General features: G+C 39.7%; 3 protein-coding genes and 1 pseudogene across 3 annotated transcripts; 3 read left to right on the top strand and 1 right to left on the bottom strand.

Moving 5' to 3' along the window:
* The first annotated feature begins 237 nt into the window (after positions 1–237).
* On the top strand, positions 238–39655 carry Rhoq (ras homolog family member Q). Its single transcript, XM_020185202.2, has 5 exons — positions 238–384; positions 931–989; positions 32044–32208; positions 32514–32609; positions 36370–39655. The coding sequence occupies exons 1-5, from the start codon at positions 243–245 to the stop codon at positions 36523–36525; spliced, it is 618 nt and encodes a 205-aa protein (XP_020040791.1). The 5' UTR covers positions 238–242; the 3' UTR covers positions 36526–39655.
* Pigf (phosphatidylinositol glycan anchor biosynthesis class F) lies at positions 36729–64838 on the bottom strand. Its single transcript, XM_074049620.1, has 6 exons — positions 64708–64838; positions 63390–63635; positions 62190–62281; positions 60962–61078; positions 49108–49216; positions 36729–37044 (listed from the first exon to the last, which is right to left on the bottom strand). Exons 2-6 carry the CDS (start codon positions 63615–63617, stop codon positions 36931–36933), a joined length of 660 nt encoding a protein of 219 aa, XP_073905721.1. The 5' UTR covers positions 63618–63635; positions 64708–64838; the 3' UTR covers positions 36729–36930.
* Positions 64839–64953: 115 nt separating this feature from the next.
* Cript (CXXC repeat containing interactor of PDZ3 domain) lies at positions 64954–74559 on the top strand. The gene is made up of 5 exons (XM_020155758.2): positions 64954–65089; positions 67740–67805; positions 69007–69061; positions 73255–73358; positions 73639–74559. The coding sequence occupies exons 1-5, from the start codon at positions 65074–65076 to the stop codon at positions 73701–73703; spliced, it is 306 nt and encodes a 101-aa protein (XP_020011347.1). The 5' UTR covers positions 64954–65073; the 3' UTR covers positions 73704–74559.
* Positions 74560–116615: 42056 nt separating this feature from the next.
* On the top strand, positions 116616–117767 carry LOC109681184 (annexin A5 pseudogene; annotated as a pseudogene).
* The last annotated feature ends 19225 nt before the right edge of the window (positions 117768–136992 follow it).

Raw genomic sequence — 136992 nt, forward strand, 5'->3', positions numbered from 1 at the left:
GGGCAGCGGGCGGGCGCGGCGACTGGGGCTGGGGCGGGGATCCGGGCAGTGACCCAGGCGGCAGCAGCACCCCGGGCCCGCCGCCCCCTCCCCTCCGGCGAGGACAACCACTGCATGGGGCCGGGGGGGCGGCCCTGCTGCGCCGAGCGGCGGCGACGGCGGCAGACCCCCGCCTGGGGCTGAGCCCGGGGCCGGGGCGAGGGCTCCGGGGGGACCATGCCCGGAGGCCGGCCGGCCGCAGCATGGCTCACGGGCCCGGCGCGCTGATGCTCAAGTGCGTGGTGGTGGGCGATGGGGCGGTGGGCAAGACGTGCCTGCTCATGAGCTATGCCAACGACGCCTTCCCTGAGGAGTACGTGCCCACCGTCTTCGACCACTACGCCGGTAAGCCTCGGAACTGCTGACTAAGGGGCCGCTCCCCGGGCCGGGAACTTTGGAGCAACTTTGGTGGAGGTCCCCCGGCTGCCTCCCCTCAGCGCGCTCCCCACCCTCCCCCGCCGCGCCCTCCCCTGGCAGCCCCACCCCCGAAACTGTACCCCTGGCCACCCCGCACGGCAGCTCTCACCCCTCTTCCTACGCAACCCCCCGGCTCCCTGCACGTCCCAATCCCCTAGGCGCCCTCCTTGACCTTCCTACAGTCTCCTCCCCTACTGCCCCAAACCCCTGGGGGAAACAATTGGGAGTACCAGGCGAGACGTGGCTGTGGGACTTGGGAGAAGGGGGCGGACAGCTGGGGGCCATATCACACCCTTCTCTCATGCCACTTCACAGTGAGCTGGGCACAAAGGAAAAGGGGGTGACATCTTCCAGGGAGCGCGCCCACCCGCCTCCAGCTGGGTTGGGAGAGGAGGGTACCAGGGTGGGAGCGAAATTGCCCCAGAACCCGGGTCACTGTGAGCTGTCTTCCCATCCCTACTTCTGTCCTTGCAGTCAGCGTCACCGTGGGGGGCAAGCAGTACCTCCTGGGACTGTATGATACGGCTGGACAGGTGAGTGTCTTGGCCTCTGGCCCGCACCCTCTCCCTTTCCCCAATTCTGTGTGGCTGTGCAGGGCCTTTGGAAACTGAGTTGTCTAGATGGGAGGCACCCTCTTTCAGAGGCACCCTCTGGCTCACGTCTTTTCTCAAGTCTGCAAATTAGGAAAACAAACAAAAAACAAATGTAGACCAGCCCACCAATGTGAACCCCTGAGATGTGAAAGTTTGTGCCTGTGTGGGTCCTTCTGTGTGTCACCTGGAGTGTGGGTCCCAACTCCTGTTGCAAACTGGCAGTGGCCAATGGTGAAGCGCCCTTATTTTTAGTCTCAGATGACCAGGTCTCCCCCTCACAGCCTCTGTCTGATCCCTCATTGGTGAGTGGGCTGCACGCCGGAGGAGTCTGATTGGTGGGAAATGGCATCATCTAACATGATGGGAAGGCATTTGGTCCTGGTTATGTTTATTACAACATCATAGCACTCTGGGACTCCAGTCCCTGAAAACGTAATTTGTGGTGTTACCAGAGGACCATAGGGAAAAAGAAAAGAAATAACAACCATCCAGCCACTCCCTGGGGGTGGAGTGGGAAAGGGTTAGGAGTTCAGCATCAATCTTGGAGGAAGAGCTTTTTTCCCCTTAGGAGGGCCAGGTGACTTTGTCTGGGTTTTCTTTGGAGACATTATTGTGCAGAAAGAAAATGAACACTTTGCACTGCAGCCTCTGGCCAGTGTTTACAAATCAGAAGTGGCCAGACTGTGTTCCTAAAAGATTAAGGCCTTTTTTTCCTGTCTCCTTGTCCTAGCTCCACGCCCTTTGCAGACCCACCTTTCCTGTGGGGTGAAGAAGATTGTATGTGAAGTTTTGCAGAATCTAGTTCTATGATTTGACCTGAAGTCTCAGGAAGAAGTTTTTGTTTGTCATAGAAACTTAAGTCCTCGAGGACATGCGAGCAGCTGAAGGGCCTTAGACAGTGACTTTGGGGGAAGTCCAGTAATTGAGCTTCCTTATTCATAAGAAGGGGTAAAGACCACCGCCCTTGTGCAGGCACTGTGCCAAATGCTTAGCACTGAGCATAGCACATACTTGGTGCTCAGTAAAGGGAGTGCTACTTTTTTGGTGCTTGTCTAGATTTGGCTTTCACACTTGTGGTACTTGGTTAGATTCTGTGTTGGATTCTAAAAGTGTTTTATTGCAGGGAATGCCTTGACATAGCCTTGGTTTTTAAACTGTCAAGTTAGAGGAACATCTGAGGATGGAGAACTGCTGGCAGTTGAAAGTGTCAGAGACTACCCATTCTCTTTCACCAAACTGGCCCAAGTCTGTATTGGCCAGTTCTCAGCTTTCCAGGTCCCATTTTGGTTGCCTGCCTTGTTGTTCCTTCTCCCTTCCCCAGAAGATGTGGAAGGCAAGAGGCAGAACTCATCCAGTCAAATAAGACCAACTTTTAAGTGGTACAATTGAGAAATAAGAAGTTGACGTTATTGGTTGAAAAGAGAGGTTTTAAAAATTGTCTCTAATTTTAACATCTCTCACTACCTCCTCTTCCCTTCTGTACTTGTTATGATGATCAGTTTTTGACCATGAAGCCTATTCAACTGGACAAGTGTATGTCAGCTGTTCTGTGTATACTCAGATCCAGCTGTTTACTGAGTTCCTTCTACATATCAGGCATGGGGTAACCACATGCAAATATTACTTTACTCCATAACCTTGTGAGGTGATGGTGGTATGCCATTTCTGAAGATGAGGAAGTAGGCTCAGAGAAGCTAGGTTGTTTGCCTAAGGTCACACAACTGAGGGTGCTGCTGACATGAAGACCTAAATATGAAACTGCTCTAATTTGAAGTCATGAGAGGTACAGAGAAGCTCTTCATGGTGGTTGGGTTGTTTTGTGCACATAGATGAGGTACAGCCATTCTCTGTGTAGGGGGTGTATGCCACCTCTACAGATCAGAGAATAATCCAGAGAACCAACCCAAGTTGACCTTACTTACAGACCATAATTGCTTTTTCCAGTTCAGGATTGTCAGGTATATCCCAAGCAAGATCAACATAAGGCTCCATGTTAATGTTACTATCCCACCCTACTCTCTTGGCCCCCTTGATGTTTCTCCCAATGGCAAAGACTTTTGACTTTTGATCAAAGTTAGTAATAATTCATCTCTTATTACTAATAAGCAAACTTAGCCATGATGAGACCAAGTGACAAGTACCTGTCATGTGCTTGTCACTTGACATATGATGCTTGTCATATGCCAAGCATCTGAGGAATACAAAAGAATAAATGTAAGGTAAGGATCTTCTACAACTGATGTCAGCATAGTTACGGTGTCTGGATCAGATGCCTGTTCCTGTTACATAGGAGATTTCTGTGTTATACTAGGTCATTAAGCCCTCATGCTTCTCTGAATTGGTATCAGATTCCTTTGATAACAACAATAAGGGTAAATGACGCATACACATACGTGCATACATATATATAGAAAACTTTCAGCCAGATGGGCAGCAGAGGAAAGCCCATGGGCTTTAGACCTCAACAGGCTTGAGTTCAGATCTCCATCATGTTGTACTAGTTGTGTGATTCTAGCCAATTTATTTACCTCTTTGTGATAGTAAAAATGTGGATGATTGGCTCTATGCTGTAGAATTGTAGGCTCTCTTAAATTCCTTTATCTATGTAAAAGCAGCTGACACTGTTCTTTGTGCATAGTAGGTATTAAAAGATACCGTAAGACGTTATTGTACTCCACTGTGAGCAGTTCCTTTTTTTGGGGGGGGAACATGTCACTGGAGGAAAAGGACAGTGAATTATGTCTGGAGTTGATAGATGCCACTAGCAGGTCAGATCCTAGAATCTTTTCAGCAGAGTTGTGGAGCCAGCTTCAGAGCCTGCAACTCATTAATGTCAGAGAAACAGCTAAGAGTTCTGTGTAGACCTTGAGAAGCAAGGGGCGTATGTAGGCTCTGGTTGGTTCTTTTTCAGAGAGGTAAGATGGGATGAGGAGGAAGCTCATAGCACTGGAAAGCACTTGCTTTCTCTACAAAATGTTTGCCCATGCACATAGGCGCTTCCTGTACCTATTTAAATAACAGCAACAGTACCTCCTCAGGTTGGCACCTCTTAGTCCACTTGCACTTGTTTCCTCTTGGCCTTCTCCATGACCCCAGACAAGTTCAAAGCCAGTCAAAGGAATATCGCAGTAGATGACCTTTTGCCTCCTAGAGCAGGCTTCTGTCCATCTGACTTCTGCTGCTATGAGGAGAGAGAGACAGAGAAAGAGAGAGAGAGAGAGAGACAATATGAATGAGTACAAGAGTGTGTTGGATATTAGTCCCCATCATGTGCTCTGTCTAGGGAGATCCCTCAGTGTCTCCGCTCACTCACTAGCATTGCTGCCAAAGGGAAGCCCTTCCCCCCTTCCCTTTCTTGGCTGAACCCCTGGTGGTCCAAGGGCAGTGTGACATTTTGACTGCCAAGCATTTTGGAGTGGAAGTTGAAAGAGTCCCCTTCCTCCTCACCAGGGCCTCATGGGGAGGTTTGGCTTTCTGCCTAGGCTCAATAGAGCTTCTCCTTTTGTGCTCAGCTTCTCAGGACTTCAGCACAGGCTCTGGGGTGGCACCCCCTCCCCCAGGCTCAGGGAGAGACTGGAGAGGTGAAATTGTCCCACCCACCTCTGCACTGTTTGCAGTGAAGGGAAGTGGGCTGAGCGCTCCCTCTGCCCAGACAAGCTGCTCCCTAGCTGTGGCCTCTAGGCTGATCTCTTAATCCTTGGCAGAAAGGCAGAACTTGATGTGCTGAAGAGGGAAGCACTGAAGCCCAGTGATCCTGGGTCCTAAAATACCCACACTCAGGAGGATGTGTGTTGGGGTGAGTTTGGGATCCCTGGAGTTCCAGATTTTGTCACTGTCTTAGAGTGTGGAAGTCATATATATGCTGTGGACATGCAGTTGCTTTGTCTGCTCACTTAAACACATAAGTTCAGAGATGCATACATGAGAGCTATAAATATCCTTTACTCCATTGTCCCCTGGGGTAGCTTTTCAGTGACAAGTGAGATTTGTTTCACACTTGATATAGCTCAACAGCTGTGGCTGCCTGTGAGCCCACTGGGTGCCTAGGGAGTCATTTCCCCTAACAAAGGGAATCTCCACTGGAGGCAGCCAAGGCAGGCCCCTCCTTCTGCATTTCATGGGACAGCACCCAAGGGCCCAGCATAATGGGAAGAGTGAGGGTATTGCCACTCCAACCTTGGGCCTGGGCTTGCTCACAAGGTAGACTTTTCCCAGGGGAGGAAATGGGAAGTGAGTGGGATTATGGGAACCAGACAGAGATGTGAGTCACAGAAAGGTTTTCCTACCCTGGAGAGGGCCTGCTTTGAACATAAGTAGGGTACCAGGCTTCAGGGCCCTGCAGCCCCACATTCCATCCCCGAGGGACTGAGGAAGCAGAGTCTGGGCGGAGTCCCAGGGTTCCTTCGCCAGATGTCAGCTGCAACAGGTGAGATGCTGGCACTGAGCATCCTGGTTTCCCTTAGTAACCTACTGTAGATTTCTTGTCTGTGCATTTTGCTAACCTTTTTAGAAGCTATTTATATCTTCAGCCTGTACCACATCACACAGGAATGTTGCTTTCCTCTGTGTGTTCAGAAGGTGAATGGCCTTTGTCCACTGCCAAGCCTTTGCCATTTAGAATGCTCTGTGTTCCCCTCCTCGAGACTCTGATGTCAGTTTGGAACGTGCTAGCTCAGACCCAGCAGGCAGAAACCATGGGGTGGGGTCAAAGCTCACTGGCTCTGATTAGCTTGAGGTCCTGCCTCAGCTCTGCCCATGTGCTTCCTGGCTCTTTGATCCATCTGGCTTCTCCACTTCTATCATGATTTTTCTGAAGTCTGGCGACATTTTGACTCTTTAAACCAAAGCTTTCCAACAGGTATACCAGGTGTGAGGGTACAGGTGTGCCAAGACACTGTTTCATTACCTCTGAGGAGCTTCAAGGGGGATGGATGGGCATGTGATGTCATTTGCTGAGTGTGTCATGACATGACAAAGTATCCCTAACCAAGGGCTGTATATGCTAGGCAAACACTGTACTGAGCTGTGTCCCCAGCCCCTGCCATGATATGAGAAGATGGGAAACATTGTCTTAAACTTCATGGACCAGAGGCCTTCTGGAGAGTTGGTCTTTTGTGGTTTTGTTGTGGAATTTGGAGTTTCGGGAGATGAGATCTGCTGGTATTAGAACAAAGCAAAACAAAGCAGCTCTCTATGGTGGTATCAGTTTCTAGCAAGGATGCGTGTGTTGGCAGCAGTGGGTATACCCTACTGAGAGGCCGCAGACCCAGAGTAGCAGGTTTGGGAGGAGGAAAGACAGACAGTCACAAAGAAACCAAGCAAAAGACTACATACAGCTTTTTAAGAACTAATATAAATGACCATGATATGCAGAATATCCTTTCACAATGAGGGGATTGGTTTTGCCCTAATTTGGCCTGTTTGGGTGAGAGAGCGGCTTTTTTTTTTTTTTTTTTTTTGGCCCTCAGCAGTTTGCTATTCCTCTTTCAGTGCCTGGTACAGTTGCTCTGTGTGGTACAGGAAGGTCTTTGGATGGCAGGTTGGCTGGCTGTCCCAGCCCTTGGGGCTCCCCAGTTGGATACTGTAGGACCACTGTCTGCCAGTGTCTCAGAGCTGGTTGTTGCTCTCTCTGAGCTTCATGAGGACAGGGGATTGTGTCTTTCTCCACCATATCCCAACAGCCAGACAACTGCCTAGTGTGTGCTAGGCTCGTGATGAATGTCTTAAAATGAGTCCATTCTTATTCGGCTGCCAACTCCTTATGCTAAAGGCTAACCAGGTATAGTTGCTAAGTAATAGTGCCAGGTACCACCCTTCTTCAGGAAAAGTTTTGTTTATAAGGTTGAAGTGTCTAGGGGACCAAAAGACTAAGAGGCATGTGGTATACAGAAGGCCACTAGCAGGTCCAGCATACTTCATGGGCACCAGGCCCAGGCCTTTGCATCGTTTGAGACCTCTTGCTTCCTGGTCTCTTCAGCAGGAGGCAAGTTGGCAGTGGAAAGACTGTGGGTGTGGATATTGCAGACAAACCTTGGATCCTTACTGTACTTCTTTGTAGCTGAGTCCATTGGCCAGCTTAGCACCTCCTGCGGGCCCCTTTTCCCTTTGTGAGATGGGGAGACAATTTCTACCTTGCAGGGTGACTACAAGTGTTAGAGATTACGTATGTAGTTACTCCATGTGGCCTGGCAGCAACTTAGAGTGATGGGCAGACCAGTTCAGGGGATTCCACATAGCCTCAGTTCCAGTGGTGTTGATTCGATGCCAGCTCTACGTTCCCACCTTCTGTGGGAGAAGAAAGAGGGAGGGTCCACTGCACAACTGTGTAGCTCCTGGGACACTGGGCATCCTAGGTGGGGCAAGGTGATAAGAGGAGCTATCTAGAAGATCTCGGCTTGCAGGGAGAGGTGGAGGCAGGAGAGCACTGGCTGCCAGTGTGGGACCCCACATAAGGTTGCTGGGGTCCAGCCCTGGCTCTGCCATTTCCTAGCCTGGGCCTTGACCTTCTGAAACCTTATCTGTACAATTGGGTTGCAATAGTCCCTCCTTACAGGGTTGTTGGACCAAATTAGAACTTCTCAACTCCCAGAGGAAGCATTTCTTCAGAGCTTAGGGTAGCTGGGTGGGGTCTAGGACATGAGCAGGCTCCCCTCAGTCACTCACCATGGCCCCCTCTCCCTACCCCAAGTGGAGCACAGCAGCTCTATTTCTCTGTGTGCCACAAAGTGAAAGTCATCCACTAAACGAGGCCACAGAGGCAGGGGGTATGTACAAGAGCTCATATTCTGAGTGAGGGGTGGGAACAGTGGGGGGAGGGAGGCATGGGGGTGTCCCACTGTGTGTTTATAGGCCTCAGATCCCTGCTATAAGTGTCAGCTTGAGGAGTAGGCATGATAACTAAATTATGGAGTTTTTCACCCTGTGACTGACAGCTTGGTAATTAGAGCAATATTAATCTGGTGCTGTGTTGCTTGTTAATTTTAATAGAAAGAAAAGAAAATGGGGGAGGGGGAACTCTAATGTCGCTGTTTCTTTTTGAGTGACTGGTGGGAGAAGTGAACCAGTGACCTCTCTAGATGCCCAGACTTGCAGTCTTCCTCAGAGTAGCCTTGCAGGGGAGGGGGCTTAAGAATGACACCCTCATCACAAATGGCATTTTCACAGAGTGCAGAGCATGTTGCATCTGGAGTAATGGAAGCTAGTGGTGTTTGCCTCATTTTGCAGGTTCAGGGAGGTTAAGTGACTTGTTCCAGGCCACAGAATTGGTAAAAGTCAAAGCCAAGATTCCAGGGCAGGCATTTGGTCTCCAAGTTCTGGGTTGTGTTAATTTACTTTAATCAACTCGACCATAGCAAGTGCCTCCTTACAGAGCACATGTTTCATTGTTGAGTATTTCATACAAAAGGTACACTTCAAGCTCATGGTGTTTTAGATAGAAGACTTCGTAGAATGATTGCTATAGGTGAAATACGTAGGAGCTCCTGCTAAAATGTCTTCAGTGGACACTGTTGCCCACTTGTGGAGCTGAGGCTATTTTGTTAATTTGCCCATAAACCCTGGCACTTCCTTGAAAAGAGGACATGCCTGGAATGGCACCTGAACCACACAGCTGATTAGTGTGTGGAAGAAGCTTGGTGCCGTTTGCCTGGTGTATCCTCATGTCCTGTGTTGATCTGTCAGTGGACTTTCCTTAGGCCGAGGGGAAGTGCCTCTCCTGCCCCTTTTGGCTCCTCATTCCCTGTTCTGGTCACTAGCCTTGAATCAGATGTCAGTTTTGTTGTTTGGGAACAGCCACAGGTATTTTTTCTGTCACATAGGGGCTACTCAGGTCTTTTCTTAGCTCACTTCAAAAGTTTTCATACTTCAAAGGAAAGCTATGTCTTCAAAAATGTGCCTTGGGCTGAGGGTGCGCTCAGTGGTAGAGCGCTTGCCTAGCGTTCCAGGCCCTGGATTGAATCCCCAGCACCACCAAAAAAAAAGTTTGTCTTTTTCACCTGACTGTTCCCTGAATATACCCCAAATCTTCCTCTGCCACCTGCTGTTCCTATTGTTTGCTTCCTTGGGTCATCCCCATTGCTACCTACCCACTTTGGACTCCCAAATCCTGAGCTGCTTCCTGTAGTGGCTGGCAAGAATATATGAATTGCCCCAGTCAATCAACAAACATTCCCTGGGCACCAAATCTGGAGTAGGGCCTGTGCCCAGGAACAGAGTTTACAAGGTAGATCAGACACGGGCCCTGCCTTCAGAAACTCAGTGCACAGTGAAGGGTTGGGACAAAAGTGAGGGAGGGAGCAGAGCCTGTCCTGGGGGCTCTGAGGAGGCCTGGGTCTGCTCTTCCAGGAGATGAGCTGCTAATATGAGCGAAATTGAAGAAGGGCTCTCCAGGAGGAGAACACACCCAGGATGAATTCCTGCCTGTACTGGCTGCTCCGCAAGGGTTTGAATTATTGCACTGGTCCTCAAAGTGTCCTCTAGCCAATACTGATCTCCTGGAACTTTGTTAGGAGTCCAAATTCTTAGGCTCCATCCCCCATCTCCTGAATCAAACATTATAGATCTGTGTTATTCCTGGCCCTCCAGGTGATGCTGATGAGGGTAAAATGTCAGAGCCATTCAGTGTTTGTGTGCTTGTGTATGTGCTCTCAGCGAGCCACCTGCACCCCTCCCTCCCCCCAAAACACCTTACACTGTCCCCAGAGTGCAGAGAACATGATTTATTTAGTTTTTTAATCCCTTATTTTTTAACTCTTTGTCCTACTAAATTCCGTACCCCCCCCAACCCCTCCCCTCTTCCTCGTTCTTAGCACATGTTGGGACTCTGTGTATTTGCTGGGACAAGGCAAATCTGCTGCTAGAGCTCCCTACCCAGCCCACCTGTGGAAATAGTCCAAGAACTGTCAGGAAAAAATGGAGACTGGATTTCATGAGGCATCCTTGGCTCCATAAGTGTGCTGTCTGGTTTAGGGCTATATACATAATAGGTTTCGCACTGTATTCCTTGATGAGGCTTAAATGCCAAGCCATTTTCTTTCCTGCAGTTTAAACAGCCAGACAGAATATACCGTAGACACTGTGCCTGAGGTTAGCACTCGGTGGTGTTAGGCCCTGTGCCTAACTAGGATGGCAGCTTGGTTTGCACTGTATCAGTTCCAGAACATCCTTGTACCAAACTCCCCGGCAGGTCACCAGGACTAACTAGAAGCAAAGGAAGGCTGTGTTGGGCAACACCCACCTTGGCAGCAATTGCTCCTTCTTTAGCTGACCCAAGTGTCTATGCTGTCTTCCTTCTCCTCCATTCTCTTGCCCCTCTCTTTCTTTCTTTTCTTTTCTAGTCTAGAGAAACCATTCCCTTTCAAAGGGCATAATGGTTAGGCACGTAAATGAGTCAGTTCAAGCTAGCCCCTGTCTAAGAGCTACCCCAGGGAGAGCATTTCATTCTGACCATTCAGTTCAGTTACAATTCCATTTACTCCAGCTTAATTTTCAAAGGCTGTCCTCCCTGGCTAGCTAGGTCAGGGCTCACTCTTATTACCTGAAGGTGTTTCTGATGGCCTCCTTGGCCCTGAAGGCCTAAGATAGAGCTGAATGTGAGGATGGGAGGAGGGAGGTAGGGTCTCTTCTTCCTTTGGGGCTGGGGCTTTGCTTAACCTGGGGAGTTTCAAGTCTTCATCTAGGCTCCATCTAGAAAATGAGAAGGTCATTCTGAGACCTGGGCTCCCATGGTCTCCCTTATTCAGGTTGATCTGAATTTCAACTAAGTAAATTGTCTCAATTTGGCATAAAGATTGTGAGTCCCCTGAAGGAGGCTGTGTGGTTTGGGGCCCCCAAGAGAAACGAGGTGAGTGTTGGATCTCAGAGAGCCTGTTGGCAAGATTATTATGGAAAAAACCAACTCTACATCACCTTCATGGTGGCTTTCTCATTTGGAAGAGGATTCCGATCTGTCTAGACATTATTGAAAAGCTTTAAAATCATGTTATAGGTGGTGGTTTGAATGCATTGCTCATTTAAGCACAGTGGGACTCACTGCAGAGCTCATTAGTGGAAAGGCTGCCAGGTCCATTAGGATAAAATGTTGGCCATGTGTGTGCATTGTTCTCCGGAAAGTCTAGACCTGTAGGAATCCTTCACTGTGCTTTCTGTCAGGGATGCCACTAGTGTGGCTTGTGACAGCCTGTGACAAGTGGGGATGAGGGGGCGATGGTGGTGGAAGGGCTGACTTTGACTTGCTCAGCTCTGCCCTGCACGGGGCAGGGAGACTTGCAGAGATGGAGACTTGTGTGCTTCTTGTGGCCGAATGGGTGATGGAAGTATCAGCATCCAGGCAAGTCAGCGCATGAATAGCAGTGATCACTTAGGACATTCATTGTATCTGTTTCCTCTGCTTTTAAAAAACTGAGATATAATTCATAGAACGTTTTCATCACTAGCAAGAGAAACCCCATACCCATTAACAGTCAGCACCCCTCCCCCATTTTCCCTTCCTCCTGTCCCTGATAATAACCCTACTTTCTGTTTCATGGATTTGCCTGTTCTGGGCATTTCATATAAATGGAAGCAGAAGCATGTAATATTTACTCTTTTGTGTCTGCCTATTTTCTCCCTCCCTTCCTTCCTTCCTCCCTCCCTCTGTCCCTTCCTCTCTTCTTTTCTCTTAATGTCCATCAGTATTTTATAACTTTGCTAAGACTACCATAGCAAATACAACAGTGGGTGGCTTAAACTGTAGAGGTTTACTTTTTCACAGATCTGGAAGCTCAATTTTAGGATTAAAGTATAAGCATATTTGGTTCCTTTGATTTGTAGGTGACTGCATTCTTTCTATGTCTTTACCTCGTTTTTTTTCTGTGGTGGTCAGTGTCCACATTTCCTGTCCTTATAAGTTGTGTCTGGCTTCTTTCATTCAACATAATGTTTTCAAGGTTCATCTCTGTATTGTAGAAAGTATCAATATTTCATTCCTTTTTGGCTTAAATTTTCTTCTTATTCTTTTTGTCAGTCTTTCTAACATGGTCATTTTCCACCCAGTTCTGGGGACCATGTGAGGAATAAAGTAAAGTTCTGCTGTCCTGTACCTTAGGACAGCTTCTCCCTTCCTCATCAGTGTTCTGTGCCTTCACTCATGGCCTCTCCCACCCTGGTCCACATCCTAATATCTTTATCCATCAAATATATGAATATCTGTTAAACACAGGTGAGTTGAGGAACACAAAGATCCATCTGTTCAGGTTCATTCCCTATATGAGTGGTTTATGCAGTCCATTGGGAAGAGAAAATGTGTCCAGCTGATCAAGTGCCAGTCAAAATGGGACATGCTGTAAAAATGGGAAAGTGTAAAAAGTGTCATAAAAGTTGCAATGGCCTGGCTTCTTGGCCCGGTTTTCCCAGATAGGCATGGTCTCTGTAGGCCCACCTCCATTTAGAAATGGTTTTATTGGGGCATTCATGAATATCCATCAGGTCCATGGATCTAATTTATGTTTCCTGATAAGAGATCAGGGTATAAATAAAGTTGCCAAAGGGCACATGGCCCTGCTGTGAAAACTGACAAAAGACATAAACTATAGCTCACAAAATAAGAAAGGCAAGTGGCCAGTGAAAACACTGTGCAAACATATGCAAATAAAACTTTTTAGACCATCAAATTGGACACAATAGGAAAAATTGATATGCAGCAAACAGGAAAATTGATGGTGTTCATTTCTTGGTAGTAAAATCTGACCCAGCCAGTTTGAAGACAAATTTGACAACCCCCCCTTGAATCTGTAGTGCTCCATTTCTATGAATTTGTGCCAAGAAAATATTCAGAGTACACAAAGCTTTACGTAAAATTATATTCTTCATAGTGTTATCAATAATAATAATAAATTACAAACACATTGCTCTATAGTAAAATGGCAGTTGTTAAATCACACCGTGATGTATATTAGAATAATAGTAGCCATTTAAAACTGTGCTTTCAACAAATATTTCAAGAAATGTAAGAGGCTAAGGATGTGTTAAGTGTGAAAAAGCATGAATCAAAAGTATAGATAGCATGATTACAACTTTGAGGAATATGAACTTATAATATGCTGAAGAAAAATTGGAACAAAATAGTCAAAATGTTAAAAGTGATTAGCTGTAGGTGGTGATACTAATTTTAGATATTTACTTCTTTATTCTGTTTTCCCCAATTTAAAAAAGTTATTTTATTTTTCTCAAAATTATAACACAGATGGTTTAAAGAGTCAGCAGTTCTGTAAGTTCCTATTATGAAGAAGCAAAAGATCTCCCTTTCCCCTACATAAAAGACATGTCTATTCCCCTGAGTCACCCACTTTCAACTCTCCACTGTTTATTTTGGTACTAGGTATCTTCTCTTGACCTCATACCATGAAAACAAGGTATTAGCTCTCTCTCACACTTACCTTCTTCTTCCCATGCACCCTGCGTAGTAACTCCATCATGTTGCAGTCTGGCCAATGGTTAACGTTTATACTTTTTGACTCTGTAGTTACAGCTGAGCCATGTAGTGTACTGTGATTATTTTTTCCTTTTTGCATGACTCTGTTTCTCTGGGGCTAATGGTTGTGTTCTTTCTTTCCTTGCTCAGTTTTCACTGCATGTCTCACTATTTCACCCTCAACTTACCATTCCATGTAATCAGCTGTGTTCAGTATTCTGTCAGTTTCTTCCTAGAGACCATCCTGTGCCTTCTAAACTGCTCCACACAGGCTGGTGTCTTTAAACTGCCACACACACTGCTCCCCTGGGATCTCCCTCCATCTTTGTTAGGATTCTCTTTGCCTCTACCACTTAAATAAATCCCTGTGTTCAGGAGCTTCTGGATTCTCCCTTTAGTTCTTACTTTGATGGAGGATATATTTTATTGGTTTCCTGAGAAAAGATTCATTGTGGACAATTTTTGATACCTAATATGTTTGAGAATATTTTTATTTCCTTCATATCGAATGACAGTTTGAAAATTGGCTGAAATTTTTTTTCTTCAGAATTTCAAAGGCAATGTTCTATTTATTTTCTTCTGGCTTCTGTTTATGCTTTGAGAGTCCATACCAACTGGATCCTTGCTTTGTCATCAGGAACTAGTTTTCCCTCTCTAGAAACTTTCAGGATCTGCCATTTTAGCCTCCTGAAATCATAGTCACAGGCTTTAGGGTGGGGTCTAACTGGCTATTGGGAGCCCTGGCAACCTAGAAATTCATGTCTTTTGGTTCTGGGAAATTTTCTTGGTTCATTTCTTCACTTCCTGTTATTTCACTTCCGTTACGCCAGATTTAAAGGCTGGAATTCCTGGAAGGGTCTTCTAGTTTTCTTGTAATTTTACTCTCTTTATCTCTGTCGTTTTGCTGTATTTTAGGGAGATTTCCTCAATTTTGCTATGCACCCCTTTCAATTTTTTTTAAATGTGATTCTTAAAAAAACTCAGCTTCTTGGGAGGCAGAGATAGGAAGAGATAGGGCTAGTCCACGCTAGCCCTGGCAAAAAAGTTAGAACTTATCTCAAAGGACAAGTGTGGTGGCCCATTGCCTATGCCTATAACTCCAGTTATGCAGGAGGCATAAGTGGAAGGATTGTGGTCCAAGGCAGCCCTGGCAAAAAGCAAGAGACTCTATCTGAAAAATAACTGAAGCAAAAAGGACTGGAACCATGGCTCAAGTGGTAGAGTACTTGCCCAGCAAGCACAGGGCACTGAGTTCAAAACCCTAGTACCATAAAAAAATGTTTAAAAGAATGTAATTCCATTTTTAATGTTTAAGAACCTTTCCTGTTCTCTGGATGTTCCTTTTCTTTCTGTTGCTTCTTCTAGGTTTGGTTTGATTTTTTTTTTCTCTAGGTTTCTTTCCTTTATTTTTTTTTTAAATTTCTTCTTTTATTCATATGTGCATACAATGTTTGGGTCATTTCTTCCCCCTTCCGCCTTGGTTTGATTTTTGACAGAATGTCCTCTGTAATTTCTCTGAGAATATTAATGATAATCCTTTGAAATTTTAAAAAAGTTACAGTATGTTATTGTTCTATTTTTATTATTAGCTAATTGTTAATCTCTTATTGTGCCTAATTTATAAATTAAACTTTATCATAGATGTGTATGCATAGGAAAGACATGCATATATAACGTAGTTCAATACTATGCACAATTTCGGGTGTCTCCTGAGAGTCTTGAAATATATCCCTTGAAAGTAAGGGAGGATTATTGTATGCATTGTGGAGTGACTAAATCCAGCTAATTAAAATCTTTTTCTAGTAAGGCTAATGTCTGTTTCTTCAAGGATGATCTCTTGCAGATATATTTGGTCCTTTGAATGGACCTTGGTTTCTTGTTTCTTTGTCTGACTTGTGATTATTTCAAAGTTTTTGTCTTCCTGCATATCTCTCATTTTGATCTCTGCCTTTCATGAAGGTTAATTTGGCATTTCCTCATATTTACAAGAGTGGCACCTAAACACATGAGAGACAGTGTGTGAGTGTTGCTGGTTGATTCTGGTGCTCCCCGTTGGTCAAGTTTCTCAACTCACCACTATTGCAGTTTTGGGCTGGACTGTTTTTTGTTGTGGGGGCTGTCTTGTGTACTGTGGATGTACAACAGCATCCCTGGCCTCTACCTCCTAGATGTCAATAGCACCCTCCTCCAGTTGTAACAATCAAAAGTATCTCCAGACATTGCCAAGAGTTCCCTTAGGGCAACACCACTCATACTGTTCCCACCCCCAGTTGAGAACCACTGTTGTACTATGATTTGTTTAAACTTTTCAGAATCTGTAAGCCCAGTAGGCTTTGGTCTTTCTTTTTGGGCTGCAGCCATATTGTCCAGAAAAGAGTCATCCCTTCTCCTGCAGAGGGGCTTTGCTTGGGCTGCCAGTCTCCTGGTAGGCAGGTGGAGGAAGGAGGATGAGGGCCTTAGCTTTCACACCACGGCCTTGTGTGTTCAGTCTGTCCAACTGGGCTTCATGTTCTTTCATCCAGGTAGCCTTTGTTCTGCTCTTTCCAGAGAATAAATATCCTCTGCCTTTTTCCAAGGTTGGGAAGTTTCCCCCAATAAAGGAGAAGATCAAAGATTAAACTGTTTCATAAACTGTTTCATAAACAGATTAAACTGTTTCATAAACAGACTTTCAGTCACCTTCTTGTTTGTGTTTCTATCTTTGCCCCATAGCCAGCAGAACATGCTGCTCCATTCCCATACTTTCAGACCCTGCCAAATAACCTCTCCTCCTTGCTGGCCTAAGACCTGGTTGTCTAGGTTTGCTGAGTCTATTCACCTGGTTTCTTTTTTTGCCTTCTGCTTCTAGAATTTGTTTCTGTTTTATTGTTTTTTCCTTGTGACTTTTTCTAATTGTTTTATCCTTGTGATTTTATGCCTTTTTTAAAAAAATTACCAAATATGTTGGAGAACTTTGGAGAAATCAGAGATAAATGTATGGATTCAGTCATCTGGAATTTAATGAAGTCCTCCCCATTTTGTAATTAGAAATGTAAATATGAAGAACACAGTTCCAGTGGTGGCTCTTCTTTTCAGTGCCAGCCTCAAGATAATGAAGAAAATGAATTTGTAAGAAAGCTCTTTGATATTCAGGCTTTGGAGCAAAAGGACTTGAATGTCTTAAAATTTTGGTTCCTCTGGGACCTGGATCTGCTGCATGGTTGCCTTTTCATTTCACATGAGAATGTGCCTTCCTAGTGATCAGAATCTGTCCACCAAGACCAGCATCTGGGCAATTAGCATACTGGTGTATCTCAGTTAAACAAGTGCTACCTGGGTCTGCATAGGTCTGTGTAGACCATGACTTTTCAGGTCACATATTTTTCAATAGGTCCAAACACACTGCGTTAGGTTATAGAGTTCTTGGGTTGCGTTTCATTCGCCTTGATTAAATTGGGGTGTTTTCAAGTATCATGAGACTTCTTAGAATAACCTATATTAAGATGACTAGTAGCTATATGGTTTGATTTCCACTAGTTTAATTTTCAAAATGTAATCTTATGGTCTTTTTTGAGGTATATTGGTTTAGCTATTTCCTAGATAGCCATATCAACATATGCACTTATTTAATCTAACAAAATTTCTCCATGTGTTTTTCCCAAAGTCAATTTCACCTTACATAGCCTTCCCCCCAACCCCCCACCCAGGACATACATTTCACCTTATGTAGACCTTTCTTTAGTGTCAGTGACATTGGGAGGCAGAAAGGAGCACTTCCTGCTTTCGGGCAGAGGCAGGTCTGGACAGTTTCTAGGTGAGAGGGTGGCATGGGTGTGTGGGTTTGCAGTGAGGAGGGGACACAGTGAGACTAGGTGTTCCAGGCTAAGAGAAAAGCACAGAAGGAGGTACACAGGAGAGGTGGTGGTGGGGAACACGGGGAACAGCTGTTGTCCATTTTGGCAAGAGTAGGTAACATCAGGAAGGCTGTTGAAGCAAAGGTTGGCAAAGGACCTTGATGCCAGCCATGGTTGGCCTGGAATACTAGGCTAAAGAGTTTGGACTTTTTGAAGGGTGCAGTAGAGGGCCAGTGATGTCTCTGAAGATTGGTACTATGAGGGACACATCTGGTAATTTGTTCCTGTAGCTTTTTCTGGTCTTTCACAGTGGATGGATTCTCTGTCCTCCATATTCTGTGGCACCTAGCACCTTTGTTTTATCAATATGTACCTTGTGTTCGAGACCTCCTTGGACCCGTTTTTCCCACTTAATCATAACAGTGACCTTATGAGGTCAATAGCGTTTCCTGCGTTTTGTCCCAGTGAGTGAGGAAGCAGGCTTTGGGACACTGAAGACTCATAAGAGTTGTATATGTGGCCCCCAAGAGGCAACACTAGGTTTCAAAACAGGCCCTCAACTCTAGATCTGTAGCCCACTGTTTAGTGACTTCCCCCTGCTGCCTGGATCTCTCTAGATTCCTTAAGTATGGCTCTGTAAAGAGAGATGTCTACCGCTTAATTTTCCAGGCAGCCTAGAACACAGACGCTAATGATAGACTATGTGCTCTGACAAGACTCGCAGGGTGGGGCGCACAGCTGGGACCTACAGGCTTCTGTACGGTTTGCCAGTGATCCACCCTACAAGTCCAGCAGCTCCAGGCACTGCCATTTCACCTAGTGCCTGGGCGTGGTGCTGCCCTGAGAGAGGGATAACCACCCTCATCGTGCCTCCGAGGGTCTTACGAAAATATGCAGGAAGGATGGACTTGAAACCACTTCGTGTGTGAAAGCACAGTTTATCTGATGCTCTTCTAATCAAGTTTTGTGGAGTTGTTCTAGGTTTTCCTGGGTTTCTTTGACATCTGGTGTTTCTCTGCTTTCATGTTGTTTCACTGGCTTCTGGTTTGTTTTGGTCATTGTCACATGTCTCTCTAGCCAGATTCTTTGCAGTGGGAAATCCAGCTCCTGGTCTGGTGGAACTTCTTGGAGCACAGAATATGGTGGTGTAAAGGAGTGTCCAGTCAGTATGTTACCATCTGCCACTGAAAACTGCCATGGCTCTGTGTAACAGGAGTCACACCAAAGCCCATGTGCATCTTGACTCTTCATTTCCCAGGTCTCATTAACTATTATTTGCTGAACACATTTTTTAGGTATATTGGCTTAGCTGTTTCATAGGTAGCCATGTAAACATATGCATTTATTCAACCCTGCAAAACTTTTCCATGTGTTTTTCCCAAAGTCAATTTCAGCTGCAATAATCATTTTCTGTCTGTTTCTCTGCCCCAAACCTGAAATTAATGGAGAAGAAACATTCCTGGGCTGGTGTGTTTATGAATTAGCAATCACCTTTGTGCCCAGTGCCTTCCATACCTCAGCTCATTTCCTCAGCTTAAGGGGAGGATCTGTTAGTAGTCTACGTAAAGGAAATAGGAAAAGTGAGTAACTTGCCCCAGACCACATAGCTAGCTAGCCCTACTCAGAGGTTTGACTCTGAAGTTGGGAAGGACTGGGCCTGAAACCTATCATATACTCTTTGCCTGGTTAAGACTGTTAGGAGATTTATGTTTGACTGCACTTCTGTCCAAGTGTTCATGAGAGTTCAGACAGGTAGTAAGCTTCTTTGAGCCTCAGTTTCCTTATCAATAAAGTGGGAGCTCTCCTATATCTGGTGCTAATGGTGAAGGCCCCATAGGATAGTCAGAGTTAGTGCGGAAGCAGGAAGTGGTAGTCTTCCAGGGCTGTGATGTTAAACAGGCTATCGTGATGTGATAGGGTTTCTTTTCCAGGGCTGAGAGCTCCATAGAAGCCTCCTGTTGTTAAAAAAAAAAAAAAAAAAAAAAAGCCAGAGCTGGAGTGGAGGAGATGAAGGAAGAATTCAGAACAGGCAGAGAGAGGTGAGGAGTTCACACATGTGCCACGAGAGTAAGCCACACTCAGCAGCGTGGACGTGTAATTTATATAGGACGTGAGAGTCTTCAGGGCAATTCAGCTATGTTCAGTAACTCTGGGAATTTTCAAATAAGTCTGTTAGTGTGTGTGGTCAAACTTTTGCAACCTGTATATAGGTAGAATTCACATAACATGTGTTTTATCATTTTAAAGTATACAGTCCATTGGCGTTTAGCATATTCACAATGATATGCAACCACCACCCCTATCTAGTTCCAAAATGTTTTCATCACTCCAACAGAAAGTGGTGGTTTTTTTTTTTTTTTTGAAGGATCTGTTACATGTGAGCATATCTGTGAACTGTGTTAGGTCTTCCTGATTTTACCTGCCTGATGAGAGCCTTCGTCCTCAGATGGCAGACTGCACTGTGTGCATTTGCCCAGTGGAGTGTGGTTCAAGTCTTTGGATTCCAAGTGAGCTTGTTAGTCATACTTAACTCCCCCATGAAGTTTGGCTGCCTCTTTGGACATAGAGAAAAGCAGCATTTCAGGCTTAATCAGTGTATAGTCATCCCTCTCTGTCCTCCTCGGTGGGGGGATTGGTCCCAGGATCCCTTCAGACATCCAGACTTGTGGATGCTCAAGTGCCTCATATAAAAAGGGGTAGTATTTGCATATTGCTTACACATATCCTCCCATGTACTTAAATCATCTCTAGATTACTTATAATATCTAATACAACATAAAAGCTATGTAAATAGTTGTGTTACTGTGTTGCTTAGGGAATAAGTACAAGAAAAAATCTGTACACCTTCAGTACAGTTTTTTTGTTTGTCTTTTGTGTGTCTGCATGACTGCTTTCCATCCGTGGTTTGTTGAATCTGCTGGTATGGAACTGATGGATTAGGAGGGTCAGCTATTCACAGTTGCAGGGTTTTTTGCCACTTGTCTGCTTGTCTTTTTAATGTATTTAAAAGATGTGTGTAAGTGTGTTTTTCAGTGAGAAACTTGAGTCTCTGCAGCCTAGGTGTTGAAAGAGGGTAAGTGCTGCCCAGAAGAAGTATCACCCTGGTACTTATATCACTGATCCTGGAGATAGTTGCAGAAGTAGTTAAAGTGAAGATATATGACTGACCTATCACTTATATACTGGTGGTGTATATGTGATCACAGAAACCACAGCACTGACCCATGTAAACAGTGCCCTGACCAATTCTCCATGAGCTGCAGAGATTGGAACTGTGAGTGGCAAATCCTTACATGCTGAGGGAAGTGGGAGGGGAAAGGGGAAGGAAAGGGAATAGCAGCATCAGAAGAGTCAGGAGCTGACTTGGACTATCTAGAGAATGCTTCATTTGATTGGATTAAACAACTTAGGTCATGAGCTGATCCAAGAATCAATGGCTACTGGTAATTCCACCTATAGGTACAGGAGTTTCTGGAATGTTCAGCCCTGGGAATTTAGGAATAATACTGCAGTATTTTTCCTTCATACTACTTCTGGGATAGTATATTGATTTAAAAGTATATGTCTAGGGAGGGATGGACAGGGATGAGGAATAGAACTTACTGATTGGTTTAACCCAACCAGGGACCTTACATAGCCAAATATGGGGTTATAGACCCCAGGCACATGTGGGGAGGCCCTGCACTAAATCAGTGTTTTGGAAAGAAGGGGGAAGTAGAAGAATGCTGGGTAGACAGTCAAAAATGCCCTTTATATTAGGTAAAAAATAAATGTCAAGACAATGAAAAAAAAGGCTATGGGGAAAATCATTAGTAGGAACTAAAATGTTGCAAGTGTCTTGGTGTGAGGCTGTCAGTCTGAGAGTCCGTGTTAGAGTGAGTTTAGAGTGCATCATTCAGGCAGGGGGGTTGGACCCATTGGTGTGCCCAGAAAAATAGGCCTGATCACAGGAAACAATTTGATTCCTTGCTGAAAGTGACAACAGCAGTCTGAGAAATTAGCCTGTCACTGGAGAATTCAGACACTTGGTCCACTTTTTCCAGCTCTGTAGCTGGCAAATGAGGTGCAGCCCAACACAATACAAGCCACCCATGACTTGGCTGCAGCTTACCTTTCTGGCTTTACTTCCCATGCACTTTCCTTGTTCATCCAGTAAGAATTTAATAAGCAGATCCCCAGGTGAGGCTTTGAAGACTAGACCCCTGCCCTCAGAGAGTTCTGTGGGGGATGCAGATAAGGAAAGAAGCATTAATATTATAGTATCATAAATAAAGAAGGAGAAACCCACAGTGCATGGAAGTACAGCATGTAGGATGCTGATCTGAATTGGGGATTCAGCTGAGATCTGCTGGATGAAGTGGTTTCTAGACCAACGCCTAGAAGATGAGTAGAAGCCACTCAGGTAAGGAAGTGTGGAGAGGGGAAGGGAAGAAAGACTTGCTGGGCATTCAGATGATTGGATGTGTGTGTATTTGGGTTCCAAGTTGATACTCCATGTGTACTTGAGGTTGCTAATGAGAATTTCTAGGTTTCTGGCTTGAGCTGCTCTGATTGGGTGGTGATTCCTTTTCTTGGGATGGTGAACACAGGAGGTGCAGAATTGAGGGAACAGAGCAAGTTTACTTCAGAAATGTTGAATCTAAGATGTCTGATTCTGTCAGAAGGAGGCAAAAGGATCTGGGCCTAGAACTCAGGCAAAGAGCTCAGCTCTGTGACCATCTACTGGATGGCTCAAGCTGAGCCATCCAAAACTGGCCTGACTTCTTCCCTAATGTGCTTCCCCACCCTCAGTGGTCCTCAGCTCTGTGAAAGACGCTGTCCATCCAGCTGTGCAAGCTGGAACCCTAATTATTCCTTTCCCCACATCCAGTGCATCACTCCTGCCTGACAGCTGCTTGCGTTTAGTCTGAGCCACAGTCTTTGTTCCACTACTTACAGTAATGCCCTTACATTTCTGTTTTCTTCAAGCTCATCCTCCTCAAAGAAGTCTCTCTCTCTCTCTTCTCTTTTCTTCTCTTCTCTTCTCTCTCTCTCTCTCTCTCTCTCTCTCTCTCTCTTTCTGGCAGTACTTGGGTTTGTGCTCAGAACCTTGTGCTTGCTAGGCAGGCACTAACTTTCCATCCTTTTTGCTTTTAGGTTATTTTTCAGATAGGGTCTTGATTTTTGGCTGGGGCCAGTCTTGGATAGTGATCCTCCTATCTATATGACCTCTTGCATAACTGGGAAGAAGGCATGAGCCACCATGTCCAGGTTATTGGTTGAGATGAGGTCTTGAGAACTTTTTGCCTAGGCTGTCCTCTAACCGTGATTCTCCTGATCTCTACCTCCTGAGTAGCTAGAATTACAGGAATGAGCCACCACACCCATCTTCTCAACTTTTAATAATGTTTATGTCAGGGAAGCTCCAATGATCCAGGCTGGTTCCTTCTCCAGCCCTCTTGCCGCTCTGGCCTTTCCCAGGGCCTTCAGTGTTTGCCCGTGATGTTTCTGTCTGAGGCTCCTACACACACTGTCCCATGTCTGTCCTCTTAGCTCTCCTTCGGGTCTCAGGTTGGAGGTCTTTCCTGACAACTCCAACTGAAGTTGGGCTTCCTGGTTATTCCCTCTCCCAGCACTTGACTGTTTCCTTCACAGCAACGATCCCAATTTGCAGTTATCATTTTGTACCAACTTTGCCTGACTCAGTATTGCAACTACAGCAGACTCTTCTCCCCTTTTAATAACAGATGTTCCTTTTTAGCCTCAAATGAAATCTATGGGCAATAAAACCTCCGTAGACACATACTTTTAAATCAATATAATATCCCAGAAGTAGTATGCAGGAAAAATAAGGGGAAAGTAATTCTGGAAAAATACTTATTTCAGTATTGTTCCTAAATTCCCAGGGCTGAACATTCCAGAAACTCCTCAACCTTTAGGTGGAATTATCATTCATTCAACAGGCACAAATGTTGACTAGTGTAGTTGTGTTCTGCTGGTGATTCAGATACCAAGAGCAGTATTGCCAGTGGTGTGTGATCTTCTGTGATATAAGCAACTTCTGCAATGTTTTAAACAAAATACAGTCTCTCCTCCAACTTGGACTGAGATTAGCTTCCTAGAAAATTCACTAAAGTCGTGCTAAAAACTGTTGTGCTTAGAAATTCAACCAAGGTCCTAGAGCCATGTAATTACAAAAGGGTTTTTCATGAATGCAGAGCAGGACACTCAGCAGTCATGCTGGGCCTAGGACCAGCTTTCATTGGACAGGTTGTTTAGCACCTGGCTTTCACCCCAAAATGCTGTTAGAGTTCTCCTTCCTTCCTTCCTTCCTTCCTCCCTTCTTCCCCCCCTTCCCCCTTCCCCCCGCCCTGCCCCGCCCTGTAGCACTGGGGTTTGAAGTCAGGACTTCATGCTTGTTTGCTAGGCAGGCACTCTACCATCTGAAATCATACCCCCAAGCCCTTTTTGCTTTTGATTAGAGATTGAGATAGGATCTTGCTTTATGTCCAGGCAGCCTGGGCTGTGATCCTCCTATTTATGCTTCCTGTGTAGCTGCAGTGACAGGTGCATGCCACTGCTCCCAGCTTTTATTGGTTGAGCTGGGATCTCAAACATTTTTTGCCCGAGCTGGCCTGAATCCACCATCCTTCTGTTTTCCCCCTCTGGAGTGAGCCACTGCACTTGGTGCTTCCCATTCATTTTGACAATCAAAAGCACCTCCAAAATTTCTAGCATGTCCTCCAGACAGAGAGTCATGTTTGCCAGTTGAGAGCCACTTTACCCATAGGCAAAACTCTGGAGGGCAGGGTCCATTTCTGTTTCTCACTAGCGTGTACACCATGCTCAGCGGCTCATTGCCAGATTCTTGTTGGAATAAATGAATGAGTGAATGATGGTTCCGTCAAGGTGAAATTTGTGCCAGGAATGTAGGAAAGAAGTAGATCCGGAGGAAGGTATGACCTACCATTTACCTTCTTTCTGCATGCCTTAAGCCAGCTGACCTCCGTTTTAGTGAAAGAGACTTGTAATTATAGCTCCAGACAATGTAGAATTTCAGCTCTAAATTCTCTACAACCAGGGGCGTCACCCCACCATGCACAAAAGAAGTAGCACTGGCTGTGAAGCTGCGGCTGGTCTTTTTTTGGAAAGTCGGGCTTGTCTGCTCCAAGAGCTCAAAGCATTTGACCAGCTCGCTTTTCTCTCAACATGTGTATGCTATATTTACTCTCCCTTCACAGATGGGGAAATGAAGCTTGCCCGAGGCCATATTTAGCTAAGTCTTCATCCTCTACCTTGTGGGGTCAGCTTAGATAAAACAGAATCCTAAGACTTGAGTTTTATCCAGGAGCTGAAACCTCCTCCCACATTAAATCTGCTACTAGGGCTGTTCACAGGGTATAAAGCATGAGACGTGGCGATCTGCTAGGTTAGTCCCCTGCTTTTAGAAACGAGGAAGTGGTGGTTCCTGAAGACACCGCAGGGTAATGGCAAGGCCGGTCGTCTTTCTGCTCTACCAGATGTGTTTCCTCTTCTTTTCTCAGACTAACCTGAACAGGAATTACGATCAGTCAGGTAGCCAGAAAGAAGGTAAAGATGTGAAAAGCCCCATTACCTGTGTCCCTAGCTCTTACATAATTGATTAATTAATGGGGAGATGGACTTATTAAAATTCACATGAAGGTGACAATTACTGAAACTTAGGAACTGAGTTTCAAGAATTCTTTTACTAAGAGCGCATCAGGCCTGGGACATGTAAATTCCATTTCACAACTGAAATGAAAATTTTAAAAAGGAAGACGGGAAAAGACCAAATATTTGAAAATTTTTTGAAAAATTATTACCTTTTAGGAATTTAAAGCACTTTAAAAATAAAAAAAAAAAAATTCTTTTCCTCCCCAAATTTTCTTGAGTCCAGCAGTAGTGGGAGAATGGAGGTGGTAGGCGAATTTAATAAGCCCAAAGGAACTCGGCACTCAACCCAACTCCTTTGAAAACCAGAAGGTGAGTTTGTTGTTATTGTTTGATTTTTGTAGTGCTGGGGATCAAACTCAGATTCTTGTACATGCTAGGCAGGTGCTTGATCACTGAGCTACACCATGGCCCTAGTGTTACTTTTAAGGGGGTAAATAGTGGTATTTTCATCTCAGAAGGTTAAATATAAGATGAACTCAAAAGTGACAAAATGAGTACATAAAGGAAATGAGGTTCCCTAGGCTCCTGTTACCGAGAGTTACTGTAGAAATGTCTGTAGTATTAGGTTAGGGTTATGACAGAACACTTTTCATCCTCAGGAGCTAGCTTCAGTCCGAGCGTCCTCTTGGCCTTGGTGTGGCACTCTCTGAGGACGGGGGTGTTCCAAAGCCATGCTGGTGCCTATTTTGGGCTTCTCACTAGAAACAGATGTTTAAGATGGAGATTACCTCTGTGCGCCTTGGCACTCACAGAGCTGCTACTTCTATATACTACAAAGCCACCAGTTGTCAGGGCATTCCTACTTAGTTGTCAGACATTTTTTATATCTTGGAAGTAATGAGCAGCTGTTTTAGACTTGGAATGCTGGGGCTTGCCTATGAAAGAATTACTCCGTTGTGGTCTTGCTTTCCCTCCTTCCAGGTTAGTACAGAGGGAAACTTATAGATTTGATAAACGACTGTTTCCTAAATCACAGGACCCCCTGGGTTATGTGGAAGTCTAATGCATTCTTACAGTACTTTCTGGTCTTCAAACTCACACCCTCCCATTTTATAAACAGAGAAACTAAGGCTCCAAGGACTAAAGGACTTGACCAAGACCACATTGATTTTGTGTGCTCAAATCCTCACCGTGCCACAAAGCCCATCTCAGATGCCTCTTCTAAGATGTCTTTTCTTAGTATCCCTCCCTAATTACCACTTTTGGTGCATCCCACATTCTAACTTGTAATGATGTGTTTGCATTCATTCTCTCTTATCATGAACTTCATAAAAGCAAAGACTTACATATTTGAGAATATCTCTCCACCTATCCAAATTCTCCCTCATTGGTCCTAACTAACCTTGTGTGTGTTTCTACACCAGCCTGAGGTTTCTTCTCTTCAGAGCTGTGGCTTTGTGGTCTGCACAGGCATATCGTGCGACTATTGTTCATTTGACCCCCTTGCCTTATTTTTTTGCATGCAGATATCTCATTTAGAGCTTTGGAAATGTTTGCAAAGGTTAAATGTTTGAATCTGGCCCTTTTTCATGTCCCAGGTGATGATAGCACCATTCTGGGCTCCGAGTGGGTAGCATTTATTTATTTATCTATCTGAGCGTCTACCTTTGCCTCTCCTCTTATTGTATATGACTTTTTTTTTCTACTTATGTCCTAAAAAATTCTCAACTAAACTCTAAGCTCCAGAGAATACAAGTATACTTTTTTTTGGTAGTACTGGTGTTTGAACTCAGTCAGGGCTTTCCACTTGCTAAGCAGGTGCTCTATCACTTGATCCATACCCCCAGCCCACAAGTATGACTTTTATTTGTGTACTTGTATCCTTAGAACATCTTCCAAGCAGTGTAACCTCAGTAAATCGTTGTTGATGGCTTTGAAGTGGCCAGTGTGATAGACCAGCTGACAAAGGGTGACATGGGCAGCTTGTTCAGTGTGAATGGGTTGTGTAAAGTACATGTTTTAGACATGTATTTTAAGTAAACATACACAGTCTTAAAAATATGTGTTTTAAACAAAAGCCAGTAAAATAGGAGGGAACACCTAGGTCCACATGAAGTGGGCAAAAGTGCAGAAGCAGAGAGCTCATACGCCCTGCTGGCTGAGCCATGCATAGAAAGGGGGCTCTAGCCCATGGGCCTCTGCTCTTTCTTACTTGCTCCTGAAAATCTTTTGCTTCCTCTCAGAGCACATTTCTTTTGTCTCTTATCTGTGATTTTTGTCAGGTGAGAAGTTTGTGATATTTTTTAAGGGTTATGGGCATCATCATCACAGATGGAGGATTCTTGATAATAGTGGAGAGCCTAATCACTAAGCTACCGGAACACACTTTTTAAAAATGATGCCTCTTGTGACTTAACCACTTGGTAAGAAGCTAAAGAATTTGTTAAGCCATCCGAACATGCTGTTGACCAAACTCACCATTTTTTTAAATGGTTTTGATATTGGATAATTGTCTTTAATACATTTTTCTGTATCCCTGAGAATGTTCCAGTTAAATGTTTAAATGCCTGATTTCTAAATTAGAACTAAAATGTATAATTGGTTGTTAATTGGGAGGACACTGCAGAGTTGGTTAAGAGAAGTGCTGATTTTGATAAGTGCTCATTTAAAAGTAAGCATAGTTGCTCCACATCTAAGTTTCTTCGTGTTGTTAGAGTTGAAGTAGAAAGCTTAATAGGAAAGATTCTGTGAGTTTCTACCTATCTATTTCCAAATCCAACATTTCACATTAAGTTCACTCAAGATAAGGGGCAGTGGGATAAACAGTTTTATGTGAGGCTGGGTACAGTGTGCACAAGGGATCATTTTTTTTAATTTGCTATCTATTATTAGCCTTCTAATTATTCAGACTGGATGAAAGCAGAAAGGTCTCATTCTTATAATAACTGTCAATTATTTAGCTAGAGGTGACAGGAAGGAGTTCATTTTGGGTAGTTTAGACTTAAAAAGTAATATTTCTTTCCAAGGAGTTCTAAACATACTTTAAAAAATATAACCCCACTTCTTCACATTTAATTATTCTAACAAAACCTACAATTTAGCAAATGCCTATAAGTGACTGGTCTAATCGCACTCAATTGTGGCCATATGTCTCTCACCTAGGATAGCCTGACCTGAGGCAGTCTGGTTATGAAAGGAATCTGCATAACAGACTGCTGTCCTGTGGAATATTTGGGTTAATATTATTATTAAAGATTTCTAGAGAACTTTGAATTTAACAACTTTAAATTTTTTTTGTATTCCCCTAGAGAAAGAGTGAACAATTCTGTTTCCCTGATGAGGTAAACTTGGGGTAAAATTTTCATTAAATATCTAACTTGGCATTCTTAGAAAACATAAATCTTTTCTTTGATGTTTTAAATAGTCTTAAGCTTGTTGGGTTCCAAAATGACTAATTAATGCAGTAATAATAGATCATTCTCTTTTTATTAATCTGAAAATTACAGTGCCCTCAAAAGACCTCAGTCTGTGTGTTTTGAAGGGAGTGTAGAAAATTCTGTTTCTCAGTCAAGGAGTTTCTTCTGTTTGGAGGTCGCTACAAAGCCCCTGGGACCCTATGTGGGCTGCTGAGCAATAGCAGAAGCAGTGTCCTCAGTCAAGATGCTTAGGCTGAAGCATGGGTTGAGTTCTTTCACACGCCAAGTGCAGTGCTGAGTGCTTTGCTTATGTTACTCCATTTCTTTTTCGTAATCCTATGAGACAGTTACCCCATTTCTGTTTCTGTGAAAATTGGATATCTAAATATGAATGAGGGGTGATTTTTAGTGAGAACACCCAGACAATGGCAAGCGCAGGTGTGCTCAGAAGCACAGGACTCCTGGGCAGGATGCTAAGCGTGAACACTGCTTCTCCTTGAACCAGGCATAAAGTGCTGAAAGCATATTCAGTGTACCTGATCATACTACTGAACACTCAGACTGATCTGGGTTGTTTTCTGTTTTTTTTTTGTTGTTGTTGTTGGCAGTACTGGAGTTTGAACTCAGGGCTTTGTGCTTGCAAGACAGGTGCTCTACTGCTTAAGCCATATCTCCAGTCCTTTTTGCTCTGGTTATCCTGGAGATAGGGTCTCACTTTTTGCTCATGCTGGTCTTGAACCTTGATCCTCCTGATCTCAGCCTCCCGTGTAGCTTGGCAGGTGGGCACCACCAGTTATTAGTTGAGATGGGGTCTTATGAAGTATTTGCCCAGACTGGCCTCAAACTGCAAACATAAATTCCTCCTGATCTCAGTCTCCCATCAAACTGTTTTTTTTTTAAAACTTGTTTTTTACATATAATTATTAACTCATGTTAACTGTACTTATTAACAGGTGTCAGACATTTCCATATGTTGTGCTTTGGTTGTATCCACCAAATCACAAGTATTGTCTCTTAACAACACCATCCCACTACCACCTCCCTCCTCTTACCCTTCTACTTTCAGGTCGTCTTTTTCTTTTTTTTAAGTTCTAGCTTCTACATATGGGAGAAAACATGTCATGTTTTCTTTCTCCATCTGGCTTATTTCACTTAATATGATGACCTCCAGTTCTACCCAGTTTCCTGCAGATGACATGATTCCCTACTTCTTTATGGCTGCATAATACTCCATTGTGTTTATATTTCACATTTTCTTTATCCATTCATCTATTGTTGGGCTCCTAGGCTGATCGCATACTTGTATGCTGACCTGGATTCATTTGGGTCTATACCCAAGAGTAGTATAGCTGGATCATATGGTGGCTCTATTTGTAGTTTTTTGAGGAACTTACACACTAATTTACATTCCTACCAAAGGTGTATGAGGGTTCCTGTCCTCCCCCTCCCTGACATCCATTTGTTGTGTTTTGTTTTCTTGATGCATTTCCCTTATGGCTAAAACCAAGCATTTAAAAAAAAATGTTTATGGGCCATTTGTACTTCTTCTGAGAAGTGTCTGTTCAGAGCACTTGCCCATTTATTGATTGGGTTACTTGTTCATGTTACATTTTTGATAGTAGTCCTTTTGTAGTAACTGGGTGAGTGTAACATGTTTTATACCCAATCTGCTTGATTTTCTCACTACTAATTTCTAAACCCTGGGCACAGCTTTAGTCAAAAGCAATTAGAGGCCACATCTTCTAAAAATAAAGACTACAAAAGATTGGGGATGGCATTTCCCCTTTGTCCTGTGATAGCTATCACTAGAGAAATCCTTCACTGCCCATCACTCCTGTGTATATGCCCCCCAAAAATAGTAAAACAGAAGTGTTAACCTCCAGAGTCAACAGTTTGAGACATTAATACAGAGGGCTACTGTTTATAGGTTCCATGTTTGCAGATTGAGCCAACTGTGCATTGAAATTATTTGGGGAAAGTGTATTGAACATGTACAGACCTTTTTCCTGTCGTTATTCCCTAAGCAATATATTATAACAACTATCTGCATAGCACTTACATTGTCTTAGGTATTATAAGTAATCTGGAGGTGATTTAAAGTATGCAGGAGAATGTGTGGTGGTTGTAAGTGAATATCACAGCATTTTACATAGGGGACTTAGCATCTGCAGGTTTTGGTATCATTGAGAATTCTGGAACCAGTCCCCTATAAATAATGAGAGACAAATACATACTTCACTGGAAGGTTATACTTTAAAACTGTCAGACGATGACATGAAAGGAAAATTGGTGCACAAGGGAAATTAGTGCTGCTGAAACTGAGCAGAAGATGTTTTTAAATATTCTCTTAATTCCACATTTGTGCAGTGAAGTGGGTCATTTAAGAGGGAAGATGGCCTAGGACAAAACAGTTTCATTGAAACTGGATGAGAGGCTAACCATGACAGAAATGGAGTCCTGACTTTGTTCCCTCACTGGAACTAAATATGCAGAATTTTGTGTCGTATAAAATAGTTCGTGTAAAACAAAACATCCCCTGTCTTTTGTGGTAGAGACTAAAACACCCCTAGGAGGATAGACAGCCAGAACATCGCTTAAGCATTGTGGTAGTAATGCATTCTGATATGGCGAGATCTCCAAGACACACTGGACAAGGACAGTGCAGAGCGGCATGCATTGTGTGACCTCATCTCTGCCTGGATGTATGACTGTGTACAGCTGAAAGTGCATACGTACAGAGAAAAAGAACTGGAAGGATACACATGAAAACGTTTGGGAAAAGAAATGGAATTTGGAGAAGGAAGGGGGGTTGTTGATTCACTCTTATCTTTTTATCTTTAAATAGTCACACACACACACACACACACACACACACACACACACACATGGACAAGGAAAACTATAGAAACAGGGAAAGTCAAAATTGAGGGTCTCAGTGAAGGTGTGTAGTTAAGAGCATATGCTCTGGAGTCAAATCTACTGAGGTTTGAATCCTGGCTCCTTTACTTATGGCTGAATGTCCTTATACAAGTGATTTGCTTCTGTGCCTTAATTTACTCAAAAGGAAAACAGGGACCAGGGTGAAGTACTGCAAGGATTAAGTAATTCATGACAGAGCATATTGATCAGTACTTGATACATGCAAATAAATGTTCGGTATGTTATTATAAATCATAATTCTTAGCCTTGAGCTTTTCTCAAATCTTTGTGCAGACTTTTCAGTTAAAAATGATCCCAGTGATGGCTATGGTAGTCACAATGCATTTTCTTTGGGTTTTTTTGTTGGTGGCAGTGTGTTTTGTTTGTTTTTTGGTTTTGTTTGTCTTTGTTTTCGAGACAGGTTCTTGCTATGTAGCCCAGGCTAGCCTTGAACTTTCCGTCTCCCTGGCTCAACCTCCCAAGTGCTGGGATTACATGTGTACATCACCCCACCCTGCTATTTTCTTATTTTTCATTGAATTTGTTAACTATACTTGCAAATTTTTACCCCACTGGTGATACTTCGTAGCATATCAGAACAAGTGGAATTACCTTGTTTAAGTGCCATACTTTCCATTGGTGGGACACTCCCAAATTTACTAAATTAGAGGTGTTAGACCATGTTCATAATCAAATGTGCATATTATTAGTAAACTGTAGATGTGTTAATGGAACTAATGAGGTTTTTTTTCTTTTTTCCTTAGGAAGACTATGATCGTCTGAGACCTTTATCTTATCCAATGACTGATGTCTTCCTCATATGCTTCTCCGTGGTAAACCCAGCCTCATTTCAAAATGTGAAAGAGGAATGGGTACCAGAACTTAAGGAATATGCACCAAATGTACCCTTTTTATTAATAGGAACTCAGGTATGTCTGCTTTGATTTTACTTATTTATGAATACATTGTACAGCCAGTGTTTGCAGGGGAGGGGTTGCTCTCAGACAAATGATCCCATGGTTAGCAAATGATATGTGTTTAATCTCAGCTTCAAGTTAAATTCTCTCACATTTTTGGAAAAAATGGTACCAAGGAAAGCAATTATACTAGTAACTTTAAAAAATTAAGTTCTTTTGTTTGTTTTTGGTATGTGGGGATTAAATGGGACTACATGCTTTGATTTCTCTTTAAAGACTTGTAATATTATGGGATATTATTGACCTTTCTTAATTAGATTGATCTCCGAGATGACCCCAAAACGTTAGCAAGACTGAATGATATGAAAGAAAAACCTATATGTGTGGAACAAGGACAGAAACTAGCAAAAGAGGTAATGAAACATTTTCAGAATTTAAAAATAAATGTGAAAATAGTAGTAGAAGCTAACACTGTATATGCCAGGTACTGTGCCAGTGCATTGCATGGATTATCTCATTTAATCCTTGCATGCACTCAGTGAGGCAGCTCTGACGATTCTCCCAGTTGAAGAGAAAATGCTAGGTGGGAGATATCAGGGAAGTAGCCCAAGGTCCTGCAGTAGTAGGTGGCGACTTAGGTTGCAGTATAAAGCCTGACTCCAGTTCCCAGACTCTTCTGCCTGTGACATACTGCAAATGTGTGTTCATTACAACTCATGCATAGGACGAAGCATCAGAAGTAGGTGCTGAGACTTTAAGCCCTTCTTAATTCATTTAACATTTATACTGTGCCAGTTAGGCTCTGTTATCAGTTAAGACTCATGGAGTTAGGGATGGAGTGACACAGGATGACAATTTAAATCTATGGCTCAAAACAGAAAATTATGGCTAGGTACAATATATATTAGTATATATGATTGATACATATGTTATTTATATATATATATGTAACTGATGCAAATATACCTTTTAATTTATATTCTTATTCTTTCTTATACCAAAGCTAGGTTTACTTTTTTTCTCCATTTGGCCTTGACATTATTGGATTTTGTTTTTTTAAATATTGTGACTTTAATAGGACTTTTGTGGAAGCAGAAGCTAATAAGGTCTTTTTAAATGTACAATAAGGAGGCAGAAGAAAGCAAGAAAACTAGAGGACAGTTTTCCCCAAAGCAAAAGATAAATGGTTTCACTAACAATCACTTTAGTAATTCCTTGTATTTAATTTTGTAATCTTGGAGAGAAAAGGAATTTCTAAATATCATAAAGGTAAAAGCCATAAATGAAGATACTGATGATTTAACTATACAAAAATTTAATAACACATCAAATGCCAGAAATAAAAACTTGACATTTGTGGCAGAAAAATGGGTTAATATTCTTAGTGTCCAGGAACCCGTTAGTATATAAAATGAGTTAATCAGAAAAAGACATAGATCCTAAAAGAAAATGGTATCTGGGCTAGGACATCAATAGGAAGTTTGCCCCCAAAATATACAGATGGAATTGAAGATAGGAATGTTCAAACTCATTTAGTGTCAGATGTAAGTTCAATTTCTACAAAGTTGGCAAAAATGAAAAATGAATTCCACCCACTGTCCCAAGGGTGCAGGTAAATAGGCCCTCTGTTATATTGGTGGTGGTAGAATAAGAACAATCTTGGTAAGATGCAGAAGCCTTAAAATCATGCACAGTTTTGATCACACAATTCCTTATATAGCAACTTATCCTAAGAACATTGTTAGGATGTTGGTCAAAGAGTACAGCTTCAGTTAGACAGGAGGAATGCTTTTGAGATAATACTTGTATAGCACAGTGACTATAGTTAATAATCCTGTATTCTATTTGTAGGATTGCTGAGAGTAAGTTTCAAATGTTCTCACTACCAACAGTGAGGTGATGGATGTGCTCATTAGTTTATTTAACCCCTCCATACTATACAACTGTCACTTCATTTTATACCCTATAAATACATACAACTATTATTTGTCAGTTTAAACTGTTATTGTGAATGTGCTATGACTACAAAGATGCTGCATTGTTCATGATTTAAAAAAACCTGCATCTATTAAAGATTCATACTAAAGTATCTATGGAATGTTCATATTTATTATGCAGCTAAGAGGGAAAGTAGTTGCAAAAAAATATCCCATTTCTAGACTGTCAGCAGCACTTGGCACAGTAGGTTCTTTTTTTTTTTTCAGTGCTGGGTATCAAACACAGGACCTCACACATGCTAAGCAAGAACTCTGCCACTGAACTAAGTTCCCAGCCTTCTGGAAACACCTTCCTCACTTGGCTCGAGTGCCCCCTTCTTGTTTCCTCTCCCCTCTTGGCCTCTCAGCCAGCTCTTCCTCCCCCTAGTCGTAGAGCCTAAAGAGCTGCTCTCAGTTTTATAGCTTGAACAGGCTACTGAAGATTCCCAAATTTCTCTATCCAGCCTCCCTAAACTCTAGAACTATTTAGCTCTTCACTCAACAAATCTATCTGGGTTGCCAAGTATTTCAAAATTAACATGTCCGAAACAGAATTTCTAATTCTACCCTCTTAGCTGGTCTGCTCCCAGTTATTCAGGTTGAAAACCTTGAACTCATGCTTGACCTTGCTCTCTCTCTCATACCATAGTCTAGTCTTTTAGCAAAATGTATTACTGTATCTTCAGAACTGATCCAGAATCCAAACACTTCTATTTCCTCCTTATCTCTGGCCTGGATTACTGGATTAATTTCTAATTTACCTATGCTTCTGTCTCTGTCCCATGATAATCTGTTCTCAACACAGCAGCCAGAGTGAGTTTTAAAACATAAACTTGGTAGGTCAGATCACTGCTAGGCCTGTGGGTATCTAACACACCAAAAGCCCTTCCTGTGGCTCACAGGCCCTGCTCCCTCCCTGCCTTATTCATTGTTCTCCAGCTCACGAACTCCTTACTAAACCCCCAAAGTTCTGCCTCAGGGCCTTTGTACTTTTGCTACTCCCTCTGCTAGAGTATTCTTCCCTGTGTAAACATTATTCATTTTTTCACTATTTTCAGGTCTCAGCTCAAATGTCAATTTCTTAGTGTGACCCTGCCTAATCTGTCCACTTCCTTATCTCCCACCCCATTTTTCTTCAGACTGCATAATACTTTCTGATGTTCTACTGCAATACTTACTGGTTCAGGGTAGGTCTCCTCCCTCTAAAATGCAATAAGCTCTGTGAGAGTAGGATAGAGACTTAATTTTGTTCTCTGTTGTTTCATACATTTGGCAAATAAAGAATGTGCAGTCAATGTGAGTCAATGCCCTGTATAGCTATCCTTATCTCAATCAGCAAAAACTCTTGTTCCTTCCTATTATTGCTTATACTCTCTCTACAACAAAATTAGAAATAAGGGCAAAATAGTTTCTGCTGGGTATTGGGGGGAGGAGAGGGAGGGGGCAGAGTGGGTGGTAAGGGAGGGCGTGGGGGCAGTGGGGAGAAATGAACCAATCCTTGTATGCACATACGAATAATAAAAGAAAAATGAAAAAAAAAAGAATGTGCAGTAACTCTTCAGTGAATGAATAGGCTGTATTTCAGAACAGAAGCTGATGATTCCTGTTTCTAGACTACCTCACTGACCTCATCATTCATTCTGATGCTCACCCTCTCCTGCCCCGACTTCTCTACTGTACCTGAAGTGCTCCAAGCATTTCCTACATGTCTTTGTATCTATTGCCCCATCAGTCTGGAGTCCTTCCCTTAAAATCTTTCACTTCTCAAATTTGACATGTTGAAAAGACTTCTCTCACCACCACAATCTTCCTGTCTCTTGTCACTGTACTTTTTCTCCCTAGCATTTACCAGCTGCTTTGTAGTCCCTCCTTTGCCTCTCCCGTGGGAATGTAAGCAAATGTGGCCAGCACACAGTAGGGCGCCTTGGCTCTTTGGCTCAGTTCATTGGCATATCCCCAGCACCTATACAGTGTTTGATGTATAATAGGCATCCAATTAATATTTGATGAATGAAAGAGTTTTAATAAAGTCCAGGACATACGCTAGCATTTTAACAATTGGCTATCTCTGGGTATTATTAATGTGGATAGTTCGTCCTGTTTTCTTAGCTGTGTTTTATAATTTTCCTTATAATGTGCTGTGTCTTATCAATTGTGTAAAAATATCTTATATATTGGTTTTTTCTCTCCCTCACAGATAGGAGCATGCTGCTATGTGGAATGTTCAGCTTTAACCCAGAAGGGATTGAAGACTGTTTTTGATGAGGCTATCATAGCCATTTTAACTCCAAAGAAACATACAGTTAAAAAAAGAATAGGATCAAGATGTATAAACTGTTGTTTGATTACGTGAGAAACATCTTCAGTGGCCAAGGAAACTGTCCATTTCTTTCAGAAAGCGTTTGAAATGCTAAAGCTATACCTAGACCTCTTATAGATAATGAAGCAGTTTAAAACTTGAAAAACAAACAAAAAACAGTTCTCAGAATTCTATAAAGTTCATTAAGAATACTTCTTAAAGGTCTAAGAAGCAGCAAACAGCATCTGAAGCCACAATCTATTATAAATACTTTATTTCGACTAGAAGGTACAATCTCTCAGGGGTTTCATAATTTAAAAAGCTACAATCACATCATGTTTAAACTACATTAAAAAAAAAAAACAGTGCTGTAAATGGAACTGCTTGGCTTTGACCATATACATTTCTGCACAGCCCTTATGGAATCTGCACAAAGAATATCTTCTCCTTTTGCTCCTCTTAATTGTTCTTGTATGTAAGTTGCTTTCTATTCCAGTATATCCAGAGTGGTGAAATAACAAGGCCAGCCATGTAGCCAAAGGTCGCTCCGAGTGTACAGGAGATGGGCCATACCTGAGGACAGAATGTATCAGATCAAAAAGAACAAATGTTTTATTATTACCTGAGCACAAGTTAAGTGTAACCTAAATATTTCTATATTAAAGCTTAATATGCTTTCTTAAAGAATGCCAAAAGTGTAAAAGGTCATAACTGCATTTATCATGAACACTAAAAATGTACACACTTTAGTTAATGTGCATTAAACTATAACAAGGCTTCTGGCAATTGTAGATTTAGTCTGATGCTCCCTAAACTGCATGAGATACATGCTAAAATTACAAATTAAAATTCTGGGTCAGACTTTGCCACAATCCTAGACTCAATTTAGCTCTCTGAACTAGGTGATAAATTTTTTAATTTCCACATTGGCTGTGTACACCAAATGAGATGAGAAGTGTGTATGCTGACCAATCCACAGGAAACTTTAAATTGTGTTAAAGAAGAAAGACCTAGAATCTAAGCATGTTACATGGAATTCATAACATAGCAGCTGCTTCCATAATGAAACTGATGTCACCTTTCAGATATAGATATTGGACCATAGCAGAAGTTACAGAATCACAACTTAGTACATACCTAAAGTGTAAGTCAAACAGACTACTGGCTTCCAAATACCATTTTCTCTAGCTGTATTACATTTCACAATACTGCATTAAGGCCAGAAGTAAATAATGCTGATTTATTTTATCCACAGGCAATAGGTGTTGGTGCCTAGGTGAAAGGCTCTGCTTTAAAAAAAAAATCAGAAACAAATTTTCATGTTCATCTGTAAAGTGTATTTGTTATACTGGAGCCACTTCTAATCTTTCTCTGGGGTAACAGGTCATAGAACTGTTAGAGGTGAACCATCTTAATAACTGGTTCCGTTACCTAATTCAGCTTCCTTCTTTCGTCTGCTATGGCTCTGCCTTATTTCACGTGCTATGCCATAGACAGCAGTGCTAGGCAAAGATTCAGTGTGAACCACCGAATGCAGTTTAGAGAAACAAAATCTAATCCATACCCCACAGGCTTTCTTATATTTAAACTTGCTCCTGCCTAAATTATGATTTCTTTGTCTTTGGTGGGCTTCTGTTAATTTCCATGACTTGTGCTTATAGCTTTGTCTGTTGCACAGATTGGGTAATGGAACACTAAACATTTATACTTGAAAACGACAGCCTTAACTGCTCATATCAGTCACAAATCCAGTATGTACTGTCTTGTATGTGAGCTTTGTAGATTTTTTTTCTAAATATAAGCACCATCTTCCCTACTAAGAGTGGAGAGTCACTGGATTAACTAGTCAGGAGCTTTCTCTCGAAACTGGATGTCTTCTTTCTTCACAAGAAATGGTGGTTCACATTAAGTATCATGGCCTTATGTATGCTCAAATGGAATCATCTGTAACTTTCTCATTTAATTTTGGTCTATTTTTAGATAGAATGGAAAGGAATCGTATAAATCAATTAACATATTAGCAAAGTTTTCCAACACATAGTATAAAGGAATTAAGACAGTAAAGTATTTTACATTTCCAAGTTGCCTTTGGAGATTTGATGGGGATTTTTTTTTCCTCAAACGTAACATCTCTGAAACCCTTCACACTTGTGATTTACTAGGCAATGAAATTTAAAATCTAGAATTTGTCCTGAAATGAAAAAGGATCTGGAAACACAAACTGGCATCACCTCAGTTTTTTGAATGGGCCTCAGTTTTCTCGTCTTTATCAATCAGGGGACGTAGAAGAGATGATCTCCAATGTCTCTGCCAGTTATCAGCTCTTATTCTCTTTTTTTCTTATTCAATATAATCATTGTTGGACATGACCTTTTCAGCTTCTTTTCCAGATGGTAAGAATCATGTATATAGACTATTATAAGAACTCTAAGCAAAGATGATTGTATCATCTGAACCTGAGGTGCCTTACTCTGTTGACCTTGATGAGGTTTGGAGTTTCCCATTGCTTATTAAGAGCTCTTTAATTGTGTTGGTTACTTAATGTTTCTTTTTGCAAAATCCTTCTTGCCACTTAAACTAAAAACCAAAGATTTGTTTTTTATTCATAAGCAGATTGTAGAAAAATTGCCTTATTTTCAGAAGCATGTCCTCATTAAAGGCTTAGGTTTCAATAGAAATTCAGTCCATTCTCTAGAATGACTATTTTAAGCTAGTCCGCTATCTGGGAAATAAAATACTTCAAAAATACCTTATTAACATGAATTTTGCTAGTGAATGCAAATGCACTGCTTTCAAATAAGGTCATGTATGAGAGAACATAAAAAATTTGTAGTTAATCAGTTTTTGCATGTACAGAATTAGTTCTTCAGTTCTTAAAAATAATTTTAGGGGATCCCTGAAATCTTATTTAATACTTTGCTAACATATGCCCTTATTCTATCCCTACAGGTACATTTTAGATACCCATTTTGAATTATATTTCCAATAAGCAGAGCTTGAAATAATGGTGTTTGTTCTAATTATCTTAGTTAGACACTGCTTCCATTTGATTTTTTAATTATTAATTTTAAGTACCATATTAAATACTGGTTTGTTGGTTGTTGTTTCTTAAATGATTGTTACTTCAACAGTGTCCCTCTTAACACATGGGGCTACAAATAAAATGACATGCATAGTAACTGTCTATGTAGAGCACTGAGCTTCCTACCTTAGCTTTTATTTAATACCTATGAAAAAACTGGGAGAATATTCTTTCTTTCCTCTGCTGTGAGACTGCTCACCACCAGCAAAGTGTGAGCACCTACACACCTCTAAAAAGTTCACTGTCAAAAATGTAGGTAGAATAACAATCCCTCATGAGTCCCACCCAAATTCCAAATGCCAATTTTGGGTTACTAAATCCTGTTTTTAGTGATTTCAGCATGGTCTTTGTTCTTCAATACACATACACACAGTCACACACATTCCTTACACAGTTGCCATACTTTACCTCCAACAGAATGCCAAAAATGAAATGAATGTTGGTTAACAAGTTTTGTCTAGTAAGGGGTTAAGGCTTAGAACACTGCAATTCAGTGTTATGTGAATCTCAAGAAATCCATGCCAGCAGCAAATTAAAATGTTCCACTAGCTTTTAAGACTGTTGGCTAGTGATAAATCAGGCTTTGGGCCTGCAAGTATACCTGTTTGTCCTGAAATAAGCAGTCCTTCATTGTAACACAGTCCTTTCTCAAGGAGAATTTCCTTGTCTCAAGGCAACCTTCCTGACTTTTGTTGATCAAGAAGGGAAGGACAAAAGGGGCAGTCGAGGAGGCTGCTCACTAGTAACCACTCCTAAGCAATTTCCTACTGACTTTGCTAAATTACTTTAAAATTTAAAACAGAATTCATATTGATTTGTCAACTCGTCCTAGCTTAATCGTGTATTTTAAAAATTAGATCTTAAAATTTTCTATTTAAAACTATTTCCTTGTCTCACATACAGATGTTTCTGTTTAACATTGTTCATGACACAAATAGGATTTTTAAAAAATGATATATCATGCAGTTCAGCTGCATAGCTATAAATGTTTCTCTAAATTATGATCATCTGAGATGGCTGTATACAATTGTTTTTTAAGAAACAGAAAACTGAGAACAAAGACATTCATGTAAAGGAAGTCATTCACAAGTGTTTGCCACCAAAATTTTTTTTCACTTTTTATAAATTTAAATTTTTTTAACCACTAAATACAAGAAACAACTCATGGGCATAACAAAATATAATATGGTATAAGTGGGTGAAATTACTAAGGTTACTATTAAAAAGGACAACCTATTTAAAAATTCAAGTGGATACATCATGTGAAAAATAAGTATTCTGCTGATAGGAATACCTATCACCATTACTGTCCTTCCTCTAAACGACACATTGTAGATTTTCAAGATTAAACCAACAGGGGGCCAGAGTTCTCTTAAAGTAATCAACAATAATAAAGGTCTTATATACAGTAGGGGAGGGATTTGATACATGGTGCTAAGAAGAAGTTCATTTTCTTTCAGAAATAAAACAATTTTACCTTCACAAGCTAAAGAGCAAATTCATGACACATAACGTAAGATATAAACTTTGTATATTTTCTTTGTTGCACAAATCAATAGTCTTAATGGTTGAAAGACATTTCCAAGTTATAAAAGCATATCTACACCTGAAGAACACACTGCTTTCTTCTGATCAGGCATTGCTATAGAGCCCTCTACTTACACTTTAGGAAAGAAAATGTGCTAACCAATTTATGTAGTGTCTAATATTTTTCAGAGCATGTTCTAAGTAGCACAGAACAGTGATTAAGAATATGGATTTTGGTACTAAACAGACTACACTGGAGTCTTGGCTCTGTGGTTTATTAAACACAAGGCCCTGGGCAAGTTGTCTAGTCTTTCTGTGCCTTGGTTTCCTCGCTTGCAAAATGAAGATCACCATATAACTGACTCTTGGGATGGCTGTAATGATGAAATGAGGTACACACTGCATTCTATAAACGTACTTGTAACGTGTCTAGAACACAGTGCAAGTGCCCTGGTCCACTTGAACTCTAATTGATCCCAGTCCAAACAGGTAAAATATGAAATTGCCATTATATTCCAGAGCAGCATCACTGCTCAAATACATAACTTACAGAAGTGCTCCTATAACTACTTTAAAAACATCTTTTAAAATTACATCTAACAGAATTTATGTTTGCTTCTTGCCAAACATGATTCTCAGATACATAAATTTGAATGAAGTCCATCTGTGGACTCCTGGTAAGGAATCCCTGTACTGTATTACTCTTTCTTAACTATTTTTATTAGCCATGACCTTTGGGTTTTGGAATTTTAAGGATCAATTTCAATGAGGTAGATGACATCTGTTTGTAATTACATGATTTAAGAATAAACAGTTGAGATATATTTTACGTCATTGTTAATATGGATATTATTATTTAGGTTCCTTTAATATATATATATAAAATACATATAGACTGGGAAACTTGTCATCTCATTAAAATTATATCCACAAGTTTTTGATACTTTCCATAACAGCTGCTTTGGAATGCCATTGCTAACTATGTCAGTTTTAAGCTGCTACCAGTTTCCTAATACAGTAATCATTTATTTGAAATTAGACAATGAGGATAATTTTTTAAATTAGTTTAAAATACCTCACAGAAATTTTAAAGTAATTCTACTGAAATATTAAGCTATTTTCTAAAATTATACCCTATTTCATTTGAGATCTCTACTTTGCTTTTCTTAGAAGCAACATGGGGTATAGAGGGGAAAATGATGGGAGTTTCAGGGCCATAGGACCTTTGCCAGATGGCTCAATATCTGAGCCTCAGCTTCTCAGCCTGCAAAACAGACAGTAGTATCTATTGTCTTAAAATGCGGCTGCTGTATTAAATGAAGTAATATTTTGTAATCGGTTATGAAAACTATCAAGTACCATGTACCAGTATTATGCTACATAGTGCATACTTTAACTTAAAAAATTTAAACTTACATGAACACTACTGTATTTCTTAGGTAACCAACACTAAGGTAAATCAGCAGTTTAGAAGAAATAAAGTAGTTCATGAATAATGTTATGCTGTACAATAGAAATTATTCCTTCATTCTTGTAATGCAGTCATCTTTCACATACACTATTTTTCACATGAACTATCTGGGGAATATAAAGCTTACAAAAGGAAGTTTTCAGGAGCTATTCAACATGCTAGCATTCAGAAATAGAAGAGTGACTCCCTGCTCCTGGCTGTCATTTTTCATAGAATTCAAGAAGCAAAATTAAGTATAGATACTGGTTTTAAGCCAGCCACTGGTAGGCATTTTTGTCATTTTTTACTATTCACGCATTCATTCCTTTATCTTTTGAGACAGTTTCGCTGTATTACCCACACTGGTCTTGAATTCCCAGGCTCAAGCAATCCTTCTGCCACAGCCTTCCACATCACTGGGACGATAGGCACTCACCACCACCTGGCTCGTGCATTTTTAAAGTCTCGTGAATGGCTCAATCCTCTTATTCAAAACTATTTATTGAGCCCCTCTATAAACCAAGCAGTTAAGGTAGAAACTAAGATTGATGTAATTATGGGTAAATGCAGTATAAATTCTTAAAAATGTGTGCCACTATAATAAAATTACTTAATTTTTTTTTTTGGGGGGGGGGGAGTATATACCATCACAAATAACATGGAGAAACTGACACATTTACAGATGAGAACACCCTGAAACATTTAGAACAATTCACCTATTGGGATTACTGGCTCTCTTCTCAGATAAAAAGGAAGATTAAAACCCAGGAACCTAGTTGTGCACTTCCCCAAGCTACTTTTTAATGTGTACATTTTGTTTACTAAGCTGAGTACAAATTTGCTTTTGCTTGACTGATAGAATTTGTCTTTGAAAGCCTGCAGGACCTTTGACTGGCTTTAAGTGATCATTTGTATTTTCTTCTGAATTTGGTCTTGAGTGACAAGTGTTTCCAGCTATTCCTAAAACAAATGCTGCTCACTCATATGTGGTGAATCTACTTAGGTGGCTATATCTCACTGGTTGTAAGTCTGCACTGACCTGTGTGTAGTCTGACCATGCTCCTACAACCAAAAACACAGATTTATCAAGTTACTTATGGAGAGGTGTGTAGTCTCTGGTCTGGAATTCCTGTCAAAGTGACCCTAAATAGTCCTGGACACTTGTGTAATGCACTAACATGGCCAGCATTATTCTCCCTTATCAAATTTCTGCAAGCAGAGCGTATCAACATGACTAGCTGACAACAAACATTCCTCTTACATCCCAAACCATCTTCTGTCATACATTAGTTAATCTTTTATTTTATTTTTATTATTAGTATAATCCTTCTGGTAACAGAAATACCAATTAAAATCATACAAGTCTTCAATCAAATCCACAATCTTAGTTTTAGCCTTTTTTCCCAGCATTTTGCAGTAATTCTTTTTGTTATAATCTTATGATCTCTAGTTTCAATTTATGAAAGAATTATCTGTGACATCTGTGACTATAAAAAATAAAGATATTTTATCTGACGGGAATAAATACAAATATTTTTAAACAATAAAACTGTTTCAAAGATAACTGTCTAAAATTCAAGCTTCAAATTTGACTGTTTAAAATACAATTTTAACTTGATAAGAAATAAGAGCCAAGTATGGTGGTGCATACTTGTCATCCCAGCACTTGGGAGGAAAAGGCAGGAGAATCCAAGTTCTTTGAGGCTACATAGGGAGTTCAAGGAGTGTAAAGCCATCTGTGGGTTTTTCAGGCACAAAAACATTGCATGTTAGCTATAAATACTCTCCTACAAATGTAATTGTAGTTACAGAGCAGTCTGGCATTTGGGGAAACCTGGAGAAAGAAAGCACTTTAATAACTACTCAAGCTATTCCAAAGATGTGTAAGCAATTGACCATTTAAAAACAAAAGAGAATGAGGAGAACCATGGTAGAGTGGGATTGTTGTTTGAATCCTAAGGCTTCCTCTCACCTGCCAAGTAATGTTGAGCAAGATTGTGCTCCTCCCCTACAGTTTGCCTGTAGTAAGTACAAATGGGAATGAAACCTATCTTGCACTACAATTGTTAAGATTAAACTACTGCAATGACAGTGCCAAACCCATGCCCGCTACATAGATCTACAATGTTACTGTTTCCTTCCTATTGTTACCTGAAATCACACACAGGGTTGAAAATTATGTGAAATCCAAATATCTGATAAACTGGTTAAACAAAATAACAGAGAAATAGAAAAATGAATAGTCCTGAAGGACTGCTGGGCAGAAAGAGTAAGATAATAAACTGAGACAGTTACACTCTGACACGTAAGTCTCAATAAATAATAGAATTTGCATGTTTTTTGGAACACTAAGAGTAGAGTCATTAAGCCACTCCTTTTATAGGTCACAGGTATCTATAACATTAATTAAGCAGTAACTATGTGCCAGGGGCTGAGCTAAGTATTTTAGAAGGATTATTACTTAATCTTCACTAGCAAGTAGCAGAGCAGGATTTGAACCCAGTAATCTGATGCCAGAGCTCTTACCATGTTATTTGCTTATTTGCCTATCTACTAATAAAACATGGGTTTAAAAACCTCTTGGTCAGTTTCCTTTGCTCAGAATAACCAACATCACAGCTCATCATGGTTGCACATGCCTGTCATTCCAGCTACTCAAGAGGCACACCTCCAGAACTGCTGGCAGGATCACAGCCTGGACAAGAGTTAGTGAGAGATCAGGAGGATCACAGTTCGAAGCCAGCCTGGGCAAATAGTTCACAGGACCCTATCTTGAAAAGCCCTATCATAAAAAATTGGGCTGCTAGCAAGTGAGACCCTATCTCAAAAACAAGCAGTGCATAATGGCACACAAGCTACACGTGAAGTGAAGGGAGGAGGCTCTTGGTCCAAGACCAGCCCAGGCAAAAGTGTCAGATCCTACCTTAAAAATAAACTAAAAGCAAAAAAAACTGGAGTGTGGCTCAGTGCTAAAGCACTTGCACAAGATCCTGAGTTCAAAATCCAGATAGCACCAAAAGATAACCAACATCATTTCTTAACCTCCCACTAATTTTTAGTAACATTTTCCAGATGAAAACCTCAGAGCTACCTAGGCTACGAAATGTCTAAATCATATTAAATCTGAATCTAAATCACAATCTAAATGATTGTTATCAAATAACTAAATTCCAGTCCTAGGTATCTGTTACACTTCCACAGACTATATGCTCTGAACAGTAACAGGTTTTTTTTGATGAGCTAGTAACAGGAGGTAAAGAATCAAATTATAATGTATAAAGATTTTCTGCAGTCCAAATATTTATTTTTATCAGTAATTTCAAGCTTTCTCTACAAGTAATGGTGGCAAGATGAATTCCACATATTAAACAATAAAACAAAGATGACAATATAGTACATAGTTAATCTACCACGCTCTCTTTAACCAAATCTGCTGCCTTTAACAGAATGAAGGCTTCCTCCAACTACAAAGATGCCTAATGTCTTTCTTTACTTAAAATTCATAGTAAGTGAAAAGAGCTGTTTCATTGTGATTAATATTTTCAATGGCCCTTTCCAATCAATGAAGAAATAACTTTAAAAACATAAGTATGTTTGAAATTTTTCCTCCTAGAACTCACATCATTAGAATCGAATACTTAGCCTCAGGAACAATATACAAAATCACATTTGAGTTTAAAGCAGAGAAAATGGAATTAAAACATGTAACAGTTTTGTGGGGTTTGTGTGCGGCATATGTGTTTTAAATAAAGTATACTGCTTAACCAGATAATCTTGTTTCTCTGGATAGAATATAAATAAAACATCCCATCCAGAAAAGCTTGCTTTGCTATACACATATCAGGGAACTAAATCTCTTAATACATGTTATATTTCAGGTAAGTGCACACAGTACTGTCTTCTCATAAAATTGTACTACAGCAAAATCTTCATTTTCAGGAAACATCATATCCCCTTATCTGATTTACTGCTGCTCTGGCACACTGTTAGCATCCTAAGCCATACTAAACTTTTGTTCTGTGTGGTCAGAATTATTTAAAAATAACAATATAAAACCTCTTGTTTGTTGAAAATGAAAGAAAAAATTAAATCTCATTAATTCTTTAATATATAAATAAATAACTCTTAAAGAGGGGCAGGTGAGTATTAATTATATGAATAAAAGATTTTAAATTACACATCAATTCTATTATTCTCCCATCAGTATGTATCACAATTTAAAAGGATCACAATGAATGAGTGAGTCATTAACTTGGAATATTCTAAAACCAACCCAAAAGTAAAGAGAATTGAATAAATAAATAGACATGTCAGCTGAACGAAACACTCTTGGTGATGAAGACTAAAAAATTGTTACATATTTAAATTAACTAGAAAAATACTTTTTAAAGTCAGTAATTCAAATAGAAACATAATAATCTTTAAAATCTGAATCCAGCTCAATTCTTTATTGTAAAAAGGCACCAAGGTACAAAAATGAGTCAATAGCTAAGTCTTAACAATCTAAAAGCAGATTATTGGATTGCATATAATTAAAAGATACATATATTTGGGGGAATACTGGGGTTTGAACTCAAGGCCTTGTGCTTGCTAGGTAAGCAGTCTACCACTTGACCCACACCCCAGTCACATTCCCTAATTAACATGTAATTTTTAAACAAACTAAACCCACATTTTACACAGCACATCCTCACAATTAAATTTCTATTTCTGCACAGTCTTATAAAGAAGACTTAAATATGTGCCAGACCAAACTTTTACACTCTAAAATATTCATGTATATATAAATGACATATGTTATATGATGTTAATTGTATATTATTTTACTAGCTCATTAAAAGCTGATGTTTCATGGTGCTTTATTTTTCCAATATTTTGTATTTAGATTAAACTGCAGTAATTGAAAGTAGTGAATCTACTAATGTTTAAAACAATTTTCTGAGTATACTTTTCAATAATTTTGTCCTCCAATTTAGTAATCACTGACCCTCTATTGAATGAAATTAAGTAAGGATGACTTCCATAAGAAGCCACCGTGGTTACTGAGATGGCCAAGGGACTATAAAGGAAACCTTTATGAGCACTAAAATGTTGGCAAGGGTATCAGTGACACCACACACTCCAGACCTCCAGGGATTTCTGTGCCATTGTGAAATGAAGAATCAAAATAAGGAGGTAAACCCACTAGAATTATTAAATGTGAAAGAACAACGCAACTGTCTGGGAGACAACATTTAACTGAAAACACAAAAAGAACGGACCTAAAGGTAGGCAGTCAGATTCAAGACACACAATCTGGATCCCATATTTGCAAATGAGGTATGTATCAAAGATTTTATACAGCCATTCATTACCTAGAAATTTACCCTAAAGAGAAAGCTGGACAAGTATGCAAAGATGTGTCTTTAAGTATGATAACACTCATTATTAATAATAATAAAATATTAATAGTGAAAACTGGGAACAATCTAGATGTCCATTCATAAAAACTGGAATATTATTCTATGCAAGTAATGGAAGATTACAAACATGTAAATTTTCACTGCTACAGGATGAGCTCCATAATCTGTACATTATGAGCAGTTACGCACATGGCGAGACCAGCAAACATTATCACCAAAGTACAAATGGTGGTTTCCTCTGGGTGGATGAGGAAAAAAAATAGTAATTTTAACTTTCTTCTTTCTCAGAATTACTTAAAATTTTAAACTATATGTTCTCTTTGTGATCACAAAAGTTCAAGGTGGAAAAGAGTACATTTATTTTTTAATGCCATAATTGTATTGAGGACAAATTATCCTAGGAAAGTAATTAGAAAAGTTCATGATGCTATAGATTCAAAGATGCTTATCACAGCAGTGCTTATTATAGTAAAATACTGGCAATAAAATAAATTTATTAAATTATAAAGTAACGAAATAATAGCATACTACAAGCCATTAGAATTAAGATAAAAACATATCCATCACCTACTAGCTTAGTGACCTTAGGAATGTCAGTTTCCTCACTTGTAAAATGGGAATGAAAAGAGCACCCACCTGCTAATGTTCTACCTCACATATTGGCTTAAACTATTATGATAGGAAATGATAATTCTGGTGTTTATGAGCTTCCTCTAGTAACACATACCTCTTTTTAAAATTACTTTGTTATATACTTTTTAAATATATTTCAACATCAACATTCACTTTGGCCATCAATCAAGTTAAAAAAATATGATCTAAGACCACAGAGGTAATAAATACAAAAGTTGAAAATAGGGATTTTTGCAACTGCTAGCCTAATTGTTAAAAAAAAAAAAAAAATCCCACATGTATTCACAAAGTAAGCTTGATTATTCACCTATCCATGTAAAAAAAAAAATAGTGCAGGAAGATAGATCCAGGCCAGCCTGGAGGCCTGTGTGCTTACTGGACAGGTGCAGAAACCTAGATTACACTGACACAGGGTACTGGAATTCCTACATCTCTACTTAACTGAACAACAGAACATTTTGCAAATATATACTAGCTTGCTTCATCAGCCTTGCTTCATTGTGCCAATATGTATTTTTTGGCTTTAAGTAACTGAAACCAACCTGCCATGGTCTTTCCCAATCCAGTGGAATAGGAAATGCTCCAAGCCATGCTCCTACAAAACTAGAAATGGTTGTGATCTGGAGACTGTTCTCCCAAATCGATGTAACTCTGTAAAACACAAATATACAAATTATTGGTGGTCTATACGGCAGCTACTTGAGAACCAAACAAGCAGTACTACAAATTAACACTATGCAAATACATTCTGTTCCTTTAAATGAACAACTCAAATTGACATTTACTTACCATGAACTATTAATAATTTGTTGGTAAGAAGTTATAAATGTACTTCCATTGGAAAGGTACTGCATAAACATAGTAAGAGTCAAACAATAAAAAAGAGCATTTGCTGTGACAACTAAGTCTTCTACTCCTATCACAACTGCTTCCTTCCCCCAGGGGCAATTGCTTCTTCCAAATTACTGTACATCCCTTCAAAAATATTTCATGCATGTACAAATATACATACACAACTTGATTTTGAAGGATATATGTACATTTACATAAATGAAATGTGCACATGTATATGTCTTTCAAAACAAAACTCAAATGTATCATGTTATAAACCCAGTTTTCTTTGCTAACATCTATAAGCCAGCCTTATTAGACAGTGTTTTGACCAAGCATGGTAAAAAAAAAAAAACCCTAAATAACCAAAAGAAAATTTAAATTCCCATGTGTGCATTACGCATCTCAGTTGAATCAGAGAAACTCTAAGTTAGTCCTGTGTTACTGGAACCAGACAACAGCAGATAACAAGGGTCTACTATATTAGACCTTCAACTGGAGAAAGAGATGCACTGTAGACAAGAAAATTTCAGTAACAATGGTTGAGGCCAAGTGGAAAAACAGAAATAAGGCTAGAAAAGCAGCTTAGAGTTAGAACTCTGGGAAATAACAGCTTTAAGTATAGTAAGTGACTCTAGAAATTTATTTTCCAGCCATGCAATTCACTCATTTAAAGTATACAATTCAATAGTTTTCAGTACATTCAGAGATATGTAACCATCACCATAGTCAATTTTAAAATATTTTCATCATCCTGAAAAGAAGCCTATTAGTACTCACTTCCCATTTCTCTTTCCCCATGGCCCTCAGCAACCACTAATCTACTTTCTGTCTCCGAAGATTTGCCTATTCTGGACACTGCATATAAACGGAATAATACAACATGAGGTTTTTTTGTAACCAGTTTCTTTCACTTGGAATAATGTTTTTAAGATTCATTCACATTATAGCACATACCAGTGCTTCATTCATTTTATGGCACGATAATATTTCCTTGTTTGGATACTTTCCATTTCATTTATCCATTCAACAGTTGACGGACATCTGGGTTCTTTCTGCCTTTGGGCTATGGTAAATAATGCTGTTACAAACACTTATTTGAAGTATAATTTCAAGAGACTACAGCTGGGTCATCTGGTAATTGTTTAATCATTTAAGGAATTGCCAGATAGTTCCCCACAGCAGCTGACACATTTTACATTCCCATCAGTAATGTCTAGGGGTTCAATTTTTCCACATCCTCCTAATACCTGTCATTATCTTTTAAAGTTGTAGTCACCACGGTGGGTATGAAATGGTACCTAAATGTAGTAGACACCATTAGGATTTAAATGCCATACTAAAGGAGCTACTGAAAGTTTTATTTATTTATTGTTTTTGGTGGCACTAGGACTTGAATTCAGGGCCTCATGCTTGCTAGGCAGGCACTCTACTACTTGAGCCATTCCACCAGCCCTCCACTGAAAGTTTTTAGTCAAGACAGCAATGTGACCAAAGCTAACCTCTAGGCTTCAAATTCATTGGGCTAAGGAACAAGATATAGAACCTACTTTAAGAACAGGAAAATTCTGTAGCCTGTCTTTTTAAAACAAAAAATTTATATTTGTCAAAATAACTTATGTAATACCTTTAAAGGACTACAATTAAATAATCATAGTCTCCTCCTCCATCCCTCCCCTCTTCTGATTTCTGCATCCTATGCAGACACTTTTAAGCTTTTAGTGGTTTCTTCTAATTATTTCCAACTTTAAAAACATACTGTAAGTATTGATTTTTCAAGATCTCATTACTTCCTGCTTTTTACTATGGCAGATGACTTAGCACCTTTTATCCAACCTCCCCCCAGCCCAAATCCACATCTACCCTTCTCTTTGTCCCCTCTTCTACAATAACATCTTCCCCTTTTGGCTGAATCAGCAACAATGTCTCCATTATCATGATTATGAAAATACTAACCACAGTGAACCATACAGTAAACCACAATTACATCTCTTTTCTCTTAGTAAATATTTTTAATTTTCCTTGGATGTTAGGAACTGCCCCTTTCTCCTCTCCATCGTGCACGTGTTTATGTACGTGCACTAAATCTCTCCAAATGTTCTAAAGAAACTCAACAGTACCTCTAAATGTTTCTTATTCTCTTCTCCCTTTTTTCTTTTTTGAGGAACCCCACCTGCTCCAACCTGGACTGGTGGCTGTTCTCTGAGGGCCCTACATTGTCATCTTGTGAATTCCCTTTGCCTCTCTTGATTCTGCTTATTTTGGATCTCCTATTTCCTGGATTCCGAGTTAGTCACAGTCCATCTCTGTCTCCCTTCCTCTCTCTCTTATGGAAAATAGATTTTTAAAGACCTTATTATAATTGTTGAAAGTTAATTTTGCCTCTTTGGTTGCCTCCTGCTAGTACTGTTATTGTTACCTTCAGTCTTCATACTGTCTTTGTTTTTCACTGAGTTTCTTTTTGTTGTTTTTATTTCTAGATTTTATTTGAGGCATTCCTCAAATGTCTGAACAGTCTTCAATTTCCATTTTACTCAAAACACCACATGCAAAATGTCCAAAAATGGGCAAATGTATAAACAGAAAATACATGAGTGGTTGCCTGAGCTGAGGAGTGGGAGGGACAGGTAGAAATAGAGTTGATTTATAGGCAGCTTCTCTTTGATATGATGAAATGTTCTAAAGGAAGATTGGTGATGGCTGTGTAACTGGGTCTGTATCTACTAAAAGTCCCTGAATTATATACTTTGAACAGGTGAATTCTGTGGCATGTAATTACATCTCAAGCTATTTTTAAAACATCAGTAGCAAAGTGATTGGATGCTTACTGTGCATGACTGCCATGATTCAGTCAGTGGGCCTCACAGTACCTTTTCCTTAGAGGAGCCCCAAATGCTGCAATCACTGTTTTTCTTTTGTACCATTTTCTCCAGGGAGAAATATTTCAATATTCTACCTAGTTGGTATAAGTCTGGTTGCAAGTACTTGGGGCCAAGCAGCGGGGAAAGGGCTAGATGTAAGATAGGAACTTACTTTTTGATATGTAGAGTTTCATTTAATCCTTATTCCCTGAAGAAGTTGAACAAATAGTTTAGCATCTGGGAATAGTCAGAATAGCTGATGATATGAGAGGTCTGATTATGTTCTCCCCACTTCTCTTCCCCACTGTGTAACTTCTATTGCTTATATCACTGTTAGAGAATTTATGTTCTGCTCTGCAACCCTAAGTCATCCAATATTTTCTTGACACAGTGAAGCCCTTTAATGTACAAACTGAGTAATTCTTTCATTAGGGAAACTGTCTTCTATCACATCCTTGAATTATTCTTTGTGTTGTATTATAGGGGCACATACTAGTCTTCTGCTTGAATCTCTGTCTCTTCTTCCTATTTATCATATCTTTTCTAGTTACTCTTCCCAACCCCTTCCTCACCCTTCATTCACTATGATCAACCCAAACGGGAAATTGTATCAAAGTATGTTATACACACACACACACACACACACACACACACACGTATGAAAATGTTACAATGAAACCCACTATTTTGTACAATTAATATATGCTAATAAAAAGAAAAAGAAAATATAAAGATATACTAAAAATACCATACAAAAAGAGTAGATATATATTCACAGATAAAGATGCTCCTAATATATCAGAGGGGAAAAAGTAAGCTACAAAACAGTGACTAATTTAACCATTTTGTTTTAAAATTACATGTTATATGCATAAACAAAATTAGAATATATAAAATCTGTAATTTTTGCCTCTTTAATAGGATTATTAGGATCTTTAACCATCTATATTTTATTTGAATTTTTAAGTTGAAATATAAATTTATATTTTTACCATGAAATTGATATATTTTTCTATATATAGTACACACACCACATATATATGTATGTGCACACATGCCTTCTTTTGTAACAAAGAAACTAGAAAGAAATGAAACAGGTAAATTCCTTTTAATTAACTAATTTATTGCAGCACTGACACTTGTAGTTTTCCATAATAATATCATCTAAAGTCAATGATTATTGGCTCATTTTGTCATAGTTACGGAACACAGACACATAATCCATAGGGCTGAGAACAGATGACTTGATTTTTAAATTATCATGTTATTGTTGTACTGGGGCACATTGTGACATTTACAAAAGTTCTTACAATATATCATAGTTAAATTCACCCCCTCCATTTTCTCCTTCATCACCCCTTCCCCTATTTCTGGAATGGCTTGCTGTTCTTAAACTTTAAAATGACTAAAGTAGGTCAGGTGCAGTGATTCATAACCATAATCTCAGCTACTTAGAAGGTAGAGGTCAGAAGGATCACAATTTGAGGCCAACCCAGGCAAAAAGTTAGCAAGACTTCATCTCAATCAATAAGCCAGGCATGGTAGTACGCACCTATGGTCTCAGCTACACCAGAGGCTGTAGGTAGGAAGATCGCAGTCCAGCCTGGCCTTGGGCAAAAACTGTGAGACCCTACCTGAAAAATAACTAAAGCTAAAAAGGGTTGGAGGTGTGGCTCAAATGGTGGAGCACTTGCTTAGCAAGTGCAAAGCTATGAGTTTAGACGCCAGTACCACTCCTTCCCTCTTAAAAAAAAAAATGACTACAGTAATGTTCCACTTTCTCTTTGTTGGCACTGAGGTTTGAACTCAGGACTTTGAGCTCTACTGCTTTGAGTTATACCTCTAGCCCTTTTCCTCTGGTTATTTTGGATATAGGATCTCGTTTTTTGCCCTAAGCCAGTCTGAACCATAATCCTCTGATTTATACTTTCTGTGTATCAGGGATGATAGAACACAACACCCTGCCACCTTTTTTTCCATTAAGATGGGGTCTCACAAACTCTGCCCAGGCTAGCCTGGACCATGATCTTCCCGATCTTAGCCTCCCATGTAGTTAGGTTTACAGTGAGCTACCAGAACCAGGCTACACACCACTCTATGAAAATGAGGTTCAAGTACCATTATTTGACTTCAATGTAATTCATCATATCGAATATTAATTGAAATAGGCCATTTTGAATGATTTTTCTATATACCAGGAACTCTTATGGCTTAGATAGGCACCCACCAAATCAGTGTTGAAATGAATTTTATCTTTTAAACTGTTGAACCCTTCATCTAAAAAAACAGACTGTACAACTCCTCCTAGTGGCTGAAGACATCTTACACAAGCCTTATATAAACTTTTTCCTTTCCCATTGAATGAGTATTAAAATCAATGTCTCTCCACCAACTAAATTTTTATAACCACATTTGGGCTAAATTACCTATTTTTATATGAGTAAAACTTTGGCCATTCACTATCTCTTCACTCTTAATGTCCACAGTGGTTTTCCCAATATAAAATGTTTCTTTATAAAGATGACAAAAAGAGGTCTATTGTCGGTCTATTGTCTTTATGTGTAAGAATAGTTCTTATTTGAGTGTTTTCACCTTGGCAAGAACACCACAAATTTGTGTTTAGTCTCACTCAGGAACCTATTTAGTGCACATAAGTGATCAGGTTCTAACTCAGACATTCAAATAGACAGCTTAAGAGAACTGATCAAGCCGGGCTTAGTGGCTTATGCCTGTATTCCAACATAATGACAGTTAAAGTGAGACCCCATCTGAAAAATAACCAGAAGCAAAACAGGCTGGAGGCATGGCTCAGGTGACACAGCATTTGTCTAACAAGTACAAGACCCCAAGTTCAAACTCTGGTACTGTTAAAAAAGGAAAAAAAAAAAAAGCAAACCTCAATGAAAAACATGGGTCCTTAATAGTCTGATCATTACTGATTACTATTTTTCTTTATAAGAAAATCTACAAATGAAAAAAATACTCCACAGTAATTATAACACCAAGGCAACAAAGTGAATTAAACTATTACAAATCAAATCTATCCAGTAATTTGTATACCTAAAGGAGTTAGTTAAGAACATTTTAAGAAACCAAATGTCTTTTCTGTCTATGGTAGAGACATGAAGACTTAAGTTCCGCTCTCATAACAAACTTCAAATAAACTTCACATTAAATTAACTGAAAAATGCCATTACTCTTCTGTGGTTGTCTATGCACTGCACTCCCTGGTCTGTTACTAGGAAGAATTACTGAGACAAACTGCAGTCAGGATTGAAAGTATGAAATACAAAGATGCTTCCTGATATTTGTTAATCAATTTGACAAACATTTCTTGATCAATTCCTATTTAATTTCACTCATCTCACTCACTTCTCATGATAACTCTGTAAAGTACATATTATTCTAACTGTATTACATCTGGGAATCCGTGAAGCTAAGTAGCTGTGTAAGATCACTTAGCCACTGAGCAATGAAGGACAGGAAGCCACTTTCTGATGCTCAATTAACTGCAGTCTTCTAACTTCTGCACCATGAGATGATTGAGAGTCAAGTCCCAGCTCCATCACTGACTACAGGGGTTGGGCAAATCACTTAACCTGCCAGCTTTCCAGTATCTATTTCCAAGTAGAAAATGATCAAATAGTATCTCTGACAAATGCCTTAAAAGTCATGATATGCTTTAAAAGTTATTAAAATATTTTTGCATTATTACTATTTTATATCATGGCCTATGCGATATTAAATAAATGGTTTATATTACAAATTAAATAGTTTTAGCCATAGCCCTCTAGCAGATTAACTATTCTCTGAATGTGCATTGGAAATTGTAGAAGGATAACTTCTGCAGTCTGTTGGTGTTTAGCTAGCAGAGAAATCTAGCAGAATCCAGATAGAGGCCTTTTAGTAGTCAAGAAGTAAACTAAGTATTGTCAAAATCTAATTCATTATAATTTTCATTTTGACTAGGTAAGTACATTAATATGGTTCAAATTTCAAAAAACAACAAAGGGGATTAATTGGAAAGTCTCCTTACCTTGTCTTCTAACTTCTCAGATGCTCTACCCAGAGACAGCCAGTGTTTCATCAATTTCTTATGTACCCTTCCAAAGATACACAGGTCTATCTGTCTATTCCCCATCAACTTGCTATGTAAATGATAGCTTCCTATACATATCTTTAGCCTTGCTTTTTTCTATTTAATATAGAGTAAAAAAGGCAAACAGAGAGAGAGGGGGAGGAAGAAAGGGGAGGGAGGGAGGGAGGTGGAGAGAGAGAGAAAATGTGCATGTGTTTATAGCTGCATAGTATTTTGTGGACTGGGTTAAATGTAACTAGCCATATCCCTTTCTAAAGAATATTAAGGTTCTTTTCAAAGCTGAAATGAGCAATCTTATGCACTCATCATTTGCAAGTAGATGTACTGAATAAAAACCTAGAAGGAGAATTGCTGTGTCAAAGATGTACATTTGTGATTTTTATAGATGCAACCAAACTGTTCTTCATAAAGTTTGAACCAATTTACACTTCATAGAGTTCTAACATACCCAATGATGCTTGCTTTTCTAAACTCTTAACACTACATATTATCGAAATTAATGAGCAACTGTCAAATAGTATTTTCTTTCTACAATTTTTAGTTTTGCTTGTGTAATAGATCCTTCTGAGAAGGTATAAAGTGCTAATAGGTATGAAAACAAGATGACAATAAATCACCAAATCTCAGAAGATTCAGGCTTAAAGGCATGGCTCAAGCAAAAGAGCACCTGCCTAAGCAAGTTCAAAGCCTTGAGTTGAAACCCCAGTACCACCAAAAAAAAAGAAAAAAGACTCAAAGGCAAATTTTACAACAAATGGGAAAAAAATGTTTTACTTAGCATAAAGAGATATTTTCTTCTAAAAGGAGAAGCATAGCACATATGAATAAAAAAAGAGAAGCATGGTTAAAACATGCACCCCCAAATGCATACATAGTAAATTCATAAGTGACTATGAGAAACTAGGAATAGTTTCTTTCTTTGATTTTTAACATTTACTTGCTTCCAATATGAAAATATTAGGAACACATATATATGTATGCATATATATAAATATGATATACACACACATATACACATACAGTCAGCCTGGCTTTGATTATTTTGAAGATTCAAATTTGTTCTTGCTTGATATATTGGGGAACAATATGAACAATTTCATTTGTGAGAAACACTAAGTTTAAAGACAAAAACCTGTACCCAGCTATACCAGGAGGCATAGAAATTAAAAAAAAAATGTCTATAGTATGTCCCTTGAACATCTACCAGGTAGTCATAACAGGATGGTACTGGCAGAAGGATAGACATTATAGGTCAATGGAATAGAATTTAAGAGTCTACATATTATTAAAACCATGTGTTTGCTGGTTGTGATGGTGCATACCTGTAATCCCAGAACTTGGGAGGTAGAGGCAGGAAGATCATGAATTCAAGGCCAGCCTGAGCTACATAATGAGATCTTGTCTAAGTAAATAATCATAACATTATGTTTATGATCAACTGATTTTTGACACTGGCAACAAAACCATTCAATGGGAAAAACAGCTACAAATGTTGTTGAAATAACTGGATAGCCACATGAAAAAGAATGGAGATGGACCCTTACCTCACACCATATGTAAAAGCTAACACAAAATAAGACCTCCAGTAAAAGCCAAAATTATAAAATTCTTAGAAAATATAGGAGTAAATCTTCATGACCTTGGATTCGATATAGGTTCTTAAACGTGACCCTAAAATCCATAAGCAACAGAGTAAAAAATAGATAAACAGGATTTTATCAAAATTAAAACATTTTGTGCTTTAAATAGCACCTGATGATAAGGGAGCTACCTCTAGAATATATTAAAAAACTCTATCAATTTTTTAATCAATAATAAAAGACGACCCACTTAAAAATTACTTGAGTATTTAGAGACCTTTCTTCAATGAAAACATGTAACGGCTAATAAGCACATAAAAGGATTCTTGACATCAGTAAGCAGGAAATCCAAATAAGAAAACACAATGAGGCCATGCCAGTAGAGGCAGAGATCAGGAGAATCAAGTTTGAAGCCATTCTGGGCAAAAAGTTCCAGAGACCCCATCTCAACCAATGGTTGGGCATGGTGTGTGTCTGTCATCCAGCTATGTAGGGAAGCACAAATAACAGGCTCATGGTCCAGGCAAGCCCCAGGCAAAAACAAAGACCTCCTCCAAAACAATGACTAAAGCAAAAAAGAGCTAAGGGCATGGCTTATGTGGCAAGGACGCCTTCATAGCAAGCTTGAGGGCCTGAGTTCAAATCACACTGCTGACAAAAAATGTCAGAAAACAATTGTTATTGAAGATATAGGAAAACTGGAACTGCCATACACGGCTATGCCAATATGAAGTGGTGCAGCCATTTTGAAAAACAGTCTGGAAGTTCCTCAAATGATTAAATACGGAATTGCCATATGACACAGCATATGATTCCCTTCCTGGACATACATCCACAAGAAATAAAAATATATGCCCAAAGACCAGTACACAAATGTTTATAGCATCTTACTCAAAATAACCAGAAGGCAGAAAAAACCCAACTCTTTATCCAACTGATGAACGGATAAACAAAGGTATTATATAGCCATAACAATGGGAAGTTATTCAGCCATTAAAAGAAAATGAAGTGCTGATACATGCTACGGCATGGATGACCTTGAAAACATTATGCTAACTGAAAGGAGTGAGTCACAAAGGACCACAGATTGTATGGTCCATTTATATGAAATGTGTGTAGGCAACTCTACAGAAACAGGAACAGAGGTTGTTTAGGGATTGGGCAGGTTTCTGATAGGATGAGGAGGTGATATATAAAGGATACATGGTTTCTTTTAAAGATGATGAAAATGTTCTAAAATTGACTCATGATTATATATGTATCTGTGAATATGTAAAACCACTAAATCACATACTTTAAAAGGGTGACATGTATGGTATACGAAATATATCTCAATATGGGTCTTAAAAAAATCTCCCAGCTATCTCAGTGTACTTAAAGTATCATGAGCCACACCCATCCACATCTGTTGGTCAGATTTCAACAACCATCCCTTACTACTACACAACTCACAAGAGATAACCCTTCCCATGGCTACTTCAAAAAGCAAACTTCAGGTCTTTTCCTAGGAAATGAACAATACTCAGTGTAATATTTATGTATTTCATAAGCATTTAACAATGTAAAACTGTGCTGCCACTTCCAGTAAGTTGCTATTTCCTCTTATGTGTCACTGATGAACTTTCTAAGCATTATATTCCTAACCCAATCTTTCCCATAAGTTCTGTGGTTTTCATTGCCCAATTTTGCAAACTGCAATGATTTTTAGGAACACAGGCCAAGTTACAAAAGAACTAACTATAAAATCAGATGAGTGTTTCCCCTAAAACATCATTAATTATTAGACACAGAATTCAAAGCTGCATAAATCATGAATTCAAACCAATAAGAGTTCAACCAGTTTTCACTGCTTAAAAACTTCAAATAAAATGCTAAAAGAAATAAATTGCACTTGTGATGTTGTGGTAAGAACAGGGAAAATTTTTTCAGTTGTTACACTTTTGTTTCCTAGAGACTTTATGAATAAAAGATTATTCTTTAAAACAGAACAACAACAACAAACAACAATCATTTCAAAGGAAAAAAAAGTGACTTACAGAGCCAAGCTAAGCTCCTCAGCATGCCCCCGCTGCTCTCCTTGGGTTATTAATCTCCAAATTATCCAAAAATATCAAGTTCATTTCAGTTTCTATGTTTTTCTGCCTAGCACAAAGTATCTTTCCGTTCTTACTGTATTTTATACTCCTGATTCCAGTCCATCACAAATCATCCTCCTCTCCAGCTTCGTTCCTCACTGGTTCTCTACTTCTCTGTTCCTACAACACTGATTGCTGAATTTAGTTCCACACTATTTGATCTTTCATTCTAACCCCTGAACATGCAAGCTCCTGGGAGGAAAATATTCCTAATACTTCACAGTTCACATGGAGCTTAGTATAATGTGGAACACAGAGTAAGTGCTCGAGAAGTGTTTGCAAGTAGGAACCAAATAATCTTCTGGTTTTCTTAGAACTCAACCATTTCTACTATGGATCATTTCAATGCCTCTGAAGAAGCTAAAATTTTAACTTAGCCATGCTGAAAACATATAGAGCTGTGAAAGAAATGAAATCCTGTAAAGCTTGCACTCCGAAATCTTACCAAAGGCTAAATATGAATTATCATTGTTACATGAAACATTTTTAGACTATGGACCCCATTTCTACATTATGAAATGTATGTAAGCAATTTTATTTGTAGTATTTTTCTCAGAGTGTCAAATTTTCCCTGTGGGTTTCAAAGCTTTCTTTTGGTAGCAGAAACATTTTTTCAAACAAGTACGCAGCTGGACAAAAGAAAGCTATGTAATAGAAGATTTTAGTGAATTAAGTTATATCACTTGACTGTAGTTCTGCCTGCCTGGGTTCCTCTCAAATCAGCCATTCCCTGTCCCCCTCCCCCAAGTGCACTGTCCCCTTCTGGCATCTTTCAGAACCATCCAGTGCTGAGAAACACTCAGAATCAGCAACAGATTTCCATGAATAGAAAAATGCCTCATTAATTTTTTAAACTACCAACATTATTAAAATACAAAATGCAAACTTACCCATTTCTACTGAAAACTCTTAGCCATGCTTTGAGGTTTGGTCCTAACAAACATAAACAAGGTACAGTAGTGAAAGTAGACAAAATAACTGCAAATAAAAAGGTTTCCAATGCCAACCTAGAAAAACAATTAATTTTTTTTAAATATTAAAGGTATATAGATAATTTTTATTACCCAAACAGATTTAATATATTCTTATATTCACTTTGAACTGCTACATGAGTCCCACCACGATGAGGACTATAAGGACTACTAAAATATAAGCTTTAAAAAAACAATCTAGCAAATATCTGGTTTTAATGACAGATTTCAGAAATATTAAAATACCTAAGAGCCACAATGAGATCTCATTATAAGAACATCATTTCTAGATAACTAGCTTTCTCCCTCAATAATCTCTGGAACTTTCCCTACAGCTAGTGGTCAAACTTTATTTTGGAACCAACTGGGGGCTCCTCTCTTACAGTTTCTGATTGAGGCCTGAGAATTTACATTCTGACAAAATGTTTGTACTGCTAGTTGGTAGACCATATTTTGAGAACTATGTTCCATTCATTCATTCTATTCTAAGATGGATTGGACATAAAGTACCATTTCCCATGACAAAAGTCATATCCTCCCCCGTCCAGAAAAGAATGACCTGTTAGGTGAATGCATGCATACAATTATGTGTAAATATATGTACCTATACAAAGCTATATGTGCATGTATGTATATTACATAATCACTCTTTTCACCATGATCATTAATCACTGATAAAATGAAGTTTCTCAAACTATAATGAACATTTTATAAGATACATTGTTTGATTTAGTTTCCACTAATTTGAAATTGGATAAATTTTGCCTATAAACATTGGCTTACTAATGATTTGAATACAGGACTCTATTGACTTTCTTTAGGAAATCAAATTCTTTCAAGTACTTCAGAATCACATTTACTATGGTTCTGAGGGCCACACATTCATAGTTAGTTTCTCATCGCCCTCTCTCCTCCCAATGTACAGTTGGATAATGGAGCACTAGGTACAGAAGCGTTTAATCAATTAAGTATACTATACCACTGCTTTAAAAAAGAATAACACTGCTAAAAACAGGCACTGATGTTGTTGTCTTTCCTTGATCCATTAATTGAATAAGCCATGATTTTTCTTTAATTGCCAACAGAGTTAGCACACTGTTTAGTAAACGTTTCACACAGAAATTTAAAGTAAAATTTTCAAACTTACTCTATTAGTGGTGCTCCATATAGAACAAAAATCACATGAAGGGAGACACAAGACATGAAAAAGTAGATACAGCATTTCAAAAATCTGGTTACCTAAGAGAGGAATGAATAATATGAAGACTCAATAGAATGTCTAAAGGACCATAACTCTTCCATTTAACCTACAAATACAACTTGTTCCCATAATATGTGAAACAGCTGAATGTTCTTTGTTGCTTGTCCTCAAGTTAGAACACATCTTGTGCTGCCACATCTACCAGCCCTCAATATAGATTATAAAAAAGCTTAAAAAGGCAAAGATCACACATACCCGTATTTTACCCACCCAGCCAATACGAGAGTCAAAAAGGATTGGTTTCTATGAAATGTTTTGAGTTACATATGTTAATCAATACTTATGAAATATTTACTGATGACAAGAGTACAAGGATACAAAAAAAAGACTACTATGAATGATACATGAAACAGCTGCAGAAAATTACAATAAATTTTTTTCATTTTAAAACTCCTGGGAAAATTGTACCAGAGAACACTAAATAATAACAACACTAAATACCAAATAATCATACTCATATTACTGTGTGAACCATGTAAAAAACCAGAACATCTATAAATAGGCTCCTACGTGCTGCCTGCTTGATTTGCAACAGAAGATATAATTTAAAAATACCTATTAAGCTTTTTAATTCATAAGGCAGCAAAGGTGTATGTTAGCATTAAGTATCAAGTGAGGATTTTATTAAAGTAAGAGTCAAGTGTTATAGTACAGTGATTATTCTAGAAAATTAACTCAATATCTGAAAACTGTTTAGTCAAGGAAAACTGTTTAAAATAATAATTATCATAGTGACTTATTTTGCAATTTCTGAAAAAAAAATTGTCTTTCAGAAGTGTAAAAATAAAGTGCAATGTTTTATAAAATGTGATTTAAAGAGAGACAGCCACATGTATTTATCTTCAATGCTATGATTTATAGGCTCAGAATGCCTATGTTGTGACCCACTGAAGAAGTCATAATTCCATAATTAATGCACAGCAATGATCTATCAAGCATGTGGGGAGCAAGCAGCAAGCTACTAATTTGAAAAACAAATCACGCTCCTTTGCATACTGTATATAACTCAATAAGGACTTGACTAATACTTTATTCTTGTACTGAAACACTACCTCCATACAAAAATTGGTTATCAAGAAGACTTACCTTGTATGATAATGAACTTCTTCTAGAGGATACATTTGGTTTCACTACTAAGCACAACAGGAGATTGACAGTGGTTACAAAAACAGAGCAGATGCACAACCACACCAAATGTGTTTCCAATATTGAGAAGTTCTCCAAGAAGAATGACGGAATGAAGACGCTTAGGATAACTGAAAATACGCATAAAAGATGAGTGTACAGAAGTCTCTTGATATCAGTATCTTTCATGGTGTTTTCGATGGCTATCTAATGAAAAACAAATTAAGAAAAATATGTAAAATGATTTAATAATGATTTTTCCCATTTCCTAAATACTTCAACCTCTTAACAATAAGCCATGAACTAAAGTCAATTTTGTACGGGCAACATATTTTTCTATCAAAACACAGAAAGATACATACATGTAAATGCAATGTAGGCTTAGCACTATGCTATTTTAGATTTTTCCTGATATAGTACAACAATCTCCCAGAGCTTAAAAAAGGCAAATCCTACAAATTTCTTAAATATTTATGACTTGGTTTCTGCAAAAAGATCATGTTTTAGGACCAGTTAAGCAATTTATTTTACTTCTGCCACAATCATGAAGATGAAATCAACTGCACAGATTAAATGATCTGACCAGCTGGAAATATAACCAAACATTCTCGACACTCATGGACACATATGCGGACATAATGTTAAGGAGTTCATTAAATAGTTGATGTTACATTCTGAATATCTCCCAAAATAGAAACGTACACACGCACACACACAAAGAGGGTAGGGAGCACTAGCGTGAAAGGAAAAAGGGCGAACCTGGGCATTGTCCTACTAGCCCTCATTTAACTCACACAATCATTTTTCACGGGCAAAAACTGGATGAACAAGTTAGGAGTCACGTCCAAAGATTTACGAGCCAAACCCATTTCAAAGCCTAGCCTCTTTAACGTGAAGATAAACTCCAGGGATCAGGAAGGGACAAAGGAAGTTTCTTAGATTCTCTGCTGAATGCGGGTCGGGCATAGGGATCAGCGGCCCCTCAACCCTACCGTGGGTCGCTCGGGACTCTGCTCCAGCCTCTGCCGGAGGCTGGGCAGCGTGGGCTGCGGGAAAACAGAGGAGGCGCGTAATCAAAGAGCACAGGTGAAGGGGACAAGCGAAAGCAGAGGGACTGATTCAGAAACTCGCATCCGAGAGTCGGTCCATCAAGAGTCAATGGATCACAACGGAAGGGTGGCACTAGAGCAGGCGGCCCGGGTTAAGGCTGGCCGCGGTTGCGACGGTCGGCGGGCACCCGCGGGAGGTGAGAGTGCCAGGGGCGTGCAGCTGGGCTTACCTAACTTTCCCGCCCGCGGAAGGGAAAGGGGGGGGCGACTGCCTCCCACTATCAGGCGCTGGCGGCTGCCATGGTCCTCGCGCAGGCGCATGCCCGGTGGGCGGAGACACACGACCGAACAGCCAATCGCAGAAGTGTAAGGGCGGGCCAATGAAAGCAGCCCCGCCTACTCGCTCGCGTTTAGCCATCCCGCGGCTTTCCAGGTGTAGGATAGGCGGGAGCCCTAGGCTGAGAAGCCGGAAATGGGTTGACGTAGGCGGAAGTGGGTTGACGTAGGCGGAAGCGGAATTCTTCCCAGGGTGTAGTGTTGATGTTTTCAAGCTGCAGCTGCTACTTCTACCGGCACATAGGACCGTCAACAGAAAGATGGTTTGTGAAAAATGTGAGTTAAGCGGTCGCGTCTGTGGGAGGAGGGGACTGGGAAACCTAACTAAACTTTTTGGGATCTTTGGCCCTCTTTTTCTTTCTCTCACACATCTCCGATTCTAACTTCTGTCGTCCTACTCTGTCATATGACCATTCTTGCTCCTTCCTAGGACCATATAGTTATATATATTTTGTGTTCAAAATAGTTCTGCACCTAGTTAGCTATTTCCGTTGCCTTTAGTAGTCCTCGATCTCGTCGATCACAGTTTATGAACTTGCTCCCTCAGGCTTAAAATGAATCTTCAAAATAATTTCTGTAGCAACCGGAGTTGCCATATGTAGTCAGTAAAGACTCCAGATAAACAGCAAATAACTTTTCAGTACTGTAAGTGTGTTTACTGCAATGTTTGAGTCGTGGTTTTGTTTGCTGTTCCTTACTGTTACAACTGCCTTGCCCTCATGCAATATTAGTGCATATTTTACTAAAAAAAACAACTCATTGGTTATCTGAAATTTAAATTTAACTGGGTATCCCGTATTTCATATGGTAGCTCTAAGTCAGCATCCCATCTAATGGCATATGAACTCTTTTCGCGAATACCTACAGCACTGGGGCCAGGAGAACAGGAGAGTCTCACCATCCTCAAGAAGGTCTACCTAGGCATTCCTGGCTTTTAGAAAAGTCTTTTCTCCCTTTAATAGTAAAGACACTAAAGACCCAGTAGTTCTAATGCAAGCCCTTGAGATTTCTAAGTGTTTTTGTTTTATTTTTTAATTCATGAGCTACTTATATAATTTTAAAACAGCTTTCATATCCTCAAGTCTCTTTCCACAGGCTAGTCCTATCTGGCTTTTCTGTGACAAGCTTTCAACTCCTCATCATCGCAATTGCTGTCTGGTGAATGTAATACATCTTGTTTATAACCCCTCAGTAGATACAACTTTGGACACAGACACCCATCAGTTTCTTTTTTGAAAGTTTTTAAATTTTTTTATCATACATTAATAATATGGGGAGATTTCATTGTGATAATTTCATACATGTGTACAGTGGACTTGGAACAAGTTCATCTCCTACCCATGAGTTTCAAGTAGAGTTCTTACAGGAGGTAAAAGAATGTCATGGGTTGAGCTACTTAATATTTCTTGGCTCCTGTTTCCTCATCTGAGAAATGAAAATTATACATAATTTATGGAGTTTTGTGAGAATTAAATAATATAATTTCCAGTATAAAAACGCTTTAATATGTACTCAAAAACTGATGATATCTGTCATAACTCACACACAACACACCCCACCCACCCACAAATATGTGGCACTCAGAATTAAACTCTGCTCCACTCTGAGACAGAGTAGAAGTAATACCTCCCTCTTTCTAGATTCTATACCATGTACCATTGTAGCCTTATGTTAAGCTTTTTTAAAAAAAATTGAGATATAACCCACCCATTTGAAATGTATAAATCAGTGGATTTTAATATATTCATAGAGTTGTACACCATCAGTGCAGTCTGTCTTAGAACATTTTCATTACTCCAAAAAAGTGCATTATGCTTTTTTGACATTGATATCCTATAACTCTCCTCCATCCTTTATGTGCAGTTTTTTTGGTTTTTGCATGTTTAATTTTTTATTAAATGCAACTTAAATATATTTATACGCCTACCTTTTCATCTTTTGTGCCTTTTTTGTAAGTTTTTGTTAATTCTGTACAGTTTAACCTTAGAAGACAAGAATTCTGTGTGGTTTCACTCATTTGTAATTCTTTTTACACTATAAGTACTTTGTCCCAAGGGAAATTGAGGATACTGGGAAAAATATGAGTTAATATCTCAAGATACATAAAATTTTTGATAATCCAGAATCTAGTGTGGTATTAAAATAAAACATACATATTTTGTTCTAGGACATGATGTATATCATAAAAGGTCATTCCCTCTTACTACTATTTTTTACTTCTCTGTTCTGAAAATGTAACCTCTCATTATTTTTCATCTCCAATCTGTCAGCTCATTCCACTTATGCTGTAAATAAGCTGAAGTCTCTCACATATAAAACTGTACTTTCAAGCAACTACCTTAGTGCTCTTTCCCTGCACCATAAATTGTTTAAAAGACTTCATTGTATTGGTTGTATGCAGATTTTCATAGTTACTTATTAGCCTTTACAAACTGACTTTCCACACTAGTGAAAGAACTTTCGAAAGTTCACCAGTAACCTCCCAATCACTAAGTTCAAAATCTTCTCTTTTGGTCTTTCTCTGACTCCATTTGACTCTTTTGGAAGTGTTTGACTCCAAGTAACACATTCATACCAATGAATTTCTAGTGCTCTAATTCATAGTTTTATTTTTGTTAGCACTTTATGTAGTGGTTTATACATCCTAAATGATTAGTGCATATTTATGGAATGGAGAGAGGCTTATTTAAAGTATGAACAAATGATGAAAATCTATCATAAGCCATCTTTATATCCTGTGAAATTTACTGAGGTCAGCTATCCTTGCCCACAGTTAGCATCTTGAGTCTCAGTTCACTGACTTCTACCCCAGCATTAGCAGACACCTATTGTAATATGACTGTTGATGCCATTGTGAACCATAGGCATGATGTAGCATATTCATTAGATGCTAAATTCTCCCCTTTTTACTATCTTGTTATAATAGGTGAAAAGAAACTTGGAACTGTTATCACCCCAGACACTTGGAAGGATGGTGCAAGAAATACCACAGGTATTTTTTTCTTTTAGAAAGTAGAAATTAATCAAATGCTTTTTATGAATACTATTTTAGCTTATATATTATTTGTAAAATGCAATGTTGTTACACATTCAGTGTACTTCATCTCTATTAAACACTAAAAAATATCAGGTTCCCCAGTGATTTAGGATCTTCTACTTTGTGCTGAGTTACATGTATGGGCTCTTAGTATAAAGTTAGGAGATAGCAGAATTATTAAATGATTTTTCAAGTGATGACTACACCTCAGTGCTTGATATGATCGAGCTTAGTAATGTCTGTATTTAATTTCCTTCTCTTCACCTGAGTTTTACGTTCTTGAACAAATTTAAACCATTTTCACTTTCATTATCATTACATACATACAGCAAAGTATATTTTCCAAAGGAAGGAAAAAGCCAGGCATGGTTGGACATGCCCATAATCAAAGCATACAGAAGACTGAGGCAGGAAGATTGCAAGTTCAAGGCCAGTCTGAAGTATATAGTGATACTCTGTCTCCAAAAATAAAAAGCCATGTGCAGTCACCTCCACCTATAATCCTAGCTACTTGAGAGGCAGAGATCTGGAGGATTGTGGTTGGAGGCCAACCTGAACAAAAAATTGATGAGATCCCATCTCGATCAATAAGCTGGGTGTGGTGGCATACACGCACCTGTCATCCTAGCTATCTGGGAGAAGTAAATAGGATCACAGTCCAGCCCCAGCAAAGATGCAAGACTCTATCTGAAAAATAACTAAAGCTAGAAAGGGCTGAGAGTGTGGCTCAAGTGGTAGAGTACCTGCCTAGAATGTGTGAGGTCCTGAGTTCAAACTCCAGTACCACCAAAAAAAGGAGAAGGAAAAGAAATACTGTCACTGTACTCAAGATCTATGACACCAAAGTTGAGGCTTCTAGATCTTACAGTAGAAAAGAAAATGTGGGCCCATCCCTAAAGAACTGCTTTGAGTCTGAGAAATTAAGTGATTGTATTTTTTTTTTTACAAATTTTTACTGTTTCCCTAATAAATAATTGTTTCCAAGTCATAAGAGTTTGAGCATTAAATAAGGATTTAAAAAATTTAGACTCAGGGTATTCAATTGCCAGGAGGTAAAAAAAAAAAAAAATGAACTTTTTAACTAATTGCTAACTATTAGATACTGTGTCAAATGCATAGAAATAAGTCACTAACATGTATATATATTTTGATGTAGAAAGTGGTGGAAGAAAGCTGAATGAAAATAAAGCTTTGACTTCAAAAAAAGCAAGGTGGGTAAGAGCATCCATAGAGTGGTTATAAATTCCACTCTTTAATATTAAGCCTACTGGAGTGAATTTGTTATACCTCATCCCCTTGTGATTATAAAACATAGAGTTAGGTAGCTCCTGGCACACAAAGGCAAGCTATGTTATAACCTGCTGGTTTCACCCATTCCTCTTAACTGTATCAATATTATGAAGATATTAGTGCCATTTCCTTTATGTAATTTTACTGGAAAATATGACTTTTACTATTTCTTAATTAACTTACAAATCAGAGGCAACAGAGAAACATAGAGAAATTGAAGCTTTAGAGTCAGTCCTTAAGTATAAATCTAGATTCTGTCACTGTCTAGCCCTGTAATGCCATGCAAGTTACCTGTTTCTTAACCTTTCTAAGCTCCTTTTTAATAAGAGAATGGCCATAAAAAAGTCTCCCATCTTAAGAACAGTATTTTGACATCATGCTTTATTACATCCATTCTTTAAAAATTCCATGAACCTTTCTAGCTGCCATCCCATTTCCTTGCTTGTTTTCATAGCCAGAGTTTTCAAAATATGATCTGGATATTTTCTCAGTGTCCTTAAGTTACATTCTCTGTTTCAGCTATTCTGATCATGCCTTCATCACCACCAACACCTTGAAACTGCTCTCATCAGGGTCACAATAAACCTTTAAAAGTAATGGCCACTTCTCTAGTCTTACCTCACTTCACCTCTTAACAACTCTTTTCGGCAACCCTTTATTCTCCTGGCTTCTGGGACACCCACTCTCCTGGTTTTCCTCCCAACTCCCTTCTCAACTGAGTGACTTAGGACTTAATCCTAGACTTTGTTTTTTGTATTTATACATTTTTATACTTTGCTAAAGGAACTGTTACATTGGCTTTAAATTCAAACTATGTGTTAACAATTCTCAAATTATATCTAGCTGCTTACCTTACTAACCTAATCTGATGTCTAACAGGCAACCTCTTTTTCTTCAGTCTTCCCATCATAGTAACGCTATTGTTTAATCCAGTTGTTCAAGCCTAAAAGCTTCTGAGTCTTCCCCTTCTGCTACCATATCTATCAGTAAATTCTTTGGATCTACCTCCAATATATAACTTGGATCCACCTGCTTTTGTTCATTTCACTTCTATTACCCTGTTCCAAACCACTATTAATTCTTACTTGTATACTGAAAAATTTTCTAGCTAGCTCCTTGCTTTTTCTCTCATTTCCTATAATTGTCTCATAGTAACCAGAATGGTAATTTGGAAAGATCATGTAATTCTTTTGCTTTGAATCCACCAATAGTTTTCTTTTTTACATGGAGTATAACCTAAGCCCCCTACCATGTTCTTTACAGGACAGGGTACTCCATGATATATTATCTCCCTTCTCTTCTAACTTCCTGTTGTACCATACTCCTTCTCGTATTCATGTAACATCCTCATTAGCTATGCCAAGCCCACTCCCACCTAAAGTCTATGCTTGCCACTCCCTTCTGGGATCCTCCCTCAGAGCATATATATCTGATGTCTTCTTTGTTGAGTTTAGGCTGAAATGTCACTTCCTCAAAGAGCAGGCATTTAAACTAATCTTTTCTCTCATCCCCACCACAGTATTGTTTGAATTTTTCTCTATAACACTTACTAGCTATCTGAAAAACTTGCTAGTTTTCTTGGATTGTCTTTTCCCTTATTATTTAATCTGTTCCCATTATCATTTGAGTTTGGTGAGGACTGGGAATTTTTAATGTTCATCTTTAGTATTTAGATCAGTAACTGATACATAGTAGGAACTCAATAGGTATTTGCTAAATAAACTAACACTTGTTTAATGAAATCATTCCAAGGATTCGAAATAATAACAGTAAAATTTTTACTATATAGTATCTAGCACATAGTAGCTGTGTATTAAATAACTGATACAAAATAGCATATAGCAGATTTACCTAATCTTCAATACAACATAACACTATATTGTTGACTGACGTATTGATCTAAGATCATTCAGTTTTTACTAAGTTGTTATTTTTACAGATTGTACAGTTTTATATACTTTCAGTTTCTGCTCTCAAACTTATTCTGATATCATTAAAATAGTTATTACTTTTGGGTACTCTAAATATCTCACTTTAGAAAGTATACTACTATATTACATTAAATCTTCAATACCATATTTATAATATACATCATTACTTAAAGAAAAGTCTGTGCCAGCCAGACACTTATGGCTCACGCCTGTAATCCTAGCTACCTGGGAGGTGAAGATCAGGGGGATCGAGACCCAATCTCGAAAATATGCAGTACAGAAAAAGGTCTTGCAGAGTGACTCAAGTGGTAGAGCAGCTGCCTAGCAAACATGATGCCAAATTCAAACAAATTGAAACCCCACTGCCACCAAAAAACACCTGCCAATTAATAGGAAAATTTCAGAGGTTAGAATGTCATCTTATAATAATAAAAATAGGGTTTTAAGAAAAAGTACTTTCCAGATACATAGGTCCAAACAAATTGAGCTTATTGAAAAGAAGAAAGTGTAGTCTTCTCTTGTGGGGAATAAAGTGATATTCTCTTGGGTTTGAAAAGTTAACCTTTGGAAGTGAAAGCTGTTAGCCAGGCATGGTGACACACACCTGTAATCCCAGCCCAGCACTCTAGAGGCTGTGGCAGGGAGATTGTGAGTTTTAGAACAACCTGGATAGTATAGTGAGACCCTGTCTCAAAAAAAAAAAAGTAAGGTAAAATAGAAACTGAGCTGTTGTGGTATACCCCAAGAGAAGATACCAGGTCTAGGACACTTTGTGAGAATAAACATATAAAATCATTTTGTAGGTAGGGAAAGTTTAAATCAGTGTGCTACTGCCCATTTAGGGGGAAATATTTAAGTTATTTTATACTCTAGTCACTGTAGGATGACATTTTTATATAGTAGAGGCTTGTTTATCCAGAGGGATTGGGCCAGATAATTAAAGTAGGACATCATTAAAAGATACACATACCTTATTTTAAAATCTGTAGATGCATTTGTCCCTTATTTGGTATTGAGACAAAGCCTTTTAAGTATGAGTCGCTGACAAGAGTTAGGATGCTTTTCCTCAAATAAATCATAACCAGAATATACATTTTCATCATCTTTAGAGCAGGGAAAAAAACTAATGCTTGCAAAGTGCTTCCACTTGTGATTTTCCCCCATTTTAAACAGTTGCCTCGCACACACCTAAGTGTGTTACTGGTAGGTGGTCTCTGAAGACTCTGGTCAGAAGATTCTTAGGCTCATGTCCCAGCAAAACATTGAACAGAAAGCAGAACAAAGGTTTTTTTGAAAGCAGAGAGAACATGAGTTTTAAAGAAAGCATTGCTAGAGAAAAGCAATGGTCATTCTGGTCATTCTGGCCAGATGACTCAGAAGCCAGAAAGCCTTGAGCTTTGTTAGAGGGGCAATTTACATACTGCAAAGGCCCAGTGGGAATGGGGGTTAGATCTGGGGGGGTCTTTGTAAGATGGGCTAGGATGGGTGTACAGAGTATCATTGGGTCCACCCTACACCCAGAATATGGTTTTTCTTTCTGTGGTTTTTTTTTTTTTTTTTTTGGTACCTGTTGTTTCAGGATGTTGATGTTGATACATCCTAGAGTAGATAACTAGAAAATACCTTATGACTTTCTGTGACCTTTGTAGGTTATTTTGATCCTAATGGAAGCTGTTAAGTGTTTTACTCTCAGAGGCCTTAAAGCCTCATTTTCAGTTCTCTTTGTACATCCCATTGCTTCCTTGGGCCGGGATAAGGAGGGGTTTCTTCTTCCTCTATACTAGCCTGTCTTAAGTCATTACAGTCTTAAGGATTACACTTACCTAGTCATCCTAAAGCAGTCACTTAGTTTTCAAGGAACCATTCATTCCTTTGTACTCATATTTCATCAATTTTCCTAATATTTATATCAAACAAACAATGACAAATACAAGTGACAGGAATAGGTTTGGGAATGAATTCAACTGACTTTTCACAATTGTGGAGCTTACATGGAAGGAGCAGAGAAGTGCAGGCATATTAGATAGTAGGCCACCCAGAAGGGGGCTGGGCTGCCTGAGGGTTGTAGAATTTGATAGAAGGAATGATGAGCATGAATTAATCCTGAATGTTGTTTACTTAGGGTTAAGAGTGTTTCTACTGTAGTGTACATTTTTTTTTCTTTCTTTCAAAAAAAAATCTAGATTCGATCCATATGGAAAGAATAAGTTCTCCACTTGCAGAATTTGTAAAAGTTCTGTACACCAACCAGGTTCTCATTATTGCCAGGGCTGTGCCTACAAAAAGGGTAAGTTTCTTTTAATTTCATTTTTCTATTTATAACAAACCTACTTCATTTGCTACTGATTTGAATAACAGAAAAGGAATAGTCTTTTATAAATTCTACTAGTCAGATACTTTCTTTCCCCAAGGCAAAATAGAACTTAAAGTATTTTCATAGTGAATTTTTTTTTCTTTTATGATGCTGTTAAGTAATGTCTTAAGCTTCAGGATTGAGATAGATAAACCAAACAGTATTATAACTTGATTTCTCACTTTTTTTTTTGTTTTGTTTTATTTTGTTTCAGGCATCTGTGCGATGTGTGGCAAAAAGGTTTTGGATACCAAAAACTACAAGCAAACGTCTGTCTAGACTTATTGAAGTTTCTGGCTTTTTATGGTTTTACTTTCTGCTTTGAATTCTCAAAACATGACATAGATAGTCAGTTTACAATGTAACTGTTTCAAGTCAAATGATTAAGTTAAACCAGGGAAGTTGCTAAGTAGTCATTGTTTTCTTCTCAAGAAGTTCTGACAGCAACAGTGTAAATAGTCTTTTGTTTAAGTGATTATTTTCCTTCTGAACATTTTATTGAACTAGTGTAAGTGGCAAATTTAATGAAAAAATATTTGTGAGTTCTGTATGCACTTTTTATTTAACATAATTCATATAATTCTTATATCATCTAGTTTACTTATGGATATTGCAAAAGTGAGACGATTATTGATATCTTACTCTGAACTTAGACTCCAGACTTAGAATTCTTCCCTCATTCTCTTTCTGGTATCATAATTTTTAGAATCAACAGGGGCTTAATTAATTGCAGTTTCATTAAATATTTAAATATTTGAGGCCGTTATTGCTGAATAGTTCCTTAGTACTTAGTTCAGACCCAAATTAAAGACAAGTTGAATTCCTGATTATTTTTAGTTTGTTCTTAAAACCAAAATGCCAGTTCTTTCATATGAGCACAAGAACATGAGAAACATTGATTTGTCCAAATAAATATACTAGATTTCAGAAAACATATTATACATCTTACCTTGAGTTCAAATTGTCATGAAAGCCAGAACAGAGTGTTCATGACAGTGTTCATCCATGTTCATGTGTAATGAAAGTTAATCCCTACTTTGAAGCAAGAAAATGAACTTTTTAAAATTTTTTCCACTCCACCCCTTCCCACCCTACCCTACCCCACCCCCAGAAATAAATAGAACAAAGAACATCTTGACTCTCTCTCTCTTTTTTTTTTTTAATAACATAGACTGCTAGAGTTTCAAATAAAGATTTTTCTTACACTGTCTTCAGAGGTTCAGGACTTCTGCTTTTAAACCTGCAGCCTATTACAGAAGAACAAAAAAGTATTCCCTATTTTCAACTGCAATATGTATAAATATGTATCACTACTATACAATATGTAAGCTACTATAGACAAAGTGATAATAGATACTGTATTTTATTCTCTTAATATTGCTGTGAAAAGTGTTTAAAGTTTTAATTGTTCATTTTGTCTATAAGGTTTTTCAAATAGTGTTTTTCTAGGATACGTTGTTTATGCTTATTCAGAAAGATTAAAAGAATAATGTAAAATATAAATAATATTTCTGAGGGCAAAAAAATGTCCTCCCATGTTTTAATCAATTTGAGATTTTTAATTAAAATTATGTCACAAGGAACTCATAATAGCACCTGGTCAGAGAGTGTCCCAGATCCATTGGTTTGGTTGACTTTGAGAAAAGGATATTTCTCAGGGATCATTCTGTGAGCTACACTTGCACTCACCTTTTATATTCACACCTTGAGTAGCCTCCTTTTATGAGTGGATCCATTGACCATACTCAGGTTCTCCTGTAGAAATTTTTGTCACTATTATACCTCAGAACAGAGTGTAAGCATTAACTAATCTTCGTGTTACTGAAGTAGTAATAATGTGGCTGTTATAAATTGAGCAGAAGTAGCTACTACATGAGAAGGAAAGTCCCAAAACAGCATGAACATAAAATATTTTTTTAAAAGGAAGGCATAATAACAGAAGCCATAACAAAATTGAAGCAAAACATAACTTTTGTCAAAGTAAGCATAAAAGTGATGAAAAAAAGCTGTTTTTGAGTCTCCAGTTGCATTTAAAAGTACCAGAAACATGCCAGTTTATATATTTTATATATTCATTAAAATATGTATGTCACCATCAAGATGATAGAATTATATATGTATACAGAAGTTTGTATATGTATATGCAAATGGAAAACTCTGGGACTGTTTTCTCTGGGAGATCTTGTTACTAACCTCTCAAAATCTTTTAGCCCCTAGTTCCCTTATCTGGGGAAAAGTGGAGAGAACAAAAACTTTTAGTCTACTAGAAATACACACTTGCATGCATGTGTACATATGTTGGTTTGGGGAATTTTTAAGTAGAAAAAAATTATGCACGTTGACTTTTTTAATATTCTCCTTATTTGCTTTATCATTTTCTATTTCTTAAAATATCTTTCCTGAACCCATTTGCAGACATCATTTGCTTTATCTTTAATACTAGGTATGTACTTTATGAGAACATGCATATTCTTTTACCTAAGTGTAGTTATCAAAGCCAGGAATTTAACATTTACACTATTCTTTCATCTAATATACAGTCTATTCCAATTTCATTTGTTCCACTGGTAATTTCTTCTCAGCTACAGGGTCCGGTTCAGGATCTTATATTGTATTATGATTAATCTGGACCAATCCTTCTGCCTTTCTCTGTCTTTTGTAATATTGATGTATTTAAAAAACAGGGCAGAGCTGAAGAACAGCACATACCTCAGCTAGGGTTTTTCTGATGTTTCCTCATGGTTAGAGTCTGTTCATGCAGTGTGGATGGGAATGCTGTTAAGTGTTGTATCCCCTGAGTGTCACATCCAAATACAGAATGTCCCTTTGCCTGTTTTTGATGATATTAATTTTTATCACTTGGGTAAGATGTCCAGTTATCCACTGCATAGTTACTGTTTTTCCTTTTGCAATTAGCTTGTGAAGAGGAACTTTGAGGCTATGTTGCTAATTCCAACCCTCATCACACCCTTCCTTCTGGATTTAGCATCTTTTGATGATTCTTATCTGAATAGCTTTTAGTAGAATGTTTGCAAAATTGTTATTTTTTATTCCATTATTCTTTCTGTATTTATTATTTACCATTCTGTAAGGAAGAGGTTTCCCTTTATCATCAGTTTAGACTAAATGCTTTCTTCTAGGATACATTGTTATTTGTGCATATCTAGAAAGGTACGAGGATAATACAAAATATAAATGATGTCTTTGAGGTCAAAAAGTATCCTCCAATACAGATCACAGATATGATGTCTCCTTTACCTTAAATACTTAAATTTGTATTTCCTATAGTTCTGAAACAAATTTTTTTTGTAACTACAGAATAATTGTCAAACTCAGAATTTAACATTATTATGCTGTTACATTTCATTGATTGTTTAAGTAATGTCTGGGGGTGGGAGGTACTGGGGTTCAAACTCATGGTCTCATACTTGCTAGGCAGGCATTCTACCATTTGAGCCACAGCCCAGAAATGTCCTTTGTAGGAAAAAAAAAATCCAGCCTGGGATCCAAGCTGGGATAATACACGTAGTTGTCATGTATCTAGTTTCCTTTAATCTGAAACAGTTCTTTTTTTTTTTTCATTTTTCTTTTATTATTCATATGTGCATACAAGGCTTGGTTCATTTCTCCCCCCTGCCCCCACCCCCTCCCTTACCACCCACTCCACCCCCTCCTTCTCTCCCCCCCCCTCAATACCCAGCAGAAACTATTTTGCCCTTATTTCTAATTTTGTTGTAGAGAGAGTATAAGCAATAATAGGAAGGAACAAGGGTTTTTGCTGGTTGAGATAAGGATAGCTATACAGGGCATTGACTCACATTGATTTCCTGTGCGTGGGTGTTACCTTCTAGGTTAATTCTTTTTGATCTAACCTTTTCTCTAGTACCTGTTCCCCTTTTCCTATTGGCCTCAGTTGCTTTAAGGTATCTGCTTTAGTTTCTCTGCGTTAAGGGCAACAAATGCTAGCTAGTTTTTTAGGTGTCTTACCTATCCTCACCCCTCCCTTGTGTGCTCTCGCTTTTATCATGTGCTCATAATCCAATCCCCTTGTTGTGTTTGCCCTTGAACTAATGTCCACATATGAGGGAGAACATACGATTTTTGGTCTTTTGGGCCAGGCTAACCTCACTCAGAATGATGTTCTCCAATTCCATCCATTTACCAGCGAATGATAACATTTCGTTCTTCTTCATGGCTGCATAAAATTCCATTGTGTATAGATACCACATTTTCTTAATCCATTCGTCAGTGCTGGAGCATCTTGGCTGTTTCCATAACTTGGCTATTGTGAATAGTGCCGCAATAAACATGGATGTGCAGGTGCCTCTGGAGTAACAGTCTTTTGGGTATATCCCCAAGAGTGGTATTGCTGGATCAAATGGTAGATCGATGTCCAGCTTTTTAAGTAGCCTCCAAATTTTTTTCCAGAGTGGTTGTACTAGTCTACATTCCTACCAACAGTGTAAGAGGGTTCCTTTTTCCCCGCATCCTCACCAACACCTGTTGTTGGTGGTGTTGCTGATGATGGCTATTCTAACAGGGGTGAGGTGGAATCTTAGTGTGGTTTTAATTTGCATTTCCTTTATTGCTAGAGATGGTGAGCATTTTTTCATGTGTTTTCTGGCCATTTGAATTTCTTCTTTTGAGAAAGTTCTGTTTAGTTCACGTGCCCATTTCTTTATTGGGTCATTAGTTTTGGGAGAATTTAGTTTTTTAAGTTCCCTATATATTCTGGTTATCAGTCCTTTGTCTGATGTATAGTTGGCAAATATTTTCTCCCACTCTGTGGGTATTCTCTTCAGTTTAGAGACCATTTCTTTTGATGAACAGAAGCTTTTTAGTTTTATGAGGTCCCATTTATCTATGCTATCTCTTAGTTGCTGTGCTGCTGGGGTTTCATTGAGAAAGTTCTTACCTATACCTACTAACTCCAGAGTATTTCCTACTCTTTCTTGTATCAACTTAAGAGTTTGGGGTCTGATATTAAGATCCTTGATCCATTTTGAGTTAATCTTGGTATAGGGTGATATACATGGATCTAGTTTCAGTTTTTTGCAGACTGCTAACCAGTTTTCCCAGCAGTTTTTGTTGAAGAGGCTGCTATTTCTCCATCGTATATTTTTAGCTCCTTTGTCAAAGATAAGTTGCTCATAGTTGTGTGGCTTCATATCTGGGTCCTCTATTCTGTTCCACTGGTCTTCATGTCTGTTTTTGTGCCAGTACCATGCTGTTTTTATTGTTATTGCTTTGTAATATAGTTTGAAGTCAGGTATTGTGATACCTCCTGCATTGTTCTTTTGACTGAGTATTGCCTTGGCTATTCGTGGCCTCTTGTGTTTCCATATAAATTTAACAGTAGATTTTTCAATCTCTTTAATGAATGTCATTGGAATTTTGATGGGAATTGCATTAAACATGTAGATTACTTTGGGGAGTATCAACATTTTTACTATGTTGATTCTACCAATCCATGAGCATGGGAGATCTCTCCACTTTCTATAGTCTTCCTAAATCTCTTTCTTCAGAAGTGTATAGTTTTCCTTGTAGAGGTCTTTCACATCTTTTGTTAGGTTTACACCTAGGTATTTGATTTTGTTTGAGGCTATTGTAAATGGAATTGTTTTCATACATTCTTTTTCCGTTTGCTCATTGTTAGTGTATAGAAATGCTAATGATTTTTCTATGTTGATTTTATATCCTGCTACCTTGCTATAGCTATTGATGATGTCTAGAAGCTTCTGAGTAGAGTTTTTTGGGTCTTTAAGGTATAGGATCATGTCGTCTGCAAATAGGGATATTTTGACAGTTTCTTTACCTATTTGTATTCCTTTTATTCCTTCTTCTTGCCTAATTGCTCTGGCTAGGAATTCCAGTACTATGTTGAATAGGAGTGGAGATAGTGGGAATCCTTGTCTGGTTCCTGATTTTAGAGGGAATGGTTTTAATTTTTCTCCATTAAGTATAATGCTGGCTGTAGGTTTGTCATATATAGCTTTTATAATGTTGAGGAACTTTCCTTCTATTCCTAGTTTTCTTAGAGCTTTTATCATGAAATGATGTTGGATCTTATCAAAGCTTTTTGTGCGTCTATTGAGATGATCAAGTGGTTTTTGTCTTTGCTTCTGTTAATGTGGTTTATTACGTTTATTGATTTTCGTATGTTGAACCACCCTTGCATCCCTGGGATGAAGCCTACTTGGTCGTGGTGAATAATCTTTTTGATGTGTTGCTGAATTTGGTTTGCCATTGTTTTGTTGAGGATTTTTGCATCAGTGTTCATTAAGGAGATTGGCCTATAGTTCTTTTTGGAGGTGTCTTTGCCTGGTTTTGGGATAAGTGTAATACTGGCTTCATAAAATGTGTTTGGCAGCTGAAACAGTTCTTAACCAGTCTTTCAAATATGTCAAGCTCATGAAACACATAGGCCAGTTATTTTATAAAATGTCTGTTAATTTGTGTTTTTCTGATGTTTCTTTACATTTAGAGTAAGCTAAATATGAAGCAGGAATACAAAAGAAACCACACCACACCCTGCATGATATAGCGTCACTTGTCCCATTGCAAGGATACTGATTTTAATCACTTGTTTTAGGTGGTATCTAATTAGATTTCTCTACTGGAAAGTTTGCATTTTTCTATTATTTAATAATCATCTTACGGTGGGATACTTTGTAAGTATTCTGTTCTTCAGCAAACTTTTACACTCTAATTTTAGTATCAGTGCTATTTCTTGGCTGGATTAATTTTTGCTCTGGTGGTTGCCAGATGGTAATTTTCAAATTCTATCATTTTCTTCTACATTTATTAGGTGGCTCCTATTATAAGGAAAATCTCTTTTTCTTCTCATTTATATTAATATAAACTCATAGAGTCCTATTTTAGTCAATCTGTTTTTTGGGTTTTTTAAATGTCAAATTATTCCAGATTTGGTCAGTGAGAGACCATTCAAGCTGGCTCTTTGGCCTTTTTAAGTGTTTTTTTCTTTTAGGTTTTTTGAGACAGGATCTCACTATATACCCCAGTCTGTTCTCCAACTTGCAATCTTCCTGCCTCACCTGAGTGCACAGCCATACCAGGCTTGACATGCTATTATTCTTCAGCAGTTCCTTATTTTCCAGTTTATCTTGTATTTTGCTTGTCTTTTTCCTCCCATCCCAACCCTGGAACCAATTACTTCCCAAATGCCCTTAATTTCCGTTAGTAGAGAATGGTGTTTAGGAATAAGATCTGGACCTTCTGGGTTGTCATTAAAATTTTGAGTTTTAAAAAATCTGTATAAGCCCACAGGAGAGTTACACATATGAATGCCATTTGTCAGTCTATTATTGCAGAAAAGGCTTGGGGACTTGAGTGCATATGCTGCCTCCCAGATAAACTTAGCAAATGGTGCAGAGAACTTTTTTCCATTCAGCCAAGCTTTGTTGAATGGAGTTCTGCTTTGTTCTTATCTTTAGTCCAAAATTTTTGCTTATAGTATAGAACCAATTTAAAAGCAATGATTTTAGCAAAAAAAAAAAAAAAAAAAAGTTAAAAACTGAACTAAGGAGAGTTAGTGTGGTATTACATGCCTGTAATCCCAGCACTCAAGAAGTTGAGGCAGAAGGATTGAGAGCTCAAAGCCAGCCTGAGCTACATAGTGAGGTTCAACCCAGACTGGGGTACATAGAGAGCTCCTGTTTCAAAATACCTACTCCCTCAAAAAAAAAAAAACAAGAAAGAAGGAAGGAAGAACCTGAACTAAAGTTCTTTTCCATTTGGGATAATGAAAATAAAGACCAGATGACAGATTGGCAGGACTCTGACTGTGGAGAGAATGAGACTCCCAGTGGGCCTCACTTGAGGTGGTAGTAGTAGGTCTCTCCACCAGATGGCAATGATGCTCTTTCTTAGTTTTTAATTTGCCATCCTGCTAAGAGGTTTGTAGTTAGAGCAACTTGAACACCCAACTTGAGACCACAGATAGACTCAAGTTCCCAACAATATTGTGAATAAGATAGCCAGAGAAACTTACCAATAAAGCATTTTTGTACAATTTTAAAATGTAACAGGCAAGAAGTGTTGATGATCCTCAGAGGCCAGAAAGAAAGCACAAATTCAAAGGGTAAGTAGCTCCAGTGCTTGAGTTAGGAATTAACGCCAGTCCCTCGAAGTCTAAAGCCTACATTTAAAGAACACCACAAGATGTTCTTTAAAACATCTTTAAAAAAAGATATTTTTTTAAATATTTGGAAATTTAAAACATTCTAAGTAGTCAAAGAATTACCAGAAGTTAGGAGATTCTGGCCTGGTGGAATGACTGAAGTGGTAGAGTGTCTGCCTAGCAAGCGTGAAGCAGGGCTTCACGCTTTTGGCCCAGTATTGCCAACTAACTAAATAAATAAATAGGAGATCTTAGGATCAAATGAAAGTATTTTATCAAAATTTATAGGATACAGCTAAGATATAATTTAGAGGGAAATGTATAGCTTTAGATGCTTTTATAGGAAAGGAAGAAAGGCTGACAATGGCTAAGAATCAAACTTAAGTTAGAAAAACAACAAAACCAAAGTAGGTGAGAAGAAAAAATTTTAAAAAATAAGCAAAAATGAATCACATGTTAAAATTCAATTGAAGAAATAGAGTTCAATGGAGCAGCCTGTAGGATCTTTGTAAAGATGAATGAAATTCTAAAATTTCTGGCAAAACTGATTTTAAAGAAAGGAAAACATTGACTTTGAGAATATGGGCCTTTGATGCTGCAAAGCTCAAAAAGAAGAAAATATTAGGAGCTGTCTTACGCCAATAAATTTTAAAAGTTTGATGAGTAGCTTCCTTACAGTATTGATTGGAACTGATGAAAGTAAATTAAAATCTTGAAGGTTTCTATACTCATTAAAGAAATGTTATCAGGATTTAAAGACATGACAATAAAATGGCTTTGCAAACAAAGATTCTAAAAACATGTAATTGCCTATTTTTTAAGTAATGTAAAAATGGGGAGTACTGTTCAGTACTAGTGTAACCTTGTTACCCAACAGGCAAGTACTGTTTTTTAAAAAAAGGAAAATTAGCCAATGGTGCACACCAGTAAATTCCAGCACTTGTTAAGAGATGCAGGAAGATCATGTATTTGAGGCCAGGCTAGAGTACATGGTAAGACCCTGTCTCAAAACAAAACCAGTGGGAGGGCAGGTTAAAGGTCATTATCACTCATGAGCAAAGATGAAAAATATTAGAAAATTAACCCAGCAGTTCATAACAATAATATTGGTGACCAATGTGGTTTTATTCTAGAAATGAAAAATTGGACATTTTTTAAATCTATTAAATTATGCACATTAACAAATGAAAAGAAAGCTGTGTGGCCATCTCAATAAGTGCAGAAAAATCATTTGATGAATTTCAATAATTAATCATAATGAACACTCATAGAAGTTCCTATCTGGGTGTGGTTGTCCATGCCTATAATCCCAGCCCACAGGAGGCAGAAGGATGGAGAGTTGAATACCCATCTGGGCTGTGTAGGGAAACCCTGTCTCAAAAGAAGAAGGAAGGGAGGTTTGAGTAAAGGAAGGGAAGAAAAGAAAAAAGAAAATCCTTAACCCAAAAAAAAAATAACGTGAAAAAACATAGCACATACATCAAGAAGACATGGCCCTCCAGGTGCCAGTGACTCACGCCTGTAATCCTAGCTACTCAGGAGGCAGGTATCAGGATGATCGTGGTTCAAAGCCAGCCCGGGCAAATAGTCCTTGAGACCCTACCTTGAAAAAAACCCATCACAAAAATGCTGGACGCTTTGTCTTTCTTATTATTGCTTATACTTTCTCTTCAACAAAATTAGCAATAAGGGCAGAACAGATTCTGCCTGGAAGCCAAGGGGGTTGGGGGAAGAGGGAGAGGGTGGGGGGTAGAGGGGAGAAATGGCCCAAACAATGTATGCACATAGGAATAAACGAATAAAAAAAGAAAAGAAAAGGAAACATGGTCCTTCTAGGATCTCTACTGATCTATTGATGCCCTGATTGGCCAATGAGGACTCTGCTCTGTAGGTTGGAATTTTGAACAGTTATCAGCCCTGGGTAAGATCCGGGAACTGTTCAGCTCCTAGCTCCCCTTTTGTTCTCCCTAGCCTTGTAGACTCTATGCTGTACTTGTGCATCCTAGTATTCACTACACAGGAGGATTCCTATAAAAGATTTCTGGAACTTTTTTTCTATGCAATTGTACCCTCTCCAGGACTCTGCCTTACATCTCTAACTGCCTTAACTCCAGTCTCTTTTTCTTGACTCAGAAAGATTCATAGGATCTGCTTGGGTATGGAATGAGTCTCCAGAACACACCTCAGGAATCACAGTCCTGTGTGGCTGTTGCCCAATTTCCAAAAACTGCTTTCTTAAATTTGCCCACTTTTCTAGTTGTTTTGAGCAGGAAAATAGAATACAAACTCTGGTAGTATATAGGATCACAAGTGGAAGTCCATTACAAATGGACCAAGACCTGTGATGGGTTCGCATCTCAGAAAACCCATTGTAAATTGAGAATGTAAGTCAAAAATGCATTTAATATGCCTAAGCTTCAGAACATCACAGCTTAACAACACATTACACTGCAGGGCCTGTTTCCCTATGATTGTAGGAGCTGACTGGGAGCTGTAGCTCCACATACCTGCCCACCATCTTGAGAAAGCATCAGACCACATACCACTAGCCTGGGAAACAGTCAACACACCAAATTCAAGTACAGTCTCCACTGAGTGTGTATGGCTTTCACACCATCCTAAAGCCAGAAAATCAGAAGTCAAACTATTCTTTGTAAGTAGAGGACCATTTGTATAGCTTTTAAATTTTTTCCTCTTCCTACCGATTCTGTCTTTTCCAAGTTGCTTTTCTCTGTTTAGATCCATCTTTTTCCATGTAGGTTTTCCTCAGCTGCGTAATCATTTGTTGTCATATGCTCACTCTAGAGTAGGGAAATTGCTGGATTGTTTGGCAGCTCTGCTTGTATTGGTGGGCTAGTTGGCCGTAAGTTTAGTAAGGCAGAGTTTCTCGACAGTGTCTCCACTTTTAACTAATAATTCTTTGTCCTGGGAAGCTTTTATTGTGTACTGTCAGATGTTCAGCAGCATCCTTGGCTAGTATACGCCATTACTCCTAACACCCGCACCCCCAAACTGTGGCAATCAGATATGTTTCCAGACATCATAGCCATAAGCCTCTGGTTGAGAATCGCTAGTAGGAAAATTTGTCTGGGATGTTTGTGAGGGGGCTCTTGAAGTCAGTATGTAGGTATTCTCCATAGAGTAGTCCTCTGTAAAGTGGAGGAAGAGAGAGCAGAGAGTCTTAGTATTCAGTGTACATACATTTGCTGATCGTCTACCCTCAACTGGGCCTGGAGTTTTTTCATCTGGAAACCATGTGTTTTCCCCTCTCTGGAACCCATTCCTCTAGACTTTGACCAGAGTGTAGAAGGGGCAACTGACCAGTGGTGTAGAGTAGGTAGAGGGGAGAAGTCCTATAATTCACAGGACTCACATATCCATCATTCAACCAGTCTTCCTTGAGTCAACATCCCAATTCTCCCCACTTCCAGAGGTGCCATCAATTCTTGAGCCTATTGAGGATTCTGGAGTGCGTGCTAAATTTGTTCCTGTATTTCCTTAATGTCAGTTTGCAGTTTGGCTTTTCAAGTCTGCCAAGTCAATTATCACTTGTCTCTCTGCTTTCTGCTCTTCAAAATTTGGCTGCTTTGATATCTTCTGTCCCTGTCTTTGTCTTTAGGGTTTATGTTATTCTCCCTCAAAATACTTTTAATGTAGTTTTAGAGGGAGGTCTTGAGAAGGATTAAAATGAGATGTGTTTCATTCTGTTAACTTTTCCCAGAAGCTGCAATTTCATAAATTTTTGATAATTTTATCACATTCATGTTCCTAATGATGACCATTAGGAACAGACATTGAATGTTACTGTGTAATGTTGGTTGTTAGATAAAAAAGGACAAATTATAGCTTGTGTTTTCTTCTCACCCTTTCTTGTGATTTACCTCTACACAATATAATAAGATTTTTTTTCCTTTTTGTGGTACAAGGGATCAAACACAAGTCCTCACAAACACTAGGCAAGTGTTCTACCACTGAGCTACACTCTCAGCCCATTACTTAGATTTTGACACAGAGAGGAGATACTCTAACAGGAGAAAGTGGTGGGAACAAAATAAGCAAGGCAAATAGGGTGAGACTGAAGAGATGTGGAAGAGTAACCTGGTTGAAGTTAAAGTTCATATTGGAGATTGATTGATGGAAGATATGAGTATAATAAATAGAAAGGTAGGATCAGATTATGAAGCCAAAACTGTTGATTTAAGCACTCCGATTGGGTCTAGGAGGCAGTAGGAAAGTATTACGGACTTTTCATTTGAGAAGTAATTTGATGAAAGTAAATTTAATCTGACAACCCTTACACCCAATGGAAAAGAATAGGGAATAAGTTGCAAAGGAGACTGAGGCTAAAATCCAGATAGGAGTGATAACATATTAGGCCATAGTGGAAGAGATGGGCTGGAAAAGACAGATCAAAAAAACCACTGACAAGGAAATCTTGATAGTATTTGTCACTTCCAGCCAATGTAGAAGGTAGTATAGTTATTTCTTTCCTTTTTATCTAGCCTATAGAACCTTGTATTCATGGGTGGCAGGCCTAAAATACAGTATGTTACTGCCAACTGAAGGGGAAGTATTTCTCCTTTAGTTAATTTTGCACTACAGTCACTATAGGATAGCATTTTTATATAGTAGAAGGTTGTTTATCCAGAGTTCAACTTACTGAAAATGTCAGTTAAATTATGCAATCATTAAAGGATACACATACCTTAATTTATTTTAAATTAAAGCACATAACTGTAGATGAAATAAAATGGTGGTTGTGCATATAGCTCAGTAGTAGAGCAAGCATACATTCGATACCCAGCACACACACAAAAACTGTTGGTTGGAGCAACCAGCAAGTGTTGACTATGACAAGAAATGTACCTAGTAAACACCAGGTGATTGTGAGTCATACAGAGAAGTCATCTGTTAGTAATTGAGAAGAGGCCCACCCATGACAGTTCAAGGACAGGGAAGGAGAGGCTTTTTATAAATCTAGAGTTGTCACCTTGGAAGAATAACCAGTCTTCTTGAACTATAGACCTGAAAAGAAATTGAAACATATTCTCTAGTCTACTTATGCCTTTTTCAGTGAACATATCTTGTGCCAGGCCCACCAATGGCTATTCCAGCCCTTGAGGCTTCATGACCCTTCTGGCTACATCTCCATCACAACTGCATCTTCCCTTTTGCCTTTCAGTTCAAGCTACTGAAAGAGAATTTCTGCCTAACTCCACATTTCAAGACAGGGTACAAGTTATACTTAACCAAGTTGCCCACTATGGTAGGGGATGGGCTGGGGAAAGCAGGGACTTAATGTAACTATGTCCATTCAGCAGGGACCACAAATATGGCACAATACTGACCTACCCAGCCCTAAGTGAGACATTTACTTTCATCTGAATTAGAAAAGAAGCTTAAACTTTTAGATGTACAACCTTAACTTTTGAAGTTGGTGTTAGGTACAGAATCCCTTCCAAAGCCACTATCAAGGTGAAAGTGTGGAAAAGAGTATGGGATTAGCTTAGTGTAGATATTTCTTTCTTTTTTATCTAAATGGTTTACACCTCAAATGAACAACTCTCCCAATTCTAGCATCAAGTCTTCTGCCTGCTGAGGCATCTGGCCTCTGATAGCACCAGACAGTCTTCACCCAGGTTTCTTTATATAATGTTTGTAAGTACTAATGTTGCCGGAAACGGCAAAGAAAACAAAGTCACCGAGACCACTTTTCAGGAAGCAGGAATTTTATTACGCTAGCGGACTCAGGGAAGATAATTTCTCAAAGCCCCGAGCCCTGATTGTGTCAGGAGATGAGTTTTATACCCCCCAGTTGGTTTATGTAACCAGGGTTTTTTTGCAGTGGGTGGCTCACAGATAGTCAGAAAGACAAGTTACAGAGAAAGTTACAGAGAAAGAAGCTGGTACAGCATTTTCCCTCAACCCCCCTACAGACTGTGGTCACAGTCACAGGAAACCTTGCAGAGCCTGGCTGAAGGTCTGTGACACTTTTGAGCTTGCAGAAAGCTGCTTATAGCCCCCAGAGTAGACAAATTCTAGACACACAGTAAATCCCCGAAAAATAGCCAGGCTGGCTCCAGCACTAAAGGACACTGTCTACTAGCCAATGGATTAATGGGCCTTCAACACACAGCCTCCCAAAATTGGTCTGCTGTGGAGTGCTAAGAAGCTCAGTTTATTCAAAAGAATTTCTAATTTTTCTACACCCGTGCCCTGGTTCAATATCAAGCATCAGCCAAATACAGCCCAGGGGCAAGTTACCTATTTCTATGAATAAAGATGTGTTGGAACATATCCATGGCTGCTTTTGTGTTAGAGAGCAGAATTGCAAAGTCTAAAATATTTACTACTTGACTTTTTAAGAAAAAGTTTGTGCCAGGTGCCAGTGGTTCATGCCCGTAATCCTAGCTACTTAGGAGGCTGAGATCAGGAGGATCACAGTTCAAGGCCAGCCCAGGTAAATACCTCACTAGACCGCATCTCCAAAATTACCATAGCAAAATGGACTGGAACCAGGTGCCAGTGACTCACACCTGTAATCCTAGCTACTTGGGAGGCAGAGATCAGGAAGATCACAGTTTGAAGGCAGCCTGGGTAAAAAGTTCTTGAGACTCTATCTCGAAATACCCAACACTGGAAAAGGCTGGAGGAGTGGCTCAAGTGGTAGAGTACCTGCCTAGCAAGCATGAGACCCTGAGTTCAAACCCCAGTTCCAAGGACTGGAGCTGTGGCTCCTGCAGTTGAGCACCTCTTTTGCAAGCACAAAGCCCTGAGTTTAAACCCCAGTCCCACCAAAAGAAGAAAAGAAAAAGTTTGCTGACCCCTGTTCTAGTCAGTTCTAGATATGATCAGTATGTTTGGGAAAACTTTGAGTTGACCTAAAAGGTTAGTAGCCGCACAGCAGTGGTTCAATGTTTTCCCAGACTATTTTTATTGTTTCTTAATTCCTTAATCACTTTATGGATTAAATGGAGGGCCAGAAATCACTCAGACATCTCTAAAGATTATTTTACTGGCACAAGCTAAAGCACATGTTATTGTAAGTTCATGGACTAAAATACTAAGTAATTTGATCTACTGATTGTTTATAGTTTAACACAAACGTACTTGGTTTGTTCTGGTTATTTACTCGAGGATTACATTTTCTTGCTACATTCACTCAAGGATAAAGGTATGTAACCATTTCCTGTGTCATCTGGAATGTGGGGACTTTCTCCAAATGCAGTCCTCTGATTTGATTCCGTGACATGAAGTTAGACTTCAGAGGTAATGTGATTGGGATTCCCAAAGCAGGATGTTAATTTTCACTCTTCACAGCTGGAGAAATTATCTCTTTTTCATGGTTTAGTCGGCCAAAGAGCCTCCTACCTTCTCAAGCTGTTCTTACTTTATAAAATAAATGTTAACTTGGTTTCTTTGTGGATAATTTACAACAAGCCTGTATTTTTAAGGAGGGAGCTAACACCAAACTCAGATGAGCACACTCAGTTAAGGCAACACATGTGGAACAAATGGTCTTAGGAATTTAATGATAAAAATATATTGCTTACGAACGGTCTGATTTAGCACTCTGCTACCTCCTACATGGCCTTGCCAACAAATCTTCTTTCCCTGACCTACAGAATCTTTAAAGTAGCTACCAGTCTTTCTCCAAGAAACAAGGGAGACGGGAGTTCATGGCTTTCTTTGTGACAGACCATCCACCCTAGTGTTCCTCCCACAAGCTCCTGTTTCCCACAGCACCAGGTGGTAAACCTGAAAATGGAATCTTCTTGCCTTAGCAAGCAGCAGTTGGCTCTTTTGAATGAGAAAAATACATGTTCATGACCATCAAGTCTGAAACATATACCAGCACTGCTTTTGGAAATTTGGGGCCGGAAAGAACTACACCAGCTGCTACAGTTCCCTCTCCTACTTAAGAGGTGGGCACAGCTGGGAGCTAGATGGCTCACACCTGTAATCCTAACTACTCTGGAGGCAGAGATCAAGAGGATCATGGTTCACAGCCAGCTCCGGGTAAATAATTCAACACCCTATTTTGTTAGACTCTATCTCGGAAAAAACAAAAACAAAAACCTAGCACATAAAAAAGGACTGGCAGAGTGGCTCAAGCAGTAAGAATGCCTGCCTGCCTGGCAAGCATAAGAGACCCTGAGTTCAAGCCCCAGTACTGACAAAAAAGATGTGGCCTAGCCTGCAGCCTGGCTGGCTGTCAGAGCTTGCCCTATTCCCAGAGCCTTGGGGCTCCCTCTCAAGTTTCCACTTGTCCCTTCTTGTCCTACTCAGGAAACCTTAAGGCGTGCTAGGTGTCCTACCTCAGCGTACCCTACAACTTCATTTTTCCCCATCATAATATCAAGGCCTCTCCTTCACCTGTCTTTCCATGAGCTCTTCCCTCCCCCAACTAAACTATAAGGTCCATAAATCCAAAGATTGTGTCTTTTTTTTCAACCAGACTCTTAGATAAGGTTTCTAAAATTAAAGTAGGGTTGCTTGTTCCCAATTTATAGCCCACCACAGGAATTCAGTGGTTTTGAATGAAGGAAGGAAGGAATTAATGAGTGAAGATACTTCGGATCTGGATAGCGCACAGACTGCAGTTAGAGGGCTGTCCAGCCCTGGGGCCTGGGACTTTCCAGAAAGAAAGCCTCAGGGGGATGACCATGACAGAGAGCAGCTGCTTTCCCTCCCTACTTCCTACCTTAACTCTACCAAGACTTCAGACTGATAAACTGAATCATTGCCATATTTAACTGGTGGAGTTTCACTGTCTACCCAGTCCTCAGAAAAGATCCCTTTATTTCAGTGTTGTGTCCAAAACTCCCGGCACTTAGCTCTGGATGCCTCAGGACAGAAAATTTCAAAAGCCTGCAGAAAAACTGCACCAGTGTTACAAGGCTTATTTAATATTCCTCTAACATTTCACTTTTTGCTAAGTGCCTTATTTCCTTTGAGGCGTATCTTTTTTTAAAAAAAAAGGCTAGGACCAAACCTGTTAGTTTATGGGATCTGTTGAAATCTATACTAACATGTGTATGTGGCAGAATAATATTACCTGATCCCTTAGCCCTCTATTTACCCTTCTTAATCCCTCCCCTCTTCTAGGCAGCTAGCCTACTTGGTGCTTCTTATCAGAAATGACATGTGATAGCAAGAGACAGATGAACACAGTATCTTCCTGCTTTTGGCTTCAGAAGTTGCTTTTAGGGAAGAAAGAAAAACTAGTGGCATGACGACTTGTAAGAAAAGACAGTGAGATTGGAAAGGAAACAATTGGAGAAAGGAAGTGAATTCATAAGACTGTAAAGAGGGTAGCGTATCCAAGTGCCTTGCTCTTCAGGCTCCCCTGGGTACATTTGTGGGACTTGGGAACAGAGAAGGCAGGTTCCTTGCATCCTCAGTAGATTTCCCAGGAAGGTAGCAAGACCTCGGAGAAGAAATAGGTGCATGGGTGTCTGAAGGAACCTTAGGGAGTCATGTAGTGTTCCACACCTCAGTGCCCCTGAAGCATGTCTCCCTGAGCCCAAGAGAATATCAGAGAAATGGAGCACGCTCCTGGACCTGAAGGGTCAAGCAAACATGAGACATGTTTAGATAAATACTATTGTAGAAGATTCTTCACTCCTTCTCCTTCCCTTCCCACTACATACCTGGCATCTCATCAACTCCTCGAAGAAAGCCTTTCCCTACCCATAATCCCAGAGAGAGGGAAGGTTGAAAGCCCCTAGTTCACCAAGGTTCCGTTTCTGATGATGCAGAGAAATGGAGGCTTGTCGTCAAAATTAGGTTATACTTCTCATATAAATTTGTGAACTCAGAACTGTATCCATTGCTCACAGCATACTTTGTACTCAGGGATGACATTTCTCATGGAGGAGCAGTACTCAGCTGGCCACTTAAAGGTCTGCCTAACAGGTGTGGGGGGGTACACTAGCCAAAGTGTGCCATGAAAACAGAACCAATAACAGGAAAAATTCTCTCCTAATGGCAATGTGCCCCTGTTCTCTGCCCCAAGAATCAAGACAGGTGAGCTGAAAAATGTGGAAACTGCATTTCAACAGAAAAAAAAAAAGCCCAAAACCAAAAAACTTTTTCTTATCAAGCATGATGTTGACTCTACTTTTAGCACAGGTTTTTTGTTTGTTTGTTTTTTCTTTTCTTTTTTTTTTTTTTGGCACTGAGGCTTGAACGCAGGGCTTACACTTTGAGACACTCCACCAGCCCTATTTTTGTGATGGGTATTTTTGAGATAGGGTCTCATGAACTATTTGCCCAGGGCTGGCTTTGAATTGCAATCCTCCTGATCTCTGCCTCTTGAGTAGCTAGGATAACAGGTGTGAGCCACCGACACCCAGCTACTTTTAGCATAGTTGATTAAGAAAATATATAACAAAAAGCAAAGATATATTCAGAAACATTAAAAATTTATTCATCATCATAACACGTATGTATTTGGAAAGTAATCCATATAGATGAGCATGTTTTCCATTCAGTCTTCAGAGACAACATACAAATCCCTCAAAGGAACTCCACAACTTCCAAGGGTCTGAGGTCCACAAATTGGGACCTACTAGGCCAAATGATTTTAAATTGCTCTTGTTTAGAAGATCCAGTATGTAAGGTGACACTGGCTTGCAGAAATCTCTCTGTTGGTATTCCAGTCTGGGCTCTGGCAAAAGCAATACTGTGGCGAGCAACAGACCACCATTTTTTTTTTGTTTGCAGTCTTCATACCAGCTGAATCACAGCTTGCTTTTCACTTCACGTAACACCTTGCAACATCGCAAAATATTTTCTAGAGTTTGTGAAGGGCAGCTGCAGAATTAGTAAACTGAAAGGAGGCCTCCGTTTACTCCCACCCCTGACAGCACCTTCTGTGCCAGCAGCCCGAAAGGCAGCTTGAGAACTCTGATTTCTTCCCCAGATTATGACAATTCTTGGCACCGTAGCCCAGGGCAAGAATGGAAGCAAAAAAAACATTATAGAGTTTTGCAGGTGCCAGTTCATAATATCGTCACTTTACAGAATTGAATTTATAAATGACTCCATGAAGGTGAGTTGCTATGGGAACCAGCCTTCTTAACTTTTATATCCGCAAGTAAGGGTGGTGTGAGCATTTCTATTTGGGACTCTATTTTCTAGGTTTAATGAATAACTACCCATACTCCAACTCCTAGGTAACCAGGCTTATGTAAAGGGACCTTAGGAACCTTCTAGTTCCACTTGCTGGAATTATAGATAGGGAAACAACACTCAGAAGTGATGTGGTACCACAAACGTGTCGGCCCTGAGCCAATGCCTCTCCACTTATGGGACTTCTAGTGCATTTTTCTTTATACTGTGCTGCTTTCTGAATGAACTAACCCAACATCCATGAGTGGATAAAGAGAAATGGGCACAGGGAGACAGACATCTTAGTGTCACTTCCCATGAAGATGTTAAGCGGTACAGATGTGCTGGTGTCTTATGGGTCTATCTTCATCATCGTAAACACAGATTCCACATCCCCACAACTTCCTTACACCCAGAATGATGGTTAAGAGGGCAGTGTGGGGAGGGTGGGAGTGACTCGAGGGGAATGGCTCCAATGTCTTATGTACTGAGATCAGCGATCTGCAAAGCATTTGAATGCACCCCAGGTAGAGTGACATAGGTAAACTTCCTTCAGCACTTACAGCATTATACTTTGATTTTTTTTTCAAGGTCCAGTTTCTTGAACAATTCTCACTGTACAATATCATCAAAACATACCTCAGGTAAGAACTTTCCTTCCGGTTAAGAATTCACCTGCACACTGAAAAATTTAGCCCTTAGGAGTTTCCATGGGTTCTTGTGGAGAAGAACGCCAGTTTAGAGTACTTAATACCATTTGTGGGGGTTGTTTGGTTGGTTTTGGTGGAGCTGGGCTCAAACCCAAGGCCTGTGCATGCTAGGCAAGTGCTCTGCCACTGAGCTACACCCCTAGTCCTAGTACCTTTCTTTTAAAAGCAAATCAAAATCCAAAATTAAGATTTTGAAATTGAAGTTGTTAGTTCACGTTAAAGAAATAAATGGATATAATCATTTGGTTTCCCAAAGCCATTAACTGGCACATCACCTGGAGATCTTGTTAAAATGGCAGTTCTAGTTCAGGACATCTAGAAAAAGATGCTACATTTCTAACAAGCTCAGCTGGGGTCGATGCCCCCAGGTCTTGGTTTGCACCTTGAGTAGAAAGGGTCCAGTTTACCTGGTCTTTCTGATGTTTTTCTGTCAAGGTTGGCTTTGACTTTCAGGTCTGTGACCACCCTAGTCACAGAATGCTTTCTGACTCCAAATTCCTGGTGCTGTCATTATACCTGCTATCTGCATGGCTCTTAGGTACTGCTGGGGACTGACATGTCGAATCGTGCATGTCTTATGTCCTCCACCAGATTGTAAATCCATCTTCATTTGCTCAGCCCTGTGTGTGCAACATAACTGCTGAATGAAGAACTGTTAATGACTAATTGATCCATTTAAGATTATTTCCTGCTTCCTCAGAGTGTACACTTAGCTCATCCATTAACTCAAGACTTAAATGTCTGGCCTAAGAGACATTGAGTCTATTCTGATTCTTATTTCCTCTCTCTTACAAACTGAGTTTTTAGAAGTGAAAGGCTGTGTAGAGAGTTCTCACTGGGACTATGATAAAAATAGCAATCCTCTTGAGGACTCAGAAAAAAAAAAAAAAACCTATCACATCAGGAAGCACATTTATTGTTGTACTAAGCTACCAAAGTGGAATCCCTGGCGTACACTAGGAAGAACACAGTCTCAGAGATCAGAAGACCTAGGTTCAGAGTCTTATTCTATTGCCTACAGGTTATGGATCTTAAGAAAATTTACTTAAGCCTGGCGCGGGTGGCTCACACCTGTAATCCTAGCTTCTCAGGAGGCAGAGATCAGGAGGATAGCGGTTCAAAGCCAGCCCAGGTAAATAGTTCTCAAGACCCTATCTCTAAAATACCTAACACAAAAGGGCTGGTGAAGTGGCTCAATGTGTAGGCCCTGAGTTCAAGCCCTGGTACCTCAAAAACAGAAAAAGATTTACTTAAACTTGCTGAAAATTTATTTCTTCATATGTAAAATAGCATGCTTTCTCCTATGGTAATTTTAAGAGCTTTAGTAGAGCATTGTAAATTGCCTAGCGTTGTGCTCAGTAAAAAAAAAAAAAAAAAAAACGCTGATACTATAATCTCAGCAGAATTGTTTCTAAGCCGAATTGGAAATTCAGTCTTTGCCACCCATCACTGGTTTGAGAAAGATGACTGGATGTTTATGTGCATGACATTAGCGCCATCTCGTGGTCAATCCCTGCATAGGCATCCTTACAGAGGCTTCTCCTAGGATCTATGAATGGTGGTTTGGTTCATTCATTCATTTCATTCAATAGGCATTTATTAATGCCTACTGTGTGTCGGGCACCAATTTGACTGCTGAAGCTACAATAGTGAACAAGACATATCTAAGTCTTAGGGAGTTTGTTGGCAGTTGGAGAAGATAGAAATTAAATAGTTACCCAAATGAAATCTGGATTCATCTTGTGAAAGGTAACATAAAGGAGAATAGAATACTGTGCGGGTGTATAAGGATTCCCCAGTGACATTGACTGTAAGAAGAGTAGAATTTGACCAAGAAGCTGCATCAGGCATGCACCAGCCACTCAGAAGCATCTCTTTGGACATGTCAACCCCCACTTAGGCTCAAGGTCCTGCCAGTCATGAGGAGCTCCAGTCTTGAGCTGTATCTCTTATCATTGATCATTTCAGACCTCTCACACCCCATCTACGCACATCACTTTACACACATCATCACTGACTATCTCAGTGTAATCCTTTTTGCAGACCAACTTGCACAAAGTCATAAAGTGACATGTCAAAGATGAGATTCGCAAAGTCCTTCCTCTCCTCTGCTCGTACTGTCTCCCTAATGCCGAGCCCAACTCTCTTCATTCTGCATGATGCAGTCAAAAGGAAACCATGCAAAAGTGTTTGGGGAGAAAGAAAATGTGAAGAGATGGAGGGAAAATAAAATACCAGCTGTGGGGGTCATGTGTGAAGGGCAGAGAGGGAACTGCTGATGTGGCTGGTTATGCTCCTCTAGCAGGATTTTAGATGAGCAAACTTGAGAGATCTGTCCCACCAGGAAAGAAAAGATCCCTAATGAGGCTCTTTCTGCTCCTGTGATTTTTGCTGCTGCTAAGTTAAAATATTGTGGGGCGGGGGATCACTTGGGGGAAAAAAGAGGTTATTTTCTGGAAATCTACTGGAAAATGCCAGGGTTACAAGCACCAAGCAAAATTGTCACAGGACTGAGAGGTTTCCTGTTTCATGGGACTTTCAACTTCAACAGTGGGCCATTCCCAACAAGCCATGACAACAGTGGGTCACCCTAACACTGAGCTGGACTAGGAGGATCTGATGTCCCTATGGAATTTAGGCCAAGGCAGGCATTGTAATCTTAGGTTCAGAGGGCTTGGTCACAGACTCAGCAGAAAAGGTGGGGCAAGGATGGTATAGGTCTCTCCACAGAAGTGCTTCACACCAGCGTCTGATCACTAACCCAGAGCTCCTACTCTGGACCTTGTAGGTAGAAATGGCTGCTCCAGCCCAAAGGAGGGCTCAGGTAGAAGGCAGATATGGCAGCAGTTAGGCCAGTCTGCACCTCAGTTTCCTCATCTGTAAAATGAGATGATTGACAGTCCCTTACTCCTAAGATAATAGATGAATTATATTAGTTAATATATGCAAAGTGCTCATATAGAGTTCAGTAGAACCTGGCCCATAAGAATACAGAAGTGTCACCATAGAATTGTCAGCAAGAGAGACTAGTGTATGGCTCTGGCTGGATCATGTCTTCTTATAGCTCAGTTTCTCCATCCATAAAATGGAAATTAAGATCTCTGTCAAAACTTTCAGAAGAAACTGAACAGAACACCACCAACAAAGATAGAAGTGGGGAGGAGTTAGAAACTGTGCTCTGGAATCAAATCACTTGGGTTATATCCAGCTCTGCCATTTTGATGTTTGTTGTTTGTTTGTTTGTTTAACAAGCACCATTCTGAGCCCTTTATAGTTATTAGCTCAGTCAGTTCTCATGGCATTCTTCTGAAGCAGGTACTGTTGTTCATCCCATTTTATAGATGAGGAGACTGAGTCCAGAGCGGTTATAACTTGCTCAGTTAACCCAGGAGCAGAACTTTGGGCAAGGTGGTTGACATTTCTGTTCCCTGAGCTCCCCTCAGCAAAATGGGAGTAACACATATGATTATGCAGATTAGGTGACACAATGTCTATAAAGTACCTAGGAGATGATCGAAAACCATAATAAGCAGTCATATCCGAGAGAACCTACTGCTTAACAAGACTGACAATACATATATTCTAAAACTATCAAAAATACAACCAGCACTTTAAAACCTGGCATGGTAGGACACATCTGTAATCTCAGCACTCGGGAGACTAAGGCAGGAGGATCGTGAGCTAGATCCAAAGGCAAAAAATCCATATTCATGAGAGATCGTGTAGACTTTGGGGGCAAATAGTAAAGAGGGCTTTAAGGATTGACAATTGGACCCCAAACTTCAGACTTTACTTTCCTTAACTAAGGGGGTAGGGCAGGGCAAGCCCTCACCTTGGGGAAGAAGTCTCTTGGCAGCCCAGATAAGAGAGCTGAGGTGCCTGGAAAGCCCCACACTGGACCCAGTGCTGGGCTGGCTGAAGAGACCCATGAATGCACTCCACTCTTGCCTCCTATACTTCAGGGTCACAGCTACAGTCCACATTCCAGATTTCTGTCATGGCCACTCTCCTGCTTGCTAACCTGAAACCCCATCTTGTTGGTATTATCTCCCCAGCTTTGGTCACTGACCTCAGCCTTTCCTTCACTCGTTCCATTTCCAGTTGTGCCCCCTGATTCAGACAGGACATTCTATCTGCTCCGTTGACACAACTCTCAGGGGACTTGAGAGGACTATCTCTGATAAGAGAGGCAGTGATGGCACTCACAAATAGCCCTAGGCTCCTGGGAGAGGTAGCCCACCTTCTTCACTGGGGAACCTAGTAAGAGTTTGAAACTAGCAACAGGGAAAGACAGGAGGAAGTCCTTTTTTCAGAAGGGGCAATTTGTCTTTTTTATTTATTGTATTGCTAGTATGTTATGGTTGTACAGAGAATACATTGTGACATTTACATAAGTGCTTACAATATATCTTAGTTAGATTCACTCCCTCCATATTTCTCCTTTTACACCCTTGCCCTGCTTCTTAGAAAATTTCAGCAGGTTTCATTGTTCTATTTTCACACATGAATACAAAATATTTCCACCATATTTGCCGAAGGGGCAATTTTTCAAAACAAGAACCCTTCTCCAGGGCAAGTGACACTGGTTGGAGAGCGAATATACAACCAAGCCACAATTCCTTTCCTCCTCTCCCACCTCTTCACCAGGGATGGAGCTGTGCTCGCAGGCTCAGAGAATTCATCTCAGCCACACCTTTTGCCTCCAGTGGATCCTAAACTTTTCAAGCCCTTCCGATAGAGGCTACATTGGACAGAACCTGGTTTTCATTTCCATTTCGCCCCTGGCTGCTGCCTTCTCTAAGTCACTGGCAGTTTGTAGCAAATTCCCCCTTTTTTTTTATCTCCCATCTGAATGTCACACCCTACCTGGGGCCTGTGCCTGCAGGCCCCTGGTCTGTGTAGAGGATTTGCAGGCAGTTGCAGCAGCTTGGGTGCCTTGCATTTCAACCTGGCTTCTTGCATCTTATGGCTACTGCTGGGCTGCAGGTTAGTGGAGCGACCACGTGACAGAGTGGAGCCTAACAACCCAGAGGCTCACCGTGGAAGTGAGGAGAAGCTTCCATGTGAGGAAGTGACCCCAGGGACTCAGCTGCCAAAAGCAGTTGCATTGTCCCCTAAACACAAACTGGATTACCCTTCAGGACTGGTATGGCCTCAGGAGTCACAGTGAAACTCCTATGTGCCCCTCAAGTTCTGCTAGGGAAGCTTCCAGAAGAGACCAGACTTCTGGGTCTGAGTGTGTTTCACCCGCATTGTTCATTCGGGGGCTGCATTTCTGCCCCAGGTGGCTGCTCAGCCCAATTTTACAAACACTCTTTTCCATTAAAGTTCTGTTTTGTTCTTCAGAGCCTATAGGAGTACAACAGGTACTAAGAAATTGCTTTTGCTAAAAAGGCACTGATTCCTTACTTAGGTCCACAAGTTAACTAAAGGCAGGATAAAATCCTGACATCTCTGCTTGCATTTTGCCTATATCTCCTTTGCTCTGCGTCTCTCTCTTACAGTCACCCTGGAAACCTGGAATGAAAGGACCGATGGATAACATCTTTACAACAAGGGACCAAAACTACCCCCTAAAACGCAGCAGAACCTCAGCAGGACAGACCACTCCCAAGTGAGGACAGTTACCTATAATGATGAGGCTGCACCCTGGAGCAAGAGTGGTCATCTCATGGGGACCAGACTGCTCCCCTCAAGTGACAATAGTGATAACTTCTCCCAGCCCTTCACAGAACCAGAATTGAGACAATTGTCCACCAGGCCACACTTTGCCCAGGACTGTTTAATTATGCATACCTTTCTCCCCTTCTCCTATTTCTGCCTGGTGTGACACCCTAACCTTAGAACGCTCAGCTTCCTCTTTCACGTGCCTGTACCCATGTCTGGCTGTCCTTTCCTGGAAGCCTATGTCTTACCTGAGAGGCAAATCTGAACTTTTTGCTTTACTTGCTGGATAACTCTCCTTTTATCTCTTGCCCAGGGTCTCTGATTGAAAATTCTTATTCTACATTTTGGGCAAGAATCTAAAGAGCTGAGTGAAGAACCTTCCTTTCTTCTCTCGGAAATCTGTTTGCAGCCCTTACCTACCACAATGAAAGGAGAAAGCCTGGGTCATGAACCCTTCAAGCTACTTGAGACTGCTTAAAAAAATGCCAGGCTGCACAATTTTATGACACTTACTTTTGTTTTTCATGTGTGTTGTATGTGACAATGTCTAATACACAAATCAAGGAGTCTACTTTGCATGGCCAAGCACCAACAAGAAGCATAGTGAACACAGAACAGCTACTTTGATGGCTGGTATACAACCTGACGAGCCTCTCTCTGCCCCGGCTGCAGAAGCTTCCCTGTTCTTCCCTTAGTTCATGTGGCTGCAGAGGAAGGAGGTGTCTCCCTGGATTCATTGCCAGGCCACCCACACACCTTTCTGATGCGACATGCCTTCTGAAGCTGAAGGCACTCTGTGGGCCGCTCAGCTGTCACTGGCCTCCTTGCTCAATGTGACTCTCACCAATGCATTCTAAGGAGGTACATTTGTCTTCTGTCACTGTCACCTCCCTTTCTCTGGAGGCCTGTCCCAATTTAGTACTTTTTTTTCTTTCTCTCTCTTATTAAGCTAACAAGAGAGCCTCTCCTGTCCTTCCATTTGGAAGCCTTTTCTCTTCAGTCAATCCAACTCCCACCCTAACCTCATGCCTGGCTCCCAAGGTCGTGCCCATGCCACCTTTCAAAATGGCCTTGACTTACCTGGACTGCCTAGGACATTACTATGCATGCTCAGCCTGTTTGTGGAACAAGGCAGGAACTTATTTTATTTTTGCTGATTGTGATTTGAAGGACAGGGAGGAGAAAATGAACACTGAAGAAGGAAGAGAAAATAAGCATTTATCAAGTCTTTGGAGTCTTGAGGTTGACACCCCCCCCCCTCAACATTAACTTACTCATCTCACAACTATCTTGGGGGTGTTACTTACTCCTGTTTTACAGAGGAGGAGAGGGAGGTTGAATAACTTGCACAAAATCTCAAAGTTAGTCAACAGAAAAGCCAGTTGCTAATTTCCTTTTCATTTGGTGTGAAAAGTAATGAAAATTTTTTGACTGTTTCACCCTTAAAGAAGAAGCAGCTTCATGAAGCAGGCCATCAAATGAGCAGAATTAGCTGGGAAAAGTCAGTGATCATGTCTGGGCTAGAGTCTGACCATCTTTAAAATCAGAAAGGTGTTCTAGAGAGTTCTATGAGCTTCTCATCCAGGCTGGAGAAAAAAAGACTATTCTGAATTGCCCCTGTTCTGAGAAAAGGACTTTTCCTGTTCAAATCTCTGAATAGCCTAAAGCATATTACCAGGAAATAAATGATTAGTTCTCAATAAAGAAATGGGCACGTGAACTAAACAGAACTTTCTCAAAAGAAGAAATTCAAATGGCCAGAAAACACATGAAAAAATGCTCACCATCTCTAGCAATAAAGGAAATGCAAATTAAAACCACACTAAGATTCCACCTCACCCCTGTTAGAATAGCCATCATCAGCAACACCACCAACAACAGGTGTTGGCGAGGATGCGGGGAAAAAGGAACCCTCTTACACTGTTGGTGGGAATGTAGACTGGTACAACCACTCTGGAAAAAAATTTGGAGGCTACTTAAAAAGCTGGACATCGATCTACCATTCGATCCAGCAATACCACTCTTGGGGATATACACAAAAGACTGTTACTCCAGAGGCACCTGCACATCCATGTTTATTGCGGCACTATTCACAATAGCCAAGTTATGGAAACAGCCAAGATGCCCCACCACTGACGAATGGATTAAGAAAATGTGGTATCTATACACAATGGAATTTTATGCAGCCATGAAGAAGAACGAAATGTTATCATTCGCTGGTAAATGGATGGAATTGGAGAACATCATTCTGAGTGAGGTTAGCCTGGCCCAAAAGACCAAAAATCGTATGTTCTCCCTCATATGTGGACATTAGATCAAGGGCAAACACAACAAGGGGATTGGACTATGAGCACATGCTAAAAGCGAGAGCACACAAGGGAGGGGTGAGGATAGGTAAGACACCTAAAAAACTAGCTAGCATTTGTTGCCCTTAACGCAGAGAAACTAAAGCAGATACCTTAAAGCAACTGAGGCCAATAGGAAAAGGGGACCAGGAACTAGAGAAAAGGTTAGATTAAAAAGAATTAACCTAGAAGGTAACACCCACGCACAGGAAATCAATGTGAGTCAATGCCCTGTATAGCTATCCTTATCTCAACCAGCAAAACCCCTTGTTCCTTCCTATTATTGCTTATACTCTATCTACAACAAAATTAGAGATAAGGGCAAAATAGTTTCTGCTGGGTATTGAGGGGGGGAGCGGGAGGGGGTGGAGTGGGTGGTAAGGGAGGGGGTGGGGGCAGGGGGAGAAATGAACCAAGCCTTGTATGCACATATGAATAATAAAAGAAAAATAAAAAAAATAAATAAATGATTAGTTCTCCTGGAGTACTCCTCAGGAGTACCTCAGGAATTGCCCTCCTTTTGCCTCCTGGGCAGCAGTTCTACACCAGAGAACTATGGGGGAGAAGAGAATGAGGAAGCAGTGCTAAAGGGGCCTGTGTTTCTACACAGCCAGTAGCCAGCCACTGTAACCAGTGTGCTGTACTCCTGCCACCACTCTCTGTGTAGCCTGTGTGCTCCCCCCAGAACAAGATGTCAGCACCCTGGGAAGGGCCCATGCTCACCATGTGTTAACCTGGGACAGGCCCAGCTAAGACAAGCAGGCTGGACTTGCATGGCCTCCTTTGCATCCTGGGACAGCCTCGCCTATGTGAGGGAAAGAAGATAATATTTATGGTGCCAGGTGCTGGTAGCTCATGCCTGTAATCCTACCTACTTGGGAGGCTGAGATCAGGAGAATCACAATTCAAGGTCAGCCCAGGCAAATAGTTCTGATTATTCTATTCCAGAATAATCAGAGCAAAATGTACTAGAGGTATGGCTCAAGCAGTAGAGCACATGCTTTACAAATATGAAGCCCTGAATTCAAACCCTTGACCCATCCAAAAAAATATATACATATATTTCTGTGAAACAATAGAACCTCTAGCAGCACAGGCACATCTTGAAATCCTTGGGGATTTTCTTACTCCATATGTAATTTGAACTTGCCTGGCCTGGGTAAGAGAAAGATCTCACACACATAATGCATATATATGTACTGACTTGGAGTTTGCCAAGCCTCTCAAAGGAAGCCTGGCCAGTCTCGGAGGCTGCACTTACAAACTCTCAATTCCCCTGGAGCTTTCAGAAGGTCAAGTCAAGACTTTTAAATAGCTGCAAACTACATTGTGATCTCAGAGCACAGCTTGGATGAAACAGAAGCCAGGAAAACTGGGTTAGGAGAGAGGCTAAAATCTGCCCGTCTTATTGTTCATCTTCTCCCTTCTGCACACCACTCCCCATGGGGGAAAAAAAAAGGATTGAGTCCCAGAACGAGCAACTGCATCCAAGGGAGACTGTCACAGTTGAAGCTTTTTGTGTACATTTGAAATCGCGCAGTGTTCTTGATCTAGGGATGACCACTGGGGCAGTGTTAACAGCTTAGTTCAAGTTTTCTTGAACTAAGAATCTTACTACTTCTTCCTCTTTGTTCCCATCCCAACCCTCCTTGGCACTGAGCCAAGCAGCTCTGCAATTCAACTAAATTTATAGAACACTACACCATTTGGTACCGTGCTTGAGAATACAAAGTCATTCTGGTACTAAGCCTGCTGCAAGCTCTGTGACATTGGGCTTCTCGAGTGACTGAGTGACTGCTCATTCCACCTTACAGAAATTGGAGAGATGCAAGAAAGATGACGAGGAACTCAGGCCTAGACTTTTTTGCACAGACTACCAAAGAAATGTGCACCTGTATGCCTTAAGTTTATTTTTTATTAGTTTTTTTTGAGACAGGTTCTTTCTATGTAGCCCAGGCTGGCTGTGAATTCTCAGTGCTCCTGCCTCATCCTCCTGAGTGTTGGGATTACAGGCATGAACCACCACACTCAACTGTTTTAAGTTTAAATAAGAGGCCAAAGGCAGAGTGTTTCATTTTCTTTTAGAGTCAAGGCTGGACTTTCTATGTTGCCCTTAGGGATTATCCTGCTTTACACTTTTTCAGTTAACTGATGAAAAATATGAGGCCCTGTGAGCTGTGGAAGTGTGGTTCCACTTTAGTCACTAGCAGTCAAATGCAGTCTGAAAATATTAAAGAGAGAATTTCAGAAATAATTTATAAGTTTTATAGTATATTTAGTATATTACACATGTACTATAATATTATAATTGTGCAATCTTATTATTTATTGCTGCTAATCTCTTATTGCATCTCATTTGTAAGTTAAACATTCAGACATGGACACATAGGAAAGAACACTGTAATTACAGGGCTCCATACTATCTGTGGTCTCAGGCATCCACTCAGGTCTTGGAATATATCCTGCACAGATAATTAGGACTACTCTACTGTAGTCTCCATTGCATTTGGTGACAGGCTCTGTGAGGATAACTTAATTCCTATTTTTGTTAGCATCTGGTTTGCAAGGAACTATGGAGACACTGTGTGCCATGCATCCTGGAAGGGCAGGGCTTGAACCAAGCAGGTTGACATTTGCAAGGACCAGGCTAGGGAAGGACACCACAGGGTCTGGGCCCCTGTTCTGATGCATGTCCTAGTGGAGTAGCGTGGTCAGAACACAGGAACATATAAAGTAATAAACAAGACACAGAACTGGATGAGTAGGATGGAAGAGAAGGAAAAGATATTTACTAGGCATCAGTTAGTGTATCAATGGTTCTGTATACTGAATATAACTCGGCTTAATCATAGAGCCACATAAAGGAAGCTATTATTATCTTGATTTTTCAGAGGAGGACCAGGCCTGTACAAGGCTTCCAGTGCACCAGCACTTGATCCAATGTAGAACTCCCCAGCCTCTCACAGGGTTCATCAAAGAAGCTACTTTTTTGCTTACTCTGTGCTACTTAGTGGTAAAGCCTGGGTTCTAGTCCACCTTCCTATCTCTAGGAACAGTGAATTCTCTTTTCATTTTACCTCACCTCCTGGTCACTACCTTATCAACTCTAAAATTACTCTATGAAATGGATTATATCTGCATATGAATATAAATTTAATATGTGTACATAGTTGATGAAGAAATAAAGTACCTTGGACCCCACCACACAGCTTAAGGCATAGAATATTTCCAATGCAAGGAAGCCCCCATGTGCCCTCCCTCATTGCAACCCCCCACCCTTCCTGCCCCCAGAGGTGACCCCAATGCTAAATGTTTGCTGATGTTTCTTTTGCCCTTATATAATGCCCCCATATGTATTTGCTAAGTAACTTCCATTTGCACTGCCAGATCCACTCTACAACCTTCTCCACCCTGCCCTGTGTTCCCTGAGGCTGACTTGTGGGACTGCAGGACTAAGGTGGGAGGTGTTCCTTGATACCTGCTCCATGATGGGTTTAGTATGGGAGAATGAGGTCAGAGCTTTACTCCTCTGCTTCCTTCCTGATGGGTCACCCACACCTCTCAGAACAATGATCCCCTCCTTGGCTTCTTGGCTCCTGCAGGCCTCTTCATGGTGAAAGCCTTCTGACTGCCCTGCATTCCTTGCTGGTTTCCCAGAACTAGTGCTTCTCAACTGTTCTTGCTGGTGTGTGTTGTGTTGTGTTTGCAGTGCTGGGGATGACCTAATGAATCCTAGGATAGGCAAGTTCTCTACTACTGAGCTACACTCTTGGCCCCTCAACTTTTTTAAGTAGTCTTTTTCAGACTTTTTTTTCTTAATCATCTCCTTAACATGAAATTTCAATGCCACGCATGTACTGTTTATCTGTTCATGTACAGTATATAACTTTATGCTTTGTATACAAAGAAAGAACACACTATTTTGCCCCTCCAGGGCCAATTTTCACATATTGGGGGTGATAGTGACCTCATTAAGAATGTACGCTCTAAACTGAGTGCTGGTGGAGCACTGGTAGCTACTTGGGAGTCTGAGATTGGGAGGATTGCAGTTCAAGGCCATCCCTGATAAATATTTCTTGAGACCTCCCCATCTCCAAAATAACTACAGTAAAATGGCTTGCAAGCACAAGACCGTGAGTTCAAACTTCAGTCCCACCAAAAAAAGAAAAGAATGCATGCCCTAGCCTAGCTAGGACTTTTGTAGTTCTAGTAAGTTCTCCTCAGTCATCCAGTTATGTACCATCTCTATCTTGCCGACTTGCAACCAATACATACATTGTTACCAATACAACAAGATATGAAATAATGTATGTTTGATAGTATAATTATGTCTCTAAATAATACATTTTTAGTTTTTGATTTCAATCTTTATATAAATGAAACAACATAGTGTATTGTTCTTAACTTTTCTCATTGTGAGATATTTCTCTGTGAGATCTCTTTGTGAGATTCAACCACATTGCTGTGTGTAGTTATTGTTGATTTTCATTGCTGGATAGCATTGCATTGAAAACATATTGAAATTTACATGTTTATTTAGTGGTTATTCTGAACATGGGGCACAAAACAGTCTTGTATGTGTCTCCTTGTTTAGTTATAAATGCAAATATAGATACACATTTTCATATACATATCTCTGGGGTATACACCTGGTAGCAGAATTCCTAGATTGTAGGCCACACCTACTTTTCTCCTTAACTGGAAATGCCAAATTATCTTTCTGTAACCATGTCAATTTATATTCGCATTGACAGGGTATGAGAGTTCTGGATGCCCTGGGTTCTTTCCAGCAGTTGTTATCAGACTTAGTAATTTTTGCCTACCTGGTACATATGAAAAAGGCATCTCATTGTAGACTCAATTGTCATTTTGCTGGTTATGGACAGGAGAAGCTCTGTTTCTACTTGTTCACTGGCCATTTGTGTTTCTTTTTCTGAGAATGCCTGTTTATATCTTTTGTCCACTTGCCTTTTGGGCCACCTCTAATTGACTCACTCATGTCCTTCATATAGTCTGAATACAAACCCTTGGTCAGTTATATGTGTTGTAAATATTTTTCTCAGACTGTAACATATCTTTTCACTAACTTTGCAATGAATTCTGAAGAGTTCATTTAAAATTTTAATATAGAAAAGTTTATGAATCATCAATTTTTGGCTTATATCTTTATGACTTATCTGAAACATTCTTTCTTAATCTGAATTCATGGTTATTCTGTGGTTTCTAAGTTTTATTTAAAATTGTGCCTTTTACATTTTTTAAAACTTTTTTGGTATGTGGTAGGGATCTATTTTATTTTTTCCATATTCATGGAAACCAATTTTCCAGTACCATTTATTGCATGGACTACTGTCCCCTTGGCTATCTTTAACACCTTCTCTGTCATATACGTATGCGTGTGTGCCTCATTTCTTCTCTTCCATCGTGTATTAATATGTCCCTGTACCAATAACACAGTTCTAATTTCTACTGCTTAATATTAAGTATTGATATCTGGTAGAGTCTCTTTTTTCTTCTTTAGAAGTATCTTGTGTACTGTTTATTCTTGGCTCTTTCCTGTGAAAAAATTTTAATGGTTATCCAGTTTCCAAGAAGAGTGTCAGGAGGAAACAGCAAGGGTAGGCATGAGCACCTACACACAGAACAACGTCACTGGAATAGAGTAGGGTCCAAACCATTGCCAAAGTCTGTGAGACCAGAACATGACCGTCCTACATAGGAAAGCTCAGCCAATGTCAAAGCGTGTGGCTGTCTCCCAGTGGCCCAAGGACATCACGAAAGTACTAAACCTTTACCATTAGCCTTCTTGGGGGAGGTTTATTAAGGAACTAGAATTATTTATTCTTAAAGAGAAAAAAAGATCAGAAATTACTTCATTGCTGAATACTGCTCTAGGCTAAGGAGATAAATGAAAACAGAAAACAAGGCTAGAGATGGTAGTTCAGATTCCTAGGGATCAATTAACACCACAAGGACACAGGCCTAGCTTAATTTATAGCACCAGCCTGGTTTCCTCCAAAGAAAATCTATGTCCATCCCTTTACCTTTGTTTCAGGTAAAAATTATGGAGAATTTACTATGAGCTTGCTTGTCTGCTAGGCATATAATACATGTTAACTGGTTGAAATGCCCCACAACCTAAACCATCTCCAAGCATGTATGTAACTGGTGATTAATCAGTTGGCATTTTCTTGTGAGGAATAAAGTTGAAGAATTCTCTTTATATATAGACCTTTGATAACCACTCCTCAAACTGGACTTTGGGGCATTTTCTTACTGACTCTTGTTTATTTGACCTGAATGGAAAAATGTAAAGCCAGGAGCCAGTTATGCCAATTAAAAACAAAAGCAGAGAGGATCATGACTACATTTTTTCTGTGGGGATGGGCAGAAAGAAATGGGGGGCGGAATGCAAGAAAATGGATATTCTTGAACAGATTGCCTGCCTGGAGTACCCATTATGTCCTCCACAAAGGCTGGGTGAACAAGAAGGAGTTGGCCCCTTGCTCTGGGCCAGGAAGTGCATGGTATCGGACGCCAAGAATTGGCATCAAGGATTTTCCAACAAGGAAGGCAGCCGCTGAAATCCTTTGTGGAGCAAGACAGGTTATAAATAGATCTATAAAAAAATTTTTAGGCAGAAGGCAACAGGCTTAGCACAGCTATTCTTCCTCTTTGGTTCTCCTCCCTGCATCGCCTGCCTTGCCTATTAAATCCCTGCAACCAGGCAGAGCCCTCTGCCTACTAACCAATCCGCTGCCACAGCCTCAGGAGAGCCAGGGTGGAAACTGGCTTCTATGACGACTTCAGGTTGTGACCTTGCTTGTGGAGAAGAGTAAATCTCCCTATCTTACCTCTGGCTAATTGGGCAGGAGGCAGAGGAGACAAGAATTTATTGTACAATTTGCCACCTGCTGTCTAGAACACTAATGTATTCCCTTGCAGAGGCAGCTCTGGTTTTAGTGACAAGCTGAGGAAAAAGAGGCTGTATGCTGGCACTCTGGAACACACAGCTGAGACCTGCTTGGGGAGGGGAGAATGGAGACTTTGAACTATGAGAGTAGAAGATGGGTTGTTTTACTGGTTCATGGTGTGTGTGTGTGTGTGTGTGTGTGTGTGTGTGTATGTGTGTGTGCGTCTCTGTGTGTGTGTTGTATGTGTGTGTAAAGGGGGTGGAGAAAGAGAAAAAGAGAGAGGGAGAAGGAGAGAGGTAGGGAGGGAGAGAGAGAGATTTCTCTCCTAACCGATCCAAAGGCATTTGAGCCTGCAAAGGCATAGAAATTATTTAGCCCATTGCTTCTCAGACTTGGTTTACATCAGAAACACCTGGAGGCTTGTGAAAGCAAATATTTTTGGGCTCTACTCCCAGTGTTTCTGAATCAGTAGGTCCAGGGTAGGGCCTGAGAATTTGTGTTTCTCTTAACTGGATGACAATCATGATGCCAAGTGGAGGGCCACATTTTGGAAACCATTAATTTAGCCCAACCTCCTGATTTCACAAATGAGGGACCAAGCCCTCCCTATAGTCTATGAACAAGTACACGTCCAAGGACCACAACTGATTACTGGCTGCAGCCAGACTAGACCAGAGACTCCAGGACTTCTGTTCTGGTGCTTTCTCTACCACCTCAGGCTGGCATACAGCCAGGATGCCAGGGAGGTGCTATTCTAATAATAAACATGTTATCCTTTATGACCGAGGAGGACCTGTCTCCATGCTGTCTCCTCTTCCTCTGCCTTCCCTAGTACAACATAATTGGCCCGCTGGCTCGGTACATAAATAACCCAGCCCAGTCCAGCCTACTTACCCACCATCAGTGGGGCTTAGAATCGGATCAGGTTCCCACAGCTGGGTGCCCACTCCCAAGGACCTCATGTTTCTTTCATTGCCCTAGTGCCCTTGGTAAGTGAGCCAGAGATCTGAGGCCTCTGCAGAGATGGCTGGGCATGCACGCTGGCCCTGAGTTACAGCTCTTTCTACATCTTCCACATTCACTGGAGGTTTTGGTCTTGGTGTCTGGCATTTCACATTATTGTCCTGCCTCTTTTGGAGCTGGAACTCCATTCAGAATGATCACCCATGGTGGGGCCTGTGCTTCTGTTGGTCCTCATTCCTGGGCTGCAGTGTTCACCTAGACTCAAACCTGGTACTGTGTCCTGCAGCCCCAGGCAAACCTAATGTTGGGTGTCTGTCCACAAAGATATCTTTTGAGTCCTGTCACTGAAACTTCCAGAGCCAGCTTCTTCATTGGATTGCTTCCCCAGCCCCATCTCATCCTAGCCACACTCCATTTTCCCTGTGAGATCTGGCACAAAGATATCCTATACAACAAGTGCTTCAGGTGATTTTTTTTAACCCACTGTGGGAAAGGAATAAACTGGATCAATCTCCAGTAATACCTTGCAGGCCTCCCTTGGTATGGAAGGCAATGGTATGAAAGAAGACAGAGATAGCTAGATCATTCTGTGTAAAGAATTGGCAGATACTGGAGAAGATGGAGAAGATACCAGAGAGGATCCTGAAGTTTAGGGTGCTTTGAGTGACACAGTGGTGGGCAAAATTCCTTACATAATGTGTCCAGAAGACTTTCCGTAATCAGTTTGTGATCTGATCTTTTCATGGCTCGACATTTTGATATGTTTATTGTGGTGGTGGCATAGGGGTGAGAAAGCAGCAGCCTACAGAAGTGCAGGCTGCTCCAGTCACCTTTGCTGAAACCCATGTGTAGTTAGCACATTGTATCTGAGTTCTTGGCTGGAATGAGCCATTTCTAGGTGGCAGAACATCAGAGGAGTGAGCAGTGGTTAAAAGCGGGGCTGGAAGATGCAGGGAGGGGCGGTTGACACAACTGCCAGGTGGGTGACTGGGGCAGGGATGTGAAACATTATCTGTTTGCCAAATGTACTGGAGCTTCAGTGGCAACTCTGAGGTGATGGCACTGGGTAATTCTGAGATTCACTGTCACTCCAGCCGTTTGAGAGAACTAGCCTGATGTGGCACACAGTAGATTCTCTTTAACTTAGACCCAGTCAAGTTGGAATCTGATCCCTGGTCAGGAATTTGGAGGAAATTATCTTTTTTCTTCAGGAGTAGAAACAAGGTAGGGAGAACGTTTAGACTTTGTAAAGGAAATTATCTTTTTTCTTCAGGAGTAGAAACAAGGTAGGGAGAACGTTTAGACTTTGTAAAGGAACAATTCAGTACTTTTTGCATACTAACAAAGCATTTACCACTATAGAAAAAATAATTTGCAATAAAATCATTGATGATTTGCAGGGATTATGGTTTTAGAGAAGAAAAAACTTAAACCCCCAATCCCTTTTTACAATTAATTCCATGATAGCTGCAAATCTCTTTCTGACCCCTTCTTCTCCCTAGATTCTATCCCATTATGTCTCCCAAGCAGACCTTGCATGGTGTAGAGGAAATGAAAAGCCAGGTTGTTATTTCTAAAAGACTCCCCAAAGCATCCTGGAATGGGATAAATTTTCTTTCCCTTTTCCAAATAAGTGTCAGTCATCAGGGCTGGAGCGGATGGTAGGTTGAGATATTACAGTGGGAAGAAAGGGAGGTGGGGAGAGGGCTCCTGCCGAAACCATTCCCCTTACTTATTTGTTCCTAGGCCAGGAGCTGCTGGCAAGTGTCTATCAGAGTACACCTTGGTCCTTTTCCTGAGAAGGCCAAACTTGGATGTGCCTAGCAGTTCTAATTGTGCCTCTGTGGAATCCAAATTCTGGAAGGAGTCAAAGAGAAGTCTGGAGGCCTCTGTCTGGAGAGAGCCTGATGGATTAAATCCAAGCCTCACACGGTCCCAAGAAACTGTCAGGGTGCCTGGGCAGTGTGGAGCCAATCTGGACGATGCATTCCAGATGGTTTGCCTGCTTGCCTTGGGTTTGGGGCCAGTTGGAGCTCCCGGGCGGTCTCCCAAGGTAGCCCCCCAGAGGGCTCAGGGCAGCTGTCCAGATGGGAGGAACCAGGCTTAGGATCTTAGTGGCAGGCTCGGAGTTAGAGGGAGGGCCTCTTCCTTTGTGTTGAGCATCTGGATATCATTTTTCAAGCTATTAAAAACACTAACTCTACTCTGCTAAATACGGCCAATTCATTTAAAGAAAAAAAAAAAGGCACATGGAGGACAATTTCAGACCAAGCAATTGCCCCCAAATGGATCCAAATAATTTGGAGCTATAAGATATGATGAAGCTTAGAGAAGGGGCTCCAGCACTCTCTAATAAGCATCCTTCCAGTCGTGCCCTCTCTTGTCTCTCAGCTTCATCTGCTAGCAATGACGCCACCAAGCACAGAGACTCCAGGGCAGTGCAAGGACTTTGCAGTCTACTTTACTGTTTGGTTTTATTTTAGCATGAGCAAAATATACAAGGCAGATGTGGAAGATTTCTCCCATGTTCAAGGCTTGCAGACTAAGTTATATAGTTAGCATGAGACAGAGAAAGGACAGGAAGAGTATGTGAGAGAGCAGAGAGAAGGAACATCTCAATGAGCCACTTGAAAACTCCTAGTGGACGCTGTTCTAGGACTCTCCTCTGGCTGTGATAAAATTCTTTACTGTAAAGAGCAGGCAGTACCCGAGGTCCTTTTGTAACCACTTGGCTGGATGGTAACCTGAGATCAGCCAGCTAACAGTGGCCCCTTCCAAGGGACCTGGGTTGGAGGAGGCAACCTCATGAGTGTCCATGTTGAATGGGAGAGAAACCTTCCCTGCTCTTAGGAAATAAATCCTGGCTGATGAGGCAGCAGGTCCTGGTGCTGGGGAGTGTCTGGCTTACCAGAAAATGGATAATCACAGAGCAGCATGCATCATGCAATTCCAAGGGAAAGGAGCCGGTAAATATTTAAGGCATGCACACACAGTGAAGGAGAGGACACAGCAGGTTGGAGTCATTTGAAAAGAAAAGCTTCCTAAAAGAGAAAATCCTTTCTAACCCAATATCACTCCAATTTCTATTCTATTGATTTTGAACTGTGCTTTAATGAAATGATACTGGATATATATCCAGAAGGTACATATCAGAGAATGAAAATCTTATACATCCAATTACTCTCCCAAAGGTGACAAGCTTGAAGAGTAGAGATGTCTTATACATGCAGTAGTCTCGCCTTATCCAAGGTTTTCCTTTCCATGGTTTCAGTTACCCATGGTCAATCAAGATCTGAAAGTATCAATCGGAAAATTTTAGAAACAATTCCTAAGCTTTAAATTCTGCATTGTTTTGAGTAGTGTGATGAAATGTGGTACCATTCAGCTCCATCCATTCCAGGATACGAATCACTGCTATGTTTCAGTATCTATGTTGTATATGCTACCTGCCCACTACTAACCTGAATAGCTGTCTGGATCAGCAGACCAACTATTTATAACAATAGCAATACCTATATGTAGGGTTTGGCACTATCCTCAGTTTCAGGCATCACTGGGAATCTTGGGAGAGATCCCTTGAAGATAAAGGTGGACGACTATGTATTTCCCAACTTTGTGAACTACCAATTTTGTCATAAAACATGTTTCTGAAAATTGTTATCCTAGTCCAATTTGGGAGAAAATAATGATATTGAGTACATAAATGTCTAGTGTAAATATCTCACTAAACAAAAACAATCTATGAATAATCAAATATGTACATCTATATTCTGCAAACTGTACTTACGCATCATAGCCACTTACCCTGTGTCCTCACTGTTTAACCTGCATCCTTAGAAGTCACAAGAGTACATCGTTATCCTCATTACTCAGAGACCTAAATTAACCTGGTCTTCCTGAATGCCTCAGCATGTGAATCTATAACCTGGAGGCTCAGAACCTCACCTGACTTGACAAGGGTTTTCTGTACTTCCAAACAATTTCTTCAACTCCCTGCTGTTAACCAGTGTTATTAGTCACCGTTGATCCCGCTCATGGCAGCTGTGCTGTCAAATACCAGTCCTGTGCATAACTCATCATTGGGTTCTGTTCTTGTCAACTTGGAGTCAGAATTCAGGTCTCACCTCTACCTTCATTTGCTGTAATAGAACATTGACAGACTCTCAAACACCATGAACAATACTTTTCTGAAACTCATCCACATTGTGGTCACAGAAACACGTCAAGAATACCAGCCAATCCTTCTGAAATAATATTGTTCTAAGTCACAGGCACACAAGGAAATGACAGGTATTTCTTACCTCCAAATTTAAAGGAGGGTGTTTTGGCTATGGTATTATTCTTCTGGCCAGGAAGGTTACATACATGATGGAGAATTTTCCCAGCTGGATGTTTCTTCTTATCTGAATTTTGAAGGGATCCAGATAAATGTTATTTTGCAGCAGCTTCTCTCTCTCTCTCTCTCTTTCTCTATCTCTCTCTCTCTCCTTCTTTCATCATTCTGAGAAAGGGTCTTGCTATATAGCCCAGGCTGGCACCAAACTCTCAACCCTTCTGCCTCAGCCTCCCAAGTGCTGGGATTGCAGATGTGTACCGCCACAGCACCTGTTTTTTTAAATGGAGTACGTTTGTTGTCCTCATCTTGCCCATACCATATTGTGCAGAATTATTCTTCTGCACAATATTAATTACTTCTCCACTGTAACTGGACTTCTTCCCTGAGACTCCTGCTTTTATACAATATGGCCCAGCTTGGCTGAGGGAGTACAGGACCTCCCAGTGACACCTGAGATTGGCCCCAAGTACCTTACCTAGGGAACAGAGGCTATAGGGGCATACAGTGTAGAAAGATGCATCTCTTCCCAGTCCCAAATTTCATGGCCACCCATCTTCATTTCCTTTCCTGAAACTTCCCATGAACTCTACTTAAGATGGAGACTCCAGTGACTGCTTAGAAAGCTACTCAATTACAGAAACTAGAGTCCTAGAGGCTCTGCCTCCTAGAGGTTTGGCCCAGATTTTCTAGCACAACTCTCTGTGCTGGGGGAAACAAGCTCATTTAGTCAGTGACCTGAAATGATGGCAGTGACTCTGATCAGGAGTGTCAAGGGAAAGTCCCCAGAGGATTGCTGTGCCTTCCTGTGGCCTTGGTGGCAGTGCCACATGGATGAGTCTGTTCACCTGGTAGTCTGCTCAGACCCACAGAGCATAAACACCCAAAGAAGCCACAGTCTCTGGGATCTGCCTAGGGGACATCTCAGCAGGCATCTGACCTGATTTAAGTCAGTGGAGGAGAATCTGTCAAACCCTATCTTGCTAGGAAACGCAGAGCTGTTTTTGTAGAATCCATCCTGAAACCAAAGAGCTGGGGAAAGTTGGCTGAAAATAGCAAGGCTTACCCAAGAAACTGTGGTGGAGGCATACCCATCCTGCCATAGTGGCTTATTGCCAAAGTAGATTGGCTCCAGGTAAGTCACAGGCAAAGAAAGGACAACTTCTTCCTGCTCTACACTGGCAATCTATGCTGATCATGAGCGGCTAGAGCAAGGGGACCATGTTAAACTGGAAGGACACTGGGGATCTTCTGCTGTCTGGAAATTCTCCTTAGAACTGAGTTCTTCCATCTAATCTCCTGTGTCCAGTAGACTTTCTCCACTGGCTTCTCTCCAGGTACCATGACACTTGATATTGAAGCTTCCACACTTGTTCCATCCATGCTTCCATCTCAGAGACTGTTATATTCTTGGTCGACCCAGGGGATTACAGTCTGGGCTTTTCCCAGCTTATTTCACCTGTTACTGAGGAATTAACTACATTACTATGCAAAAAGAACTCTAGAAAGAAGGTCCTCTTATATGTCATTACCAAGAATATCAAACTTAGGGCTCCTCCTTTCATAAGCCTGAATTGATTCTCACCATGAGGAATGTGAGAATAAACTATAATGGTCATAAAATTTCTTCAAGGACCAAACCAAGAGGAAAATGAGGAAGTGACCCAGCATCATGTTCTCTCAAATTATCTGCTCACCATTTGTCTCAGCATTGTCTGACCACACTGGAATAGATGACGTGGGAACAGAAATAACACGAAATAACACAATCGCTTCTCTCACCAAGTGCCAACTTAGTGACCATCTGTGACCACTGTAAATAGTTTAAGTAAAAATCTCAAATTTACAGAATAATTTTTCTCTCTCTTCTTTTTGTTTTAGCTGAAGATTTAAATTTAAGGATGGAACTCCACGCATTGCTCTGTAAGTGTAACACACATGGAATCTGTACGCTGTGTATTGAATCAACCTATATACAGAAATGTAACAAAACAGAGATAAGTGGGGTTCCTAGGAATCTTCTCAGGAAGCCACATGGGATGGCAGCAGAAGGATGAGGGTTGCAAGGGGCTGCTCAAGTAACAAGGGACTTTTACTCCTGTGCTTTCAAAGAGGACTTGGGGTATGGTTAACTACAGAGATCATGTTCTACAGAGCACAGGGTTCATGTTTGAGTCAGAGTCAAATAGTTGAGCCAATAGAGAAGACACTGATCCTATCCTCTTCCCCCTGTGCCTGTTAGGCAGTTTTAAAATAAACAATAAGTACATGCTTAAAGAATATCTGTGTGATGCAATACCAAATTGGCCTATGAACACAGCTGTCTTGGTCCATCCTTGTTAATTAATCCTAGCTATTCAGGAGGCAGAGATCAGGAGGTTAAGGTTTGAAGTCAACCTGGGCAAATAGTTTGCAAGACCTTATTTCGAAAAACCCTGCACAAAAAGAGTTGGTAGTGTGGTTCAAGGTGTAGGCCCTGAGTTCAAGACCCAGTGCCGCAAAAAAAAAAAAAAAAAGGAATAAGCCACTCATTGGACACCACAGTGACAAAAACCACAGTGACACCCAGGAGTATTAGGATATTGGGTCAACAACATCAGTGTTCAGAATATGATACTTCCGTAAAGTGTAAGAAAGCCTTACACTCCAGGTGCTATGCCACGGTGTCACAGATGAGTCCTTGTATGGCTCATTCAGAAAAGCACTGTTGATACACAAACCAAGAAATGGCCAGTGGAAGGTTAAAATTAATCTTCAGTATATCAGCTTTACAAAGTGTTGGACATACCCTAAACAGCTCTAACTCCCTTTAACAACTCACTGTGACTACTTTATCCACGCCGCTATTTAAATCCCTGTGGCATTTATTTTGTTCATGAATGTAGTAGTTCTTGGTGTGATGTATTTATAACTCAAGAGTAAAGTACAGGTTTCCGTTGCTTGGAAAGCAGCTGCCAGGTCCTCGCGTCCGTGTCTCGGCTCGCTCTTGCCCGCCGCCGCCCCGCGCCGCACTCTGCGGGTGCTTGGGTCCCCCGTCTGGTCCTGCATCACCTTCGCCTGACCGGACACGGCGCCATGGCCCAGGTTCTCAGAGGCACCGTGACTGACTTCCCTGGATTTGATGATCGGGCTGATGCAGAAACTCTCCGGAATGCCATGAAAGGCCTGGGCACCGATGGGGAGAGCATCCTGACTCTGTTGACATCTCAAAGCGATGCTCAGCGCCAGGAAATTGCCGAGGCTTTTAAAACTCTATTTGGCAGGGACCTTCTGGATGACCTGAAATCAGAACTGACTGGAAAGTTTGAAAAATTAATCGTGGCTCTGATGAAACCCTCTCGACTTTCTGATGCCTATGAACTGAAGCATGCTCTTAAGCAGGGAGCTGGGACAAATGAAAAAGTATTGACAGAAATTATTGCTTCAAGGACGCCTGAACAGCTAAGAGCCATAAAACAAGTATATGAAGAAGAGTATGGCTGAAGCCTGGAAGATGACGTGGTGGGCGATACCTCAGGCTAATAGAGACCCTGATGCTGCAATTGATGAAGCTCAAATTCAACAAGATGCTCAGGCTTTGTTTCAGGCTGGAGAGCTTAAATGGCGGACAGATGAAGAAAAGTTTATCACCATCTTTGGAACACGAAGTGTGTCTCATGAGAAGGGTGTTTGATAAATACATGACTATATCAGGATTTCAAATTGAGGAAACCATTGACCGGGAGACTTCTGGTAATTCGGAGCAACTACTCCTTGCTGTTGTGAAATCAGTTCGAAGCATACCTGCCTACCTTGCAGAGACCCTTTACTATGCTATGAAGGGAGCTGGGACCGATGATCTCACCCTCATCAGAGTCCTGGTGTCCAGGAGTGAGATTGATCTGTTTAACATTAGGAAGGAGTTCAGGAAGAATTTCGCCACGTCTCTTTATTCCATGATTAAGGGCGACACATCTGGGGACTATAAGAAAACCCTGCTGCTGCTCTGCGGAGGAGAAGACACTGGAGAGCTCTGTCTGCCTCCGCTCCCACCTTCCTTCTGCACACCTAGCTGCACTTTTTGTATCCAGTGCCTGACATGATGCCTTATTCATACTAGCATGCTAATGACCAAAACATGTTATAGAAGAAAATAGCGGTGCTTCTTTCTGATCTCCTGTGAGATCGTTCTCTTTGTAGTACTGGATTATACTTACATTACTAAAGTCTGAGTGATTAATATTTTCCTTTTAGAAGTCAGATTGCTTTTATCCTTTTTTAAAAAAAAGTTTCATTTATATTAAATTGATAACTGTATTACCTTAGTCAGAACCTTAGCCTTAAAATTGTGAAGTCCTGCAAGAGTTATTAATCAAGTTTATGACTAATGTAACCCTGCAGAAATTATGGTGGTTATATTCAAAAGATTAATGACAAGTAAACATTTCCTTTCTCCTCAAAAAAAAAAAAAGAGTAAAGTAGGATTTTTTATTTTTTCAGTACAGGGGTTTGAACTCAGGGCCTACACCTTGAGCCACTCCACCAGTCCTTTTTTTTGTGATTTATTTTTTTCAAGAGAGGGTCTCACAAACTATTTGCCCTTGCTGGCTTCAAACTGTTATCCTCCTCATCTCTTTCTCCTGAGTAGCTGGGATTACACATGTGAGCCACTGGTACCCAGCCTAGAATATCTTTATGTGTTCTAAAATTACTTCTTTCATAGTTAAAGTGTTCCTTCTTCCCTTTTAGCACTGGATAATCTGGTGAACCATTACTCATTGAACAGTATATAGGCTTCACATTTTCATAAAATTTAATCACGTTCCTGTTTGGTCCTCTTTCCTTAGTGCTTTACCCCCTACAGTACGTGATCAATCCCTAAGCCATTTCTGAAGCCTCTCTGGAACTTTTGTAGTTCCTTATATTTTTATTGACATGTTTGGTTACCAAAAGAGTGGACAATAAACATGCAAGATATAGACTACTAAGATCCTATATACATGCAAGTCGATGTTTATGTAATTCTTTGACAATAAACAGGTCAGTATTTCACACCACTGTTTGTTAATCCATGTTTCTTCCTTGATGTATAATGTTCCTTTTTGCAAAAACAAACAAAACAGTCTAGGAAACAGCTATCTAGACATTCCTTTAAAACCCCTCCTCTCCTACTACCTTCTCTTTCCTGAGTTTGGTTTTCCACATATTTACACACTCATCTTGGTGCTCAAAAATAAACACACAAAGCCAAACAAAACAAAACACATGCTTCCTTTCATCATGCAAAACAACAAATAACTAACCCTCTCCTTCTTCCTTACACAACCCTATCTTCTCTTTAACCTTTATGTGCTTCACTAAACTCCATTTTCTCTTCTATCCTGTCTGGTTCTTTCTCATAATTTTTTTTCCTTTTCACATGGTATGTATTAAAAATATAACAATATTTTTAGATATTAGAAAACAATATTTTAAAATATTTAGAAAATATTTTCCCTTCCCCAACTAAAGTGTAGCTAATGCAGTGAGGAGTAAATAGGTCTCTTAAACCAAATAAACTTTGGCAATTAATAGTATCTTCATGTAGAGAGTTTAAAAGTATAGCTTTTGACATTTCATACTTCACAAATGCCGATTGCAAACTTTGGCATTTAGCAATGATTAACTAGACTCTGGTCTTGATTTATTGTGGTTCCTCACGTACAAGAAAGATAGAGCAAATACTTGATGGGTCTTCACTCTGGTAAGTGTGTGAGAAATAGCCCACCATCCTGTAGATTGTGCCTCTTAACACAGATGTCTGGTGAAAGTTTGGTTAGTGCTACTAATGTTTTTAATGGATGGATCGCATTCCATGGGATGTATCTATGGGCTATAGTGTTGCACAGTTTAAGTTTTAGGAGGTAATAGTCATTTGGAGCCATGTAGATGAGCTGTGGGGTAGTATTTTTGTAGAATTTATATTAATCTAACAGCAATACACATTTAATTAAGTTAATGAGTTCTAGAAAATGATGTTTTTTTAGGATTTCATTGGTATATCTTCAAAAAGGGTCATTCATTAAGGAGAAGCTAAAAAACATGACAACTGATAGCAGTGGTGCTCCAGGGGGTCTTCAATCTTTTACTGGACTGGTCCACTCTACATCTTTATAATCTAGCCTGGAGAATCATCATTGTTCTAGAACTCCCCAACTCCTCTACTGAGTTTTCTAGTTATAGGTTCCAAGCCAACAGGGCTGAATGGAGATGTAGGTGGGATCCACACCTTTACATGATCCAGCCATTGAGTAGGAGACATCACATTTCCTTGAGTTGAGAGTAAGCATAAAATTCACAGGAACAAATGTTGACCCAAGGAAGAAATTGTTGAATCTGATACTCTAAAATATATGCGTCAATGACCAGGACTTGATCCACATCCCAGTCTGGAAAGATAAGTCAAATAGAGAATGTTTTCTTTTTCTATCTTAAATGTCTGTATTACTTGATTAAATAATACTACATCAGTTGCTAGTTTAGAGGTCCTGAATTCATTTGCAAAGTATATGCATAAACTAAAGAAGAGGTCTGAAAAAGCTGCTTTTTGAGAACATAACTAAAAGTCCCTGTCAGAAGATGCTTGTTGTTAATAAGAAGCCTGTTGAAATAGAGGAATAAATAAAACCCACCTGTGCATCCCAGATGACTTGATTTTTTACAGAAATCTGAAGAAACACAGACATGTGACCCGTGGTTTGAGAAATGCCCAATTAAACTCCTCCAGCATATTTGGGTCCAAACTTGGCTCCACAGAAGTCTTTAGTTTCTGCTTCAAAAATGCAATGGCTTATGGAAGGATTCATTTGCATTGTCTCCCAATTGGATCTCCGAAAGTCAGCATGCTCTCCTATCCTCCAACTGCACTAATCATTTCAGAGCAGCCCATAAAGATTGTGTAAAGATTCTAGAGAATTTTAAATCTCACCAACCCTCATTTACAAAACATTTTGATAACTGTTCATAGACTTACAGTTAAAAACAAGAATACATAGGATGTCTAACTTCTAGGGATGTTCAACATTTTTCTTTTGCTTTTAGAATTAAGAAGTCTTAATTAATTTAAGGAAAATACCCAGAGGAGGCATATAATCCTGTAAGAAATTTAGTAATTGCTATCAAATTTTAAAATGAGAAGAGGGTACTAGAAAGATGACAGAAAAAGAATTATTTGAAAATTTCCCAGAACACTTTACTAAAGAGAACAGGAAAGCTGAAAATTCTTAGAAATGCTTATGATAAAGCTAGGTGACAAATCTCCATGAACTTCAAAACACTAGTGGAAGGGGAGAGCCACAAGGCATGCTTACTGTCAATGCTCATGCAGGAAAAAGCAAAGGGATGGAATAGTGTTATCTCATGGATCTGGGAACAGGAAAGCCCCCAGATAGCCAAGATCTTCACTGGAAAGCACAGTGTCTAATGTGATAACAGCAGTTTAGTCCATAGGGATTTTGACCTTTTCAATAATGAATGGGTGTGGGCATGCAGCACACAATAAGAACTGAGTTTTTGAAGCAGTCTAATCCCTCCAATTCATAAGGCTGAAAAACCAGGGCATCTTTTGAGGACAGGACCCAAGGCTGAAAAGAAATTTTGGGGATTACAACAAAAAAAAGAGCTGGATTAGGGCAATAAAAAGAGAAATTTCAGATAAAAAGGGAGAAAATAGAGCTAGGAAATTTCAGAAAGCAAGCTACCTTGTGTTTATACACTTCACAAAAACTATAAAGCAGAAACCTCTGGGATGTTAGCTTCTCTATCTTCTGAGCCATGTCTTTTAAACTAAACCATTTCTCTGTCTAAAAATACAGGAAAACTAATTTACATAGAAATAAACAACAGAAAAAGATCAAGGTCAAACCTTGTTTGGTAAAGGAGAATAAGGAGCTGAATAAGCAAGATCAACCTCACAAACTACAGTTTCAAAATGAAATTAAAGGCATTAGGAGAGCTGTGTGTGTGTGTGTGTGTGTGTGTGTATGACAGGAAAACATAAATCTAGATTATAAAAACTCAGAAATGAGGAACCAAAACTTGGGAGAGAATTAGAAATAAAAGAAAAGTGTAATTCAGAAATAAAACTAAGAAGGAGGACAAGAACAAATAAATGCAACTAATAATACTTAAAAGTACACATAAGGTAAAAAGGAAGAAAACCCTTAAAATCTATACAAAGAAAGAATCAAAAAGATTCAAGAAAAAGTGGCAAATACTGATGATTGACAAAGAAGATCCAACATAACAATAACAGGAGTCCCTGAAAAAGAAACTCAAAGCAAAGGCATAGAACAAATATTTAAGAAACTTTTCTGAAATTAAAAAAGATATGGGCTGGGAGTGGCTGACTTTGATCTGAGTGATGCTTAAGATGGCACTGCCTTATAACAATCCAGCAAGCCCTAGATGTCTGTTCTGTTTTGTTTTCTGTATTTGTGCTTTGGTTCACAATATAAACAGGCTTTAAATTTTAAATGTACATTTACCCATTCCATGATTAGGAACTTGTATGTATGATAAACTCATTAAAATACACAAAAATAGGCATGTCCATTTGCAGCACCGGTTAATACCTAAGGAATTGGCAGGAAGTGGAAACAAATGTCTACTGAATAGGGACTCAAGTAAATCATGGTACAGCTGTATAATGGAATATCATGCAGCCAGGAAAAATTGAGATAAGTCTATATGGGTTCTCAAATATATTATTAAATGATAAAAAGCATACTAAATGTGAAAAGAAAAAATATATGTTATATTTGCTTTGCAAATATTTAGAAGGCTACCTAAGAAACTGTTATACTCAGTACCTTTGGAGGTGGTCAATGGATAAGAATTTTCTATGCTTTTATACTGTTAAAAAAGTATGTTAGTATTTATTTTTTAAAGCCAGGTTTAATTTTCTTTTTAATTTGTGATCTTTTATAGGCACAATGAGTGATAGGCCATAAATAAGATTTGTTGAAGGAGAAAAGGCCATTATCTCACTATGAGAAAAATGGAGTTGGCACCCTTTTATATAAGAAACCCTGAGCTTTTACGACAGTGGAAATGAGCTGGTCCCACCTTTGGGAGCCCCAAGCCTCCTCTTGGGTACAAATGTAAGTGTTTCTGATGCTCTGTTTCTAGAACAGTGCAGCGAAGTGTACAACACATGATATCGTAGAATTCACTCATTTAAAAACTGTATGTTGAGTATCTACTGTATATTACATCCTACAGTAGGCACTGGGGGTCCAACAGTGAATGTAATGGATAAAGTGCCTGCCCAAATAGAGCTGAGGTTCCAAGTAAAGGTGTTTATGAATATTTCTTTAACTGATTCAAATGGTTTGCTTACTGGCTAAGATGATTTGATGGCATAGGAATCAAACAGAGAAAGCCATTTGCTGACGACTATAGGAGATAGGAGCTATATTTTTTTCAAAGATATTCTTGATCTTGAGACGGCAAATCATTATTTTCATGCTATAAAATGACGGTTGATGTGGTGGGTACCCAAAGACTGCTTCCTGCTATTCACTCCCTTAGACGATTACTTCCCCTTGAATGTGAGCTTGTCCTAGTGACTTGATCCTAGTGAGTAAAACACTAACAAAGCAATGGGATGACAATGCTGAGATTAGATTACAAAAGACTGTGACTTCCATCTGCCTTGCACTCTCTTGGCTTTCTTTGTCACACTTGCTTGGAGAGAAGACCGCTGCAAAACTCTGGGGGCTGGGAAGCACCCATCGTGTCACATGGCACAGAACTGAGGTAGCCTCTGGGCAGCAACCAGTGAGGAACTGAGTTCTTCAGTCCAACAGCCCGTGGGAGATTGGAAGCCCGAGTGAGCTACGGAATGGAACAATTGAACCTTGAGGTAATTACAGCTCCAGGCCCATGCCTGGATTGTAATCATATGACAGAGCTCGGTGCTCAGTGGAGGGAACCAGCCAAGTTGCACCTGGCAGAAAGGAACAATAGCAAATGTGGTTGTTTTAAGCATTCAGCTTTGGAATATTTCTTACATAGTGACATAGAACTAATGTCGTTGACTAAGCCACCATTTCCCTTTGGAAGAAGACCACATAGGACAAGAGATGTGCCTTTTGGGAGCATTATCTGGCACATGGGGTAGATGGGGCAAGGCCATGGGTAATGTACTTGTCTGTCACTTTGCTTTGTTTCAACTTCTTCTAACCTTGACTCTTGAGGCTCTTAGTTCAAAACAGACTTTTTTTTTTTTAGAAAAAAAGTTTTTTTTAAAGTCCATTTTTCTGGCAATGAGGTTTTTTTTTTTTTTCCCAAATTCGTGGTTTTTTTTAAACTTTAATTTGAAAGTGATTTTGTTAAAAATCATCCCAGACTGATTTATTAGTTTATATGACTGTAATTATTTTCTGTACCCCTGCTTTTCTCTGTTGTCTTCATTCCTTTACTTTTCCTGGGAGCTGTTCTTTATTCTCCAGTTTTTGGTTGGAGCAATGTGAGTAAGACCTCATATTGTTTTCATCCTTAGCATTGCTTTTTGCTTTTTCTTTCTTTTCTTTTTTTGGCTAGAGCTACAAGTTCTCATATTGTAATCATTGCTCTGAAAGTTTTGCATGACTTCCTTTCATTTCTCATTGAATAAAGAAAGAAGGAATAAATTCTACTTTAAGAAGTAGAATCTGGCGGGGTGCCAGTGGCTCACGCCTATAATCCTAGCTACTCAGGAGGAAGAGATCAGTAGGATGGTGCGGTTCGAAGCCAGCCCAGGCAAATAGTTCGAGAGACCCTATCTCGAAAATACCCATCACAAAAAGGAGTGAAGTGGCTCGAGGTGAAGGCCCTGAGTTGATGTCCCAGTACCACAAAAAAAAAAGATCTGAGAAAGGCCATTTGGCATGAAATACAAAGTGATCCAAACATTATTTTTACTGAATCAAGAACACAGGCCCTCTTAATTAGGAGAATTAATTTAAGAATGAAGCAAGCCACGGCGGGAAAATGGCCCTAGAAGAACATGGCAACAATTTATATCTTTTCCCTCCACCCAAAACAAAATGCATGAGCTAAAGTCAAATAAATGCTTTCAGAGACTAAAAAAAGCTGCAGTCCCTGTGCTAGGTTACCAGCTGCATGATTTTGTCCCTTACTAGCTGCAACACAGTCTTGAAACTCCAAAATACCCTTCAACAACAGTAGAAGCCACAATAAAAACAATTGCGTATGAGATTTAAATGTTTTATCAGAAACTCCAAAAAAAGATACATGGCCCCAGAGCATGGGCGGACCAAAGACTTGGTGTGACAGGCGTGTCATGTGGTACGACCCTAAGTTACTCCTCTGACATCAAATAGATGGTACTGGGCACAAAAGATATAACTTTCCAATTTTGAAGAAAATATTCAGGGAAAGGTTGTGTGATGTTTTTCAAAGTGTTATCAGCCTTTCTCGATAAAACATGTGAAAATGTGTGAAAACGTGGAGCCCAGAAAGGGCTGGTATGAGAAGATGATATGGATGACTGGAGAAAGTCAACCCTTGGTGAAGTCAACCCCAGGCAAATATATTTCCTATAGTGTGCAAGATTTGTTTGGGCTTAGTTTCAGTAAATAATAAAGAGAAACAAATTAGACTAATGGTCGTCTCACCACGATGGTCTTCAGAATTCAATTTAATGTTGGCATTCCCACCTCACTGAACTGATAGGAAAATGAACTTGGGTCTTTCTTGGAGTTATCTGTACATTCACTGAAGGCTCTGGCAGTAACTGAGTGTCTTAAGAAGCACTAAAACCTCTGGTGGCTCTTCTCATCATTAGTCCACATGGGTAACTCCCACCCCGCAAGGTCCCTTTGGTCCCTCTGCTATTTTCTAAAACAGAGAGGCTCTGGCAAAGACTTAGCATCCTGTGGCATATATATCAAGGGGTACCGCCAAGAAGAGCACATCCTTGCTGCTTCTGGAACCACAGATCTTTCTAGTTTGGGACAACAGTATGGCTCTTCTCAAACCTATTCTCCTCCATAGATTTATTCAGAACTAGAGCCTGGAAGTCCAGTCATAAGCCTCTCCTGTGGCAAAGACACACAGAGCCAGTTAGCATGAAAAAAATCGAAAGGGGACAGAAAACATAAACGCCTATCTCAAAGAGTTTCCTCAGAAGTCTTTTCTACAATGAAATTCTTTTCACTGTAGTGCTCATTTTAGAGTTGGAGCACATGAGACATGGACTTAATGATCAAAGGCACACAACTACTTACTGACAGGGCTGGCTCTTCCTGTTATTATCATAGTGCCTCTTCAATTTTTAGTTTCCAACCTCTGTTCTAGTCTAAATCTGCCTACCTAATTGAGACTTAAATTTCCATACCTAGACTTTTAGACATATTTGGAAATGTCTTTTAAACATGTTGATCCACTCAAGGCTGACTTATTTGTGATAGCAAGGATTACTCCACCCTGTGGCATGTCTGGCAGGATGAGGACTCCGGGATAAACCACACTGTATTTCATTCTTCCTGATTCTCAGTATTTTTCATGCAGAAGACATCAGATTCCTGTGAGTTCACAGGTTCCCAAAGGCTACCCTAAGTGTGTAAGACAAAGTCACAGGGGTCCATCTCCCCTCCACAGATACTCCTTCAGGGATGACCTCTGGGGACCTAATTTCTTCCTGTGGCAATGATACACAAGGACCTGGTGTTTGGGGAAAGGCAAGTTAATGAACTATTTGTATGTAGTTGAGTCATCTGACAAGGCCATGTCCTTCTCCCATGATCTGAGAGTCACTGTTCAGCTGCATCTGAGCAAGAAGGGGAAGAGGGAGTGGTATTGTGTCTAATTTTGAAAATAATCATCACTATATCAGTATTCAAATAACATGTTTCAATGGCAAGTGCGGGAGTGCCCTGGGCTGTCTAGTTATTTTGTATAGTATAGACATGGCCCACTACTTCCTCCGACTCATGCTTCTAATCACTGCAGGAGAACAGGATGTACCACTATGTTTTATAATTCAGACAGACAATACAGGTATTGGCTAATTTGGTTTGATGTGATTAGCTGAGCTGCATTTTTTTCCTCAGCCAATCTGGCAGAAAAAGAGTTGGACTATCATGAGAGTTTCATGAGCCTTTCCATCATTTTCCATCCAGTCCATTTATCAGAATCAGTAGAGGAGCCAAGGGACCACATTACTTTGCTGTAGATCTATGGTTGTGAGTGGAAACAAAGTCCAATCATTCCAATTCTGATTGATTAGTGATGAAGTCATTGTTAAATAGTGGCCACCAGTCCCGGAATCCATAAATGATACAGTGTTTGAATAAGACCTAAGTTAAACAAACTGGGGCCTATGAACACAGATTTTTCTTGAAGTGGAGTGCAGAGATGAAAGCATGGTGAGGAGGGGGAAAGAAACGAAGCTGCCATGGTGTGGATACTTGAAGCGCTTTGGTGCCACCCTTCCTTGTGCTGCTGGGTCTCTGCATTCGCCATCTCTCTGCAGTGCATTACCTCTGAATATTGTCACCAGTCACTGGCCTATCAGCCCTCCTCACAGATACCACTGCCTTCTTGAATGATATTCAACCTCCTCTTTCAAAGTTTTCCTAGGTCAGTTCTCCAACTCTTCTCAATTCTTCCCATTTACTTGTATATTCCATGTCATTTTCTCTGCTTCTTTCTATCTAGGTACCATTTCTTATGGCTCCCAAGTCCAGGAATGCTCCTGTGTGGAGAGAGAACATCGTAGATGACTTTTTCCAGAAAGGTCATTAGTGTATTTCCACAAATCCCCGACACAGAGTAGGTAGTCTATGAGAGTCATGAGAATGTTTGGACTGCATAAAGTTTAAATATTGCTTTTTCTGTTTGTGAATATTTGAGACATATTCGAACAACTAATGGAAAGGGTTTTTAAGAAAGTTTTAAGTGAGCTCTGGTCACTGTGCTGTCAGCAGCATTGAATGCTGCTTCCTGCCAGCTTTCCACTTGGTAGAAGATGCTTCTTTAAGATGCACTTTTGTGAAGCCGCCACAGAACCAGCATTAACTGGGCCAAATCATGACTAAAATTCTTGCTGGTGGCTCTTTTTGCCAGTGTAGTCCTGTGCTTCTACTCATTGGAAATACATTTGCCTGTCAAAGCTGGAGAATGTCAGCACCTTTCTGGTATTACAGATTCACAGTGTCCCACTTCAAGAATGCCAGCATTCATAAATTTTTCAGCCTCAAACTTTCAAGAAATGGAAGCAATTAAATTTCACTGCATTTAAAAGTAAAAATAGTAATACTACATAGCTAGAAGTTTCTATAAAGTAGGATTGCAATAGCATTATTTATGCTTTAAAAAAATTGGGGTTTTTCTTAATTTATGCCTGTGTACCAGTATGTTTCTAATACACTGTTTAACTTCAAGCCACTGCTTCTTTTTGTCCTAGAATTTCAGAATGATTGCTACGATACATAAATTTACAGAAGTTTGAATTGAAATAAAGTATTTCAAAACTTAGGTAGACATAATTTATATTTATTATTGTGAGTAAACCATTCTTAGTTGCAACATTTCTTATGGGAAAGTTTTTGAATATGCTAAATATGACTAATAAAGATTTATGAGTTATGATTTCACAAAGAAAACAAGCATTTTGGTGAAAAATTTTGTTTTGAAGGTACAGTAGAAAATCAAAATAGTGACTAAATGAACTTCTGTAGAAGTTAGTAGATGCTACATCTACTAACTTAATTGAGCAAATGAGATTCATTAAACCTTTGAAATTTTATTTATTTTCTGGTACTGAGTTGTTGCATTTTCCTACAGAGTTGTTTATGGAATCTATTATTTTGAAAACATGGATTTTTAAAAATAAGGGCTGTCAATCACCTGAACCTGGTAAGTGGTGGAGAGGCAGTGGGTAGGACCAGATGGCCTTGGTTTTATTATGAGATTGCTACTTACCAAGTTTGTGACAATGTCTATTGACACTTTGGACCTCTGTTATTTTATCTGGTTGACAGAAATAAAAAAAATACCTGTTCTTAACACGTTATGAGGCATTTAACAAATAAGGTCCTAGTTGTTAAATGATTTTGAAACTATTAAGTGCTATATAATACAAGGCATTCTATTCATTATTACCTCAGAACTACTCAGATTACATTGCCTCAAATGCATTATTTAGGAAAAGTACAAACTTGAATGCCATATGGAGTCCTTGTTGACACTGCAGATGTTAGTTAATTTTAGATTCTAAAAGAACAAAAGAACAGAAGCACTACCAGGCAAATTAGCTTCTCTTTAGCTTTTTCTTCGAAGTCTCCTATTATCTGAATACTGAACTAAAAATGGCAAGCTAAATATTATAGAAAATTACATCATTTGAAGCATTGAAATTCTGTATATCAAAGCCCTTTTGCAGAACATGAGTTTATTCCCTTCAAAGCACATTGCCAATGAATTTAATGCTATAAGATTAATCATGATTTTTTTTCAGATCAAGTAAAAGAATTTAAACCTGAAACTTTAGTTTTGAATAACAGAGTCAGAGGAAACATTAAAGTCTCAGAAGAAGCACAAAGAGATATGCAATCTATTTAGGTGGCCATAGTCTCTCATAAACTAATGGAAAACTGAACTGAGCTCAGGAAACCTTGGTATCTGATTCTGAAGAATCAGATCTGCTGTATTGTAAATCTGGCTGCATTTACAAGTAGCAATTTCTTTGCAGAAAAACAGGTGTGACAGATGCACACATGTTCATGACAGATGCTTGCATAGCTCCATCCATTTTGGAAGACCTGTCCTGCTCACGTGTGCCACCTGTATAAGACATCTCTTTTCATCTTGCCATATCTATCCAGCTCTACTTACACATGCCTAAGCAAGAGGTGTTGTTGTAAAATATGTAAAGGCATCTGTCACTCTATCTCTTGTTTGCATACCACCCACTTACAAAACATATCCTAGAACGAGCTGAGCATTTTGTAAGTGTCTTGAAATTTTTTTTAAATTATGGAAGCAATGAAACGAAGAATATTTCACATCAGAGCATATCCATCAGGTTACTTTAAAATGGTTCGGTTGATATTCTGAGCTTGTATTTTCAATGCCATTTTCCCAGAGAATAATTCTGTCCTAAGATTGCTCATTTAAGTCATAGGGCCTTAAGACACTGACAGAATATTCCTCTAGCTAGAAATAATTTTTTGGGGGGAGGTGCTGGTAGAGTGGCTTAAGTGGTAGAGTACCTACATATTATGCATGAAGCCCTGAGTTCAAACCCAGCATCACAAAAAAAAAAAGGAAGGAAATAATTTTCAAACAGAGATAAGTGCTTTATCTACAAAAATGTTTGTTCTAAAAGAGGCAAAACTGCAAAAGGTATTTTCCCTGTATTTTAGTAACTTAGTGTGTGCTCATGTGGATTAGAAATATTAAAAGAAAATCCAAAGGGTAGGTTTTATGCTCATTTTGGATGCAGTCTAGACTAAGTTTTTAAAAAGTATCAAGATTATTATTGCTGGGTGCTGGTGGCTCACACCTGTAATCCTAGCTACTCAGGAGGCAGAGATCAGGAGCATCACGGTTCGAAGCCAGCCCAGGCAAAATAGTTCGAGAGACCCTATGTTGAAAATACCTAACACAAAAAAGGACTGACGGAATGGCTTAAGGTGAAGGCCTGAGTATAAGCCCCAGTAACACACACACACACACAAATATTATTAAAAAACCCCTCCCTCCCAGTCCAGTCCATATTGTACCATAATAAATCAGGTGCAATTTGATTTTGTGTTGCATAATTCTCTCAAGCTAGAATAAAACTGTAACCTTCCAAATTTTTTTTCCCATGTAACTTTGAGTCAGTTCAGTTCAGATGCTACAAGCTTGAGCCAGAAATGTATGCAAACAACTTCAGTCAAAGTAAACTAGAACTTACCCTCAAAATGAATTGGCTTAATTTGTTCAGGATGCCATTTGTTCCATTCCTTCTTGAACTTTACCAGCTGGCTGCTTTTAAGCATAGAGTAGGTTGAGTCCCTGGAGCAAGGACTCTGGCTTGGTGATCAATCCATGGGTATGCTGCAAAGGTAGCATTATTGCTGCCAAGCATAGAGGAACTAATAAGGAAAATAATTTCTCAAACCATGGGAACAACATGAGCTGAATTCCTCTAATTTAGTCTGAAGATATTCTATCAACTAAAAATTCTGATTGCCAGAGAGAAAAAAAATGTAACCCAAACTAGCTTGATTAATAAGGTAAATTTTTTGGCCCACAATTTAACGTATCTGATTCACTTGAAGCTTGATCCAAGGCTCTAAACAGTGTGACCCAGGACCTGAAGTCTCTCTTTGCATTTTTTCAATTAAGCATCTTCAATATTAGTTCCATTCTTAGATAAGCTCTCCCCTCAGGTATACAGTTTGAATGTAAGGTGTTCTAGGAACTGTCAGCTTCCAAAGCTGACTTTTTCTAGTAGATCTGGAATTGATTACTGTAGCCAGGGGAATAAGATATACTAGATGGTCTAGACCAGGGTCATACTTCACTCCTAAAGTGGGGATGGGGGTCAGGATTGGGGTATCCCTTCCCTCCCCAATCTCATGAGCTGAGAATAAAGAAAGACCATAGTCTTCAGAAGGAAACAACATATAGTTAGTAGACTGCTGTTAGATACTCAGGGGCCAGGAGCACAAATAATTTTTATTAAGTATAATTTTTCACCTAAAAAGGAATTCTGGATATAAACTAAGATTAGAGTTTAAGTCTTGGCAGATAAGAAGGTGGGGGAGGCGGTGGCCAAAAGTGAAACTAGAATCTTTAAGTGAGGCATTTTTAAAGTGAAAGACAGTTTTAAACATAGCTGGGACTAGACACTATGCTCTTCAGAGAGCTTGGATGGTTCTATGAATTGTAGATTTTCTAAGGAGAGAGCACTGACACTCAGGAAAACTTTCTGGGTGGTTATTTGCTGCCACTTGTTAATCTTGTATTTTGTTTTTAAGTACCTTTTCTTATTGTTCTGATATGAAGTGTCTCCCCACCTCAAAGGCTCTTTTGTTGAATGAAGACTTGGTCCCCAACTAGTAGTGCTAATTGAGAGGTAATTGGCTCATGATGTGCAAACGTCATCAATGGCTTAACTCATTGACGAGTTCATAGCTGAATGGACTATTAGAAGGCAAGGCATAGTTGGAGGAAATAGGTCACTGTGATATGCCTTGAAAGATGTATATTGTCCCCCAGACTTTCCTCCCTTTTTTTCTTCTGTCTCTCTTGCTCCATCTCCTCTCTCTCCTTCCTGGCTGCCATGAAACAGCCTTGGCATAGGCCTAAAAGCAGTGGAGCCAATCTATCATCAACTGAAACATCTGAAACCATGAGCCAAAAATAAATCTTCCTTTAAGCTAATTTCCTCAGGTATTTTGTCACAGTGAAAAAAACCTGACTAACACACACTTACTTTATAATTAAACAAGAAAAACAAACAAAACAAAACAAAACAAAAACCCTCCACACATATGGAATGGAAACAAAGAGAAGTTCTTTGTGGAAGGATAATTTTGTTTTCTAATAATGATAGTACTGTGGCTGGGGTAGCTTCTTAAGATATATATATATATAAAGTGGCAGTTCTCACTGCCACATCTTAAATTGTGTCCTATAATTCTTCCATTGTGGGTTCATACATCTAGAATCTAATAAATGAGAAAAGGTCTAAGGTCTTTTCAGGTAACTATGTATTCTCTACAACAAAAGTCTACTGACTTTATCAAGTCTTTAAACCTGTTTTCCAAAAACAACTGTGAAGAACTAACCTATAGAAATGAGAAGAGATGGTAATAAAAAATGGTCAAATGGTATATGATCCTGGGGCAAGGGCTGGAGTAGCACTGTTTGGGTCCAGGTTCATGTTACAAGTTCTCATCTCCAAACCCATCATCCCTGAGATGTCATTCCAGAAATGCTGCTGTCTGATGAATCAAGAAAAATCCAGTATTTTCTAGAGCTTGCAATTCATTAACTGAGGAATAATCAGAAAGTTTTATTGTTTTTTCCCCTCATTTTTTAGAAACATCATTCCAACTACTGTTGGTTGCCAGAAAGGCAGATAAAATATTTTTTCAAATCCTTATTGAAAAAAATTGAAAGATGTAATTTACAGGCCAAGAATGAGGAACTACTCTTGGTGGAATGTGAAAGTTAATCCTTGGAAAGCTGAGGTTCTAATTTGGAAACCCGGTCACACCATCTTAGAACATTCCAAAGAATCTTTGGAAGGTTTTATGAAAGTTTATTAAAGTTTGGGAGACTTCTGGGAATTTATCCTCAGGATAGTCTTGCTTACATTAATGCCAGTTTATTCATTGCAGCATTGTTTGTGATAAACAGCAAAGACTGGACACAACCCAAGAGTTCATCAGTGGGGGAATGATTAAATAAACGATGGCATATCCTGCAGTGTAATGCTGTGCAGCTGTTTAAAAGAATGAGGAAGCTCTGTTAGTACTGATAGGAAAGATCAGATCAAGATACAGTGCTAGAGGGAAAGGCAAGATGCAGGTCAGGGGATCTTCTTATGAAAGCAGGGGGAAGAGAAAAATATACAAGAATTGCTTGCATTTGTTTGAAGAAACACTGGAAGGATCCAGAGAAGTCAGTCTTAATAGCTGTCTCTACCTATGAGGGTGGATGAGAACTGAACAAGAGGGGCAAACTGGAGAAGACTTTTCCCTCTCAACATTTTTATATTGTATTGGTTTGTGAACTGTGAATATATCAATTGGCCAAATATCAATGCTTGGTAAAAGAAACAAAGCTTGGGAGAAGCATTTGGGAACCATATGGTCATTTCCTAAGTTATAGTTGCTTTAATGAAAAAAAAAAAAAACAACCCGAGTCAATGTTTGACCAAAGGTATACTGTTGGTAGGGTTCAGGTGGATGGCTACAAAAGTATACGTCATACACATTCCCATTCTCTTTATCTGAGAGCACTGTGACTCTGTCCCAGCTATTTTTTTCATATCCTTCTTTTCTCTAAAATAAGTAAATCAGAGATGCTGAAAGATACTACAGACAATGAGCATAGTTTATTGACTCATAAAAGTGAAGTTAGAACTTTGCCTAAAATGTGGTTTGCTGCACATATTCATAAATGCCAAGAAAGTTCACTAGTTATCTTCTCAAGAACCTGAGACTCCCGGTCACTTACCTGGACTGGGCTAGAGGTTACTTCTTGACATTCTCACTGTACCCTGTGTGCATAGCTCTGCCATCATGCTTGACAGAAATTACTGGGTATGACACAATCTTTCCCGTTAGTCTAGTCCCGTTAGTCACGGGTTAGTTAAAACCCGTGAGGTTTTAAATTTTTGTTTTAACTGAGCCCCGGTGGCTCATGCCTATAATCCTAGCTACTCAGGAGGCAGAGATCAGGAGGATTATGGTTCAAGGCCAGCCTGGGCAAATATTTCACAAGACCTTGTCTTGAAAATACCCAACACAAAAAAGGGCTAGCAGAGTGGCTCAAGGTATTGGCCCTGAATTCAAGCCCCAGTACCAAAACATTTTTTGTTTTCTCAAAACAGGGCTCTGAAGCCAGAGTTGGCCTTGAATTCACCATATTTCTGAGTGCTGGGATTACAGGCATGCACCAACAGACCAGGTTTTGTCTGAGGTTCTGGAGGGGACTGTGTCTTATTCATTGTCAACCTAGTACTGTGCATGGAATTACTACATGGAATTAGTATATGGAATTAGTACCCTATAGATTGAGTTTTCATCCACCTAATTACTTATCTTTAAAGACTTTCTCTTGCCCTCATTAAACCAGTCTGTAAGACTGGTTTCAGTTCTACCCGGAAATGACCAGGTGTTGATTTTGCATTCAAGGTGCTCAAAATCCATCGGGAGATATATCATTGTAACTATAATTGTTTTTATTATAATTCTATAAATGAAATAACTGAGGCTCAGGGAGGTTTTTGACTTGCAAATGACCAATGAAGATTTTTTTCATTTAAACTGAGATCTTCTGACTTAGCTCCCTATTCCATTTCACAAACCTGTATATTCAGTGTTAAAAAATGTATGTGTAATATGCTGGTGGCAGTTAAGTGTTACAGAGAGAAAGGACTGTTTTTGTGACAGAGGTCTGGAAAGGCTTCACTAAAGAAAAGTCATCTAAATGGGGCTGTGGAAAATGAAGTGAAGAAGACATAATTCAGGCAAAGATTTGATGAAAAGCACAGAAAGATGAAAATGTATAGAAGACTGTATGTGGTGGGGAGCAGAAGGGTCCAGAAGGATCGATTGCACAGAAGGGGCAATACTGTAAAAGCACCATTCCGCATGTAGTTGGGCAGCCCATGAAAGCCAGAGATTGAAACAGTCAGATCTAGGCTTTCAAAAGGAAATGAGAGTGGCAGATTGGTGAATGAACTGGAGCATGAACAAAGTAGCTTTTGCAATTGTGCAACTGAACTAACTGAGTAGAGATAGTGGAAATGGAAAGGACTTATTCAAAAATGTTTGTGTGTATTAAATTCACATAGAGAGGTGGGAGTGAGGTAGAAAAGATTCTTTTAAAAAACTTCTAGAGTATACGACTTGATCAATGATGATTGCCTCAACCAAACCAGAGAGTACAGAAAAATGGTTTGGGAAGAAAAGAGTAGGTGGGAAGTGGGAGTTTTCTTTTAGTTAAGTTAAAGCATTTTACTGTTAGTTGTGTTTGGTTTGAATTGCCTGTCTGTAATACAGAGGTAGAAACATGAAATAGGGAGCTAAATGTATGTATCTAGACTTTCGAAACAAGGTGTAAGCTGAAGATCTAGATTTTTGAGTCATATAGATACAAGTCGAAGGCTGGGGTGTAGTTCAGTGGTAGAATGCTTGCCTAGAATGCACAAGGCCCTGGGTTTGTCTCCAACACTGAGTTAAAAAAAAGTTGAATTAAAATTCCTGCTGCAAGGGGGCACAGAAACTTTTTTTGAGTGATAGAAATGTTCTACATCTTGATTATGGTGGTGATTATAAAGAAGATATGTCACAAAACAGATCAAAGTGGCACACTTAAAATGAGTGTATTTTATTGAATTTTAAATCTTTAAAAAAAAACCTAAGAATAACAGAAGTGGACTGTCTTGTACAACATAGTAAATACTAAATTTTAAAATTGCTAGTCAATTAACTTAGAAGAAAAAGAATGATAAACTGTTCTATACACATCAGTTACAAACAAGTGTTTGGCAGTAGGGAAGCTGCCATGGTTTTGGTTGTGTCAGAAGCCAAGGCTGGATATGCCAGCTTATTGGCCATTTTGGAAGTTTTGCATTCAAAGATTTATTCTTTCTCCAAACGACCTATCTCCATCCTTTGCCAACCATTCCCCATCCCCTGCCTCCCAACCCATTACCATATGGGTTCACTTCCTCATTTGGAGTAGCTGAGACAATAAAGGTACTTGAAGAATATAATATGACTCATCTCTGAACAAGAAATCTTTTCCTTATTGATTGATTTTAGGCTTAGGGCCAATTTGGCCTCTTTGTTTGGCACCATTCCTTTAGCATCACTTTTGAATTGTCCTTTCAGTACTCAGCTTAAAATCTAGTTTGTGTAAAAAACCATTTTTAATTTGATAGGAAGAGGTGAAATCTGATACTTATATTCAGCTAACAGTATGGACAAATACACTATAAGTATAAAATCACCAATTTTATGTATCTTTATGTTGGAATCTCAGTTTTGTCATTTACTAAGTCTTTGTGACCCTGTAGAAAATGCAAACAATGAAACCTACATTGCAGGTTGGTATGGATAACACAAGGGACAATGCCAAGCATGGTACTAAGTAGGTGTTCAATAAATTGCAGACTCTTTGTCAAACCCTGCCTATGTTTTCTGAATTATTCAGTCTATAAGTTTCTTGAAAGTAAAAGCACTATTTGTTGTAATACCATCACTAATTCAGTGCCACATATCCTCAGGAGACATTGTAGAATGAGGTTTAGGAAGCAAGCAGGTCAAGGATAAGGTTGAAAAAGATTTATGCAATAAATATGTAGATGAGAAGAAACTGTTCTGGGGAGACTGAGAGAAGGGAATTTGATTCAGAGTTAGTGGCAAAGGTCTTTCTTTACATTTCCTCTGTCCATTCATTTAAAATTCTATCTTGCCAAAAAGAAGGGACAGAAGGTCTCATCTTGATGGATGTGGAGCTAAAAACTATGTGCCAATACACCTGGTATTGATTCATGCCAGCTGGGAGAGAAGCTTGGCTTCTCAGTGTTTTACTACTGTGGTTTCTTGGGCTGGGCAGCTGGGTGCCTAATAATGATAAAAACCACAATAATAGTTCATAATTATGTACTGCCCTTTGCCAGA

Source organism: Castor canadensis, chromosome 12, assembly GCF_047511655.1.
Source record: "Castor canadensis chromosome 12, mCasCan1.hap1v2, whole genome shotgun sequence".
NCBI lineage: Eukaryota > Metazoa > Chordata > Mammalia > Rodentia > Castoridae > Castor > Castor canadensis.

Excerpts from the sequence above, each read along its gene's own strand:
- Rhoq (XM_020185202.2), top strand. The coding sequence starts at position 243 with ATGGCTCACGGGCCCGGCGCGCTGATGCTCAAGTGCGTGGTGGTGGGC. Across the intron at positions 990-32,043 it reads TGTATGATACGGCTGGACAG|GAAGACTATGATCGTCTGAG; the intron begins GTGAGTGTCTTG and ends TTTTTTCCTTAG. Across the intron at positions 32,610-36,369 it reads GACAGAAACTAGCAAAAGAG|ATAGGAGCATGCTGCTATGT; the intron begins GTAATGAAACAT and ends TCTCCCTCACAG.
- Pigf (XM_074049620.1), bottom strand. The coding sequence starts at position 63,617 with ATGAAAGATACTGATATCAAGAGACTTCTGTACACTCATCTTTTATGC. Across the intron at positions 62,282-63,389 it reads GAAGTTCATTATCATACAAG|GTAACCAGATTTTTGAAATG; the intron begins GTAAGTCTTCTT and ends TTCCTCTCTTAG. Across the intron at positions 61,079-62,189 it reads TATGGAGCACCACTAATAGA|GTTGGCATTGGAAACCTTTT; the intron begins GTAAGTTTGAAA and ends TTGTTTTTCTAG.
- Cript (XM_020155758.2), top strand. Across the intron at positions 69,062-73,254 it reads TTGACTTCAAAAAAAGCAAG|ATTCGATCCATATGGAAAGA; the intron begins GTGGGTAAGAGC and ends AAAAAAATCTAG. Across the intron at positions 73,359-73,638 it reads GGGCTGTGCCTACAAAAAGG|GCATCTGTGCGATGTGTGGC; the intron begins GTAAGTTTCTTT and ends ATTTTGTTTCAG.